A 144,179-nucleotide genomic window follows, 5' to 3' on the forward strand; every position below is an offset into this window, starting at 1 on the left:
AATTAGTTTATAAACTGTATAGTACATAGCTTATTTTTCAGTCATTAGTATTTGGTGAGTAAAAAAAATGTTCATCTGTTCTTTGAAAGTTTTTAGTTTGCTTACAACTAACATCAAGGATTATTAAAAACTGTGTTCATCTATCTGGAGGGAGAGAAACTCTGTAGGACAGTTATTAGGCATCCTTGAAAGGGGAACCTTTAGGACGCTGTAGGGCAAAATTTGTAACTCTTTTGTTTACCGTCTGATTTTATCCAGTTTTGGTGCACAAGACAAAGTGTTTTCACTCTTTCTTGAAAATATTTATCAAAAATATACCTCAAACAACAACTGAGAAAAGACTGATTTACTGAAAATGCCCTTGTGCCTACATTCATTCTTATATGGGACTACGTAAGGTTGTTTGGACACTTGGTGCCGAGAGAACAATGCTAATACTAATTTTCATCGTTAGCTTTCCTCTAAATAACTTATCCTTATTTCACAAAAAAAATAAAATTTGTAAGTTCCTGGAATATTGCAAAAAAATCTGCCCTTTTCTCCCACATAACTCCCAAAGTATTTGGAATATTTCCAAAAATTTCTTGGGGGAAATTAGAGAAATCATTATTCTACAATTTCTGTGAATATTATTCCATTTAATTAAGTAATAAAGGAAGAATTATGGACTTTAGGTGAATAAGTTACTTGCGAGATATCGGCCGGGAGCGCCAGCCGGCCCCCGTCTCAAAAAAAAAAAAAATCGCAAAAATCGCGTTTGGGTGTATTTCTTAGTAAACTGATGTTCTAGTGTAGTTATCCTCTTCAAAACACCGTTTTCTCTTACTCAGAGACCAAAGAATACGACATGGAGAGGAGTAGCTCAATAATATCGAAATATTCCCGATAATCTCTCGCCATATTATGGCCTATTTTATTCAGTCTAGAGTATATAACATGTTTGTATGTTATTTATAGTGTTTATTATATCATATTAGATCAATTCTGATAGACAAATAAGCCGTAGAGTTGATATATAAGCGTAATAATGAAGTGATTTCTCCTGGCACTCTGGAGCGGGAGCACTGCCGAGCGTTCCCATATGGTTCCTGGTTGTCTCTAAGTCTACGGATAAGCTCCACCTACTGTTTTATGATGCCAAATAGTCAGTTATTATATTAGAAAGAATAATGCAAGAAAAAGCGATAAAAAACAAGGAAAAAACTCCAAAAAATATACGGGCCGTGAGCAGACTCGCTACGAAACGTCGTAGAACATTCATTCTGGTACCATTGTGTTGCCAAAGAGTTAAGCTGTTTTTCGGTATATATAACTCAGTTTCCATAATTTTTCGATTTTTGGGCGCGCGCGCGCAGAAATTTGCCCTACAGCCCCCTTTAGGTGGGTACCTGAACTTTTTTTTTTCTAACTTTTCATTTTTATTTTGCTCATAATGCAAGGTCTCATCCATTAGGCTTAAAATGTAACATGCTGGTGTATAGTAACTATGGAAAATCTCTTATCACAATAATAATCAGTATTCTTCTAACAGTGATTGTCATTATTACATAGCAAGCCAAGTAAATTCCAAACAACTAGACTATTCTTTCTTTCAACGCACCGGCCATATCCCACCGAAGCAGGGTGGCCCGAAAAGAAAAACAAAAGTTTCTCTTTTTAACTTTAGTAATGCATACGAGAGAAGGGGTTAGTAGCCCCTTGCTCCCTCTAAGACTATCATTATTTAATTTCAGTGTTAGATCCCTGAGTAAATTCTTTGATAACACCATAGCATTATTTGACTTTTTACATACTAACATACCCCTCAAGGAAGGTTCCTTGATGTTGGTGAGGGGCTCTTGATTTAGGGAATTGGATCTGTGCTCCAGTTCCCCAAATTAAGCCTGAATGCCTTCCACATCCCCCCCAGGCGCTGTATAATCCTCCGGGTTTAGCGCTTCCCCCTTGATTATAATAATAATACATACTAACATAACTTTCATTGTTCCTATGGAAACCTGGCTTAAACACAACACAGTAGACATTTTGAATTTCCTTGTGTACATAGCTATTTATACCTGCAGGCCTGATCAAATGGGAGGAGGAACAACAATACTAAAATTCTAATGAACTGAGATGCATTAACTCAGTGTGTACCAGGATGAACATGGTGAATATATATTTGCTCACTTTACAATTAAAACCTTAAAGACCCCAATTACAGTTGAAATTATGTACAAGTTAACACACACTAATGTTGCTACCCTCAGTGATAGCCTTGAAAACCTAATAATTAACAAAAAATTAAACAAATATTATGTAATAATTGCTGGGGACTTCAACATGAACCTCATCCAGTGAAAGACCCACAAGTAGCTGATTTCCTTAACAATATCTACAGCTGTTTGATATTACCGTCTACAGTTACAACTATAAAATACAACTATAAAAAACATAAGAAAAAACACTTCAAAGTCGCTGTTTTAATCGAAAATTACGGTCTCGTTTTTTTTCTCTCATTATGCACTATGTGCTGCAGGATTTGTTTTATGTGGTGCACACATACCACATATATACATATATGTATTCCCTCATATCAAGGCCAAAATTTACCGCTCACAGCTTATCAGAATGAGCTTAGCTCATGACGTAGATCTACGGTTTGGATCCTCAACGTAAAGCCGTAGATCTACGGCACGGACCCTCAAGGGGTTAAACCTGAATACCTAATATCCCCCCCTCACAGGCATTGTATAATCCTACAGGTTTAGCGCTTCCTCCTTGATTCCCCTCAAGGAAGGTTCCTTGATGTTGGTGAGGGGCTCTTGATTTAGGGAATTGGATCTGTGCTCCAGTTCCCCGAATTAAGGGAGCATGTGGGCAATTTTCCGCGCGCGCTCAACCAAAAATCGAAAAATTATGGAAATTGCGTCTGTTCTCAACCCAAGTATTTTTTGGAATTTTTTCCTTGTTTTTTATTGCTTTTTCTTTGCATTATTCTTTCTAATATAATAATTGATTATTTGGCATCATATATATCAGAGTAGGTGGAGCTTATCAGTAGAGTGCCAGCCAATAGGGAGCCATCTGAGAACACTCGGCAGTACTCCCCCTCCAGATGGTGCCAGGTAAAATCACTTCATTATTACGTTTATATCAGCTTATATATCAACTATACGGCTTATTTATCTATCAGAATTGATCTAATATGATATAATAAACACTATAAATAACAAACAAACATGTTATATACTCTAGACTGAATAAAATAGGCCATAATATAGCGAGAGTCCACCAGCAATATTTCGATATAAATGAGTTACTCCTGGTCTCCTTGTTCTATTGTTTGGTATGTGAGTGATAGAAAACGGTGTTTTGAAGAGGATAACTGCACTAGAACATCAGTTTACTAAGAAATACACCAAAAAAAAACGCGATTTCCGCGCAAAAAAAATTTTTTTTGAGACGGTAGGCCTGCCGACGTTTTCTAGGCCTATATCTCGGAAGTAACTTTTTCACTTATTTCGCTAAAGTACACCATTATTAATGATTGTATTGAAATGATTTTCACTGACAATATAAAACAAAGTGTGTTTGAAAATCTGATGTTTCTTTTTTTGGAATATATCAAATATTTTTGATTTTGTGGGAGGTAAAAGGCAGATATTTTGGTGAATGCAAAAAAGTCTATCAAATGTATTTTTTTTTTCCATGATAATAAGATATATTAGATGAAACATGTGCATCCAAAATTAGTGTCAGATGTATTCTAACGGTTGGGATTGTCGGAAGTGCCACTCGAAGTGCCATTTTGTCATACTTTGCTGCCATATATGAAGTCACTGAAATATTTTTTTTCTCTGTTGTTTGTTGGCCAATCATACTGAAACTTTGTCACATTCTTCTACATATGAACCTCTAAATGTACACCAAAAATAAAAAAAATTGGTTGAAAAATAAGAGTTGGCCAAATTCAGGGACTCTATCCTTAAGCCTGAATGCCTTCCACATCCCCCCCCCCAGGCGCTGTATAATCCTCCGGGTTTAGCGCTTCCCCCTTGATTATAATAATAATCCTCCTCCTTGATTATAATAATGACAACAGGAGAATGCAACTCTTCTTCCTGTAATGTTTTCCACCCTGAAATGTGTCACTCTTCAATCCAGGAAAGACAATGCTACAACATATAATAATAATATCTTTATTTACTACATGTACAAGGTATACAGGCCTAGCTGACGTGAGTAAGAACATAAGAAAGGAGGAACACTGCAACAGACCTACTGGCCTATGCAAGGCCTAGTGAGGTCAGACACATCACTTAAGGGAGAAGCACAGCATCCAACTTAGTAGCACAAGCTAGTCAGGTCCAACTCACACCCACCCACACCCACTCATGTATTTATCCAACCTATTTTTAAACTTACACATCTTAGCTTGTATGACGGTACTTGGGAGTTTGTTCCACTCATCCACAACTCTATTACCAAACCACTGCTTTCTTAAATCCTTCCTGAACCTGAATTCTTCCTATGTTAGATATTTTTAGCACACTATTTACATCCCCTTTATTAATTCCTGTTTTCCATTTATATACCTCAATCATATCCCCCCTAATTGTACGCCTTTCTAGAAAGTGCAGATTCAGGGCCCTCAGTCTATCCTCATAGGGAAGATTTCTGATACATGGGATCAACTTTGTCATCCTCCTTTGTACGTTTTCCAGTGCATTTATATCCATTCTATAATACGGTGACCAAAACTGCGCAGCATAATCTAAATTACCTGGAGTTTACCTGGAGAGAGTTCCGGGGGTCAACGCCCCCGCGGCCCGGTCTGAGACCAGGCCTCCTGGTGGATCAGAGCCTGATCAACCAGGCTGTTGCTGCTGGCTGCACGCAAACCAACATACGAGCCACAGCCCGGCTGATCCGGAACTGACTTTAGGTGCTTGTCCAGTGCCAGCTTGAAGACTGCCAGGGGTCTGTTGGTAATCCCCCTTATGTGTGCTGGGGGGCAGTTGAACAGTCTCGGGCCCCTGACACTTATTGTATGGTCTCTTAACGTGCTAGTGACACCCCTGCTTTTCATTGGGGGGATGGTGCATCGTCTGCCAAGTCTTTTGCTTTCGTAGTGGGTGATTTTCGTGTGCAAGTTCGGTACTAGTCCCTCTAGGATTTTCCAGGTGTATATAATCATGTATCTCTCCCTCCTGCGTTCCAGGGAATACAGGTTTAGGAACCTCAAGCGCTCCCAATAATTGAGGTGTTTTATCTCCGTTATGCGCGCCGTGAAAGTTCTCTGTACATTTTCTAGGTCGGCAATTTCACCTGCCTTGAAAGGTGCTGTTAGTGTGCAGCAATATTCCAGCCTAGATAGAACAAGTGACCTGAAGAGTGTCATCATGGGCTTGGCCTCCCTAGTTTTGAAGGTTCTCATTATCCATCCTGTCATTTTTCTAGCAGATGCGATTGATACAATGTTATGGTCCTTGAAGGCGAGATCCTCCGACATGATCACTCCCAGGTCTTTGACGTTGGTGTTTCGCTCTATTTTGTGGCCAGAATTTGTTTTGTACTCTGATGAAGATTTAATTTCCTCATGTTTACCATATCTGAGTAATTGAAATTTCTCATCGTTGAACTTCATATTGTTTTCTGCAGCCCACTGAAAGATTTGGTTGATGTCTGCCTGGAGCTTTGCAGTGTCTGCAATGGAAGACACTGTCATGCAGATTCGGGTGTCATCTGCAAAGGAAGACACGGTGCTGTGGCTGACATCCTTGTCTATGTCGGATATAAGGATGAGGAACAAGATGGGAGCGAGTACTGTGCCTTGTGGAACAGAGCTTTTCACCGTAGCTGCCTCGGACTTTACTCTGTTGACGACTACTCTCTGTGTTCTGTTAGTGAGGAAATTATAGATCCATCGACCAACTTTTCCTGTTATTCCTTTAGCACGCATTTTGTGCGCTATTACGCCATGGTCACACTTGTCGAAGGCTTTTGCAAAGTCTGTATATATTACATCTGCATTCTTTTTGTCTTCTAGTGCATTTAGGACCTTGTCGTAGTGGTCCAATAGTCGAGACAGACAGGAGCGACCTGTTCTAAACCCATGTTGCCCTGGGTTGTGTAACTGATGGGTTTCTAGATGCGTGGTGATCTTGCTTCTTAGGACCCTTTCAAAGATTTTTATGATATGGGATGTTAGTGCTATTGGTCTGTAGTTCTTTGCTGTTGCTTTACTGCCCCCTTTGTGGAGTGGGGCTATGTCTGTTGTTTTTAGTAACTGTGGGACGACCCCCGTGTCCATGCTCCCTCTCCATAGGATGGAAAAGGCTCGTGATAGGGGCTTCTTGCAGTTCTTGATGAACACAGAGTTCCATGAGTCTGGCCCTGGGGCAGAGTGCATGGGCATGTCATTTATCGCCTGTTCGAAGTCATTTGGCGTCAGGATAACATCGGATAGGCTTGTGTTAATCAAATTTTGTGGCTCTCTCATAAAAAATTCATTTTGATCTTCGACTCTCAGTCTGGTTAGCGGCTTGCTAAAAACTGAGTCATATTGGGACTTGAGTAGCTCACTCATTTCCTTGTTGTCATCTGTGTAGGACCCATCTTGTTTAAGTAGGGGCCCAATACTGGACGTTGTTCTCGATTTTGATTTGGCATAGGAGAAGAAATACTTTGGGTTTCTTTCGATTTCATTTATGGCTTTTAGTTCTTCCCGCGATTCCTGACTCCTAAAGGATTCTTTTAGCTTAAGTTCGATGCTTGCTATTTCTCTGACCAGTGTCTCCCTACGCATTTCAGATATATTGACCTCTTTTAGCCGCTCTGTTATTCTTTTCCGTCGCCTGTAAAGGGAGCGCCTGTCTCTTTCTGTTTTACATCTACTCCTCCTTTTTCTTAGAGGAATAAGCCTTGTGCATACATCGAGTGCTACCGAGTTAATCTGTTCTAGGCATAAGTTGGGGTCTGTGTTGCTTAGTATATCTTCCCAGCTTATATCGGTTAGGACTTGGTTTACTTGGTCCCACTTTATGTTTTTGTTATTGAAGTTGAATTTGGTGAATGCTCCCTCGTGACTAATCTCATTATGTCGGTCTGGGGCTCCGCGCATACATGACTGAACCTCAATTATGTTGTGATCTGAGTATATTGTTTTTGATATGGTGATATTTCTTATCAGATCATCATTGTTAGTGAAGATGAGGTCTAGTGTATTCTCCAGTCTAGTAGGCTCTATTATTTGCTGGTTTAAATTGAATTTTGTGCAGAGATTTAAAAGCTCGCGTTGAGTGTGAGTTGAAGAACAACCTGAGGACTTCTATTATTTATACTTAAGAACATAAGAATGAAGGAACACTGCAGAAGGCATACTGGCCCATACAAGGCAGGTCCTTATGAAAACCACCCCTACCCAAAACTACCCAAGAGTTAACTCCCATACCCCCGACACCAGTCAAACCCAGCCCCTCCCACTCATGTATTTGTCCAATCTCCTTTTAAAGCTACCCAAGGTCCTAGCCTCGATCACCCTACTTGGAAGACCATTCTTCGAAAACCAGTACAGTGGACCCTCGACCAACGATGGCATCGTCTAATGTTAAATCCGACTAGCGATACATTTTAACGCAAAAATTTTGCCTCGACTAGCGCTAAAAAACTCGACCAACACGATTTGTTCCGTCTGAGACGTGTCCACTTGTGGCCAGTGTTTACAAGCCTCCAGCCACTGCAGTCCCATCCACACATACAATTGGAACATTTCATATTATCACAGCGTTTTTAGTGATTGCACCTACAAAATAAGTCACCATGGGCCCCAAGAAAGCTTCTAGTGCCAACCCTACAGCAAAAAGGGCGAGAATTAGTACTATGGATATGAAGAAAGAGATCATTGCTAAGTATGAAAGTGGAGTGTGTGTCTCCGAGCTGACCAGGTTGTATGCAAAACCCCAATCAACCATCGCTATTGTTGTGGCCAAGAAAACGGCAATCAAGGAAGCTGTTCTTGCCAAAGGTGCAACTATGTTTTCGAAACTGAGATCGCAAGTGATAGAAGATGTTGAGAGACTGTTATTGGTGTGGATAAACGAAAAACAGATAGCAGGAGATAGCATCTCTCAAGCGATCATATGGGAAAAGGCTAGGAAGTTGCATGAGGATTTAATTAAAAAAGTGCCTGCAACTAGTGGTGATGTGAGTGAATTTAAGGCCAGAAAAGGTTGGTTTGAGAGATTTAAAAATCGTAGTGGCATACATAGTGTGATAAGGCATGATGAGGCTGCCAGTTTGGACCAAAAAGCAGCTGAAAAATATGTGCAGGAATTCAAGGAGTACATAGACAGTGAAGAATTGAAACCTGAACAAGTGTTTAATTGTGACACTGACAAAATGTTGTGAAAAACTTTAGGAATGTCATAAAGGAACGGGAGGTACAAGCCTCTATGGACAGATATGTTGTGCGACAGAGGTCCAGTGACTCTCAAGCTGGTCCTAGTGGCATTAAAAGAAGAAGGGAAGTAACTCCAGAAAAGGACTTGACACCTCAAGTCCTAATGGAAGGGGATTCCCCTTCTAAACACTAACACCACCCACAGTCTCCCCTCCTCCCATCCCATCAATCATCACCAGATCTTCAATAAAGGTAAGTGTCATGTAATTGTACATGTCTTCTTCAGTTTGTGTGTATTAAAATTAATATTTCATGTGGTAAAAAAATTTTTTTTTTCAATACTTTTGGGTGTCTTGCACGGATTAATTTGATTTCCATTATTTCTTATGGGGAAAATTAACTTGACTAACGATAATTTCGATTAACGATGAGCTCTCAGGAACGGATTAATATCGTTGGTCGAGGGTCCACTGTACTTACCTACGTCCTTTCTAAATCTAAATTTATCCAACTTAAATCCATTATTTCTGGTTCTTTCCTGGTTCGACACCCTTAGTACTTTATTATTATCACCTTTGTTTATGCCCATCATCCACTTATACAACTTGATGATATCTTCCCTCATTCTACGTCTCTCCACAGAGTGTAGATTCAAGGCTCTAAGTCTATCTTCATACGGGAGATTCCTTATACAGTAAATCATTTTAGTCATTCTTCTTTGTATGTTCTCTAATGAGTCTATATCCATCCTGTAGTAAGGAGACCAAAACTGAGCAGCATAATCCAAATGAGGCCTCACTAGTGATGTATAGAGCTGTAAAATAACTTTTGGACTTCTGTTACTTATACTTCTTGAAATAAATCCCAGTAATCTGTTAGCCTTATTCCACACACTTAGGCACTGCTGTCTTGGCTTTAGATTTCTGCTTACCATGACTCCCAAGTCTTTTTCACATACTGTATGATCAAGCTCTACTTCACCTAGTTTATAACTTCAAGGGTTATTTTCATTACCAAGGACTAATACCTTACGTTTATCCACATTGAACTTCATCTGCCATTTTTCAGACCAAGAGTTTTATTTGTCTAAATCTTCCTGGAGTTCATTGCTATCCTCCTCGGAATGAATCATACGGCCTATTTTTGTATCATCAGCAAATTTGCTCATGTCACTTGTAATTCCTTCATCAAGGTCTCATTAATGTAAATTATGAACAAAAGAGAGCCTAAAACTGATCCTTGTGGAATGCCACTAGTAACTAATCTCTATTCAGATTTGACCCCATTAATGGTAACTCTCTGCTTTCTATTGGTAAGCCATGCCTCTATCCATGCTAGAACTTTTCCTCCTATACCATGAGCTGCCACCTTTCTTAAGAGTCTCTTGTGAGGTACTCTGTCAATGGCTTTACTGAAATCCAGATAAACAATATCATATTCTTTATTACTGTCTACTGCCTCAAATGTTTTATTGAAGAACGTCAGTAAATTTGTCAGGCAGGAATGACCTCTCGTGAACCCATGCTGAGATTCATTAATCAAATTATGCTCTTTAAGATGACTTCTAATAATATCAATGCTAACAATTTGCCTACTATAGACGTCAGGCTGATTGGATGGTAATTTGATGGAATGGACCTATCCCGATTTGAATATAGGAACTACATTAGCTATCTTCCACATCTCTGGCACAACACCAGTTAAGATAGACGCATTAAACACACTCATTAATGGCTGACTAAGTTCCACCTTGCATTCTTTAAGTACCCTGGAAAACAACTCATTGGGTCCCAGTGACTTATTTTGTTTCAATTTATCTATGTTTGATAACCATGTCCCTCGTGACAGTAATATTCGTTAATAACAAAAAAGGCACAATACCGTGACTGGAACAATACACAAATAACCCGCACATAAAAGAGAGAAGCTTACGACGACGTTTCGGTCTGGCTTGGACCATTTACAAAGTCACACTAACCAGATGAAGCAGGACAGCTATATATAGGCAGGAAGAGGTGGTGGTATTAGTAGTAGTACAAGAATGGTATATAATACCATATAATACCTTCTTCATTTATTTCACCACTTCCCCTTTCACGCACCTCTGTGTGCTTGCTCTCTCTCTGTGGGCACCTAGCTCTCTTGCAGTGCTCCCCTTCCTTTGTATTTGACTGGCTCGTCCTCCTTATTTCCCACTTCTGCCTCTACCGCTACTACTACCTCTTCTACTATTACTACTACTACTGATGAAATTAAGACCCATGTGCGGCGTCTGGGTGTCTTTGTTGTGGACGTTTTGCCATCCAGTGGCTGGCTGGATGGCGAAATGTCTACGATGGGGATGCCCGGGTGTTGCGCATGTGTCTTAATTTCATCTTGTCGGTATTATATACCATTCTTGTACTACTACTACTACTACTACTACCACCACCTCTTCCTGCCTATATATAGCCGTCCTGCTCCACTTCTGGTTAGTGTGACTTTGTAAATGGTCCAAGCCGGACCGAAACGTCGTCGCAAGCTTCTCTCTTTTATGTGCGGGTTATTTGTGTAATATTCGTTAATTTGAATTCTTCAGGAACTGAATAACTGTTAATTTCTGTATTCTCATTAACGTCTTCCTGAGTGAAGACTGACAAAAAAATAATCATTAAATAGAGAACACATTTCCAGTTCGTTATCCATCAGCTGTCCATTCCCATTTTTCAGAGGTCCTACTTTTCCCCTCACCTTTGTCCTGTACACTTGAAAGAATGCTTTTAGATTAGTCTTTGATTCATTAGCAGCTTTAATTTCACAGTCATGTTTAGCTTTTCTAATCCCCTTTTTTACTTCTCTTTTTAACTGAACATATTGGTCAATAAGGTTAATCTCTCCTCTTCTGATGTGCCTATAAATTCCCCTTATCTCTCCTAGTAAATGCTTTATCCTCCTGTTAACCCATTTGGGGTCGTTATTATTTGACCTAATATCTCTTCGGGGAATATATATGCTCTGAGCTCATCGTACATTATTAAGAAAAGATTTACAATACAGATCCCTTCGTAATCGTAAGTATGATCACCAGTAAAATTATTAGCTAGCTTACCCCAATCCAGATTAGACAGGTGTTCCCTAAGTCCATTATAATCGGCAGGACGAAAATCAGGGACTTTTACTGTATTATCATTATTCTCGTATTCCCAGTTAATGCTAAAAGTGATGGATTTGTGATCACTAGCGCCAAGCTCTTCAGCGATCTCCAGATTATTTACGAGTGTTTCCTTATTTGACAAGACTAGGTCAAGCAAATTATTACCTCTGGTAGGCTCTGTTACACACTGCTTCAGAAAACAGTCCTGAACTACTTTCATAAAGTCACTGGACTCCAGATTACTGGTCAAAGAAGTCCAGTCAATTTGACTAAAGTTAAAATCCTCTACTATCACTGTGTTATTATGTCTAGAAGCCCTAACAATTTCGTCCCAAAGAAGTCTCCCTCTATCAGGATTCAAGCCTGGAGGTCAGTATATTACACCTAGAATTAGTTTTTCTTGACCTACAAACTCTACCCAAACTGTTTCTGTTACTAACCCATCTACAGTGGACCCCCGACTTACGATGTCCTCAACCTACGCTAAAACCGACTTACGATGCTTGTCAGCCTAAAAATTTGACCCCGACATACGTTGAAAAACTCGACTTACATCATTCGTCCCGTACGCATCCACACGTGTGTCTGGCCTGAGTGCCTCAGCTGAGCTAGTGTGACATTGTTTACAAGCCGGGGCGTACAGTTGCACGCATACATTTGATAAATTTTGTATTATTGCATTGTTTTTAGTGCTTGTACCTGCTAAATAAGCCACCATGCGCCCAAAGAAAGCTTCTAGTGCCAACCCTATGGTAAAAAGGGTGAGAAATACTATCGAAATACTATCGTACCACGATCAGCTGCTGATGCTGTACCACGGTCAGCTGCTGCTGCACCATGGTCAGCTGCTGCTGCACCACAGTCAGCTGCTGCTGCACCATGGTCAGCTGCTGCTGCTGCACTACAGTCAGCTGCTGTTGCACCACGGTCAGCTGCTGCTGCACCACGGTCAGCTGCTGCTGTACCACGGTCAGCTGTACTACTCGAAGATGTGGAGACTGTTATTGGTGTGGCTTATCAAGAATACCGAGAAACAATTAACCCCAGAGGGTTAGCCACCCAGGATAACCCAAGAAAGTCAATGTGTCATCAAGGACTGTCTAACTTATTTCCACTGGGGTCCTTAATCTTGTCCCCCAGGATGCGACCCACACCAGTTGACTAACACCCAGATGAACAGGAAAAAATGCCTGGAACTAGTGCTCATATTGATGAATTTAAGGCCAGCAAAGACTGGTTTGAGAGATTTAAGAATCGTAGTGGCATACACAGTGTGACAAGGCCTGTTCTGGAAGAAAATGCTAAACAGGACCTACATTACTAAGGAGGAAAAGGCACTCCCAGGACAGTGTCTCATCAATCACCACTACATCTTCAATAAAGGTGTCATTTACTCTTCATTTTGTACACTAGTACATGCACGATATATATTGTGCATGTATCCTTCTTTTTGTGTGTAGGAAAATGTATATTTCATGTGGTAAAAAAAAAATTTCATACTTTTGGGTGTCTTGAACGGATTAATTTGATTTCCATTATTTCTTATGGGGAAAATTAATTCGACTTATGATAATTTCGTCTTACGATGTGCTCTCAGGAACGGATTAATATCGTAAGTCGGGGCATCCTTGATAGCTACAACAGGGCACACAGGCACAACACAAGGCATAAAACTCTCTTCGACATCCCTCGTGTCCGTCTCGCCCTATGAAAAAATGCATTACACATAAAGGGCCCTAAAATTGGGACTTCATTGCCTGAACCAAGAAAATGTCCCCCTGTCTGCTAATCAATTTAGAGCTATTAAAAATCACCAGGGTGCCTGTGAGAACAGGACTCTAGGTATCTTGTGTTATCTGTGTCAACAGTGATAGCCAGAGTGAGCATCTCACAAGTTCCCACAAGTAGTGTGGGTATAGTATGGAGGCATATTACTTTATGGAGAGTGGCAGAGTGGAGGCAATAGAGTGCAGTGTGCTGGTGGTGGAGCACAGTGTGGAAGTGTGGAGGGGAGTATGAAGATTTAGTGGAGTACAGTAAAGTGGAATATGATGTGGGGCTATAATACTGGAAGGCAGGGGAAGGAATAGAAGAGCAAATGTAAGGTGTTTTGTTAGATACAGTGAGAGGAAGGGAATGCAAGATGAAGGTAAGGGAATAGGAGGGAGGGGAAGGAGATGGAAGAGAGAAGTGACACTTCCAAGTATATACTTTACAATTTTACATTTTATTTAAAAAAGAATGAAAATGGGTACAGATTATTATGAATAAAATGCATGTGTGACAATTGGTTATCTTTACTGTGGAAATGTTTTGCCAACCAGTTGCTTTATCAATCCAATACAGATAAAAACAGTGGAAGATGTCTAGGAGTTTGATTTTGTCAGCTCCTCAGCCTAGAGATGATGTGTTCAGTACATCTGCCGTGATAAAATCCACCATTGTAACTTATACAAAACTAGGCACTGGTCCATTAACCCAATCAACAATTTGCTTGTCGTACCACAAGTAGGCTCCTCGGGGTTCCTTTATGTTAGGTGGCAGGAGGGCTAAATAAGCCACACACGCAGCACCTTCCTCAATAGTAAGAGGACCCTGTGGAAAATACAAAAGAAATTAACAAAAATTATAAAGAGATACACAAATAACCCACACATAAAAGAGAGAAGCTTACGACGACGTTTCGGTTCGACTTGGACCACTGACAAAGTCACACTATGGTCAATGGTCCAAGTCGGACCGAAACGTCATCGTAAGCTTCTCTCTTTTATGTGCGGGTTATTTGTGTATTGTTCCAGTCACGGTATTGTGCCTTTTTTTGTTATAAAGAGATACAGAAAAAAAATTCTTACAGTGCAAGCAATAAATCATAGTTGACTTCTCATATACACAGACAATGAATAAATAATCTTAATTTACTAATTTACATGTCACTTATCTCACATCTGCTGGTTAATCAGTTATCTTTGAATTGTACAAAAATAAATAAATAAATAAATAAATAAAAATATACAGTGGACCCCCGAGTTTCGTGATTAATCCGTTCCAGAGAGCCCGCCGAAGGTCGAAATTCACGAAACTCGAAACCATTTTCCCCATAAGAAATAATGGAAATAAAATTAATCTGTTCCAGACACCCAAAAATATTAAAATATTTTTTTTTCAAATTAAATAAAGATTTACATAATGAAAACAATCAGAATTCAAGTACATGCATTTAAAATAAATAATAATAACATTACACTTACCTTTACTGAAGACTTCTGCGTGGATGGAAGACGGGAGGAGGGGATAGGAGGAAGGTGTACACTATTTTTTGGAAGGAGAATCTCCTTCCATTAGGACTTCATACCTGAAGTCCTAATGGAAGGAGATTACTGGGGTTACTTCCCTTCTTCTTTTAATGCCACTGGGACCAGCTTGAGATTTACTGGACCCCTGTCGCACAAAATCTCTCTCCAGAGAGGTCTGTTTCTGGCGTTTCTTTAAGATTTCCCTGAAGTGGGACACAACACTGTCATTGTACATGTTGCCAATACGGCCTGCAATAGCTTTGTTAGGGTGAAGTTCATCCATAAATGTTGGAACTTCAGTCCACTTTGCACAAATGTCCTTAATCTTTGAAGAAGGCACCTTCCTCCATCTCTCTTCCTCCTCCTCTGCAGCAGTTTCCTGAGCTGTGATCTGTTGCTGTTGCAGATGAAGCTCTTGCAGCTCTTCGGTGGTTAGCTCTTCCCTGTGGTCCTCCACCAACTCTTCCACATCCTCACCACTCACCTCCAACACCAGGGACATCCCCAATGCCACAATAGTTTCCACAACTGGCATAGGTTCCTTAGGGTCAGCCACAAACCCTTCAAAATCCCTCTCTTGTACACAATCTGGCCACAAATTTCTCCAAGCAGAGTTCGAAGTCCTGGAAGTCACTCCCTCCCAAGACTTGCCTATAAGGTTTATGCAATGGAGGATATTAAAGTGATCTTTCCAGAACTCTCTTAGGGTCAATTCAGTGTCTGAGGTCACTTCAAAGCACTTCTGAAACACTGCTTTGGTGTAGAGTTTTTTGAAGTTTGAAATGACCTGCTGGTCCATGGGCTGGAGGAGTGGTATTAGGAGGCAAGAACTTCACCGTGATGAAACTAAACTCCTCCACTATTTGCTCTTCGAAGTCTGGAGGATGAGCAGGAGCACTGTTCATTACCAGGAGGCACTTAAGTGACAATTTATTTTCCAGAAGGTATTTCTTCACACTGGGGCCAAACACTTCATTAAACCAGTCTAGGAAAATTCCCCTTGTGACCCATACCTTACTGTTAGCCTTCCACATCACACACAAGTTACTCTTGGCGACACTGTATTTCTTGAACACTCTGAGATTTTCAGAGCGATACACCAGTAAAGGCTTCACTTTAAAATCCCCACTAGCATTACTACAAAACATGAGAGTAAGCCTGTCTTTCATAGGCCTGTGTCCTGGGAGTGCCGCTTCCTCCTGCGTGATGTAGGTCCTCTTTGGCATTTTCTTCCAGAAGAGGCCTGTTTTGTCACAAACACTTGCTGGGGTTTGAATTCTCCAGTGTCTACTCACTCCTTAAACTCCTGTACAAACTTCTCAGCTGCTTTTTTGTCAGAATTGGCAACCTCACCATGCCTTATCACACTGTGAATGCCACTATGCTTCTTAAATCTCTCAAACCAACCTTTGCTGGCCTTAAAATCACAAGCATCACCACATGTTGCAGGTATGTTCTTTACGAGATCGTCATGCAACTACCTTGCCTTTTCATATATTATCGACTGTGTAACACTATCTCCTGCTAACTGTTTTTCGGTAATCCACACCAACAATAACCTCTCCACTTCTTCGAGGATTTGTGATCTCCTTTTTGTCAGCATATCCACCCCTTTTGCAACAACAGCACACTTTATTTCCTTTCCTTTCGCCATGATCGAAGTGATGGTTGAATGGGGCTTGCCATACTTCCTGGCAAGCTCTAACACGCACTCCACTCTCATATTTTTCAATGGTTTCCTTCTTGAATTCGAACGTGTTCCTCACTTTCTTTACCAAAGGGCTTGCACTAGCTTTCCTTGGGCTCATGGTGACTTATTTAGCAGCTGTAATCACAAAAAACAATGGATTATTACGTATGAACCTGCGGGGTGATGGTCACGTGTTGGTATACAATGGCACACTGAGCGAGAATGGCATGGGAGACTGGCTTTGTGTGTGCAGTGACGGGCGGACGGGTGCCAGACGATCGCCGAAACTCGAGGCCCAATTTTTCCAAAAAAAAAAAAAAAAAAAAAAAAAAAAAAAAAAAAAAAACCCTCGCCGAAGGTCAATTTTCACGAAAGTTGAGGCTGCCGAAACTCGAGGGTCCACTGTATATATATATGTACAGTGGACCCCCGGTTAACGAACTTTTTTCATTCCAGTAGTATGTTCAGGTGCCAGTACTGACCGAATTTTTTCCCATAAGGAATATTGTGAAGTAGATTAGTCAATTTCAGACCCCCAAACATACACGTACAAACGCACTTACATAAATACACTTACATAATTGGCAGCATTTGGAGGTGATCGTTAAGTGGGGGTCCACTGTATATACATGTATATATGTATGTGTGTGTGTGTGTATATATATATATATATATATATATATATATATATATATATATATATATATATATATATATATATATATATATATATATATATATATATATATATATGTATATATATATATATATATATATATAATTAAACAAATTCAAAATGGGAATTGACACAGTTACTTTTTGCAGATGATACTGTGCTTATGGGAGATTCTAAAGAAAAATTGCAAAGGTTAGTGGATGAGTTTGGGAATGTGTGTAAAGGTAGAAAGTTGAAAGTGAACATAGAAAAGAGTAAGGTGATGAGGGTGTCAAATGATTTAGATAAAGAAAAATTGGATATCAAATTGGGGAGGAGGAGTATGGAAGAAGTGAATGTTTTCAGATACTTGGGAGTTGACGTGTCGGCGGATGGATTTATGAAGGATGAGGTTAATCATAGAATTGATGAGGGAAAAAAGGTGAGTGGTGCATTGAGGTATATGTGGAGTCAAAAAACGTTATCTATGGAGGCAAAGAAGGGAATGTATGAAAGTATAGTAGTACCAACACTCTTATATGGGTGTGAAGCTTGGGTGGTAAATGCAGCAGCGAGGAGACGGTTGGAGGCAGTGGAGATGTCCTGTTTAAGGGCAATGTGTGGTGTAAATATTATGCAGAAAATTCGGAGTGTGGAAATTAGGAAAAGGTGTGGAGTTAATAAAAGTATTAGTCAGAGGGCAGAAGAGGGGTTGTTGAGGTGGTTTGGTCATTTAGAGAGAATGGATCAAAGTAGAATGACATGGAAAGCATATAAATCTATAGGGGAAGGAAGGCGGGGTAGGGGTCGTCCTCAAAAGGGTTGGAGAGAGGGGGTAAAGGAGGTTTTGTGGGCAAGGGGCTTGGACATCCAGCAAGCATGCGTGAGCGTGTTAGATAGGAGTGAATGGAGACGAATGGTACTTGGGACCTGACGATCTGTTGGAGTGTGAGCAGGGTAATATTTAGTAGTAGGTTGGTAGACAGCAACCACCCAGGGAAGTACTACCGTCCTGCCAGATGACTGTGAAACAAAAACCTGTAACTGTTTTGCATGATGGTAGGATTGCTGGTTTTCTTTTTCTGTCTCATAAACACGCTAGATAACAGGGATATCTTGCTACTCCTACTTACACTTTGGTCACACTTCACAGACACGCACATGCATATATATATATACATACATCTAGGTTTTTCTCCTTATTCTAAATAGCTCTTGTTCTTTTTTATTTCTTCTATTGTCCATGGGGAAGTGGAAAAGAATCTTTCCTCCGTAAGCCATGCGTGTCGTATGAGGCGACTAAAATGCCGGGAGCAATGGGCTAGTAACCCCTTCTCCTGTATACATTTACTAAAAAAGAGAAGAAGAAAAACTTTATAAAACTGGGTTGTTTAAATGTGCGTGGATGTAGTGCGGATGACAAGAAACAGATGATTGCTGATGTTATGAATGAAAAGAAGTTGGATGTCCTGGCTCTAAGCGAAACAAAGCTGAAGGGGGTAGGAGAGTTTCAGTGGGGGGAAATAAATGGGATTAAATCTGGAGTATCTGAGAGAGTTAGAGCAAAGGAAGGGGTAGCAGTAATGTTAAATGATCAGTTATGGAAGGAGAAAAGAGAATATGAATGTGTAAATTCGAGAATTATGTGGATTAAAGTAAAGGTTGGATGCGAGAAGTGGGTCATAATAAGCGTGTATGCACCTGGAGAAGAGAGGAATGCAGAGGAGAGAGAGAGATTTTGGGAGATGTTAAGTGAATGTAAAGGAGCCTTTGAACCAAGTGAGAGAGTAATTGTGGTAGGGGACCTGAATGCTAAAGTAGGAGAAACTTTTAGAGAGGGTGTGGTAGGTAAGTTTGGGGTGCCAGGTGTAAATGATAATGGGAGCCCTTTGATTGAACTTTGTATAGAAAGGGGTTTAGTTATAGGTAATACATATTTTAAGAAAAAGAGGATAAATAAGTATACACGATATGATGTAGGGCGAAATGACAGTAGTTTGTTGGATTATGTATTAGTAGATAAAAGACTGTTGAGTAGACTTCAGGATGTACATGTTTATCGAGGGGCCACAGATATATCAGATCACTTTCTAGTTGTAGCTACACTGAGAGTAAAAGGTAGATGGGATACAAGGAGAATAGAAGCATCAGGGAAGAGAGAGGTGAAGGTTTATAAACTAAAAGAGGAGGCAGTTAGGGTAAGATATAAACAGCTATTGGAGGATAGATGGGCTAATGAGAGCATAGGCAATGGGGTCGAAGAGGAATGGGGTAGGTTTAAAAATGTAGTGTTAGAGTGTTCAGCAGAAGTTTGTGGTTACAGGAAAGTGGGTGCAGGAGGGAAGAGGAGCGATTGGTGGAATGATGATGTAAAGAGAGTAGTAAGGGAGAAAAAGTTAGCATATGAGAAGTTTTTACAAAGTAGAAGTGATGCAAGGAGGGAAGAGTATATGGAGAAAAAGAGAGAGGTTAAGAGAGTGGTGAAGCAATGTAAAAAGAGAGCAAATGAGATAGTGGGTGAGCTGTTATCAACAAATTTTGTTGAAAATAAGAAAAAGTTTTGGAGTGAGATTAACAAGTTAAGGAAGCCTAGAGAACAAATGGATTTGTCAGTTAAAAATAGGAGAGGAGAGTTATTAAATGGAGAGTTAGAGGTATTGGGAAGATGGAGGGAATATTTTGAGGAATTGTTAAATGTTGATGAAGATAGGGAAGCTGTGATTTCGTGTATAGGGCAAGGAGGAATAACATCTTGTAGGAGTGAGGAAGAGCCAGTTGTGAGTGTGGGGGAAGTTCGTGAGGCAGTAGGTAAAATGAAAGGGGGTAAGGCAGCCGGGATTGATGGGATAAAGATAGAAATGTTAAAAGCAGGTGGGGATATAGTTTTGGAGTGGTTGGTGCAATTATTTAATAAATGTATGGAAGAGGGTAAGGTACCTAGGGATTGGCAGAGAGCATGCATAGTTCCTTTGTATAAAGGCAAAGGGGATAAAAGAGAGTGCAAAAATTATAGGGGGATAAGTCTGTTGAGTGTACCTGGTAAAGTGTATGGTAGAGTTATAATTGAAAGAATTAAGAGTAAGACGGAGAATAGGATAGCAGATGAACAAGGAGGCTTTAGGAAAGGTAGGGGGTGTGTGGACCAGGTGTTTACAGTGAAACATATAAGTGAACAGTATTTAGATAAGGCTAAAGAGGTCTTTGTGGCATTTATGGATTTGGAAAAGGCGTATGACAGGGTGGATAGGGGGGCAATGTGGCAGATGTTGCAAGTGTATGGTGTAGGAGGTAGGTTACTGAAAGCAGTGAAGAGTTTTTACGAGGATAGTGAGGCTCAAGTTAGAGTATGTAGAAAAGAGGGAAATTTTTTCCCAGTAAAAGTAGGCCTTAGACAAGGATGTGTGATGTCACTGTGGTTGTTTAATATATTTATAGATGGGGTTGTAAGAGAAGTAAATGCGAGGGTCTTGGCAAGAGGCGTGGAGTTAAAAGATAAAGAATCACACACAGGGTGGGAGTTGTCACAGCTGCTCTTTGCTGATGACACTGTGCTCTTGGGAGATTCTGAAGAGAAGCTGCAGAGATTGGTGGATGAATTTGGTAGGGTGTGCAAAAGAAGAAAATTAAAGGTGAATACAGGAAAGAGTAAGGTTATGAGGATAACAAAAAGATTAGGTGATGAAAGATTGAATATCAGATTGGAGGGAGAGAGTATGGAGGAGGTGAACGTATTCAGATATTTGGGAGTGGACGTGTCAGCGGATGGGTCTATGAAAGATGAGGTGAATCATAGAATTGATGAGGGAAAAAGAGTGAGTGGTGCACTTAGGAGTCTGTGGAGACAGAGAACTTTGTCCTTGGAGGCAAAGAGGGGAATGTATGAGAGTATAGTTTTACCAACGCTCTTATATGGGTGTGAAGCATGGGTGATGAATGTTGCAGCGAGGAGAAGGCTGGAGGCAGTGGAGATGTCATGTCTGAGGGCAATGTGTGGTGTGAATATAATGCAGAGAATTCGTAGTTTGGAAGTTAGGAGGAGGTGCGGGATTACCAAAACTGTTGTCCAGAGGGCTGAGGAAGGGTTGTTGAGGTGGTTCGGACATGTAGAGAGAATGGAGCGAAACAGAATAACTTCAAGAGTGTATCAGTCTGTAGTGGAAGGAAGGCGGGGTAGGGGTCGGCCTAGGAAGGGTTGGAGGGAGGGGGTAAAGGAGGTTTTGTGTGCGAGGGGCTTGGACTTCCAGCAGGCATGCGTGAGCGTGTTTGATAGGAGTGAATGGAGACAAATGGTTTTTAATACTTGACGTGCTGTTGGAGTGTGAGCAAAGTAACATTTATGAAGGGATTCAGGGAAACCGGCAGGCCGGACTTGAGTCCTGGAGATGGGAAGTACAGTGCCTGCACTCTGAAGGAGGGGTGTTAATGTTGCAGTTTAAAAACTGTAGTGTAAAGCACCCTTCTGGCAAGACAGTGATGGAGTGAATGATGGTGAAAGTTTTTCTTTTTCGGGCCACCCTGCCTTGGTGGGAATCGGCCAGTGTGATAATAAAAAAAAAAAAAAAACATACTCAACCCCTGCCAATTTGGATTTAGGAAAAATAAAAGCACTAATGATGCAATCATAAAAATGCTAGATCTGCTTTACACAGCATTGGAAAATAAGGAATATCCACTAGGAATTTTTATTGACCTAAGAAAAGCTTTTGACACAGTAGACCACGACATCCTACACCACAAACTTGACCATTACGGTATAAGAGGCCATGCGCTTGCTTATTTCAAATCTTACCTTACTAATAGGTATCAGTATGTTACCATTAAAGACACAGCATCAACAACACGGCCACTTGATACTGGAGTTCCGCAGGGAAGTGTCCTTGGTCCCCTGCTCTTCCTCATATACAGTGGACCCCCGCATAGCGACTTTAATCCGTGCAAGAGGGCTCATTGTTATGCGAAATGATCGGTATGCGAATGAATTTTCCCCATAAGAAATAATAGAAATCAAATTAATCCGTGCAAGACACCCAAAAGTATGAAAAAAAAAAATTTTTACCACATGAAATGTTAATTTTAATACACACAAACTGAAAAAGGCATGCACAATTACATGACACTTACTTTTATTGAAGATCTGGTGATGATTGATGGAATGGGAGGAGGGGAGAGAGAGTGTTAGTGTTTAGAAGGGGAATCCCCTTCCATTAAGACTTGAGGTGTCGAGTCCTTTTCTGGAGTTACTTCCCTTCTTTTAATGCCACTAGGGCCAGCTTCAGAGTCACTGGACTTCTTTCGCACAACATATCTGTCCATAGTGGCCTGTACCTCTCGTTCCTTTATGACTTCCCTAAAGTGTTTCACAACATTGTCAGTGTACAGGTTGCCAACACGGCTTGCAATAGCTGTGTGAGGGTGATTTTCATCCATGAAGGTTTGCACTTCAAGCCACTTTGCACAGATTTCCTTAATCTTTGTAGTAGGCAATTTCTTCAATTTCTCTCTCCCCTCCTTCGAACCAGTTTCCTCAGGTCTGGCCTCTTGCTGTTGAAGTTGATCTATCAGCTCATCAGTGGTTAGTTCTTCATTGTCCTCCTCCACCAACTCTTCCACATCATCCCCACTAACCTCCAACCCCAAGGACTTTCCCAATGCCACAATGGATTCCTCAACTGGCATAATCCTCTCAGGGTTAGCCTCAAACCCTTCAAAATCCCTTTTGTCTACACATTCTGGCCACAGTTTCTTCCAAGCAGAGTTCAAGGTCTTCTTAGTCACTCCCTCCCAAGCCTTACCTATAAGGTTTACACAATTGAGGATATTAAAGTGCTCTCTCCAAAACTCTCTTAGAGTCAGTTGAGTTTCTGAGGTCACTACAAAGCACCTTTCAAACAGAGCTTTTGTGTACAGTTTTTTGAAGTTTGCAATAACCTGCTGGTCCATGGGCTGCAGGAGAGGAGTGGTATTAGGAGGCAAAAACTTCACCTTAATGAATTTCATGTCCCCATAAAGTCGCTCTGCCACGTCTGTAGGATGACCAGGGGCATTGTCTAACACCAGGAGGCACTTAAGTTCTAATTTCTTTTCAGTTAGGTAATCTTTCACATTGGGGCAAATGCATGGTGTAACCAGTCATAGAAAAAGTCCCTAGTGACCTATGCCTTACTGTTTGCCCTCCACAGCACACACAAATTCTCCTTGAGGACATTCTTTTGCCTGAACGGTCTGGGAGTTTCAGAGTGATACACTAATAAAGGCTTCACTTTGCAGTCACCAGTAGCATTGGAACACATCAACAAAGTAAGCCTGTTTTTCATAGGCTTATGTCCTGGGAGTGCCTTTTCCTCCTGAGTAATGTAGGTCCTGCTTGGCATTTTCTTCAAAAACAGGCCTGTTTCATCACAATTAAACACTTGTTCAGGTTTCAGTCCTTCACTGTCTATGTACTCCTTGAATTCCTGCACATATTTTTCAGCTGCTTTGTGGTCCGAACTGGCAGCCTCACCATGCCTTATCACACTATGTATGCCACTACGCTTCTTAAATCTCTCAAACCAACCTTTGCTGGCCTTAAATTCACTCACATCATCACTAGTTGCAGGCATTTTTTTTAATTAAATCCTCATGCAACTTCCTAGCCTTTTTGCTTATGATCGCTTGAGAGACGCTATCTCCTGCTAGCTGTTTTTCATTTATCCACACCAACAAGAGTCTCTCAACATCTTCCATCACTTGCGATCTCTGTTTCGAAAACACAGTTAAATCTTTGGCAAGAACAGCTTCCTTGATTGCCTTTCTGTGGCCCACAATAGTAGCGATGGTTGATTTGGGTTTCTTGTACAACCTGGCCAGGTCGGCGACACGCACTCCACTTTCATACTTATCAATGATCTCTTTCTTCATCTCTATAGTAATTCTCACCCTTATTGCTGTAGGGTTGGCACTAGAAGCTTTCTTGGGGCCCATGGTCACTTATTTTGCAGATAAAATCACCAAAAACACTGTAATAATACGAAATGTTCCGATTGTATGCTTGGATGTTACCGCCGAGGCTGGCTGGTAAACAATGCCACCGGCGGCACATGTGAGGCTGGCTAAGGGCGCACATTCGATGCATCTCGGACGAAGAGCGGTGAGCGGGTTTTTGAGCAGTATGCGAAGCAAAATTTTTGCGATAAAAGCGAGCGGTATGTGGATTGAACGTTATGTGATGCCGACGGTATGCGGGGGTCCACTGTACATCAATGATCTTCCAAACGTATCCCAACACCTGAAACCCATTCTCTTTGCTGACGACACGACTTATGTCATCTCTCACCCTAATCTTGCCACCCTCAACACCATTGTTAACGAGGAGCTGATGAAAATATCGACTTGGATGACAGCCAATAAACTTGCGCTTAACACTGACAAAACCTACTATATTATGTTTGGTAGCAGAGCAGGAGATGCACAAATTAACATTAAGATCGACAACACTCTAATTACCACACATAATGAGGGCAAATTCCTAGGCCTATACCTTGACAACAACCTGAATTTCAGCACCCATATCCAACACATAACCAAAAAAGTATCCAAAACAGTTGGGATCCTCTCCAAGATACGATACTACGTGCCGCAAAATGCCCTTCTCACACTATACCACTCACTTATTTATCCATACCTCACCTATGCTATTTGTGCTTGGGGATCAACTGCAGCAACACACCTACAGCCAATAATAACCCAACAAAAAGCTTCAGTAAGAATAATCACTAAATCCCATCCCTGGCAACACACCCCCCACTCTTCATAGATCTAAACTTACTCCCTGTTCAGTACATCCACACTTACTACTGTGCAATCTACATCTACAGGACCTTAAACTCCAGTATCAACCTTGACCTAAAATGCTTTCTTGATAGTTGTGACAGAACCCACAGGCATAACACCAGACACAAACATCTCTACGACATTCCCCATGTCCGACTAAACCTTTACAAAAATTCATTGTATGTCAAAGGCCCTAAAATCTGGAACACCCTACCTGAGAACTCTAGAACTGCAGACACATTCATCACCTTCAAAACTACCATTAGAAAACATCTTATCTCCCTGATAAACCCCATCAACTAACTACACGAATACCACCTGGTGGTTCACACTTACACTCACTCACCCATTTGACCATAAACAGAAATATTAATCTCAATCTTAAAATAATGAGTCCTATGATACTCCAATACTGAAACTATGTACTGTGCCAAAACAAAAGCATTCACATTGCTAAACTCACAAACTAGTATTTAGTCACTTAGCCATAATACCAACTTACCTCATAATTTGTAATATTTTAAAATAATGAATTAAACTAAGTCTGCCCGAAATGCCTAGCCATGCTAGGCGTTCTAGTGGTACACTCTGTAATCATTATTTAACTTTATTTATTTATTTATTTATTTATTTATAATTTGAGCACACATACAGAGGTACAAAAAAAATACAGATAAGAGCAGCATGCCAAAGCCACTTATACTATGCATAGCATTACGGGCTGGCTTAAAATTAACTTAAGATTAACTAAGCAATGATGAAATCAGTGAAAAACATTAATGTAAACAGATTACTATAAAGCACAAGTGAGTATTACAAAGACAGGTCATATGGTTGCATGCATTGCTGTAAATTCAGTAGAATGGAGTATTCTGTTAGGTAGTGTATTTAAAAAATAATAAAGTTAGATTGGGTTTTAGGTTTAACATTTATGTGATATAATTGTGAGAAACATTTAAGATATACAATTTATAAGGTTCAGTTATTCAGTATTTATTTGGTTTTGGGTGAGTAAGTGATCTTTGAGAAGAGACTTGAATTTATAAACAGGTAGTGTTTCTTTTATATTTACAGGTAATGAATTCCAGATTTTAGGGCCTTTTATGTGCATTGAGTTTTTGCATAGCGTGAGATGGACACGAGGAATATCAAAGAGTGATCTGTGCCTTGTGTTATGGTCATGTGTTCTGTTGAGGTTGGCAAGGAGATGTTTGAGGGGAGGGTTAATATCAGAGTTGAGTGTTCTATGTATGTAATAGGTGCAGTAATAAGTATGGATGTTTTGTATGGTGAGTAGGTTGAGTGTATTGAATATTGGTGGAGTGTGCTGCCTGTAGTGAGAATTTGTTATCATTCTAACTGCAGCCTTTTGTTGGGTAATTAGTGGTCTGAGATGGTTACTTGTTGTTGAGCCCCATGCACAAATTCCATAGGTGAGATAGGGGTAAATAAGAGAGTGATATAGGGCCAGGAGGGCTGACTGTGGAGCATAGTACCGTATCTTCGATAGTATGCCTACAGTCTTGGAAATTTTCTTAGAAATTTGTTGTATATGTGTATGAAATTTGAGTCTATTATCAAGGTGGATTCCTAAGAATTTTCCCTCTGTTAGCTTTGTGATAGGTGATCCGTTTATCATTATGTTAAGAGGGACATCTGTAGCTCTGTTACCAAACTGAATGAAGTAGGTTTTGTCAATGTTTAGTGTAAGTTTGTTAGTACTCATCCAGGTAGATATTTTCTGTAATTCGGTATTTACAGTATTGGCTAGCGTGACTGGGCTCGGGTGGGAGAAGACGTATGTTGTGTCATCAGCAAATAGTGTGGGTTTGAGTAATTGCGAAGCATTTGGTAGGTCATTTATGTATAGGAGAAAGAGAAGAGGGCCAAGGACACTTCCCTGTGGGACACCAACTGTAATTGGTTGTGCAGAAGAGTTTGCCCCATTTGCGTACACATATTGGCTTCTGTTGCTGAGGTATGACTTGAGGTAGTGCCCTCTTATACCATAGTGTGACAATTTTACGTGGAGCAAGTCATGGTCAACTGTATCAAAAGCTTTACGTAAGTCAATGAAGATCCCCAGTGGGACTTCTTTTTTCTCTATTGCAGTGTATATATGTTCTAGCATGTGTATAATAGCATCATTAGTATTTTTATTAGGCCTGAATCCAAATTGGCAGGGGTTGAGTATGTTTTGGGAGATAAGGTAGGAGTAGATTCGTTTATGAATTAATTTTTCTAAGATTTTTGAGAGAGGGTGTAAGTTGGATATTGGCCTATAGTTATTCAACTCTGTTTGGTCTCCTCCTTTGTGGATCGGGGTGACCCTTGCTATTTTGAGTACTGTAGGGAAGGTGGAGGATTCAATGGATTTGTTAAAGAGTGTTGCAATGATTGGTGATAGCACTTGTGACACTTTTTTGTATATAAAGGGTGGTAAGGTATTTAAATCTCCTGCCTTGTTTTTTAGTGCGTTGATAATAAGGGAGACTTTGTATGGGTTAGTCGGAGCTAGGAACAGTGTGTTCGGGTAGTTGCCGGTGAGGTAGTCATTTGGTGGGGTATCTGAGCTTGGGATTTTATTGGCAAGGTTTTGTCCTATAGTGGAGAAGAAATCATTGAGTCTGTTTGCTGTTTCTGTTGGTGGGAGTTGGGGTTCATCTGATTTTGCTAATTTTATTTCTCTATTTCGTGATATCTTTTTTGTTCCCAGAATTTCTGATAGGGTTTTCCAGGTCTTTTTTATATCACCTCGTAAGTTGGATAATCTGTTCTCATAATACAATTTTTTTGCCCTTCTTATCAGGCTGGTTAGGATTGACGAGTAACGTTTTGTTTGGTCTCTGGTTATGTGACCCATTCTGTACTGTTTTTCATATTGGTGTTTTGTATTTATGGATTTGAGAATGCTGGGTGTTAGCCAGGGACTGTTCAGTCTCTTAGCTGTCATCTGCTTAGTTTTTTTAGGGCAGTGCTTGTTATAGAGGTATTGGGTCTTTTTTAGAAAATTATTAATACATTCGTCAATATCTGTATTGATTTCTAGCTCAGTGTGCCAGTCAATGTTTGCTACTGCTGTTGTGAAGTTATTAATGGCTGCCTCATTGTGAAGTCTGAAGGTGACTTTAGTAGTGTCTTGGGGTAATTTACCAAGAGTTGTTATGAGGAAAGTAGGGTAGTGGTCTGTGGTATTATCTGTAATTATGCCTGATTTTAAAGGGGATATGGTGTTGGTCCAGATGTGGTCAAGCAGGGAAACACTAGTCTCTGTAACTCTTGTAGGTTTTGTTACTGTTGGTAGCAACATACAGTTACTCATTGTGTTTGTGAATTCAGTAACGTGTGGGTCCTGGTCTTGCAGGAGATTTATATTGAAGTCACCTGAGAGTAGTAAGTGATCTTTGTTCATGCGTGCATCAGTTATCATACTTCCTAGGTTTTGACTAAATTGACTAATGTTTGACTGTGGAACTCTGTAGATGTTTATCAATGTGAGAGGTTTTTGTAGGTATTTGGATTTGAATTTGGCTATTATATATTCCCCATGTTCATCTCTTGTGCAAGTATTAGTGATACATTCTAGTTGGTCTGAGTAGTATATGGCTGTGCCACCCCCTTGTTGGTCTGGCCTACAGTTGTGTATGGCTGTGTAACCAGGAATGGCATAGACATCTGTACTATCAGGCTTTAGCCAGGTTTCAGTTAGTGTAATGATGGATGGACATATTGGCATGTAAGGAATTTAGTAATGCTATGAGGTCATCGTAATGCTTGCTTAAAGATCTGATATTGTAGTTAAAGATAGTTATGTTGTTGTTGGCACTGAGAAGTGCCTTTGATTGTTCTGCAGTGTAGTAATTACAGTAACTGTTTGATTCATTTAAGTCATTAAATAAGAGGTTGGTATCAGGATCAATGCTTGTAATCATAAGATTTGTAGTGAATCTATAGTTAGAATTAAGTATAAAACAAAGTAAATAGTCTTAAGCTAAAAAATAGCACCTGAATTATTTAACAAATGTAAAATAATGAGCTAAGGTAGTTTTTTTTTTTTTAACCTAAAATAAAGGAGACAATATAAAAGGGACTAGTACAAATAAAGTGATGATCAAATAATGGAGCTTGGGAATATGATAGTAGGTAGTACTATAAAATAAATGAGCTTTGGAATATAATGGCAAAATTGTGAACTTGTTCTACTTTAGCACCTGAGAATAGCACCTTGATTATTTTAACAATTGTAAATGTATAAACTAGGGTAGTTATATAAAGCTAAAATAAAGGAGAAAATATATAAGGGACTAAAATTAAGTAATGGTAAACAAAGTTAAATGGACAGATGGTCACTATGAAATAATATTGGTTTAGGAGTAAGATCTGATTTGTAATATTAGATAAATTGAGCAGTTTATTGCACAATAAAAGTAAAAAAAATGAGGTAGTTGGTACTAGCTAGCAAAAGATAGTTTTGGTACTTGCAAAAAAGTAATTGGAATATACACTAATTGCATACACAATGAAAAGTGACTAAAAAACAAGTAGTGATAAACAAAATTAAATGGACAGGTAAGAAAAATGAATATTATTAATTTGGAGTAAGATTTGACTTGTAATTTAAAATTATGAGCAATTAATAGCAGTAAGAAAGAAGTATAGAGTATTGGAGGTAGTTGGCATTAGCTAGTGATGAAAAATAATAAAAATAATAATGTACAATATAATAGTAACGTACACTATATGCACCACACGTATATATGTATTAAGGGCACTTATCTAATCTGTTACAGAAATGTCAGCTTTTCTAAGGAAGGTAGAGAAATCATGTTCGTTTGAGATGGTATATTGTTGTCCTGTTGATGTTTTCCTTACTAGTATTTTCCCATCTCGCGTGAAACACTGATGTATTTTGTTTTCCTGTTTAAGTTTTCTCAGCCTGAACAGAAGGTTTTGACGTTTTTTTGTTAGACACTCATTTATGTACACTCCATTTTTCATTGTAATTGCTGATTTAATTAGGTCCTTTCTTTTATCGTATGAATGAAGTCTGATCATTATACTGTGTTTACTTCCTGGTTTTCCTAGCAAACGTGTTTCTTTGATTTCGTTGTTTTGCACGATGACTTGTACGTGGTTCTGTATTATCCTGACAGCAGTTTCTTTGCACTGTGCTTGTGTTATGTCACTAGGAATGTGTGGACTGTTTATTATAACTGCATCAGACAACTTATCTTGTTCAGTTTTGTCGTCTTGGAAATCAAGGTATTCATTTAGTCGAGTGTGCATGTTCTGATTCCAGTCCTTGATTGCTTCTTCAACCTTCATATTTATTGTTGTTATTTGCTCAGTGTGACTGGCTATAGCTGCTTTTAGAGTATTTTCTGTGTCAACACTTCCCGATGTAATCTTCTCTTCAAGGTTTTGGATCTTATTCTCGAGGTTGGTTATCTTGGAATCTCGTTGCTCGAGTGTTGCTTTGATATCTTTGATTTCATTTTCTAGAGCAACGATGTAGTCCTTGATATTGTCAGGAATAATCATACCTGAGTTATCATGGATGAATCCTTTGAAGGGAGTGGAGTTGGAGGGGGAGTCAGCCATGTTTGTTGTTGTTGTTGTTGTTCCCTGGGTGGCGGCGGTGAGGGGGGTTGATGATACACTGGCGTCCTGCTGGGTAGACAAGTTGAGTTCTAGGGTCCTTGCTGTTATTCTTTTATTACTGGTGTTGTTTCTTCTGCGATATCCTTTCATAGTATCACTGAAGTAGATACTGTGTAGCAATGGAGGAGAAGGCTTGTTTTCTCGGAGCTTGGGTTAAGTGGTTGTCTGGCAGCGGAGGCAGTGTTTGGGTTAGCAGGGCTGTCTTCCTTAGATCTTCTAATTTTGTCAAGATTTGGGTTACATTCTTAGTATTCTTGGGTCATGTTGTGGTCTACGTGGGTTCATGTAGTTGAACTTTCACTTAGGCCATCACAAGTTTTGATGGGCGATGTTTTTTTGAGAAAGAAGAGCTGGTAGGATACCGTTGCTGCCGCTGCCGCTACAAATGACAAACTACATGTAAACCACACAACAACCAAATTCTGTAAATTCAACATTGTAATCTTTATAGAGAATAAACTTTGAATTTGAATATATGACTCCTTTCTGGTAACGTTTTGAATTTTTAGATGTGCAGCCAGAGGAAAGGGGGCTACAAGGGCCATATCCCCCCAATTGACAGAAAAAAAATTAATAATAATTAAAAAATTAATAATAATTGATAATGAAAAATTTGTATTTGCATGATTACAGACAGTGATACATCCTCATTATGGCATCTCGTGAACGTGATGTTGGACATTCTTATGCGAGTGGGTCACAGAAAAGAAAGAAGAAAATTCAAGAAGAAGAACAGAAAAAGAAAGATGTAGGAAGCTGCAGAAAGATCACAGACATGCTCACGAAAACAGTTTCTGATGTTACCAGTACAGTTGAATCTGCAGATACGTCAGATCATACAGGAAGCCCTCCCTCCATTATTTCTCAGCCAGCATCTACTTCTTTTGTGTCTCCTCTCAATGTCTCAATGGACATTTCATCCACAGGATTTGTCTTAAAAGATCCTGCCTCATGGCCAAATGTAATCCCAGATTCTCTACATAATGCTTTCATTGCAGAAAACTTCAGTCAAACTCTGAACATTGACTTTAGGAAATCAGCAAGGATTTATGATGATGGAAGTCGTCGTTGTTTAAAGTCATCTATGTTTTATAGGAAGCTTGCAAATTCAGAAACTGTGAAAAGATCATGGATGGTATACTCTGAAACCTCAGGAAAAGTGTACTGTTCAGCATGCAAGCTATTTTCTACCAAAGAAAATACCTTCACACAGGGGTTCAATGACTGGAAAAATTCCAAGCGTTTTGAGGAACATGAAAACAGCACCACTCACAGGAGCTGCATTTTAGCCAGTGTATTTTGTGCACAGAAAAAGGGCTTATTGGATTCTCATTTGGAAAATCAAACTGAAAAAGAGCGCACTTATTGGAGAAAAGTTCTAGAAAGAGTTGTTGCTGTTGTAAAATTCTTAGCTCTAAGAGGACTTGCTTTCCGTGGAGAAAATGAGGTTTTTGGTTCGGAAAACAATGGCAATTTCCTAGGGATCATAGAACTGTTAGCACAATTCGATCCATTATTAGCAAATCATGTGTCACGCCTTGGGAATGCAGGAAGAGGCACTGTATCTTACATGTCATCTACTATATGCAATGAATTTATTGAACTGATGACTAAGAAGGTCCTCAATAACATCATAGCAGCTGTGAAAACTGCAAATACTTTGCAATAAGTGTAGATTCAACACCAGATATTTCACATACAGATCAATTGACATTCATTGTTTGCTTTGTCGACTCCAGTGGTAAGCCTGTAGAGTGCTTTATAAAATTCATTCCTCTTTCAGGCCATGATGGAGAAACTATGATGAATGTAGTACTGGATACTCTGCTTGAACATGATCTCTCTATTATGGATTGCCGTGGCCAGAGCTACGACAATGCAAGTAACATGTCAGGTAAATATAATGGATTGCAAGCCCGTATCAAGCAAATCAACCCACTTGCTGAATATGTGCCCTGCTCAGCACATTCTCTTAATCTTGTTGGGTCATGTGCTGCGGAGTGTCGTGTCGCTGCAGTTTCATTTTTTGGACTTTTACAAGCACTCTTTAATTTTTTCTCTGCTTCAATGCATCGGTGGAGTATACTCAAGTCAACCATTCATGGAGATGTCATCAAATCATTATCAACAACAAGGTGGTCAGCGCAGCATGATGCAACACATGCTTTGAAAGACAGCTTTGCTGAAATACGTTCTGCTTTGATCCAAATAGCAGAGGATGAAGACCAGACAGCAACTACAAGAAGCGAAGCAGCCAGCTTAGCATCAAAATTGGAAGATTTTGAATTGGCCTTACTCTGTGTGCTTTGGGACTGTATACTGGAACGGTTAAATGCCACGAACAAGACACTTCAGAAAATTGAAATTGAAATGGCTACTTGTGCTAACCTCTATGCAGGCTTAGTGGAATTTGTAAGCTCACTTCGCAATGATGAAGCTTTTGAAATGTTTGAAGAGAAAGCTAAACTGCTGGTGAAAGACTACAGTTACCGGGCTGATCATCAGTGGTCAAGGAAGAGGAAACGCAATTTTGAAGAGCCAGACAATGAAATTGTGTTGCTACCAAGGCAGAAAGGTAAGACAGCTACATACTTCGTCATTCTGGATTCACAGATTACAGAATTGGTGAAAAGAAAAGAAATCTACCAGAATCTCAATGACAAGTTTGGATTTCTGTTCAAAATTACTACTATGCCAGATGCAGAATTGAGAGAAGCTGCATTAAAGTTGCAACAACACCTTTCAGCAGATGTTCAGGACACATTTGTTGAAGAAACAGTTCATTTTTCTGGGTATATGAATCAGATTAAAGCTCCACCTGAAAAATGTGCGCCCTCAGCTGCTTTGAAACATTTAAGAGATGCAGGTATCTCAGAAACCTTCCCTAATGTTGACATAGTGTATCGCCTTTACCTAACACTTCCAGCTACTAACTGTGAAGGAGAACGTTCATTTTCTGTTTTGAAAAGAGTGAAAAACCAGCTCCGTTCAACAATGAGCCAAGACAAATTGTGTAACCTAGCCTTGTTGACCATTGAGTCTGATCTAACAAGAAATATTGATTTTCAGAATATAATTGATGATTTTGCCAATATGAAATCCAGAAAAAAGTTTATTTAAGAAGTGCCTGTGAATATAAACAATTCTTTACTTTCTTGAGTTTATATGATTTGATAGTCTTACGCATGATGCAATGATAACAATAATGGTCAGTGATTTATAAAGGGAATAATAGTGCTGTAGTGGTTATGCTGAATATAATAGGTACATGATGTCACTACAGGTCTCCCTCAACATTCGCGAGGGTTAGGGGATCAAGAGCTTCGCGAATGTTGAGAAACCGTGAATGTTTGGTGCCCCAATACAGTGGACCCCCGCATACCGTTGGCCTTACATAACGTTAAATCCGCATACCGCTACATTTTATCGCCAAGATTTTGCCTCGCATACCGCTAAAAAACCCACTCAATGCTGTTCGTCTGATACGCATCTATGTGCGGCCTGAGCCACGCTCACATGTTCCGCCGGTGGCATTGTTTACCAGCCAGCCTCCGCGGTAACATCCAAGCATACAATCGGAACATTTCGTATTATTACAGTGTTTTTGGTGATTTTATCTGCAAAATAAGTGACCATGGGCCCCAAGAAAGCTTCTAGTGCCAACCCTACAGCAATAAGGGTGAGAATTACTATAGAGATGAAGAAAAAGATCATTGATAAGTATGAAAGTGGAGTGCGTGTCTCCGAGCTGGCCAGGTTGTATAATAAACCCCAATCAACCATCGCTACTATTGGTGGTACAACTGCTGCTGCTGCTGTACCACTGTCAGCTGCTGCTGCTGCTGTAGTACCGTCTGCTGCTGCTGTAGCACCGTCAGCTGCTGCTGCTGCTGTACCACCGTCAGCTGCTGCTGCTGTAGTACCGTCTGCTGCTGCTGTAGCATCGTCTGCTGCTGCTGTAGCATCGTCTGCTGCTGCTGTAGCACTGTCAGCTGCTGCTGCTGTTGTACCACTGTCAGCTGCTGCTGCTGCTGCTGTAGTACCGTCTGCTGCTGCTGTAGCATCGTCTGCTGCTGCTGTAGCATCGTCTGCTGCTCCTGTAGCACTGTCAGCTGCTGCTGCTGCTGTAGCACTGTTGTTGGTGTGGCTTATTGAGAATACCAAGAAACAATTAACCCCAGAGGATTTGCCACCCAGGATAACCCAAAAAAGTCAGTGTCATCGAAGACTGTCTAACTTATTTCCATTGGGGTCCTTAATCTTGTCTCCCAGGATGCAACCCACACCAGTCGACTAACACCCAGGTGAACAGGGAAAAATGCCTGGAACTAGTGCTCATATTGGTGAATTTAAAGCCAGCAAAGGTTGGTTTGAGAGATTTAAGAATCGTAGTGGCATACACAGTGTGATAAGGCCTGTTCTGGAAGAAAATGCCAAACAGGACCTACAGTACTCAGGAGGAAAAGGCACTCCCAGGACACAGTGTCTCATCAGTCATTGCTGCATCTTCAATAAAGGTAAGTGTCATTTATTCTTCATTTAGTAGAGTAGTACATGCACAATATATATTGTGCATGTACTACTCTACTACTGTGCATGTATCCTTCTCTTTGTGTGTAGGAAAATGTATATTTCATGTGGTAAATTTTTTTTTTCATACTTTTGGGTGTCTTGCACGGATTAATTTGATTTCCATTATTTCTTGTGGGGAAAATTCATTCGCATAACGATAATTTCGCATAACAGTGAGCTCTCTTGCACGGATTAATATCGTTATGCAGGGGTCCACTGTATGTTGTAGGGAAATATATTACAATACTGCTTCCTTAACTTGTTGAACCATGAATAATCATAAAATACATGAAAATGTTGTAAATTGTACTAAATATATACATGTTATGCTTTAATAATGTATGTTATTTATAACATGTATGTTAATAACATGTATGTTATTAAATACCACAGACTCCACCACTGCGAGCCCCTACTACCCTCCCTCCGACCCCCGCAACTGGCAGCCAGCCCTCCCACCACTCAGTGTGGTGAGTGTTTTGTTTGTTCATTATTTGCTATTAAACTACAGAATAAATAATGTAAACCCATTCATGACTGCATATTGGAATGGCTATTAGGAAAGGTATTAGACAGTGACATCATGTGTTTACTCTTGAACACAGCAAAGAATCGAACATTTCTGCTATTGCTAATAATAACAATAGTAATAATAATAATAATAATAATAATAATAATAATAATAATAATAATAATAATAATAATAATAATAAATACGATATAATTGAAGAAGGAAATTGTACAAAAATACAAGGGAGTGGTTGGCACATCGTCAGTGTGACTTTGTTTATGCTGGAGTGAACATTAGTCTCCCTGCTCTTCAAAACATTTCACAATAATTCAGCGGTTGAGGCAGTGGTATTTAATAACATATATGTTATAAATAATAATAGTATATGTTATTATTAATAACATGTGTTATTATTAACATGTATGTATTTAATAACATATATGTTGTAAATAATAATAGTACATATTATTAATAGCATGTATTATTATTAACATGTATGCTATTAAATACCATTGCCTCAATCACTGCCTCTACCACTCCAGTCACACTCAATCTACAAGCACCAAACACAATGAATTATTGTGAAATGTTTGGAAGAGCAGGGAGACTAATGTTCACTCCAGCATAAACAAAGTCACACTGACGATGTGTCAACCACTCCCTCGTATTTTTGTACAATTTCCTTCTTCAATTATATCATATTTAACAGGCCTGTTTTGGAAGAAAATGCCAAGCAGGACCTACATTACTCAGGAGGAAAAGGCACTCCCAGGACATAAGCCTATGAAAGACAGGCTTACTTTGTTGATGTGTTCCAATGCTACTGGTGATTGCAAAGTGAAGCCTTTATTAGTGTATCACTCTGAAACTCCCAGACCGTTCAGGCAAAAGAATGTCCTCAAGGAGAATTTGTGTGTGCTGTGGAGGGCAAACAGTAAGGCATGGGTCACTAGGGACTTTTTCTATGACTGGTTACACCATGCATTTGCCCCCAATGTGAAAGATTACCTAACTGAAAAGAAATTAGACCTTAAGTGCCTCCTGGTGTTAGACAATGCCCCTGGTCATCCTACAGACGTGGCAGAGTGACTTTATGGGGACATGAGCTTCATTAAGGTGAAGTTTTTGCCTCCTAATACCACTCCTCTCCTGCAGCCCATGGACCAGCAGGTTATTGCAAACTTCAAAAAACTGTACACAAAAGCTCTGTTTGAAAGGTGCTTTGTAGTGACCTCAGAAACTCAATTGACTCTAAGAGAGTTTTGGAGAGAGCACTTTAATATCCTCAATTGTGTAAACCTTATAGGTAAGGCTTGGGAGGGAGTGACTAAGAGGACCTTGAACTCTGCTTGGAAGAAACTGTGGCCAGAATGTGTAGACCAAAGGGATTTTGAAGGGTTTCAGGCTAACCCTGAGAATCCTATGCCAGTTGAGGAATCCATTGTGGCATTGGGAAAGTCCTTGGGGTTGGAGGTTAGTGGGGATGATGTGGAAGAGTTGGTGGAGGAGGACAATGAAGAACTAACCACTGATGAGCTGCTAGATCAACCTCAACAGCAAGAGGCCAGACCTGAGGAAACTGGTTTGGAGGAGGGGAGAGAGAAATTGAAGAAGTTGCCTACTTCAAAGATTTAGGAAATGTGTGGAATGTGGCTTAAAGTGCAAACCTTTTTTGATGACAATCACCCTAACACAGCTATTGCAAGCCATGTTGGTGACTATTACACTGACGCTGTTGTGAAACACTTTAGGGAAGTCATAAAGGAACGAGAGGTACAGGCCACTATGGACAGATATGTTGTGCGACAGAAGTCCAGTGACTCTGAAGCTGGTCCTAGTGGCATTAAAAGAAGAAGGAAAGTAACCCCAGAAAAGGACTTGACACCTCAAGTCTTAATGGAAAGGGATTCCCCTTCTAAACACTAAGACTCTCTCCTCCTCCCATCCCATCAATCATCACCAGATCTTCAATAAAGGTAAGTGTCATGTAACTGTGCATGCCTTTTTCAGTTTGTGTGTATTAAAATTAATATTTCATGTGGTAAAATTTTTTTTTTTCATACTTTGGGGTGTCTTGCACGGATTAATTTGATTTCCATTATTTCTTACGAGGAAAATTCATTCCCATAACGATAATTTCGCATAACAATGAGCTCTCAGGAACGGATTAATATCGTTATGCAGGGGTCCACTGTATATACACAGGTCTCCCTCAACATTCGCGAGGGTTAGGGGATCAAGAGCCTCGCAAATGTTGAAAAACCGTGAATGTTTGGTGCCCCAATATATTGTAGGGAAATATAATACAATACTGCTTCCTTAACTTGTTAAACCATGAACAATCATAAAATACATGAAAACGTCGTAAATTGTACTAAATATATACATGTTATTAAATACCACAGACTCCACCACTGCCTCCTTCACTGCCTCCACCACTGCCTCCACCACTGCGAGTTCCTACTACCCTCCCTTTGACCCCCGCAACTGGCAGCCAGCCCTCCCACCACTCAGTGTGGTGAGTGTTTTGTTTGTTCATTATTTGCTATTAAACTACAGTATAAATAATGTAAACCCATTCATGACTGCATATTGGAATGGCTATTCGGAAAGGTATTAGACGGTGACATGTGTTTACTCTTGAACACAGCAAAGAATCGAACATTTCTGCTACTGCTAATAATAACAATAGTAATAATAATAATAATAATAATAAATATGATATAATTGAAGAAGGAAATTGTACAAAAATACGAGGGAGTGGTTGACACATTATCAGTGTAGCTTTGTTTATGCTGGAGTGAACATTAGTCTCCCTGCTCTTCCAAACATTTCACAATAATTCAGCGGTTGAGGGAGTGGTATTTAATAACATATACAGGTCTCCCTCAACATTCGCGAGGGTTAGGGGATCAAGAGCCTCGTGAATGTTGAAAAACCGTGAATGTTTGGTGCCCCAATATATTGTAGGGAAATATATTACAATACTGCTTCCTTAACTTGTTGAACCATGAATAATCATAAAATACATGAAAACGTCATAAATTGTACTAAATATATACATGTTATGCTTTAATAACGTATGTTATTTAATAACATGTATGTTATTAAATACCACAGACTCCACCACTGCGAGTCCCTACTACCCTCCCTCCGACCCCCGCAACTGGCAGCCAGCCCTCCCACCATTCAGTGTGGTGAGTGTTTTGTTTGTTCATTATTTGCTATTAAACTACAGAATAAATAATGTAAACCCATTCATGACTGCATATTGGAATGGCTATTAGGAAAGGTATTAGACAGTGACATCATGTGTTTACTCTTGAACACAGCAAAGAATCGAACATTTCTGCTATTGCTAATAATAACAACAGTAATAATAATAATAATAATAATAATAATAATAATAATAATAATAATAATAATAATAAATACGATATAATTGAAGAAGGAAATTGTACAAAAATACGAGGGAGTGGTTGACACATCGTCAGTGTGACTTTGTTTATGCTGGAGTGAACATTAGTCTCCCTGCTCTTCCAAACATTTCACAATAATTCAGCGGTTGAGGCAGTGGTATTTAATAACATATATGTTATAAATAATAAGAGTACATGTTATTATTAATAACAAGCATTATTATTAACATATATGTATTTAATAACATATATGTTATAAATAATAATAGTACATATTATTAATAACATGTATTATTATTAACATGTATGTTATTAAATACCATTGCCTCAATCACTGCCTCTACCACTCCAGTCACACTCAATCTACAAGCACCAAACACAATGAATTATTGTGAAATGTTTGGAAGAGCAGGGAGACTCATGTTCACTCCAGCATAAACAAAGTCACACTGACGATGTGTCAACCACTCCCTCGTATTTTTGTACAATTTCCTTCTTCAATTATATCATATTTATTATTATTATTATTATTATTACTATTGTTATTATTAGCTGTTTAGCAGAAATGTTTAATTCTTTGCAGTGTTCAAGAGTAAACACATGATGTCACCGTCTAATACCTGTCTGAATAGCCATTCCAATATGCAGTCATGAATGGGTTTACATTATTTATACTGTAGTTTAATAGCAAATAATGAACAAACAAAACACTCACCACACTCAGTGGTGGGAGGGCTGGCTGCCAGTTGCGGGGGTCGGAGGGAGGGTAGTAGGGACTCGCAGGTGGCGGGAAACTTAAATATGATTTGGCGGCTGGGAATTTGGTGGCAGGGAATTTGGCGGTTGGGAATTCGCGAATGTGTGAAGCCTGTGAAAGTTGAAAATGTGAATGTTGAGGGAGACCTGTATGTTATAAATAATAATAGTACATGTTACTATTAATAACATGTATTATTATTATTAACATGTATGTTATTAAATACCATTGCCCCAACCACTGCCTCAATTGCTGCCTCAACAGCTGCCTCAACCACTGCCTCAATTGCTGCCTCAATAGCTGCCTCAACCGCTGCCTCAACCGCTGCCTCAACCGCTGCCTCAACCGCTGCCTCAACCGCTGCCTCAACCGCTGCCTCAACCGCTGCCTCAACCGCTGCCTCAACTGCTGCCTCAATCACTGCCTCAACAGCTGCCTCAACAGCTGCCTCAACCACTGCCTCAACCACTGCCTCAATCGCTGCCTCAATTGCTGCCTCAACAGCTGCCTCAACCACTGCCTCAATTGCTGCCTCAATAGCTGCCTCAACCGCTGCCTCAACCGCTGCCTCAACCGCTGCCTCAACCGCTGCCTCAACCGCTGCCTCAACCGCTGCCTCAACCGCTGCCTCAACCGCTGCCTCAACCGCTGCCTCAACCGCTGCCTCAACCGCTGCCTCAACCGCTGCCTCAACTGCTGCCTCAACCGCTGCCTCAACCGCTGCCTCAACCGCTGCCTCAACAGCTGCCTCAACCACTGTCTCAATTGCTGCCTCAATCGCTGCCTCAACCACTGCCTCTACCACTCCAGTCACACCCAATCTACAAGCACCAAACACAACAAATTATTGTGAAATGTTTGGAAGAGCAGGGAGACTAATGCTCACTCCAGCATAAACAAAGCTACACTGACGATGTGTCAACCACTCCCTCGTATTTTTGCACAATTTCCTTATTCAATTATATCGTATTTATTATTTTTATTATTACTACTACTACTACTATTGTTATTATTAGCTGTAGCTGAAATGTTTGATTCTTTGCTGTGTTCAAGAGTAAACACATGATGTCACTGTCTAATACCTGTCCAAATAGCCATTCCAATATGCAGTCATGAATGGGTTTACATTATTTATACTGTAGTTTAATAGCAAATAATGAACAAACAAAACACTCACCACACTGAGTGGTGGGAGGGCTGGCTGCCAGTTGCGGGGGTCGGAGGGAGGGTAGTAGGGAATCGCAGGTGGCGGGAAACTTAAATATGATTTGGCAGCTGGGAATTTGGTGGCTGGGAATTTGGCGGTTGGGAATTCGCAAATGTGTGAAGCCCGTGAAAACTGAAAACGTGAATGTTGAGGGAGACCTGTATATTTGTTGTAATCACAAACTAGTGGTATTTAATCAATAACAACACTGCGACTAGCTGAGGGATCAAACGCGTGTTGCTTTAGCCCACCCCATGGTGAGCAAAAATTCCACGACGCTCTAACCCACTGGACCATACAATCCTACAAGAATCACGCACCCAGCAGAACTAGGTGCGCCACTCACTGTAAAACAAACTTTTACTTAAATTCAAAGCAATATTTACACCCTGTTTTTTTCAGTCACAAATTTTCTTCATATATTTACCTGTAACATTAAATTCCCCCTTGAGAACCCTTTTTTTTTGTGCCAAGAATTACTGACTTCAGTCATGCTATAGTGTGTACCAACTATACATAATCAAGGCTACATCCTATTTAAAGCTTCACACATTCTCCACTATTGACTTCATCTGTAACAGTAATGAAAAAATTGATGGAAAGAGAAAACTGATGGCCACTTAGAATTTGATAAAATAAAACTAACCTTGTGGGAAGACATGTCTGTATCTACATATCCAGGATGACAGTTGTTCACCACTATATCAGGACGAGAGTCAGCATCAAATGCTCGCTGCTGGACACGTGTGAGAGCAGACACTCCTACTTTGCTGACAACATAGCTGCCATTGGGCCATCCAGCTGCTTTCCAGCTTCCATCATTAGCTTTTCTGGGATGAAATATTTAGAAAACGAAATTACTATACGACACTCAAATCTATGGAACATCATAGATTACTTATTTTTGAGATAGTAATTATGCATTATACCTAATACAAATTAGTATATTTGCATAAATTTTGTTCTATAAATGATTTGAAGGTATTGCTGCCTGATGCACCCATCAGTTTATGAATAAATGATAAAATATGCAAAAGAGAGAACACTATATAGCACTGCATATTGTCCCTTAAATTTTTTTATCAATCTGCGAATCTGTCTGCTTATATAAATATACATACCTTATTAATTTATTTATTATTTATTATCACACTGGCCGATTCCTACCAAGGCAGGGTGGCCTGAAAAAGAAAAACTTTCACCATCATTCACTCCATCACTGTCTTGCCAGAAGGGTGCTTTACACTACAGTTTTTAAACTGCAACATTAACACCCCTCCTTCAGAGTGCAGGCACTGTACTTCCCATCTCCAGGACTCAAGTCTGGCCTGCCGGTTTCCCTGAACCCCTTCATAAATGTTACTTTGCTCACACTCCAACAGCACGTCAAGTATTAAAAACCATTTGTCTCCATTCACTCCTATCAAACACGCTCACGCATGCCTGCTGGAAGTCCAAGCCCCTCGCACACAAAACCTCCTTTACCCCCTCCCTCCAACCTTTCCTAGGCCGACCCCTACCCCGCCTTCCTTCCACTACAGATTGATACACTCTTGAAGTCATTCTGTTTCGCTCCATTCTCTCTACATGTCCGAACCACCTCAACAACCCTTCCTCAGCCCTCTGGACAACAGTTTTGGTAATCCTGCACCACCTCCTAATTTCCAAACTACGAATTCTCTGCATTATATTCACACCACACATTGCCCTCAGACATGACATCTCCACTGCCTCCAGCCTTCTCCTCGCTGCAACATTCATCACCCATGCTTCACACCCATATAAGAGTGTTGGTAAAACTATACTCTCATACATTCCCCTCTTTGCCTCCAAGGACAAAGTTCTTTGTCTCCACAGACTCCTAAGTGCACCACTCACCTTTTTCCCCTCATCAATTCTATGATTCACCTCATCTTTCATAGACCCATCCGCTGACACGTCCACTCCCAAATATCTGAATACATTCACCTCCTCCATACCCTCTCCCTCCAATCTGATATCCAATCTTTCATCACCTAATCTTTTTGTTATCCTCATAACCTTACTCTTTCCTATATTCACTTTTAATTTTCTTCTTTTGCATACCCTACCAAATTCATCCACCAATCTCTGCAACTTCTCTTCAGAATCTCCAAAGAGCACAGTGTCATCAGCAAAGAGCAACTGTGACAACTCCCACTTTATGTGTGTTTCTTTATCTTTTAACTCCACGCCTCTTGCCAAGACCCTCGCATTTACTTCTCTTACAACTCCATCTATAAATATATTAAACAACCACGGTGACATCACACATCCTTGTCTAAGGCCTACTTTTACTGGGAAATAATTTCCCTCTTTCCTACATACTCTAACTTGAGCCTCACTATCCTCTTAACCCTTTGAGGGTTTTCGTCATACTAGTACGTCTTACGCGTAGGGGTTTTTGACGTACTAGTACTCATAAATTCTAGCGACCTCAAATCTAGTGGGAGAAAGCTGGTAGGCCTTCATATGAAAGAATGGGTCTATGTGGTCAGTGTGCACAGTCTAAAAAAAATCCTGCAGCACACGGTGCATAATGAGAAAAAAACTTTTTCCATTTTTTTTTAATAAATCAGCGACTTTGCAGTGTATTTTCGTATAGTATTTATTGTTGTATTCTAGTTTTCTTGGTCTCATTTTATAGAATGGAAGACATATTACTGAAATTGAGATGATTTTGACTGGTTTTACAATGAAAGGTGCCTTGAAATTGAGCTCAAAGTAGCAGAAATGTTCGATTTTTACCAAACTTCAAAAGTAAACAAATCGTGCCAAGCGTGCAATACACGTCAACTGGTGAGTCTAATATTCTTTCACAAGTGCACCAATAATATTTATACCATTTTTTACACTAATGCAGTAGTCTGCATAACAGTAAATCTTATATTTTTTGTGAGAATAAAAATTCAAAGTGGAAAGCAAAAGAATATAAGAGGGGCCTTGAGACGTGACTAATGACTAGAGGAAATGTCATTTTAGTGCCAGGAATGTCTTTCTTGTTTATTCTGGACCCTATTTCGAAATTTTCATCTTTTGAAATTTGTGTGAAATTGGCAAAATTGCTAAATTCTGACCACTGTACTGGATAGTTGAATTTATAAATGGGTGGTTTCTTGCACCCATTCGATAGAAAAAATGGAGTTCTAGCGAAATATTTATGTTTTTTGTCGACTAGTACAGTGAAATTGGCCGAAAATGGGGCTCAAAGTGGGCAAAATCGCCGATCCGTAAACATCGCCGAGACCGCTAACTTTGCGAGAGCATAATTCCGTAAGTTTTCTATCAAAATTCAAACTTTTGGTGTCGTTATGATCGGGAAAAGATTCTCTATCTTTTCATAAGAGAAAATAATTTTTTTTTTTTTTAAATTTGGCCGACCCTGAGAACGAGTTTCGGAGAGGGCCTGTCGACCCTCAAAGGGTTAAAAACTCTTCACTGCTTTCAGTAACCTACCTCCTACATCATACACCTGCAACATCTGCCACATTGCCCCCCTATCCACCCTGTCATACGCCTTTTCCAAATCCATAAATGCCACAAAGACCTCTTTAGCCTTATCTAAATACTGTTCACTTATGTGTTTCACTGTAAACACCTGGTCCACACACCCCCTACCTTTCCTAAAGCCTCCTTGTTCATCTGCTATCCTATTCTCCGTCTTACTCTTAATTCTTTCAATAATAACTCTACCATACACTTTACCAGGTATACTCAGCAGACTTATCCCCCTATAATTTTTGCACTCTCTTTTGTCCCCTTTGCCTTTTTACAAAGGAACTATGCATGCTCTCTGCCAATCCCTAGGTACCTTACCCTCTTCCATACATTTATTAAAGAATTGCACCAACCACTCCAAAACTACATCCCCACCTGCTTTTAACATTTCTATCTTTATCCCATCAATCCCGGCTGCCTTACCCCCTTTCATTTTACCTACTGCCTCACGAACTTCCCCCACACTCACAACTGGCTCTTCCTCACTCCTACAAGATGTTATTCCTCCTTGCCCTATACACGAAATCACAGCTTCCCCATCTTCATCAACATTTAACAATTATTCAAAATATTCCCTCCATCTACCCAATACCTCTAACTCTCCATTTAATAACTCTCCTCTCCTATTTTTAACTGACAAATCCATTTGTTCTCTAGGCTTCCTTAACTTGTTAATCTCACTCCAAAACTCTTTCTTATTTTCAACAAAATTTGTTGATAACATCTCACCCACTCTCTCATTTGCTCTCTTTTTACATTGCTTCACCACTCTCTTAACCTCTCTCTTTTTCTCCATATACTCTTCCCTCCTTGCATCACTTCTACTTTGTAAAAACTTCTCATATGCTAACTTTTTCTCCCTTACTACTCTCTTTACATCATTCCACCAATCGCTCCTCTTCCCTCCCGCACCCACCTTCCTGTAACCACAAACTTCTGCTGAACACTCCAACACTACATTTTTAAACCTACCCCATACCTCTTCGACCCCATTGCCTATGCTCTCATTAGCCCATCTATCCTCCAATAGCTGTTTACATCTTACCCTAACCGCCTCCTCTTTCAGTTTATAAACCTTCACCTCTCTCTTCCCTGATACTTCTATTCTCCTTGTATCCCATCTACCTTTTACTCTCAGTGTAGCTACAACTAAAAAGTGATCTGATATATCTGTGACCCCTCTATAAACATGTACACCCTGAAGTCTACTCAACAGTCTTTTATATACCAATACATAATCCAACAAACTACTGTCATTTCGCCCTACATCATATCTTGTATACTTATTTATCCTCTTTTTCTTAAAATATGTATTACCTATAACTAAACCCCTTTCTATACAAAGTTCAATCAAAGGGCTCCCATTATCATTTACACCTGGCACCCCAAACTTACCTACCACTCCCTCTCTAAAAGTTTCTCCTACTTTAGCATTCAGGTCCCCTACCACAATTACTCTCACTTGGTTCAAAGGCTCCTATACATTCACTTAACATCTCCCAAAATCTCTCTCTCTCCTCTACATTCCTCTCTTCTTCAGGTGAATACGCGCTTATTATGACCCACTTTTCGCATCCAACCTTTACTTTAATCCACATAATTCTTGAATTTACACATTCATATTCTCTTTTCTCCTTCCATAACTGATCCTTCAACATTACTGGTACCCCTTCCTTTGCTCTAACTCTCTCAGATACTCTAGATTTAATCCCATTTATTTCCCCCCACCGAAACTCCCCTACCCCTTCAGCTTTGTTTTGCTTAGGGCCAGGACATCCAACTTCTTTTCATTCATAACATCAGCAATCATCTGTTTCTTGTCATCCGCACTACATCCACGCACATTCAAGCATCCCAGTTTTATAAAGTTTTTCTTCTTCTCTTTTTTAGTAAATGTCTACAGGAGAAGGAATTACTAGCCCATTGCTCCCGGCATTTTAGTCGCCTCATACGACACGCATGGCTTATGGAGGAAAGATTCTTTTCCACTTCCCCATGGACAATAGAAGAAATAAAGAAGAACACGAGCTATTTAGAAAAAGGAGAAAAACCTAGATGTATGTATATATATATATGCATGTGCATGTCTGTGAAGTGTGACCAAAGTGTAAGTAGGAGTAGCAAGATATCCCTGTTATCTAGCATGTTTATGAGACAGAAAAAGAAACCAGCAATCCTACCATCATGCAAAACAGTTACAGGTTTCTGTTTCACAGTCATCTGGCAGGACGGTAGTACTTCCCTGGGTGGTTGCTGTCTACCAACCTACTACCTAAACCTTATTCATATTACCCTAATTTACGTGGGAGTTTTTATTTTTTATGCAAATCAATTTTGCAGACTTAGAGCTGTTATCCTGCCTCAGGTCACTTAAAAGCTCAGCCTCATCCAAGGTACTACCACCCCCAGGATGCAACCCACAACAATTGACTAATATACTGCTAGGTGAACATGGACAGGTGAAAGAAAATATATCCAATGTTTTCACTAGCTACAGAACCTGTTTTTACATTAATGATATATGATACGTAAAACCTCAGATTTTGTCAATTTTGGGCAAAAAAAATGACCGGATAAATGGTCCAGTCATGAACTAAATAGATAGAAGTCCACAATTCCTCATTCTGTCTACCTGGAGTTTACCTGGAGAGAGTTCCGGGGGTCAACGCCCCCGCGGCCCGGTCTGTGACCAGGCCTCCTGGTGGATCAGAGCCTAATCAACCAGGCTGTTGCTGCTGGCTGCACGCAAACCAACGTACGAGCCACAGCCCGGCTGGTCAGGAACCGACTTTAGGTGCTTGTCCAGTGCCAGCTTGAAGACTGCCAGGGGCTGTTGGTAATCCCCCTTATGTATGCTGGGAGGCAGCTGAACAGGAATAGTGTCCGATTGTCTTCTGAAGTATCAGGCCAAGTCCACTAACTCTGACGTTTATCCCATCCAGGCTAAAGCAGCCATGTCCAGGATCAGTCTGTTCTTATTGTTCCCCAAGTCATAGGACACACATGACAATTTATTGTTTGTGCTGACTCAAGCATACACTTGTCATTCAGTCTAGTTTTCCCTGGGTTTACAGTATTCTGTGTGCCTTTATTAACATATAAAGGGCAACTAATACTGGCTTCTAAAGCAAGTGGTGGTGGCAAGAAGAAACTTGGTGTTCAAGAGAAACCTGAATTAATAAAGAAGGTTGAGTTTGGCTTCTTAGAGGCACCACTGGTTATGTGAAATTATGCTCTTCTTCAATTCAGAGAGGCTCGGGCACTGGAAGAGCTCACGACGGGCTGTTACATTAGAATAACTGTAACCTGGACAGAAAAGTGGAAAAGGCAGATATGACTTTGATAAGATTAACCTCATTTCTTTGCAACTGCAAATTAATTACACTGAATTTTTTGAATACATCTGTCAATTAAGTAATGTCATGCTTGATGTTTCTTAGTTCATCACATAGAATAAAATTGGAATCTTGGAAAAATTCAACAACTGTTTTAAAAAAGTGAATAGAAACATCTCAGTTTCCCTTTGACAGTCATCTAACTTCTGTGTGCAACAACAAACGATAAAAATCTTCATCACTCTCAGAGCAGAGCTGTCGACACAGTCGAGTACTGAGAGCATGTACCTTGATGTTGCTGCTGTGATAACACTGCTTAATGATTTGTGAAGTTGACCACTTAAGTTTTTTTTTGTAGCCAGATGTTACCTGTGGATTACACAGTGCACCGTAAACACACCATGGACAGCTTTTTTTTTTTTTTTCAAGAAACTGATGAAGCCAGAATGACAACCTGTCATCGATGGTGCCACATCTGTTGCACAAGCAAGAATGTTAGAAAAAATTCACAGCAACCAAAAATAATGACCTCCCTTTTTGTATCTGTTTCTAGTTGTCTTGCAAATAACAGCTCTTGAACCAAACTTTCATCTCTAATGAGTCTTAAATTTTGTTATACAGATTTTGTAAAACAAATGCTCCCTTTGTTCTGATGACACCCTGCCTCCCCCTTTTTCCTCAAAGCTCCCTTGGATCTTTCCACTGCCCCCAGGGGAGGGCAGTAATGCCCACTTTGGGAATCTCACTAGAACTACACATTACAATACCTGTATTTTTAGAGTCTGGTTGTCCTCTGCATCAACGGATCAAGTCTGATAGTTCAGAAAACAAGCAATCATGAAATATATAGTCATAGCCAGCCATACAGATCAAATAACATCCCTAAATACAAAGGTTGAAGATGCAGTGAAAGACTGGAAGATCAACATGGATACCCAATTGAATACACCTACCGTCCGACTTATGACCAAGCTTGGTTCCGACCAACCGGTCATAAGTCGAAATGGACGTAAGTCGAACCTTTGAAAATTGCCGACATATTGGGTAGGGCATAATGTCAAAACTTTCTTATATAAACTACCTACATAATACTGTAATGTAATGTACAATAATTATTTCATTCTTTTTACCATAATTTACTTCTATTGTTGCATTTTAATTATTTATGATATTGGCAGTTTGGAGGGATATGTTGTGTATCTTTATACGTATATGCTTCTAAACTGTTGTATTCTGAGCACCTCTGCAAAAACAGTGATAATGTGTGAGTGTGGTGAAAGTGTTGAATGATGATGAAAGTATTTTCTTTTTGGGGATTTTCTTTCTTTTTTGGGTCACCCTGCCTCGGTGGGAGACGGCCGACTTGTTGAAAAAAAAAAAAAATGTATTGTATATAATGTATACATGGTAATGATATGTATTGTAAATTTTACATCGCATACAGTATCATATGTTACTATTATCTTTATGTATTGTCGACACAGTGGAATGGGAGAATACCACTGGTAGTGTCATCCTGCCGGAATGTTGTATAACCTATACCCTTATTTATTTATTTATTTATTTATTTATTTATTTATTTATTTATTTACAATTTGAGCATACATACGAGGTGCAAAAAAATACAGATAAGAGCAGCATGCCAAAGCCACTTATACTATGCATAGCATTTCGGGCTGGCTTAAAATTAACTAAGCAATGATGAAATCAGTGATAATACATTATTGTAAACAGATAACTATAAAGCACAAATGAGTATTACAAAGACAGGTCATATGGTTGCTTGCATTGTTGTACATTCAGTCGTATGGAGTATTCTGTTAGGTAGTGTATTTAAAAAATAATAAAGTTAGATTGGGTTTTAGGTTTAACATTTATGTGATATAATTGTGAGAAACATTTAACCCTTTCAGGGTCCAAGGCCCAAATCTGGAGTCACGCACCAGTGTCCAAGAATTTTCAAAAAAAAAAATTTGTTATTTTTTCTTATGAAATCGTAGAGAATCTTTTTGTGAAGGTAATAAAACAAAAAGTACGAAATTTGGTGGAAAATTGACGAAATTATGCTCTCGCGAATTTTGATGTGTCAGCGATATTTACGAATCGGCGATTTTGCCGACTTTGACTCCCATTTTAGGCCAATTACATTATTCCAATCAACCAAATTCTTAGCTATTTCACTAGTATTACTTCTATTCTATCGATTGAGCACAAGAAATCGCCAAGTCAACTGTTTCAACTACAAAATAAAGTGATCGGAAATTGTTAATTTGGCCAATTTAACACAAAGTTCAAAATATTCCAATTTCAAAATAGGGTCCAGAATAAACAATGTAGGCATTCCTGGCACTAAACTAACATTTCCTCTGTTCATTAGTCGTGTTTTGAGGCTTTACAAATAAATTCCATTTTGATTTTTTATTCACATAATGAATTTTTATTCACACCAAAAAATAGAACATTTACTGCTATGCAATACTGTAATAATTGTATAAATATCATCACCATATTTGTGAATGTATATTAGACCCACCAGCTGACGTGTATTAGACGTGTGAGGTCGTTTGTTTACTCTTGAATATCGGCAAAAATTTAACATTTCCGCTACTTTGAGCTCAGTTTCAAGCCATTTCCAGTGCTAAAATCAATCAAAATCATCTCTATTTCTGTAATATGTCTTCCATTCTATCAAATGAGACCAAGAAATCGCAAATACAACTATAAAAAACATACGAAAAAACACTGCAAAGTTGCTGTTTTAATCAAAAAATCATGATTTCAGTTTTTTTCTCTCATTATACACAGTGTGCTGCAGGATCTGTTTTATGTGGTGCACACATACCACATAGATGTATTCTCTCATATATAGGCCCAAATGTACCACTCACAGTTTATCAGAGTGAGCTGAGCTCATGGCGTAGATCTACGGTTTGGACACTCACCATAAAGCCGTAGATCTACGGGACGGACCCTGAAAGGGTTAAGATATACAATTTATAAGGTTCAGTTATTCAGTATTTATTTGGTTTTGGGTGAGTAAGTGATCTTTGAGAAGAGACTTGAATTTATAAACAGGTAGTGTTTCTTTTATATTTACAGGTAATGAATTCCAGATTTTAGGGCCTTTTATGTGCATTGAGTTTTTGCATAGTGTGAGATGGACACGAGGAACATCAAAGAGTGATCTGTGCCTTGTGTTATGGTCATGTGTTCTGTTGAGGTTGGCAAGGAGATGTTTGAGGGGAGGGTTAATATCGGAGTTAAGTGTTCTATGTATGTAATAGGTGCAGTAATAAGTATGGATGTTTTGTATGGTGAGTAGTAAAGAGAAACAACCCTGGAACATGTGTAATACGTATCAGGTTGGCTGGCTGGGTGGCCGGGTCTGTGGTTGGCCGGGTGGGTGGCTGGCTGGCTGGATGGGTGGGTGGGTGGCTGGGTGGGTAGCTGGATGATGGGTGGATGGGTGGCTGGATGGGTGGGTAGTTGGCTGACTGGCTGACTGAATGTGGTTGTCTCTATATCTATCTATCTATATCTCTCTCTCTCTATATATCTCTCTCTCTCTATCTCTCTCTCTCTCTATATCTCTCTCTATCTCTATCTCTCTCTCTCTCTATATATATATATATATATCTCTCTCTCTATATATATATATATATCTCTCTCTCTCTATATATATATATATATATATATATATATATCTCTATATATCTCTCTCTATAACTCTCTATATCTCTCTCTCTATCTCTCTCTCTCTCTCTCTATATCTCTCTCTCTCTCTATATATATATCTCTCTCTCTATATATATCTCTCTCTCTCTCTCTATCTCTCTCTCTCTATATCTCTCTCTCTCTCTCTCTATATATCTCTCTCTATATATATATATATCTCTCTCTCTATATATATCTCTCTCTCTCTCTATATATCTCTCTCTCTCTCTCTATATATATATATATATATATCTCTCTATATATATATATATCTCAAAGGGGGACAGCAGAGGGCAGCAAGGGACTAGCTCCCTTAAGGTTTACTATACTAATAGCAGGAGTGTTAGAAATAAGATAGATGAGCTAAGATTAATTGCAAGTGCAGGAAACATAGATATTATTGCTATAACAGAGACCTGGCTCAATCTGAAAGATAGAGAGATGCCCTCTGAATGTCACATACAAGGCTATAAATTATTCCACACTGACAGGGTCAACAGGAAAGGTGGTGGAGTAGCGATGTATGTCAGAGACAATTTAAATTGTTGTGTTAGACAAGATATTAAATTAGAAGCGTCAGCCACTGAATCTGTTTGGTTACAGCTTCTCGAGGGCCGAGAAAAACTAATTTTGGGTGTGATTTACAGGGCCCCAAATCTTGATAGGGAGTGCAGTAAACTTCTATGGGACGAAATTCGTAAGGCATCTACACACGAAAATGTTGTGCTAATGGGAGATTTCAACTATAGACAGATTGACTGGAGCAATTTGACAGGAAATTTAGAGTCGGGTGACTTTCTTGATACGATCCAGGATTGTTTTTTAAAACAGTTTGTGACAGAGCCAACTAGGGGAAATAACCTCCTTGACTTGGTTCTTGCCAGTAGGGAAACACTAATTAATAATCTTGAGGTTAATGATGAGCTTGGGGAGAGTGATCACAAATCACTCAGTTTTAACATATCATGGAATTCCCCTAATAATGGCAATCAAGTCTCCGTCCCTGACTTTCGCTTGGCTGATTTCATAGGACTGAAAAATTACTTAGGTGGGCTGAACTGGAATGACCTGACTAAGGGTCAGGTAGGTGGTGATGGTTGCCGATATGATGCTTTCCAGGGCATAGTTCTAGCTGCTCAGTCAAATTATGTTCCAAATAGGGAAATCAGATCAAACAAAAATGATCCTAAATGGATGAACAATAGATTAAAATATCTGATTGGTCAAAAGAGAGGCATATATAGGCAAATCAAAAGAGGAGAGGGGCAATTAAGAAATCGATATATTCAGTTAAAGAGAGAAATAAAAAAGGGAATTAGAAAAGCAAAAAGAGATTATGAGGTTAAAGTTGCAAGAGAATCGAAGACTAACCCAAAAGGATTCTTTCAGGTATACAGAAGTAAGATCAGGGACAAGATAGGCCCACTCAAAAGTTCCTCGGGTCAGCTCACTGACAGTGATAAGGAAATGTGTAGAATTTTTAACACATACTTCCTCTCAGTTTTTACACAGGAGGATACCAGCGATATTCCAGTAATGATAAATTATGTAGAACAGGACGATAATAAACTGTGCACTATTAGGGTCACAAGTGACATGGTCCTTAGGCAAATAGATAAATTAAAACCTAACAAATCCTCAGGCCCTGATGAACTGTATGCAAGGGTTCTAAAGGAATGTAAAGAGGAGCTTAGCACACCTTTGGCTAATCTTTTCAACATATCACTACAAACTGGCATGGTGCCAGATAAGTGGAAAATGGCAAATGTGATACCTATTTTCAAAACAGGTGACAGGTCCTTAGCTTCGAACTATAGACCAATAAGCCTAACCTCCATAGTGGGAAAATTTATGGAATCAATAATTGCCGAGGCAGTTCGTAGCCACCTTGAAAAGCATAAATTAATCAACGAATCTCAGCATGGTTTTACAAAGGGGCGTTCCTGCCTTACGAATTTATTAACTTTTTTCACTAAGGTATTTGAGGAGGTAGATCATGGTAATGAATATGATATTGTGTATATGGACTTCAGTAAGGCTTTTGACAGGGTCCCACATCAGAGACTATTGAGGAAAATTAAAGCACATGGAATAGGAGGAGAAATTTTTTCCTGGATAGAGGCATGGTTGACAAATAGGCAGCAGAGAGTTTGCATAAATGGGGAGAAATCAGAGTGGGGAAGTGTCACGAGCGGTGTTCCACAGGGGTCAGTGTTGGGCCCCCTGCTGTTCACAATCTACATAAACGACATAGATGAGGGCATAAAGAGCGACATCGGCAAGTTTGCCGATGACACCAAAATAGGCCGTCGAATTCATTCTGACGAGGACATTCGAGCACTCCAGGAAGATTTGAATAGACTGATGCAGTGGTCGGAGAAGTGGCAGATGCAGTTTAATATAGACAAATGCAAAGTTCTAAATGTTGGACAGGACAATAACCATGCCACATATAAACTAAATAATGTAGATCTTAATATTACGGATTGCGAAAAAGATTTAGGAGTTCTGGTTAGCAGTAATCTGAAACCAAGACAACAGTGCATAAGTGTTCGCAATAAAGCTAATAGAATCCTTGGCTTCATATCAAGAAGCATAAATAATAGGAGTCCTCAGGTTGTTCTTCAACTCTATACATCCTTGGTTAGGCCTCATTTAGATTATGCTGCACAGTTTTGGTCACCGTATTACAGAATGGATATAAATTCTCTGGAAAATGTACAAAGGAGGATGACAAAGATGATCCCATGTATCAGAAACCTTCCCTATGAGGATAGACTAAGGGCCCTGAAACTGCACTCTCTAGAAAGACGTAGAATTAGGGGGGATATGATTGAGGTGTATAAGTGGAAGACAGGAATAAATAAAGGGGATGTAAATAGTGTGCTGAAAATATCTAGCCTAGACAGGACTCGCAGCAATGGTTTTAAGTTGGAAAAATTCAGATTCAGGAAGGATATAGGGAAGTACTGGTTTGGTAATAGAGTTGTGGATGAGTGGAACAAACTCCCAAGTACCGTTATAGAGGCCAGAACGTTGTGTAGCTTTAAAAATAGGTTGGATAAATACATGAGTAGATGTGGGTGGGTGTGAGTTAGACCTGATAGCTTGTGCTAACAGGTCGGTTGCCGTGTTCCTCCCTTAAGTCAATGTGACCTGACCTGTCTAGGTTGGGTGCATTGGCTTAAGCCGGTAGGAGACTTGGACCTGCCTCGCATGGGCCAGTAGGCCTTCTGCAGTGTTCCTTCGTTCTTATGTTCTTCTTATGTTCTTATCTCTCTCTCTCTCTCTCTCTCTCTCTCTCTCTATATATATATATATATATATATATAGATATATATATATATATATATATATATATATATACATATATATATATATATATTCTTCTTCTTCTTTCAACACACCAGCCGTATCCCACCGAGGTGGGGTGGCCCAAAAGGAAAAACAAAAGTTTCTCCTTTCATATTTAGTAATATATACAGGAGAAGGGGTTACTAGCCCCTTGCTCCTGGCATTTTAGTCGCCTCTTACAACACGCATAGCTTACGGAGGAAGAATTCTGTTCCACTTCCCCATGGAGATAAGAGGAAATAAACAAGAACAAGAGCTAGTAAGAAAATAGAAGAAAACCCAGAGGGGTGTGTATACATATGCTTGTACATGTATGTGTAGTGTGACCTAAGTGTAAGCAGCAGTAGCAAGACGTACCTGAAACCTTGCATGTTTATGAGACAGAAAAAACACCAGCAATCCTACCATCGTGTAAAACAATTACAGGCTTACGTTTTACACTCACTTGGCAGGACGGTAGTACCTCCCTGGGCGGTTGCTGTCTACCAACCTACTACCTATATATATATATATATATATATATATATATTTTTTTTTTTTTTTTTTTTCAACAAGTCGGCCATCTCCCACCAAGGCAGGGTGACCCAAAAAAGAAAGAAAATCCCCCCAAAAGAAATTTTCTTCTTCTTATTCTTTTTAGTAATGTTTACAGGAAAAGGGGTTACTAGCCTATTGTTCCCGGCATTTTAGTTGACTTTTACAACACACATGGCTAACGGAGGAAAGATTCTTATTCCACTTCCCCATGGATATAAAAGGAAAAGTAATAAGACCAAGAACTATTAAGATAAAATCAAAGAAAACTCAGATGAGTGTGTATAAATTAACGTGTACATGTATGTGTAGTGTGACCTAAGTGTAAGTAGAAGTAGCAAGACGTACCTGTAATCTTGCATATTTATGAGACAGACAAAAGACACCAGCAATCCTACCATCATGTAAAACAATTACAGGCTTTCGTTTTACACTCACTTGGCAGGACGGTAGTACCTCCCTGGGCGGTTGCTGTCTGCCAACCTACTACCTATATATATATACATATATATATAATATATATATATATATATATATATATATATATATATATATATATATATATATATATCTATATCTCTCTCTATATCTCTCTCTCTCTCTCTATATATATATATATATATATATATATATATATATATATCTATATTTCTCTCTCTATATCTCTCTCTCTATCTCTCTCTCTCTCTATATATATATATATATATATATATATCTCTATATCTCTATCTCTCTCTCTCTCTCACTGGTACACGTAAGTCATCACACATAGTATAAATTACCTAGGATAAATGACCAAAGCACCTCAACAACCCCTCTTCTGCCCTCTGACTAATGCTTTTATTAACTCCACACCTTCTCCTAATTTCCACACTCCGAATTTTCTGCATAATATTTACACCACACATTGCCCTTAGACAGGACATCTCCACTGCCTCCAACCGTCTCCTTGCTGCTGCATTTACCACCCAAGCTTCACATCCATATAAGAGTGTTGGTACTACTATACTTTCATACATTCCCTTCTTTGCCTCCATAGATAACGTTTTTTGACTCCACATATACCTCAACGCACCACTCACCTTTTTTCCCTCATCAATTCTATGATTAACCTCATCCTTCATAAATCCATCCGCCGACACGTCAACTCCCAAGTATCTGAAAACATTCACTTCTTCCATACTCCTCCTCCCCAGTTTGATATCCATTTTTTCTTTATCTAAATCATTTGATACCCTCATCACCTTACTCTTTTCTATGTTCACTTTCAACTTTCTACCTTTACACACATTCTCAAACTCATCCACTAACCTTTGCAATTTTTCTTTAGAATCTCCCATAAGCACAGTATCATCAGCAAAAAGTAACTGTGTCAATTCCCATTTTGAATTTGATTCCCCATAATTTAATCCCACCCCTCTCCCGAACACCCTAGCATTTACTTCCTTTACAACCCCATCTATAAATATATTAAACAACCATGGTGACATTACACATCCCTGTCTAAGACCTACTTTTACCGGGAAGTATTCTCCCTCTCTTCTACACACCCTAACCTGAGCCTCACTATCCTCATAAAAGCTCTTTACAGCATTTAGTAACTTACCACCTATTCCATAAACTTGCAACATCTGCCACATTGCTCCTCTATCCACTCTATCATATGCCTTTTCTAAATCCATAAATGCAATAAAAACTTCCCTACCTTTATCTAAATACTGTTCACATATATGCTTCAATGTAAACACTTGATCTACACATCCCCTACCCACTCTGAAGCCTCCTTGCTCATCCGCAATTCTACATTCTGTCTTACCTCTAATTCTTTCAATTATAACTCTACCGTATACTTTTCCTGGTATACTCAGTAAACTTATTCCTCTATAATTTTTACAATCTCTTTTGTCCCCTTTCCCTTTATATAAAGGGACTATACATGCTCTCTGCCAATCCCTAGGTACCTTCCCCTCTTTCATACATTTATTAAACAAAAGTACCAACCACTCCAACACTATATCCCCCCCTGCTTTTAACATTTCTGTCATGATCCCATCAGTTCCAGCTGCTTTACCCCCTTTCATTCTACGTAATGCCTCACGTACCTCCACCACACTTACATTCTGCTCTTCTTCACTCCTAAAAGATGGTATACCTCCCTGGCCAGTGCGTGAAATTACCGCCTCCCTTTCTTCCTCAACATTTAAAAGTTCCTCAAAATATTCTCGCCATCTACCTAATACCTCCCTCTCCCCATCTACTAACTCCCCTACTCTTATTAAAAAAACTAGTCATTCTTCTGACTACAGGCACTGATCCTGATGTAAACTTTTTCTTAAATGAAGTACACGAATCAAACAGCTGTAATTATTATACAACAGACCAAGCAAAGACATTACTCAGGGCAAACAATAACATAACTATCTTTAATTATAATGTCAGATCCATGAGCAAACACTGATGACCTCACAGCATCACTCAGTTCCTTTCATTCCAGTCTGTCAATCATCACACTCGCAGAAACCTGGCTAAAACCTAGTATTACAGATGTCTATACCGTTCCTGGTTACACAGCCATACACAGCTGTAGGACAGACCAGCTAGGGGGGTGGAACAGCCATTTTTTTTTTTTTCAACAAGTCGGGCGTTTCCCACCGAGGCAGGGTGACCCATGTACTACTCCAATAAACTTGAATGTACCTATAAATCTTGCACAAGGGATGAACATGGTGAATATATCACAGCTAAATTTAAATCAAAAGACCTGCAAAAACCCCTCATAGTTATAAACATCTACAGAGTACCACAGTCAAACATTTACCACTTTAGTGAAAAATTAGGAAACTTGATAGCTGATGCACATATGAACAAAGACCATCTGCTTCTAACAGGAGATTTCAACATAAATCTACTACATAAATAACATGCCCAAGCACTCTGCTCCAGGGCCAGACTCATGGAACTCCGTGTTCATCAAGAACTGCAAGAAGCCCCTATCACGAGCTTTTAACATCCTATGGAGAGTAACATGGACACGGGGGTCGTCCCACAGTTACTAAAAACAACAGACATAGCCCCACTCCACAAAGGGGGCAGTAAAGCAATAACAAAGAACTACAGACCGAAAGCACTAACATCCCATATTATAAAAATATTTGAAAGGGTCCTAAGAAGCAAGATTGCCACCCATCTAGATACCCATCAATTACACAACCCAGGGCAACATGGGTTTAGAGCAGGTCGCTCCTGTCTGTCTCAACTACTGGATCACTACGACAAAGTCCTAGATGCACTATAAGACAAAAAGAATGCAGATGTAATATATACAGACTTTGCAAAAGCCTTCGACAAGTGTGACCATGGCGTAATAGCGCACAAAATGCGTGCTAAAGGAATAACAGGAAAAGTTGGAAGAATGGATCTATAATTTCCTCACAAACAGAACACAAAGAGTAGTAGTCAACAGAGTAAAGTCTGAGATGGCTACGGTGAAAAGCTCTGTTCCACAAAGCACAGTACTCGCTCCCATCTTGTTTCTCATCCTCATATCTGACACAGACAAGGATGTCAGCCACAGAACAGTGTCTTCCTTTGCAGATGGCACCCAAATCTGCATGACAGTGTCTTCCATTGCAGACACTGCAAGGCTCCAGGTGGACATCAACCAAATCTTTCAGTGGGCTGCAGAAAACAATATGAAGTTCAACGATGAGAAATTTCAATTACGTACTCCGATATGGTAAACATGAGGAAATTAAATCTTCATCAGAGTACAAGACAAATTCCGGACACAAAATAGAGCGAAAAACCAACGTCAAAGACCTGCGAGTGATCATGTCGGAGGATCTCACCTTCAAGGACCATAACATTGTATCAATCGCATCTGCTAGAAAAATGACAGGATGGATAATGAGAACCTTCAAAACTAGGGATGCCAAGCCCATGATGACACTCTTCAGGTTGCTTGTTCTATCTAGGCTGGAATATTGCTGCACACTAACAGCACCTTTCAAGGCAGGTGAAATTGCTGACCTAGAAAATGTACAGAGAACCTTCACGGCGTGCATAACGGAGATAAAACACCTCAGTTACTGAGAGCGCTTGAAGTTCTTGAACCTGTACTCCCTGGAACGCAGGCAGGAGAGATACATGATTATATACACCTGGAAAATCCTAGAGGGACTAGTACCAAACTTGCACATGAAAATCACTCACAACGAAAGCAAAAGACTCGGCAGACAATGCAACATCCCCCAATGAAAAGCAGGGGTCACTAGCACGTTAAGAGACAATACAATAAGTGTCAGGGTCCCAAGACTGTTCAACTGCCTCCCAGCATACACAAGGGGGATTACCAATAGACCCCTGGCTGTCTTCCAGCAGGCACTGGACAAGCACCTGAAGTCGGTACCTGACCAGCTGGGCTGTGCCTCGTACATTGGATTGCATGCAACCAGCAGTAACAGCCTGGTTGATCAGGCTCTGATCCACCAGGAGGCCTGGTCACAGACCGGGCCGCAGGGGCGTTGACCCCCGGAACTCTCTCCAGGTAAATTCCAGGTAAACATAACCAAGACCCCCAAGTAACCGAATTCACAAACACCATAAGCAACTGCCTGTTGCTACCAACAATATCTAAACCTACAAGAATCTCTGAGACCAGTGTCTCCTTAATAGACCACATCTGGACTAACCCCATAACCCCTTTAAAATCAGGCATAATCACAGACAACACCAGAGACCACTACCCAACCTTTCTCATAACCAATCTAGGTAAATTGCCCCAAGGCATTACTAAAGTTACCTTCAGACTACATAACGAGACAGCTGTAAATAACTTTATAGCAGCTATGAATAACACTGACTGGCAAAATGAGCTGGAAACATATACAGACATGAATGAATGCATAAATAATTTTCTAAAACTAACCAGATCACAGGAAAACTAAACAGCTCACAGCAAAGAGACTAAATAGTCCCTGGCTAACACCCAGCAATCTTTAATCCATTAACACAAAGCACCAATATGAAAAACAGTACAGAATGGGCCAAATAACTAGTGACCAGTCAAAACACTACTCGTTAGCTCATACCAGCCTCATAAGAAGGTCTAAAAAAATTTTATTATGAAAACAGACTACAAACCATCAAAGGTGACATGAAAAAGACCTGGAAAACTCTATCTGAAATTCTTGGAACTAAATAGATATCCAAAAACAAAACAATCAAATAAACAAAAAAACAGATGAACCCCTACTCACACCAACAGAAACAGCAAACAGACTTAATGTTTTCTTCTCCACCATAGGAAAGAACCTAGCAAGCAAAATCCCAAACTCAAACACCTGTCCATCTGACTACCTCACAAGCATCTACCCGAACACACTATTCCTAGCTCCAACCAAGCCAACAGAAGTCTCACAACCAACACCCTTAAAAACAAGGCAGGAGATAATCAATTTTCCAACTTTTATGTATTGTCACCAATTATTGCAACACTCTTTAACAAATCCATTGAATCCTCCGCTTTCCCAACGATTCTCAAAATAGCAAGGGTCACTCTGATACACAAAGGAGGTGAACAAGCTGACTTGAATAACTATAGACCAATATCTAACTAACCACTCCTCTCTAAAATCTTTGAAAAATGATTTCATAAACGGATCTATTCCTACCTCGTCTCACATGAATGATGCTATCATACACATGCTAGAACTAATATATACCGCTCTCGAAAAGAAGGAAGTCCCGCTGGGAATTTTCATTGACTTACGTAAAGCTTTTGATACAGTCGACCATGAACTGCTGTACACTAAATTAACACACTATGGTATAAGAGGCCACTCCCTCAACTACCTAAAGTCATACCTTAGCAACAGAAGCCAATATGTGTACACAAATGATGCAAACTCTTCCACACAACCAATCACAGTCGGAGTCCCACAGGGAAACGTCCTTGGCCCACTCCTCTTTCTCATCTACATCAATGACCTACCGAATGTATCACAGCTTCTCAAACCCATATTATTTGCAGATGACACTACATACCTTGGCCCACTCCTCTTTCTCATCTACATCAATGACCTACCGAATGTATCACAGCTTCTCAAACCCATATTATTTGCAGATGACACTACATACGTCTTCTCTCACTCAGACCCAGTCATACTCGCCAACACAGTCAATGCAGAATTGCAGAAAATATATGCCTGGATGATGTCTAATAAACTAACACTGAATACTGACAAAACCTATTTCATTCAGTTTGGAAACAAAGCTGCAAATGTTCCAATTAACATAACGCTAAACCGATCACCCGTCACAAGACTCACAGAGGGAAAATTCCCAGGAATCCACCTTGACAGTCGCCTCAAGTTCCAGACACATATACAACAAATAACCAAGAAAATCTCTAAGACTGTAGGTATACTATCAAAGATACGGTACTATATTCCACAATCAGCCCTTCTTGCACTGTATCATTCACTCATCTACCCTTATCTCACATATGGAATTTGTGCATGGGGATTAACAATATTAAATCACCTAAGACTACTAATAACCCAGCAAAAGGCAGCATTCAGAATGGTAACAAATTCCCACTCCCGACAGCATACTCCACCAATATTCAAGTCTAAATCTGCTCACCTTAAAGAACATCCATACTTATTCATGTGCCTACTACATACATAGAACAATATAAGCAAACAAACCCTCCACTCAAACTTTTCTTAGCCAATCTAAACAAGACACACGACCATAACACAAGACAGATCTCTTTTTGATAAACCCCGTGTCCACATCACACTGTGTAAAAACTCTATGCACATAAAGGGCCCCAAAATTTGGAATTCATTACCAGAAAATACCAAAGTAACCCGGTCTGAAAATCAATTTAAGACTCTTCTCAAAAGCCACTTAATCACCCTAGACTAAATACACAATACTCATTATTTAACACTACCAATAAATCTACCAATTACCTAAATCTTAAAACTTCATAACTAGACAACCAAGCTCATATATTGACAAATTAGCACAAAGTAGTATAAATACCTACCAAAATCAGTATTGCCCTTCAAATTGTAGCAGTCTCATACTGTAAACTACTCCTGAATCATGTTTCATAAAAAAACATTTTTAATACATGAATATATCCTTTGGTTTGTATAAATTAGATTCACTTATTAAAAGAACTACTGTACAACTATGATAATTTCTTCAGTGATAAGTAGTCAGTAAGCCATTAATTAAGTCAGCCCATAATGCCAAGGCATAATAGAGGCTCTCGTTGCACTGTAACCCATCATTGTAAACATATTATCTCAATGTACTACTTGTGAAGAAATAAATGAATTTGAATTTGAATTTAAATTTCATAATTCGGGAGTTGCAGACAACTGGCATTATCATACACTCCTTTGCCCTGTTAGTCTGTTAAAATGAAGTTTTTTAACAGACTAATGTATAACCCAGGTGCTGCACATGCCATCTGCCGCTTCTCAAATAAATATGTATCTTTTAATAAGTTACGCCTTTGATTTTATGCATAAATGTTTTTTTTTTTAAACCAACTCAAAAGCCTTCTAACCCTCATACTTAAAACAAAAATCACATACACAAAGCTTTTCAATACTATAGTCTGTTCATGACATTTATTCTGCAAACAATCAGCCAAATTCTTACTTGACAAACTGGTTCATTAAATCACAGAGTTCTTCCTCTGTCAGTGAGGGGGATGAAAACTTCTGTCTAAGAGCTGATGCTGCAGGTTCATCTCCATTAATGTTCAAGAGATGACCAGCAGAGCTGGAGACTGTTGACACTCTTGCATGGGGTCGCAAGAGGGGAAAAAGTGAACGACACACTGCAAGAGTGCCGAAAAAGTTCACCCTTACTGTGTTCTCTGCTTGTTCTCCAAATGGTTCGGTTGCTGCTGTCTGTAGTAATATCAATAAACAAATATTATAGAAAAATTGAAATATACAACACACTCATTCATTAGTTCTTTAGGTTGGTGTTCTCTTATAATGACTAACTTTTCTCTAAGTACAGCAGCTAAAGCTTATTTTCATCAATTTTTGAAAGCTGCTCACAGGAGCTAGTTATTGTCACAACCTGAGCAAAATAGCAATCATATACAGCAATAATCTTTAATTCTACAAGTGCATGATATAACCAATACAGACTTAACTGACATCACTTGCATACTATAAAGAAAACCCCTGGTAATGTTGAGCATTTTGGTCAACTTGGGTTAATCTTGTCCACGAGGATGCAACCCACAACAGTTGGCTAACACTCAGGTACCTACTTAATATTAGGTGAACACAGGCAGGTGTAAGGAAACATGCTTAACGTTTTGTCGGTGCCGGGGATCGATCCCAGACCCTCAGTGTGAGAGCCAAGTAGATCTTGGCAAACTACAGTAGTTGACTCTTACGGTATTCTCAGCTTAGCTTCTGATATTTAGATAAATAATGGAAGTATTAAAACTGTAAATAAAATGTACGTAATTCACTTAAAGTAAATTAGGATAATTGTGTTAACAATCATGCATTCACAGAACATTTCATGACTTTCATTAAAAATAGTTCATATTTCAAGAGAATGTTCAAAACATACTTCCTAATAATATGAACTACTTTATGTTTGGCCAATAAGAAAATCCAATTTCTATGTACTGGTGAAACAAATGAATAAAATTTATTTCTATAAAGTGGAGTACAGTACTTTATAAAGGAGGCCCCTGCTTTAAGGTGCTTCGCTTTAAGTTATTATGGACATTTCAAATTACAACCAAAAATTCATTTATACGGCGCCACTGTCTATTTACATCCTCTGAGAACAACGTCTATTGATTATGCCTGGAAACTTATCAAAAATTCAAGTTATTGCGTATTTTATATATACTCTGACAACTGTACATATGTGTACCTGTACCTAAATAAACTTACACATCATCCTGGCAAGCAGGTACACATTAAAATCACTAAAAGTGTCTCGCAACATAATAGTGGTTCAGACATGTATGCGCAGGGCTCCAGCCCAACAAAATGTGATCAGTCATGAGGGAACCTTCACCAAATTCAACTTCAGTAACAAAAACATAAGGTGGGACCAAGTAAACCAGGTTCTAAATGATATAAACTGGGAAGACATCCTAAGCAACACCTATCCAAACCTATGTCTAGAAAAAATTAACACTGTGGCACTAGAGGAATGTTCAAGGCATATTCCTTTAGGGAAAGGGAAGAGAAGATGTAAACTAGAAAGAGAAAGGCACTCCCTATACAGGAGAAGGCGAAGAATAACAGAGCGGCTAAGAGGTCACTATATCTGTAATACGAAGGGAGGCACTGGTCAGAGAAATACCAATCAATCAAAGTTTATTCTCTATAAGGATTACAATGCTGGGTTTACAGATTTTGGTTATTGTGAGGTTTACTTGTAATAAAATACTAATTACAGAGGGGGCCACTAGAACACCTAGCATGGCTAGGCATTTCGAGCAAACTTAGATTAATTCTTAACAAACATCGAACTTAAGCTAAAGGAATCTTACAGGAGTGAAGAAACTCGGGAACAACTAAAAGCCATAAATGAATTTGAAAGAAGCCCAAAATATTTCTTATCTTATGCCAAATATAAGTCAAGAACAACATCCAGCATTGGACCCCTACTTAGACGAGATGGGTCCTACACAGACGACAGCAAGCGAATGAGTGAGCTACTCAGGTCCCAGTATGACTCAGTTTTTAGCGAGCCGCTAACCAGACTGAGAGTCGAAGACCTAAATAAATTTTTTATGAGCGAGATACAGCATTTGGTAAACTCAAACCTATCTGATATTATCCTGATGCCAAATGACTTCAAAAAGGCGATAAATAACATGCCCATGCACTCCGCCCCAGGTCCAAACTCATGGAACTCCGTGTTCATCAAGAACTGCAAGAAGCACCTTTTAACATCCTATGGAGAGGAAGCATGGATACAGCGGTCGTCCCACAGCTGCTAAAAACAAGACATAGCCCCACTCCACAAAGGGGCAGTAAAGCAATAGCAAAGAACTACAGACCATATCATAAAATTCTTTGAAAGGGTTCTAAGAAGCAAGATCACCACTCGTCTAGATACCCATCCGTTACACAACCCAGGGCAACATGGGTTCAGAGCATGTCGTTCCTGTCCGTCCCAACTACTGGACCACTATGACAAGGTCCTGGATGCACTAGAAGAAAAATGAAATGCAGATGTAGTATATTCAGACTTTGCAAAAACCTTTGACAAGGGTGACCATAGTGTAATAGATGGATCTATAATTTCCTAACACACAGAACACAAAGAGTAGTAGTAAACAGTAAAGTCTGAGACGGCTACGGTGAAAGCTCTATTCCACAAGGCACAGTACTCACTAAAATCCTGTTCCTCATCCTCATATCTGACACAGACCGAGCCGCAGGGGCGTTAACCCCCGGAACTCTCTACAGGTATACTCCGGGTATCTTCTCTTCCTCTTCCTTAAAGGAATATGCCTTGAGCATAACTCGAGTGCCACAAAGGTAATTTTTCTAGACACAGATTTGGGTCCATGTTGCTTAGGCTATCTTCCCAGTTTACATCATTTAGGGCCAAGTTTACATGGTCCCACCTTATGTTTTTGTTACTGAAGTTGAATTTGGTGAAGGCTCCCTCAAGACTGATCACATTTTGTTGGTTTGGGGCCCCGCACATACATGTCTGAACCACTATTATGTTGTGATCTGAGTATATTGTTTTTGATATGGCAATATTTCGTATCAGACCATTATTGTTAGTGAAGATGAGGTCCAGTGTATTCTACAATCTTGTTGGCTCTATTATTTGCTGGTTTAAGGTGAATCTGGTGCAGAGATTTAAAAGCTCGTGTGTGTGAGTTTTCATCTGAGCTGAATCGTCTTATCTCTGCTACATTATTTGCAACATTCCAAGATTTTAGATGAAATCCCCCAGGAGTAAGATGCTGGTAGCAGGAGTTAGATAGTTTAATATCTTTATTATGCACCCCATACCCATCCTGTGGGCGGTAGTCAAAAGATTACAGAGGTACATAATGGGTCCAGGGACTGGACCCCAAAGTTATGATAGCTGAACTAGTTACAAAGGTAATGAACTCCAGGTAGATCTGGTCACAATCATGGAAAGTTTCAAAGGTAATGAATCAGCCTCACTCCTATACATGGTTACAGTCATGAACAAATTACAAAGTAATGAGCCACTAGCCAGAGCTGGAAGATTTTCCAGACAGTGTTCAATTTTCAAAAGCTGTTCCTGGAATTGTTGGGAAGTTGCATCCGGAAGCTTGTATACAACCACAATGACCAGGTTTTGGTTCTCGATCTTTACTGCCAAAACTTCAGCTACATCATTTGAGGCATTTAGTAGTTCCGAGCATATCAGCGACTCTGATATACAGGCCAACCCTCCCTCCCTTTTGCTTGTTCACTCTGTCGCATCAGTATAGGTTATAACCCGGGATCCATATTTCTTTGTCGAGGTGATATCTACTTTTTAACATAGTTGAATTACTTAACTGTGATTAAATTGGGATTTTTTAAAAAGTTAACCATTCTTATCTTGTCTAGATATGAGTAGTTAATTTGTACTAGGATTAGTCTGCGAAATGACCTGGCATGATACCTGGAGTATACCTGGAGAAGGTTTCGAGGGTCAACGCCCCCGCGGCTCGGTCTAAAACCAGGCCTCGTGGTGGCTCAGGGTCAGATCAACCAGGCTGTTACTGCTGGCTACATGCAAACTGACGTACGAACCACAGACCGGCTGGTCAAATACTGACAGCCAGGAGTCTATTGGTAATCCCTCTTATGTATGCTGGGAGGCAGTTGAACAATCTTGGGCCCCGGACTCTCATAGTGTTGTCTCTCAGTATACTCGTGGTGCCTCTGCTTTTCATTGGGGGAATGTTGCATCTCCTGCCCAGTCTTTTGCTTTCATAGGGAGTGATTTTCGTGTGCAAGTTTAGTACTAACCCCTCTAGGATTTTCCAAGTGTATATTATCATGTAATTGTCTCGCCCGCGTTCCAGGGAATACAGATCAAGGGACTTCAACCGTTCCCAGTAATTTAGGTGTTTTATCATACTTATGTGTGCTGTGAAAGTTCTTTGTACATTCTCCAGGTCAGCAATTTCGCCTGCCTTGAAGGGGGCAGTTAGTGTACAGCAGTATTCTAGCCTTGAGATTAGATTTTGCCACCGAAGTGGCTAGTTTACTGTGCACCCCATATCCATCCTGTGGACGGTAGAGCAAGAGCATATGGATACACATAAGGCCTAGGAACTAGGCCCCAAAGGGTTAACAGGAATACATATGGATTTATATCTACATATCTATAGTTCACTTATCTGTTACAAGCAAATTTAGGAAATTTGCTTAGAATATCTGTTATCTTATTTTCATTAATAAGATATCTTGACATGTCACATAGGTTATTATACTGTCTGTCTCTGTATTCCTCAGTAAGTGGACAATTAAGCACATAGTGTTCAAGACAGTGACCATATGCCTGATCACATAATTTACATTTAGTTTGATCATCATCTGTGTGTCTCCCAAACTGCCAGAAGTACTTGTAACCAAGCCTAAGCCTGGCCACTACAACATCAGTCAGTCTGTTCACATTGCACGTTGCTCCATAAACATACTTTTCTACGTTCATGTTATCATAGTGGGTTATAGATCTACTCAGGCCTGCCTTGAGAGAACAAGTGATTTGAAGAGAATCCTCATGGGCTTGGCTTTCTTTGTACTTAACAAAAATAAAATTACAATTAAACACTGTAACCTTAGCAAAGAAATAAAATCTTTATTCTTGTATTCTTTATTCTTCTGTTTTTAATCTTCAATTTTATTGTAATTACTTTTCACATAGTTAAATTACTTACCTGTTTTAACTTTAAGGTTTAAACAACAATTATTACAAGGACCCCAGTGGAAATAAGTCACTTTGTCTGACTTTTTGAGTTATCTACACATATGATAGATGATCAGCCTGTAACTGATTTCATCAATAATATGAACAACACACTTCTCATACCAACAATAACTAAACCAAACAGGCTCACTGAAACAAGTGCAACTATAAAAGACCACATATGGACCAATATACTAGCCCCCCTTAAATCAGGGATAATCACAGATAGCACTACAGACCACTACCCTACCTTCCTCTTGACAAGCATTAGTAAACCACCACTTGAATACAACAAAGTCTCATTTAGACTCCACGATGAGGCCTCAATAAGGAAGTTCGCAGTTGACCTAGAGACTGTTGACTGGCCTACAGAATTCTCCAAGGCCAATGGTATTGACGACTGGACAGACATTTTTCTTAACAAACTACTTAGACTATACAACAAACATAGTCCTATAAAAACGAAGCAGATCACAAACAAACGGCTTGGTTGCCCATGGCTAACCAGCACGATTCTGAAATCCATTGATAAGAAACACCAATATGAAAAGCAATATAGACAGGGCTTAATACATAAAGATATTCTTAAACACTATTCATCAGTCCTCACCAAAGTAATAAAGAAAGCCAAACAACTATACTACTCCAGTAGATTCACTGACACAAGAGGAGATATAAAAAAGACCTGGAAAAAACACTCTCAGATTCTAGGGACCCACAAACTGAAAAAAAACAAGAATATTGTCCTAACGATGAGAAATTTCAATTACTCAGATATGGTAAACATGAGGAAATTAAATCTTCATCAGAGTACAAAACAAATTCTGGCCACAAAATAGAGCGAAACACCAACGTCAAAGACCTGGGAGTGATCATGTCGGAGGATCTCACCTTCAAGGACCATAACATTGTATCAATCGCATCTGCTAGAAAAATGACAGGATGGATAATGAGAACCTTCAAAACTAGGGAGGCCAAGCCCATGATGACACTCTTCAGGTCACTTGTTCTATCTAGGCTGGAATATTGCTGCACACTAACAGCACCTTTCAAGGCAGGTGAAATTGCTGACCTAGAAAATGTACAGAGAACTTTCACGGCGCGCATAACGGAGATAAAACACCTCAATTACTGGGAGCGCTTGAGGTTCCTAAACCTGTATTCCCTGGAACGCAGGAGGGAGAGATACATGATTATATACACCTGGAAAATCCTAGAGGGACTAGTACCGAACTTGCACATGAAAATCACTCACTACGAAAGCAAAAGACTTGGCAGACGATGCACCATCCCCCCAATGAAAAGCAGGGGTGTCACTAGCACGTTAAGAGACCATACAATAAGTGTCAGGGGCCCGAGACTGTTCAACTGCCTCCCAGCACACATAAGGGGGATTACCAACAGACCCCTGGCAGTCTTCAAGCTGGCACTGGACAAGCACCTAAAGTCAGTTCCTGATCAGCCGGGCTGTGGCTCGTACGTTGGTTTGCGTGCAGCCAGCAGCAACAGCCTGGTTGATCAGGCTCTGATCCACCAGGAGGCCTGGTCACAGACCGGGCCGCAGGGGCGTTGACCCCCGGAACTCTCTCCAGGTAACTAAACCTAATGAAACACCACTGCAACCCACCGACACAGCTAACAAGATAAACGACTTCTTCTCAACCATAGGTTCTAATCTCGCCAATAAAATCCCACGTACCAATGCCCATGCCGGGGACTACCTAGATGGGAATTTCCCAAATTCCTTCTATCTTGCTCCAACTGAGCCCACGGAAGTCACCGAGATTATAGTCACTTAAAAATAACTCAGGGAATCTGTCTCATGTCCCACCATTATTGTACAAGAGAGTGGCCCATGTCCTCTCGCATACTATCTCATTGCTTTTTAACAAGTCACTAGAAGCTAGAAGTCTTGAGTAGAAACTACTCAAGACGGCAAGGGTTACACCAATACATAAAGGTGGTGACCCTACAGATTTAAACAACTATAGACCAATATCAAACTTACCATTGCTATCCAAAATCTTTGAGAAACTCGTGCACAGGAGACTATATTCATTTATAACGTCACAAAACATACTCAACCCCTGCCAATTTGGATTCAGGAAAAATAAAAGCACTAATGATGCAATTATAAAAATGCTAGATCTGCTTTACACAGCATTGGAAAATAAGGAATATCCACTAGGAATTTTTATTGACCTAAGAAAAGCTTTTGACACAGTAGACCACGGCATCCTACTCCACAAACTTGACCATTATGGTATAAGAGGCCATGCGCTTGCATATTTCAAATCTTACCTTACTAATAGGTATCAGTATGTCACCATTAAAGACACAGCATCAACAACACAGCCACTTGATACTGGAGTTCCGCAGGGAAGTGTCCTTGGTCCCCTGCTCTTCCTCATATACATCAATGATCTTCCAAACGTATCTCGACACCTGAACCCCATTCTCTTTGCTGACGACACGACTTATGTCATCTCTCACCCTAATCTTGCAACCCTCAACACCATTGTTAATGAGGAGCTGATCAAAATATCGACTTGGATGACAGCCAATAAACTTACGCTTAACGTTGACAAAACCTACTACATTATGTTTGGATATAAATAACCATAATTTAAACCTAGAAGATGATTGATCACGTTGACCCTGATCTAAACCTCCATAATCTGACACCCAATCAAAACCTATTGGAAAGTAACTGCCTTTATTACACAGCATCACAAGCCAGCACTATCCTAAACAATGCTAAAAGCCTATCAGTACTTAACTACAACATCAGGTCCTTAAGCAAACACTATGATGACCTCCTGGCACTCCTTGAATCACTAAAGACACCCTTCTCCTGCATTATTCTTACTGAGACCTGGCTTAAGCAGGACACAATAGATATCTACCCTCTACCAGGATACACAGCAATTCACAACTGCAGACCAAACCAAGTTGGAGGTGGTATTGCAATTTATTACTCTAACCAATTATCTTGTATTAGCACCACTTGCTTTAGTGATGAATATGGGGAATACATTTTTGCTAATTTTACTGTAAAAAACCTTAAGACACCTATAACAATCGGTGCCATTTACCGGATACCTCACACAAACATCCCAAATTTCAGTGAGAAATTAAAGTCACTAATAACAAACAGACAAATGAATAAGCACCACCTTCTCTTAGCTGGAGACTTCAACATCAACCTTGGCTTACTAGATGATCAGCCTGTAACTGATTTCATCAACAATATGAACAACACACTTCTCATACCAACAATAACTAAACCAACCAGGCTCACTGAGACAAGTGCAACCATAATAGACCACATATGGACCAATATACTAGCCCCCCTTAAATCAGGGATAATCACAGATAGCACTACAGACCACTACCCTACCTTCCTCCTGACAAACATTAATAAACCACCACTTGAATACAACAAAGTCTCATTTAGACTCCATGATGAGGCCTCAATAAGGAAGTTCACAGCTGACCTAGAGATTGTTGACTGGCCTACAGAATTCTCCAAGGCCAATGGTATTGATGACTGGACAGACATTTTTCTTAACAAATTACTTAGACTATACAACAAACATTGTCCTATAAAAACGAAACAGATCACAAACAAACGGCCACTTGATACTGGAGTTCCGCAGGGAAGTGTCCTTGGTCCCCTGCTCTTCCTCATATACATCAATGATCTTCCAAACGTATCCCAACACCTGAAACCCATTCTCTTTGCTGACAACACGACTTATGTCATCTCTCACCCTAATCTTGCCACCCTCAACACCATTGTTAACGAGGAGCTGATCAAAATATCGACTTGGATGACAGCCAATAAACTTACGCTTAACACTGACAAAACCTACTATATTATGTTTGGTAGCAGAGCAGGAGATGCACAAATTAACATTAAGATCGACAACACTCTAATTACCACACATGAGGGCAAATTCCTAGGCCTATACCTTGACAACAACCTGAATTTCAGCACCCATATCCAACACATAACCAAAAAAGTATCCAAAACAGTTGGGATCCTCTCCAAGATACGATACTATGTGCCATAAAATGCCCTTCTCACACTATACCACTCACTTATTTATCCATACCTCACCTATGCTATTTGTGCTTGGGGATCAACTACAGCAACACATCTAACGCCAATAATAACCTAACAAAAAGCTGCAGTAAGAATAATCACTAAATCCCATCCCTGGCAACACACCCCCCCACTCTTCATAGATCTAAACTTACTCCCTGTTCAGTACATCCACACTTACTACTGTGCAATCTCCATCTACAGGACCTTAAACTCCAATATCAACCTTGACCTAAAATGCTTTCTTGATAGTTGTGACAGAACCCACAGGCATAACACCAGACACAAACATCTCTACGACATTCCCCATGTCCGACTAAACCTTTACAAAAATTCAATGTATGTCAAAGGCCCTAAAATCTGGAACACCCTACCTGAGAACTCTAGAACTGCATATACATTCATCACCTTCAAACTACCATTAGAAAACATCTTATCTCCCTGATAAACCCCATCAACTAACTACACGAATGCCACCTGGTGGTTCACACTTACACTCACTCACCCATTTGACCATAAACAGAAATATTAATCTCAATCTTAAAATAATGAATCCTATGATACTCCAATACTGAAACTATGTACTGTGCCAAAACAAAAGCATTCACATTGCAAAACTCACAAAGTAGTATTTAGTCACTTAGCCATAATACCAACTTACCTCATAATTTGTAATATTTTAAAATAAAGAATTAAACTAAGTCTGCCTGAAATGCCTAGCCATGCTAGGCATTCTAGTGGTACACTCTGTAATCATTATTTAACTATATGTAAACCACACAACAACCAAATTCTGTAAATTCAACATTGTAATCTTTATAGAGAATAAACTTTGAATTTGAATTTGGTAGCAGAGCAGGAGAGGCGCAAATTAACATTAAGATCGACAACACTCTAATTACCAGGCATAATGAGGGCAAATTCCTAGGCCTATACCTCGACAACAACCTGAACTTCAGCACCCATATCCAACACATAACCAAAAAAGTATCCAAAACGGCTGGGATCCTCTCCAAGATACGATACTACATGCCGCAAACTGCCCTTCTCACACTATACCATTCACTTATATATCCATACCTCACCTATGTTATCTGTGCTTGGGGTTCAACTGCAGCAACACACCTAAAGCCAATAATAACCCAACAAAAAGCCGCAGTAAGAATAATCACTAAATCCCATCCCCTGTTCAGTACATCCACACTTACTACTGTTCAATCTACATCTACAGGACCTTAAATTCCAATATTAACCTTGACCTAAAACGCTTTCTTGATAGTTGTGACAGAACCCACAGGCACAACACCAGACACAAACATCTCTATGACATTCCCTGTGTCCGACTAAACCTTTACAAAAATTCATCGTATGTTAAAGGCCCTAAAATCTGGAACACCCTACCTGAAAATTCCAAAACTACAGACACATTCATCACCTTCAAAACTACCATCAGAAAACATCTTATCTCCCTGATACACCCTGTCAACTAATAATACGAATACCACCTGGTGGTTCACACTTACACTCACTCACCCATTTGACCATAAACAGAAATATCAATCTCAATCTCAAAATAATGAATCTTAACTAGTCAAAAGTTGGCCTGTGATACTCCAATACTGAAACTATGTATAGTGCCAAAACAAAAGCATTCACATTGCTAAACTCACAACTAGTATTTAGTCACTTAGCCATAATACCAACTTATCTCATAATTCTGTAACATTTTAAACCTAAGATTTAATATAAGACTGCCCGAAATGCCTAGCCATGCTAGGCGTTCTAGTGGTACACTCTGTAATTATTATTTTACTACATGTAAACCACACAATAACCAAATTCTGTAAACTCAGCATTGTAATACTTATAGAGAATAAACTTTGAATTTGAATTTGAATGTATGATAATTTATGTAACTGTAGTTACATGTACCTGTACTTAACTTATTGTAAGTTGTTTGTACTGCGGGAAAAAAGCTTCACAAACACAATCATAATGTGAAATGAACGTGTATGAACTGCGTGCGTCTGACCATCCACCAGTCCCCGTGGCCTGGTGGCGAAAGCTCTAGAATCACACGGTGAGGGTCCGGTTCGATTCCCGGCAAGGGTTTCTTTATAGGTTGTTTATGTTCACCAGTCAGTAAAATGGGTACCTGGGTGCTAGTTGAATGGTGTGGGTTGCATCCTGGGACAAAACTGACCTAATTTGCCCAAAATGCTCAGCATAACAAGGGGCTTTCTATATAGTAGTATGTCACTGATGTCAGCTAGGACTGTACACCTTATACATGTACTTGTAGAAATAAAGATATTGTTATTTGTTTAGATTTTTAACACCGGAGGGTTAGCCACCCAGGATAGCCCAAGAAAGGCAGTGCGTCATCGAGGACTGTCCGTCTTATTTCCATTGTGGACTTCAGTCTTGTCCACCAGGGTGCAACCCACACCAGTCGACTAACACATGGGTACCTACTTGCTAGGTGAACAGGACAACAAGTGTAAGGAAACGCGTCGAATGTTTCCAACCCGCCGTGAATCGAACCCGGACCCTCACCGTGTGAAGGGAGAACTTTGCCAGCAAGGCCGTGGGGGGGGGGGGGGGTTGCCCGCAAGGGAGTCCGTTTACTCTCTATTTACATTCTGCATGACTCTCTTGTTCTCTTTAGTTGTGATAAAAAGAGTAATCATCAGCCTTTTATTTTAAATGCTAAGTTAGAAATTATTGAACTCAGTTAACAGGATTTGATGACGGCAAAAATAATAATAATAATAATAATAATTATAATAATCGCTCTGGGACCCTTGAAAAATTGTAAATTACGATATTATTGACATTTTTATTAATCCATCTTTAAACTCAGTGAACAAAGTATATTGATGGCAATAATAATAAGAAGAAGAATCGCTCTGGGGAGCTATAATTTTTTGTTTTCAAAATTATATAAGAAATAGTATATAATTTTGAGTGTCCGGGCTCGAGTCCCGGAAGGGTGAAAATATTGGACGCAATTCCTTACACTTGCTGTCCTGTTCACCAAGCAAATAGGTATTTGGGTGTTAGTCAACTGGCGTGGGTCGCATCCTGGGGGACAAGATTGAGGACCACAAAGGAAATAAGACAGTCAGTCCCTCGATGACGCACTGACTTTCTTGGGTTATCCTGGGTGACTAACCCTCCGGGTTAAAAATCCGAACAAAATCTTATTTTCCAGATATACCCATTCTTTATTTATTCAGACTTCTTACAATAAATATATTCATCACTCACTATAACGTAGGGTTAAAAATATTTAAGGTAAGTAACGTGTGTATTATATATACGTACATTTTATAGGCCTAGCTATATTGCTCACTTAATAAATGATAGTGTAAATATGTTATGAGGCTTTTATATGCATTTGAAAATGAAAAAGGCTGTTTTACTTTACAGTGACTTTCAGCGTACAGCAGCAGCCTGGAACCCAAACTGCTGTATACTGAAGATATTCAGTAATTCAGTAAAAAAATTTAATAAGCGATACATTAAGAATGAAGCTTAGGTACACTTGCTGCAGGAATGATGGAACAAGAACTGGAACAATACCTTGTATGCAATAGCTGCATTGTTGACAAGCACATCAAAACCACCATAAGTTTTCTTAATGTAATCAGCAAAAGTAGCAATACTCTCAGCGTTGTCAATATCAAGTTGATGAAAGCGAGCAGACGGTCCCAGCTGAAAAACGCATATTTAAAAATTGTAAATCTAGAGGGAGAGAGAGAGAGAGGTACCACCTCTAACTGGACTGGGGACCCTCATCCTCAGAGAAGACAATAAACGTACCTCAGGGAAAACTCAAGGTTCTCCCCGGAGCTGTTTGAATATTGTTTTCTCCTACCAACTCCTATATTCTGTATTTTGTGTAGACTTTATTTAAAGACAAAGTACATTGCTAAAAATACATTGGGAAGTAGAACAACATAGATAACAACTCAGAGCTACATCTTGAATACTTCATCCAGCTCCCAGGCAGTGGACCGCGTGCCCAGAATGCTGCAGGCATTTCCCCTCTGGATCGCAACACTGAGTCTCTGAAAGAGGAAGCTGGACGCCCTGTGATCCTTGGTTTCTATTCCCACTGAGCTGGGCAACGGGCTGTGGCGAGGCTTCTCTTTATGATGTCGCTGACCTCATGTCTGGCATACTTCCCATCTGATGTGTGACACACAAGACCATGAAGTCCGAATTGATCAGCCATCGCCCTGCCGCAAATACACCTATGTTCGGTGAGGATGGGGGCGGCTAGGCAAAGAGCAACACCAATCCGAATGGCCTGTGGGTCGAGTCGAGTGCCCAGGAAGGAATTGGGAACAGCTAAAAGGAAATCTGAGTGGTGCCTTCACCTCCAGGAGACGAGCTTTGTCCTTTCCAGAAGAGTTGGTGAGCATTGCATTGGCGATTTTTTCTATGATCGGTTTGTCCCAGTGGGACTGTTTGTGCTCTTTGGGAGGAGCTGGTCTACTGGAGGAGTCTGCAAGGGTGTCCCACCACATGGCTGCTTCAATGAACCTGGGGCCTTGAGTTCCTACCACGCCTCTCAAGCGTTCGGGGACAGTCTCCTTGACTAATCCACTGGAAGGCAAACATGAAGACAGAAATGCAGGTAAAGCTACCTGCATTGCTTTGCGCACCCCTGTGCCTCCCAGTCACACTGGGAATGTTGCCTGATCCCACAGCTGATCTTCCAGGGATAGATTCAGTGCCTTCTTAAAGACTGATCTCAGGAGTGAGTCATGTTCGCTAAGTGTTAGGTTGTCAAAAGAGGGTGCACACCTCAGGAAGTGAGTTTTGGCAGAGTAAGACACGTTGTGAGGAGATACAAGGCATCATGGAGATCAAGACTGCTTATTCTCTCCTCCATTCTCTTCAGGTCATTCTGTTTGTCCTTGAGGACCGTGTCGATGGCCTGATGACCCAGCAGTGCTCCCAAGAGAGTGCTCTTGGACGGAGTGGTAGTAGAGACTTCCAGGAGGATTGCTCGCACAGCTCTAATTATTTCCTGATTCGTTGTGATTTCACACTTGGAGGGATTGAGGATGAGTCCCAATGCTTCTCCCTGTGTCTTCACCAGTTGTAGGTCCTCTAGCAGGGACATTTCAGTACATGCCTACCAGAATGCCATTATATATATATATATATATATATATATATATATATATATATATATATATATATATATATATATATATATATATATATATATATATATATATATATATATATATATATATATATATATATATATATATATATATATATATATATATATATATATATATATATATATATATATATATATATATATATATATATATATATATATATATATATATGTATGTATGTCGTGCCGAATATGTAAAACTGGTCAATTAGCAAGAACTCATTTAAAATTAAGTCCTTTCTGAAATTTTCTTTTATATGTTTAAAGATATATTTTTTTCATTAATGTTAATGTAAAAATTTTTAATTTTGCACCAAAAGAATCTTAGAAAACTTACCTAACCTTGTTATAACAAGAACAATTTATTTTAGCCTAACCCAACTAAATATATTTTAGATTAGTTTACAATAATTTAATACAAAACAAACACAATTAAATATATTTTTTTCGTTAGGTTCAGAATGACTTTGGCGAAATTATTGCATACATAAATTTTCACTTGTCCTATATGGCAAGATGAGCGTTGCTATTTAAGCCAAGATCGCAAGTTCTGCCTATTCGGCACGACATATATATATTTATTATAGGTAGTAGGTTGGTAGACAGCAACCGCCCAGGGAGGTACTACCGTCCTGCCAAGTGAGTGTAAAACGAAAGCCTGTAATTGTTTTACATGATGGTAGGATTGCTGGTGTCCTTTTTTCTGTCTCATGAACATGCAAGATTTCAGGTACGTCTTGCTACTTCTACTTACACTTAGGTCACACTACACATACATCTACAAGCACATATATACACACCCCTCTGGGTTTTCTTCTATTTTCTTTCTAGTTCTTATTCTTGTTTATTTCCTCTTATCTCCATGGGGAAGTGGAACAGAATTCTTCCTCCGTAAGCCATGCGTGTTGTAAGAGGCGACTAAAATGCCAGGAGCAAGGGGCTAGTAACCTCTTCTCCTGTATATATTACTAAATGTAAAAGGAGAAACTTTCGTTTTCCCTTTTGGGCCACCCCGCCTCGGTGGGATACGGCCGGTGTGTTGAAAGAAAGAAAGATATATATATTTATATATAGGGATTGGCAGAGAGCATGCATAGTTCCTTTGTATAAAGGCAAAGGGGATAAAAGAGAGTGCAAAAATTATAGGGGGATAAGTCTGCTGAGTATACCTGGTAAAGTGTATGGTAGAGTTATTATTGAAAGAATTAAGAGTAAGACGGAGAATAGGATAGCAGATGAACAAGGAGGCTTTAGGAAAGGTAGGGGGTGTGTGGACCAGGTGTTTACAGTGAAACATATAAGTGAACAGTATTTAGATAAGGCTAAAGAGGTCTTTGTGGCATTTATGGATTTGGAAAAGGCGTATGACAGGGTGGATAGGGGGGCAATGTGGCAGATGTTGCAAGTGTATGGTGTAGGAGGTAGGTTACTGAAAGCAGTGAAGAGTTTTTACGAGGATAGTGAGGCTCAAGTTAGAGTATGTAGGAAAGAGGGAAATTTTTCCCAGTAAAAGTAGGCCTTAGACAAGGATGTGTGATGTCACCGTGGTTGTTTAATATATTTATAGATGGGGTTGTAAGAGAAGTAAATGCGAGGGTCTTGACAAGAGGCGTGGAGTTAAAAGATAAAGAATCACACATAAAGTGGGAGTTGTCACAGCTGCTCTTTGCTGATGACACTGTGCTCTTGGGAGATTCTGAAGAGAAGTTGCAGAGATTGGTGGATGAATTTGGTAGGGTGTGCAAAAGAAGAAAATTAAAGGTGAATACAGGATAGAGTAAGGTTATGAGGATAACAAAAAGATTAGGTGATGAAAGATTGAATATCAGATTGGAGGGAGAGAGTATGGAGGAGGTGAATGTATTCAGATATTTGGGAGTGGACGTGTCAGCGGATGGGTCTATGAAAGATGAGGTGAATCATAGAATTGATGAGGGAAAAAGAGTGAGTGGTGCACTTAGGAGTCTGTGGAGACAGAACTTTGTCCTTGGAGGCAAAGAGGGGAATGTATGAGAGTATAGTTTTACCAACGCTCTTATATGGGTGTGAAGCATGGGTGATGAATGTTGCAGCGAGGAGAAGGCTGGAGGCAGTGGAGATGTCATGTCTGAGGGCAATGTGTGGTGTGAATATAATGCAGAGAATTCGTAGTTTGGAAGTTAGGAGGAGGTGCGGGATTACCAAAACTGTTGTCCAGAGGGCTGAGGAAGGGTTGTTGAGGTGGTTCGGACATGTAGAGAGAATGGAGCGAAACAGAATGACTTCAAGAGTGTATCAGTCTGTAGTGGAAGGAAGGCGGGGTAGGGGTCGGCCTAGGAAAGGTTGGAGAGAGGGGGTAAAGGAGGTTTTGTGTGCGAGGGGCTTGGACTTCCAGCAGGTATGCATGAGCGTGTTTGAAAGGAGTGAATGGAGACAAATGGTTTTTAATACTTGACGTGCTGTTGGAATGTGAGCAAAGTAACATTTATGAAGGGGTTCAGGGAAACCGGCAGGCCGGACTTGAGTCCTGGAGATGGGAAGTACAGTGCCTGCACTCTGAAGGAGGGGTGTTAATGTTGCAGTTTAAAAACTGTAGTGTAAAACACCCTTCTGGCAAGACAGTGATGGAGTGAATGATGGTGAAAGTTTTTCTTTTTCGGACCACCCTGCCTTGGTGGGAATCGGCCATTGTGATAATAAAAAATAAAATATAATATATATATATATATATATATATATATATATATATATATATATATATATATATATATATATATATATATATATATATATATATATATATATATATACATATATATATATATATACATATATATATATATATATTTATATATATATATACATATATTATAGGTAGTAGGTTGGTAGACAGCAACCACCCAGGGAGGTACTACCGTCCTGCCAAGTGAGTGTAAAACGAAAGCCTGTAATTGTTTTACATGATGGTACGATTGCTGGTGTCTTTTGTCTGTCTCATAAATATGCAAGATTACAGGTACGTCTTGCTACTTCTACTTACACTTAGGTCACACTACACATACATGTACATGTTTATTTATACACACTCATCTGAGTTTTCTTTGATTTTATCTTAATAGTTCTTGGTCTTATTACTTTTCCAACCTTTATATTATCCCTTGTACCTGTGTACCTGTCTACCCTCTTACTATCATATTATAATCAAGACATTACCATTGTTATTTTTTTTACTATTATTCTTTTGGTACTTTAATTGTGAATTTTATTTTGTCAGTTTAAATCTAGGTATAATCTTGATCTTGTCAACAACCTATACCAGACTCTAGTGCAATTGCAAGTACCATTTCAAATTGTATTTTTATATTATAAGTTTATATTATAATTCCTACCATCTGTCCATTTAACTTTGCTTACCATTACTTAATTTTAGTCCCTTATATATTTTCTCCTTTATTTTAGCTTTATATAACTATCCTAGTTTATATATTCACAATTGTTAAAATAATCAAGGTGCTATTCTTAGGTGCTAAAGTACAATAAGTTCACAATTTTGCCATTATATTCCAAAGCTCTTTTTTTGATTACCACTTTATTGGTCACCACAACCTATATTAGTCCCTTTTATATTATAATTTTATACTATAATTCTAACTTTAAAAAAATTACCTTTATAGTACTACCTACTATCATATTCCCAAGCTCCACTATTTGATCATCACTTTATTTGTATTAGTCCCTTAGCTCATTATTTTACATTTGTTAAATAATCCAGGTGCTATTTTTTTAGCTTAAGACTATTTACTTTGTTTTATACTTAATTCAAACTATAGATTCACTACAAATCTTATGATTACAAGCATTGATCCTGATACCAACCTCTTATTTAATGACTTAAATGAATCAAACAGTAACTGTAATTACTACACTGCAGAACAATCAAAGGCACTTCTCAGTGCCAACAACAACATAACTATATTTAACTACAATATCAGATCTTTAAGCAAGCATTACGATGACCTCATAGCATTACTAAATTCCTTACATGCCAATATGTCCATCATTACACTAACTGAAACCTGGCTAAAGCCTGATAGTACAGATGTCTATGCCATTCCTGGTTACACAGCCATACACAACTGTAGGCCAGATCAACAAGGGGGTGGCACAGCCATATACTACTCAGACCAACTAGAATGTATCACTAATACTTGCACAAGGGATGAACATGGGGAATATATAATAGCTAAATTCAAATCAAAGTACCTACAAAAACCTCTCACATTGATAAACATCTACAGAGTTCCACAGTCAAACATTAGCCAATTTAGTCAAAATCTAGGAAGTATGATAACTGATGCACGCATGAACAAAGATCACTTACTACTCTCAGGTGACTTCAATATAAATCTCCTGCAAGACCAGGACCCACACGTTACTGAATTCACAAACACAATGAGTAACTGTATGTTACTACCAACAGTAACAAAACCTACAAGAGTTACAGAGACTAGTGTTTCCCTACTTGACCACATCTGGACCAACACCATATCCCCTTTAAAATCAGGCATAATTACAGATAATACCACAGACCACTACCCTACTTTCCTCATAACAACTCTTGGTAAACTACCCCAAGACACTACTAAAGTCACCTTCAGACTTCACAATGAGGCAGCCATTAATAACTTCACAACAGCAATAGCAAACATTGATTGGCACACTGAGCTAGAAACCTATACAGATATTGACGAATGTATTAATAATTTTCTAAAAAAAACCCAATACCTCTATAACAAGCACTGCCCTAAAAAAACTAAACAGATGACAGCAAAGAGACTGAACAGTCCCTGGCTAACACCCAGCATTCTCAAATCCATAAATACAAAACACCAATATGAAAAACAGTACAGAATGGGTCACATAACCAGAGACCAAACAAAACGTTACTCGTCAATCCTAACCAGCCTGATAAGAAGGGCAAAAAAATTGTATTATGAGAACAGATTATCCAACTTACGAGGTGATATAAAAAAGACCTGGAAAACCCTATCAGAAATTCTGGGAACAAAAAAGATATCACGAAATAGCGAAATAAAATTAGCAAAAACAGATGAACCCCAACTCCCACCAACAGAAACAGCAAACAGACTCAATGATTTCTTCTCCACTATAGGACAAAACCTTGCCAATAAAATCCCAAGCTCAGATACCCCACCAAATGACTACCTCACCGGCAACTACCCGAACACACTGTTCCTAGCTCCGACTAACCCATACGAAGTCTCCCTTATTATCAACGCACTAAAAAACAAGGCAGGAGATTTAAATACCTTACCACCCCTTATATACAAAAAAGTGTCACAAGTGCTATCACCAATCATTGCAACACTCTTTAACAAATCCATTGAATCCTCCACCTTCCCTACAGTACTCAAAATAGCAAGGGTCACCCCGATCCACAAAGGAGGAGACCAAACAGAGTTGAATAACTATAGGCCAATATCCAACTTACACCCTCTCTCAAAAATCTTCGAAAAATTAATTCATAAACGAATCTACTCCTACCTTATCTCCCAAAACATACTCAACCCCTGCCAATTTGGATTCAGGCCTAATAAAAATACTAATGATGCTATTATACACATGCTAGAACATATATACACTGCAATAGAGAAAAAAAGTCCCACTGGGGATCTTCATTGACTTACGTAAAGCTTTTGATACAGTTGACCATGACTTGCTCCACGTAAAATTGTCACACTATGGTATAAGAGGGCACTCCCTCAACTACCTCAAGTCTTACCTCAGCAACAGAAGCCAATATGTGTACGCAAATGGGGCAAACTCTTCTGCACAACCAATTACAGTTGGTGTCCCACAGGGAAGTGTCCTTGGCCCTCTTCTCTTTCTCCTATACATAAATGACCTTCCAAATGCTTCGCAATTACTCAAACCCACACTATTTGCAGATGACACTACATACGTCTTCTCTCACCCGAGCCCAGTCACGCTAGCCAATACTGTAAATACCGAATTACAGAAAATATCTACCTGGATGAGGACTAACAAACTTACACTAAACATTGACAAAACCTACTTCATTCAGTTTGGTAACAGAGCTACAGATGTCCCTCTTAACATAATGATAAATGGATCACCTATCACAAAACTAACAGAGGGAAAATTCTTAGGAATCCACCTTGATAATAGACTCAAATTTCATACACATATACATCAAATTTCTAAGAAAATTTCCAAGACTGTAGGCATACTATCGAAGATACGGTACTATGTTCCACAGTCAGCCCTCCTGGCCCTATATCACTCTCTTATTTACCCCTATCTCACCTATGGAATTTGTGCATGGGGCTCAACAACAATTAACCATCTCAGACCACTAATTACCCAACAAAAGGCTGCAGTTAGAATGATAACAAATTCTCACTACAGGCAGCACACTCCACCAATATTCAATACACTAAACCTACTCACCATACAAAACATCCATACTTATTACTGCACCTACTACATACATAGAACACTTAACTCTGATATTAACCCTCCCCTCAAACATCTTGCCAACCTCAACAGAACACATGACCATAACACAAGGCACAGATCACTCTTTGATGTTCCTCGTGTCCATCTCACGCTATGCAAAAACTCAATGCACATAAAAGGCCCTAAAATCTGGAATTCATTACCTGTAAATATAAAAGAAACACTACCTGTTTATAAATTCAAGTCTCTTCTCAAAGATTACTTACTCACCCAAAACCAAATAAATACTGAATAACTGAACCTTATAAATTGTATATCTTAAATGTTTCTCACAATTATATCACATAAATGTTAAACCTAAAACCCAATCTAACTTTATTATTTTTTAAATACACTACCTAACAGAATCACTACCTAACTGAATGCAACCATATGACCTGTCTTTGTAATACTCACTTGTGCTTTATAGTTATCTGTTTACATTAATGTTTTATCACTGATTTCATCATTGCTTAGTAGCAGCGCTGTATAGTCCTTGTGGCTTAGCGCTTCTTTTTGATTATAATAATAATAATAATCATTGCTTAGTTAATCTTAAGTTAATTTTAAGCCAGCCCGTAATGCTATGCATAGTATAAGTGGCTTTGGCATGCTGCTCTTATCTGTATTTTTTTTGTACCTCTGTATGTGTGCACAAATTGGAAATAAATAAATAAATAAAAAAAATAAATATCCATGGGGAAGTGGAATAAGAATCTTTCCTCCGTAAGCCATGCGTGTTGTAAAAGTCAACTAAAATGCCGGGAACAATGGGCTAGTAACCCCTTTTCCTGTAAAGATTACTAAAAAGAATAAGAAGAAAATTGTCAAAGTGGGAAGTCTGAATGTGCGTGGATGTTGTGCAAATGATAAGAAAGAGATGATTGTGGATGTTATGAATGAGAAGAAGCTGGATGTCCTGGTTTTAAGTGAAACAAAGCTGAAGGGGGTGGGAGAGTTTCAGTGGAGAGGAATAAATGGGATTAGGTCAGGGGTTTCAAATAGAGTTAGAGCTAAAGAAGGAGTAGCAATAATGTTGAAGGATAAGCTATGGCAGGAAAAGAGGGACTATAAATGTAAAAATTCAAGGATTATGTGGAGTAAAATAAAGATTGGATGTGAAAAGTGGGTTATAATAAGCGTGTATGCACCTGGAGAAGAGAGAAGTGTAGAGGAGAGAGAGAGATTTTGGGAAATGTTGAGTGAATGCATGGGGAGTTTTGAATCAAGTGTGAGAGTAATGGTGGTTGGGGATTTCAATGCTAAAGTGGGAAAAAATGTTATGGAGGGAGTAGTAGGTAAATTTGGGGTGCCAGGGGTAAATGTAAATGGGGAGCCTTTAATTGAGCTATGTGTAGAAAGAAATTTGGTAATAAGTAATACATATTTTATGAAAAAGAGGATAAATAAATATACAAGGTATGATGTAGCACGTAATGAAAGTAGTTTATTAGATTATGTATTGGTGGATAAAAGGTTGATGGGTAGGCTCCAGGATGTACATGTTTATAGAGGGGCAACTGATATATCGGATCATTATTTAGTTGTAGCTACAGTTAGAGTAAGAGGTACATGGGAAAAGAGGAAGGTGGCAACAACAAGTAAGAGGGAGGTGAAAGTGTATAAACTAAGGGAGGAGGAAGTTCGGGTGAGATATAAGCGACTATTGGCAGAAAGGTGGGCTAGTGCAAAGATGAGTAGTGGGGGGGTTGAAGAGGATTGGAATAGTTTTAAAAATGCAGTATTAGAATGTGGGGCAGAAGTTTGTGGTTATAGGAGGGTGGGGGCAGGAGGAAAGAGGAGTGATTGGTGGAATGATGAAGTAAAGGGTGTGATAAAAGAGAAAAAGGTAGCTTATGAGAGGTTTTTACAAAGCAGAAGTGTTATAAGAAGAGCAGAGTATATGGAGAGTAAAAGAAAGGTAAAGAGAGTGGTGAGAGAGTGCAAAAGGAGAGCAGATGATAGAGTGGGAGAGGCACTGTCAAGAAATTTTAATGAAAATAAGAAAAAATTTTGGAGTGAGTTAAACAAGTTAAGAAAGCCTAGGGAAAATATGGATTTGTCAGTTAAAAACAGAGTAGGGGAGTTAGTAGATGGGGAGATGGAGGTATTGGGTAGATGGCGAGAATATTTTGAGGAACTTTTAAATGTTAAGGAAGAAACAGAGGCAGTAATTTCATGCACTGGTCAGGGAGGTATACCATCTTTTAGGAGTGAAGAAGAGCAGAATGCAAGTGTGGGAGAGGTACGTGAGGCATTACGTAAAATGAAAGGGGGTAAAGCAGCTGGAACTGATGGGATCATGACAGAAATGTTAAAAGCAGGGGGAGATATAGTGTTGGAGTGGTTGGTACTTTTGTTTAATAAAAGTATGAAAGAGAGGAAGGTACCTAGGGATTGGCGGAGAGCATGTATAGTCCCTTTATATAAAGGGAAAGGGGACAAAAGAGAGTGTAAAAATTATAGAGGAATAAGCTTACTGAGTATACCAGGAAAAGTGTACGGTAGGGTTATAATTGAAAGAATTAGAGGTACGACAGAATGTAGGATTGCGGATGAGCAAGGAGGTTTCAGAGTGGGTAGGGGATGTGTAGATCAAGTGTTTACATTGAAGCATATATGTGAACAGTATTTAGATAAAGGTAGGGAAGTTTTTATTGCATTTATGGATTTAGAAAAGGCATATGATAGAGGAGTGGCAGATGTTGCAAGTATATGGAATAGGTGGTAAGTTATTAAATGCTGTAAAGAGTTTTTATGAGGATAGTGAGGCTCAGGTTAGGGTGTGTAGAAGAGAGGGAGACTACTTCCCGGTAAAAGTAGGTCTTAGACAGGGATGTGTAATGTCACCATGGTTGTTTAATATATTTATAGATGGGGTTGTAAAGGAAGTAAATGCTAGGGTGTTCGGGAGAGGGGTGGGATTAAATTTTGGGGAATCAAATTCAAAATGGGAATTGACACAGTTACTTTTTGCTGATGATACTGTGCTTATGGGAGATTCTAAAGAAAAATTGCAAAGGTTAGTGGATGAGTTTGGGAATGTGTGTAAAGGTAGAAAGTTGAAAGTGAACATAGAAAAGAGTAAGGTGATGAGGGTGTCAAATGATTTAGATAAAGAAAAATTGGATATCAAATTGGGGAGGAGGAGTATGGAAGAAGTGAATGTTTTCAGATACTTGGGAGTTGACGTGTCGGCGGATGGATTTATGAAGGATGAGGTTAATCATAGAATTGATGAGGGAAAAAAGGTGAGTGGTGCGTTGAGGTATATGTGGAGTCAAAAAACGTTATCTATGGAGGCAAAGAAGGGAATGTATGAAAGTATAGTAGTACCAACACTCTTATATGGGTGTGAAGCTTGGGTGGTAAATGCAGCAGCGAGGAGACGGTTGGAGGCAGTGGAGATGTCCTGTTTAAGGGCAATGTGTGGTGTAAATATTATGCAGAAAATTCGGAGTGTGGAAATTAGGAGAAGGTGTGGAGTTAATAAAAGTATTAGTCAGAGGGCAGAAGAGGGGTTGTTGAGGTGGTTTGGTCATTTAGAGAGAATGGATCAAAGTAGAATGACATGGAAAGCATATAAATCTATAGGGGAAGGAAGGCGGGGTAGGGGTCGTCCTCGAAAGGGTTGGAAAGAGGGGGTAAAGGAGGTTTTGTGGGCAAGGGGCTTGGACTTCCAGCAAGCGTGCGTGAGCGTGTTAGATAGGAGTGAATGGAGACGAATGGTACTTGGGACCTGACGATCTGTTGAAGTGTGAGCAGGGTAATATTTAGTGAAGGGATTCAGGGAAACCGGTTATTTTCATATAGTCGGACTTGAGTCCTGGAAATGGGAAGTACAATGCCTGCACTTTAAAGGAGGGGTTTGGGATATTGGCAGTTTGGAGGGATATGTTGTGTATCTTTATGTGTGTATGCTTCTAGACTGTTGTATTCTGAGCACCTCTGCAAAAACAGTGATAATGTGCGAGTGTGGTGAAAGTGTTGAATGATGATGAAAGTATTTTCTTTCTGGGGATTTTCTTTCTTTTTTTGGGTCACCCTGCCTCGGTGGGAGACGGCCGACCTGTTAGACACAAAAAAAAAAAAAAAAAAAAAAAAAAAAAAAAAAATCTATAGTTCACTTATCTGTTACAAGCAAATTTAGGAAATTTGCTTATTATATCTGGTATCTTATTTTCATTAATAAGATATCTTGACATGTCACATAGGTTATTATACTGTCTATCTCTGCATACCTCAATAAGTGGACAATTAAGCACAGTGTTCAAGACAGTGACCATATGCCTGACCACATAATTTGCATATTCAGCAAAGTGTACCCTTGCCAAACTGGCTCCGCCTCTTCACTGGTCGTCACTAGATCCACTCTTCCTGTTCCACGAGCTTTTTCATAACTTTTCTTAAACAAAGTGATTATGTATGAATGATGGTGAAAGTGCTGAATTATGAAAGTTTTTCCTTCTTATTTGGTCACTCTGCCTCGGTGGGAAACGGCCGACGTGTTAAAAAAAATGTTTTCTTCTATTTACAAATGGGTCCCGCTTTACAGCGCTTCGCTTTACAGTGTTTCACTAATGCAATAGTTATCAATTATACCCACTGTTCATTTATTCAGACTTCCTAATCAGTGCGAGCTAAGGACGAAAATAATATTTTAAGGCAAGTAATGTGTATACCGTATAGTCATAGTTTTAGGCCTAGCTTTATTGTTCACTTAATATATGATAATGTAAACATGTTATCAGGCTTTTATATGCATTTGAAAGTAAAATAAGGCTATGTTTCACTCTACAGTAATTTTTACTTTGCAGCTGAAGCCTGGAACCTAGCCTGCTGTATAAGCGAGGCCTTCCTGTATTTTTTAATTTGTGTACCTACATAAAAATAAGGCACAGTACCGATATTGTACTGTACTACTATATATATCTGTAGGCATCAGTGTAAGTGCAGTGCCAAGGTTTTTTCTTTAAACATAATTAATTACACTATTACTGTAAAAGTCTTGCCTTCTTGAGCTCCTCAATAGCAGCACGACCTCTTCCTTCGTCACGAGCTGTCAGATAAACTATGCCATCAAATTTGGCACAAAGTTCCTTCATTACACCAAACCCGATACCTTTGTTGCCTCCTGTCACCTGTTGGAAATATTAAATTATTTTAGGACACAATGTTCAATGTGAATTAAAATTTCCTTACAACATACAGAAAAGGCTTAATTCTCCCCAGAAACAGCAAAAAGATATACATCAACACGCTTATTAAGCTTATAAACAAATAAAAACAACTATACTGTGTCAACAGGTTCTAAGATATAAAGGTTGGTTCAAAAGACCTAGAAAACACTCTCAGATACTAGACTCATACAAAATAGCTAAATCTAAACAAATTGTACAGAACAGATTTAAAAACCCTCTATTTATATTGTTGATACCATAAATAAGCTTAATGGCATCTTCTCATCTATAAAGACTAATCTTGCCAGCAAAATCTCAGACTCCATTGCTCAGGTTAGTGATTATCTCAGTGGCAGTTCCAAAAACTCCCTCATCCTGTCCCTAGCCAGTTCTACAGTGGTAGCATCAATAATAGAAGCACTATAAAACAAAGATAATAAAAGCAAGTATGCCACCATTCATATACAAGAGAGCTCTTCTGATTAATAAATCTCTTGAAAACAAATGTAAACTTTGCCAGATGGACTATTGTCACACCTTGCTTCAATATGTACTCGAGTGCGATAAAATTAATGAATTCAGTGACAACTCACTCAGAAATGTTTAAGAAATGGCAAAGTATTTTATCCACAGTGGTATATTATAGACCTTTCTGGAAAAGTACCCAGACTGCTCAATGTAAATAAAGCATTACCACTTTGTGTGTGTGACCTAATTAATATTTGCATTAATAACTCATTACAATTATGACAAGATATAAACATGTAAATAGTTCATTACTTTTGTAGGTTGTTCAGCTGCCAAAATTTTGCAGCCCAGTCCCCGGGCCCATTATGTACCTGGAGTTTACCTGGAGAGAGTTCCGGGGGTCAACGCCCCCGCAGCCCGGTCTGTGACCAGGCCTCCTGGTGGATCAGAGCCTGATCAACCAGGCTGTTACTGCTGACTGCACGCAATCCAAAGTACAGTGGACCCCCGCATAACGATTACCTCCGAATGCGACCAATTATGTAAGTGTATTTAAGTAAGTGCGTTTGTACGTGTATGTTTTGGGGTCTGAAATGGACTAATCTACTTCACAATATTTCTTATGGGAACAAATTCGGTCAGTACTGGCACCTGAACATACTTCTGGAGTGAAAAAATATCGTTAACCGGGGGTCCACTGTATGAGCCACAGCCCGGCTGTGGTGCTTGTCCAGTGCCTGCTTGAAGACTGCCAGGGGTCTATTGGTAATCCCCCTTATGTATGCTGGGAGGCAGTTGAACAGTCTCCAGCCCCTGACACTTATTGTATTGTCTCTTAACGTGCTAGTGACACCCCTGCTTTTCATTGGGGGGATGTTGCATCATCTGCCAAGTCTTTTGCTTTCGTTTTGAGTGATTTTTCATGTGCAAGTTCGGTACTAGTCCCTCTAGGATTTTCCAGGTGTATATAATCATGTATCTCTCCTGCCTGCGTTCCAGGGAGTACAGGTTCAGGAACTTCAAGTGCTCCCAGTAAGTGAGGTGTTTTATCTCCATTATGCACGCCGTGAAGGTTCTCCGTACATTTTCTAGGTCAGCAATTTCACCTGCCTTGAAAGGTGCTGTTAGTGTGCAGCAATATTCCAGCCTAGATAGAACAACCCACAGGATGGGTATGGGGTGCATAATAAGGATATTAAACTAACGTCAACAGTCACCCATTTGATTCATCTTTTCACAACAGTGCCAACTTGTCTGGTTAAGAGGAGAGGCTGGCACTTTAGAGGTTTTAAAATTTTTCCAGTCATCTTATAAGATCACAATCGCACCTCAACATTCAACTTCTGTTTCAGTTACATGAAGCAGAAGCAACAATAAAATTCAAATTAAAAATATTGAAACTACTCACCACTGCGATCCTCTGAGCTGCCATCTTAACAGGAGGTTTCTTGAAAATCCTGAGAGAAAAAATAATGGTTTAATTTATTAAGGATCTGGAAATGTTATACAGGATTACATTGATTTATCATATAAGATTATTATAAAATCCTACATATATGTGGTACTAGCCAGTGTGGTAAAAACAATAGTGAACCTTCAAGCACTGTCTTGATTTCTCACATTACCAAGGAACTGTAAAAATAAAAGAACAACAGAAGGCATATGCCTTTTACCTGGAGAGAGTTTTGGTGGTCAACGCCCCCGCAGACCGGTACGAGACAAGGCCTCATGGTGGATCAGGGTCTGATCAACCATGAGGCCTGCTGGCCGCACGTAAACCCACGTATGAACCACAGCCCGGCTGATCAGATACTGACTTTAGGTGCCCGTTCAACGCCTTCTTGAAGACAGCCAGGGGTCTATTGGTAATCCCCCATATGTATGCTGAGAGGCAGTTGAACAGTCTCCGGCCCCTGATACTTATTGTGATGTCTCTTATTCAAATTCAAATTCAAAGTTTATTCTCTATAAGGATTACAATGCTGAGTTTACAGAATTTGGTTATTGTGTGGTTTACATGTAGTTAAATAATGATTACAGAGTGTACCACTAGAACACCTAGCATGGCTAGGCATTTCGGGCAGACTTAGTTTAATTCTTAATTTTAAAATATTACAAATTATGAGGTAAGTTGGTATTATGGCTAAGTGACTAAATACTAGTTTGTGAGTTTAGCAATGTGAATGCTTTTGTTTTGGCACAGTACATAGTTTCAGTATTGGAGTATCACAGGATTCATTATTTTAAGATTGAGGTTAATATTTCTGTTTATGGTCAAATGGGTGAGTGAGTGTAAGTGTGAACCACCAGGTGATATTCGTGTAGTTAGTTGATGGGGTGCATCAGGGAGATAAGATGTTTTCTAATGGTAGTTTTGAAGGTGATGAATGTGTCTGCAGTTCTAGAGTTCTCAGGTAGGGTGTTCCAGATTTTAGGGCCTTTGACATACATTGAATTTTTGTAAAGGTTTAGTCGGACACGGGAAATGTCGTAGAGATGTTTGTGTCTGGTGTTATGCCTGTGTGTTCTGTCACAACTGTCAAGAAAGCATTTTAGGTCAAGGTTGATATTGGAGTTTAAGGTCCTGTAGATGGAGATTGCACAGTAGTAAGTGTGGATGTACTGAACAGGGAGTAAGTTTAGATCTATGAAGAGTGGGGGGGTGTGTTGCCAGGGATGGGATTTAGTGATTATTCTTACTGCAGCTTTTTGTTGGGTTATTATTGGCTTTAGGTGTGTTGCTGCAGTTGATCCCCAAGCACAAATATCATAGGTGAGGTATGGATAAATAAGCGAGTGGTATAGTGTGAGAAGGGCATTTTGCGGCACGTAGTATCGTATCTTGGAGAGGATCCCAACCGTTTTGGATACTTTTTTGGTTATGTGTTGGATATGGGTGCTGAAATTCAGGTTGTTGTCAAGGTATAGGCCTAGGAATTTGCCCTCATTATGTCTGGTAATTAGAGTGTTGTCGATCTTAATGTTAATTTGTGCATCTCCTGCTCCGCTACCAAACATAATATGTAGTAGGTTTTGTCAGTGTTAAGCGTAAGTTTATTGGCTGTCATCAAAGTCGATATTTTGACCAGCTCCTCGTTAACAATGGTGTTGAGGGTGGCAAGATTAGGGTGAGAGATGACATAAGTCGTGTCGTCAGCAAAGAGAATGGGTTTCAGGTGTTGGGATACGTTTGGAAGATCAATGATGTATATGAGGAAGAGCAGGGGACCAAGGACACTGCTCTGGGAAACTCCAGTATCAAGTGGCCGTGTTGTTGATGCTGTGTCTTTAATGGTGACATACTGATACCTATTAGTAAGGTAAGATTTGAAATAAGCAAGCGCATGGCCTCTTATACCGTAATGGTCAAGTTTGTGGAGTAGGATGTCGTGGTCTACTGTGTCAAAAGCTTTTCTTAGGTCAAAAATTCCTAGTGGATATTCCTTATTTTCCAATGCTGTGTAAAGCAGATCTAGCAATTTTATGATTGCATCATTAGTGCTTTTATTTTTCCGGAATCCAAATTGGCAGGGGTTGAGTATGTTTTGTGCCGTTATAAATGAATATAGTCTCCTGTGCACGAGTTTCTCAAAGATTTTGGATAGCAATGGTAAGTTTGATATTCGCCTATAGTTGTTTAAGTCTGTAGGGTCACCACCTTTATGTATTGGTGTAACCCTTGCCATCTTGAGTAGTTTCGGGAAGGTGCTAGTTTCTAGTGACTTGTTAAAGAGTAATGAAATAGCATGCGAAAGGACATGGGCCGCTCGCTTGTACAGTAATGGTGGGACATGAGACAGATTCCCTGAGTTATTTTTAAGTGACTTTATAATCTCTGTGACTTCCGTGGGCTCAGTTGGTGCAAGATAGAAGGAATTTGGGAAATTCCCATCTAGGTAGTCCCCAGCATGGGCATTGGTATGTGGAATTTTATTGGCAAGATTAGATCCTATGGTTGAGAAGAAGTCGTTTATCTTGTTAGCTGTGTGAGTGGGATGTAGTGGTGTTTCATTAGGTTTAGTTAGGACAATATTCTTGTTTTTTTCAGTTTGTGGGTCCCTAGAATCTGAGAGAGTGTTTTCCAGGTCTTTTTTATATCTCCTCTAGTGTCTGTGAATCTACTGGAGTAGTATAGTTGTTTGGCTTTCTTTATCGTGCTAGTAGCAGCCCTGCTTTTCATTGGGGGGATGTATCGTCTGCCGAGTCTTTTGCTTTCATAAGAAGTGATTTTCGTGAGCAAGTTTGGTACTAGTCCCTCTAGGATTTTCCAAGTGTATATAATAATGTATCTCTCTCGCTTGTGTTCTAGAGAGTACAGTTTGAGGAACTTCAAGCGTGTTTTATGGTAGTATTGTGTGCTGGGAAGGTTCTTTGTACATTTTCTAGGTCAGCAATTTCACCTGCCTTGAAAGATGCTGTTAGTGTTCAGTAATATTCCAGCCTAGATAGAACAAGCAACCTGAAGAGTGTCATCATGAGCTTTGAAGGTTCTCATTATCCATCCAGTCATTTGTCTAGCAGATGCGATTGATACAATAATTATGGTCTTGGAAGGCGAGATCTTCTGACATGATCACTCCCAGGTCTTTTACATTAGTTTTTTGCTCAGTTGTGTGGTTGGAATTTGTTTTATACTCCGATGTAGTTTTAATTTCCTCATGTTTTCCATATCGGAGTAATTGAAATTTCTCGTCGTTGAACTTCATATTGTTTTCTGCGGCCCATTTAAAGATTTGGTTGATGTCCTCCTGGTGTCTTGTAGTGTCTTCAGTGATAAGATAACATTTCGTTCGGATTTTTAACCCCGGAGGGTTAGCCACCCAGGATAACCCAAGAAAGTCAGTGCGTCATCGAGGACTGTCTAACTTATTTCCATTGGGGTCCTTAATCTTGTCCCCCAGGATGCGACCCACACCAGTCGACTAACACCCAGGTACCTATTTGCTGCTAGGTGAACAGGACAACAGGTGTAAGGAAACGTGTCGAAATGTTTCCGAACCCGGGCCCTCCGTGTGTGAAGCGGGAGCTTCAGCCACCAGGCCACCAGTGGAGGACACTGTCATGCAAATTCTGGTGTCGTCTACAGAGGAAGACACAATGCTGTGGCTTATATCCTTGTCTGTGTCAGATATTTTATTTTATTTTACCTTTTTTAATATCTGTTTTTGCCAAATATTCCAATTTACAATTTATTAATAACCGTTGTTTACCATCTTATTATCACCACTAAAATCCATTTAGTCTTTAATTTAAAACTGTGCACATTTTATTCTATTTATTGGACACAAGTTATGTTAGTTTTAACTACTTAACCAACATACATTAGCTACACACTTGTCCAAACATCCTCTTATCACAGATATTATTACTGGAACTCGGTACAATATAAATAATACATGGGTCAATAATTACCATTTAACGTAAATGCTGAATGATCACGTAGACCCAGATATAAATCTATATAATCTAATGCCCAATCAAAATTTAATGGAAAGTAATTGTCTGTAATACAGAGCATCACAAGCCAGCACTGTCCTAAGTAATGTCAGAAATATTGCAGTTCTCAATTACAATATTAGGTTCTTAAGTAAACATTATGGTGACCTTGCACTCCTTGATTCCCTAAAAACAACCTTCTCTTGTATTATTCTCGCTGAAACTTGTCTTAAACAGGACACAATATATTTATTTTTTATTTATGTCTTAGCAAACAGTACATTGAGATTTTGTATTTACAATAGTGGGTTGCAATGCAGAGAGAGCCTCTATTATGCCTGGCTTCTTACCAGGGGCCAGGAGCTGAGTCTCGACCCCTGCAACCACAATTAAGTGAGTACAACAATCCACAACTGCAGACCAAGTTGGGGGAGGTACGGCCATCTATTATATTCTAATGAATTATCATGTTGTAACACCACTTGCTACAGTCATGAATATGGAGAACATATTTGTGCTAATTTTACTGTAAAAAAAAAAACTTAGGATTCCTATGACCATCGGTGTCATTTACCAGATACTTCACACAAATATCCAAAATTTCAGCGATATATTAGACACTAATCACAAATAACCAAATGAATAACCTTCACCTAGCCGGTGACTTCAACATTAACCTTGATCAAACACATGACCAGACTGTAACTGACATCATCAACAACACTTCTCATACCAATTATAACTAAATCAACCAGGATAACTGACACAAGTTAGGTAAAGGACCCCAATGGAAATAAGTCACTGTGTCTGACTCTTTTGGGTTATCCTAGGTTCTCTACACATATGCTGCTATGTATGATAATTCTATGTAACTGTATTTGTGTATACCTGAATAAACTTACTTACTTAGTCAGGAAACAGCACAAGTGTTCCCTGCCGCTGCTCTTGGACAACTGAGACAATGTAACCATAATTAACCATATATGGACCAATATACTAGTCCCTCCCTCCTTAAGGGGAGGCAATATGTACTGCCCTCGAGCGAAAACAAATCGAAAAATTATGGAAATTGAGTTATTCGCATAGAAAACTGGCTAAACTCTTTGGCTGGACAACGGTGCAAGAATTAATGTCCTACAACGTTTCTACAAGGAATTACAGTCATTTATATCAGGTATGGTGACATCGGCGCTGCCATCATGACTGCTCACATCCCGTAAATTTTGGGGGGATTTTTTCCGTTTTTTTTTTTTTTGTGTGTGTGTTATTTCTTGTATTATTCTTGCTAATATAATAATTGACTATTTGGTATCATATAAGAATGGGCGGAGTTTATACGAGTGTCAACCAATCAGGAACCAGCTTGCAACATCCGGGGACTCGGGAGGCTGTAGGAGTCCGGAGAAAATTCATCATTATTGAACTAATATCAACTCTACGGCTTATTTATCTATCAGAATTGATCTAATATGACATAATAAACCCTATAAATGACATATAAACATTATATATACACTAGAATTAATAAAATAGGCCATAATATGGCCAGTGTCTATCAGGGATATTAGGAATAAATCATTTCCCTTCCTTCCTAACGTCTTCTATGGCGTTTAAGTAAGAGAAAACGGTATTTTGGAGAGGATAACTACACTAGATCAAACCATACCATACCATACTAGCTCACAAGTAAACCCTGAAACAAACTCAATTTTCTCGAAAAAAAAAAAATTGTTTTTTCACGAGTCGGGAGGCCGGCCGGCGTTCCAGGCGATTATCTCGGAAATAAGTTATTAACTTATTTCATCAAGATTAGCCTTTATTATTGATTTAAATGAAATACTTTACTAAAAACAATCGTAAATCAATGATTATTCTCCTGTCTGGCAATGGGAGAATAATATTTTTCCAAATATTTTGGGAGTTATATGCGAGTTAAGGGCCAGGTATTGTGCAACATGTAAAAAAACTTATAAACTTTATTTTTTACAGAATAAAGATAAGATATTAACAGTGACTGCAGTTTGTCAGAATATTGTATTATGATTGTTTTATGAGTACCAAGTCCCAAAACCACTTTTCCTAGTGCCATTAACTTACACCTTCCTGACAAATGCAGTTTTCAGTGTATATATTTTTTCTCAGCTGTTTTTTGGCTATGTTATTGAAACTTACAGATAATATGTTTCATAAACACATCTTATGTACACCAAAAAATGAAAGATATCGGACGAAAAAAAAAATGGTAACATCTTGACTCCCTTAACCATTCTCATTACTAAATTTTCCATTTGTAATATTATGTTTTGTACTACCTCACTAAGGAAATAAGTCACTGTGTCTGACTTTTTTGGGTTATCCTAGGTTCTCTACACATATGCTGCTATGTATGATAATTCTATGTAACTGTATTTGTGTATACCTGAATAAACTTACTTACTTACTATTATAAATCTAATTAATCACTTCAGTTACCTAACTTTTGTATCAGTATGCAGTAATTAATCAATCAATTAATCAATCAAGTTTATTCTCTATAAGGATGTATGTTAAAATGTACTGATCCATAACCTGTCAATATACCTGGAGTTTAACTGGAGAGAGTTCCGGGGGTCAACGCCCCCCGCGGCCTCGTCTGTGACCAGGCCTCATGGTGGGTCAGGGCCTGATCAACCAGGCTGTTACTGCTGGCCGCACGCAATCCAACGTACGAGCCACAGCCCGGCTGGTTAGGTACCGACTTTAGGTGCTTGTCCAGTGCCTGTTTGAAGACAACCAGGGGTCTGTCTATGGTATTAATTAGTATTAGTCTGCCCAAAATGCCTAGGCATGCTAGTGGCCTTCTTTGTAATTAATATTTTATAACGTGGAAGTTTGAAATGCTCTCACAGGCATGAAGAACACTCTATGAAGGGTTTATAATGACAGAGAAGCAATACAATGAAGACACGAGAGTCCAACACTCACCTGTTACTCCACCCTGACTGGTAACTGAACATAAAGACAAGAGAGTACAACACTCACCTGTTACTCCACCCTGACTGGTAACTGAACATAAAGAAGACAAGAGAGTACAACACTCACCTGTTACTCCACCCTGACTGGTAACTGAACATAAAGAAGACAAGAGAGTACAACACTCACCTGTTACTCCACCCTGACTGGTAACTGAACATAAAGAAGACAAGAGAGTACAACACTCACCTGTTACTCCACCCTGACTGGTAACTGAACATAAAGAAGACAAGAGAGTACAACACTCACCTGTTACTCCACCCTGACTGGTAACTGAACATAAAGAAGACAAGAGAGTACAACACTCACCTGTTACTCCACCCTGACTGGTAACTGAACATAAAGAAGACAAGAGAGTACAACACTCACCTGTTACTCCACCCTGACTGGTAACTGAACATAAAGAAGACAAGAGAGTACAACACTCACCTGCCGCTCCACTCTGACTGGTAACTGAACACAATGAGTATTCTGTCTTTCTCTCATCTTGTGCTTCATCATGGTGATGTTGATACTCTGCTGCTGCTGCTGCTGTTGTTGCTGTTGTTGATGTTGTTGCTGTTGCTGCTGCTGCTGCTGCTGCTAGCTTCTGCTGCTGCTGTTGTTGTTAACTGCTTCTTTTGCTACTGCTGTTGCTGGCTGCTACTGTTGTTGCTAGCTGCTTCTGTTGCCACTGTTGTTGTTAGATGCTTCTGTTGTTGCTAGCTGCTGCTGCTGCTGCTTCTGCGATTGTTAGCTACTGTTGTTGTTGGTAGTTCCTGTTATTGGTGCTAGCTGCTGCTGCGGTTGTTAGCTGCTTCTGCTACTGCTGTTGCTAGCTGTTGTTATTATTGTAGCTGCTGTTAGCTTCTCCTGCTACTGTTGTTGGTGTTGCTAGCTCCTGCTGCTACTGTTGCTAGCTGTTATTGTTGTTGCTAGCTGCTATTGTTGGTGCTAGCTGCTGCTGGGGTTTCTAGCTGCTGTTGCTGCTGCAGTTGCTAGCCGCTGTTGGTGCTGTTGTTGTTAACTGCTGCTGCTGCTGCTGCTGTGCTTGTTGCTGTTACTGTTGTGTTGCTGCTGCTGTGCTTGTTGTTGCTGTTACTGTTGTGTTGCCTAAACCACAAGGGCTATACAGCGCTGTATATACACTTGGAAAAACTCTAGAGGATTAGTACCAAACTTGCACACGAAAATCACTCCCTACGAAAGCAAAAGACTTGGCAGGAGATGTAACATTCCCCCAATGAAAAACAGGGGTGCCACGAGTAAGCTAAGGGACAACACAATAAGTGTCATGGTCCCAACTCAGGTACGATTATTCCTGACAATATCAAGGACTACATCGTTGCTCTAGAAAATGAAATCAAAGATATCAAAGCAGCACTCGAGCGACGAGATTCCAAGATAACCAACCTCGAGAATAAGATCCAAAACCTTGAAGAGAAGATTACATCGGGAAGTGTTGATACAGAAAATACTCTAAAAGCAGCTATAGCCAGTCACACTGAACAAATAACAACAATAAATATGAAGGTTGAAGAAGCAATCAAGGACTGGAATCTGAACATGCACACTCGACTAAATGAATACCTTGATTTCCAAGACGACAAAACTGAACAAGATAAGTTGTCTGATGCAGTTATAATAAACAGTCCACACATTCCTAGTGACATAACACAAGCACAGTGCAAAGAAACTGCTATCAGGATAATACAGAACCACGTACAAGTCATCGTGCAAAACAATGAAATCAAAGAAACACGTTTGTTAGGAAAACCAGGAAGTAAACACAGTATAATGATCCGACTTCATTCATACGATAAAAGAAAGGACCTAATTAAATCAGCAATTACAATGAAAAATGGAGTGTACATAAATGAGTGTCTAACAAAAAAACGTCAAAACCTTCTGTTCAGGCTGAGAAAACTTAAACAGGAAAACAAAATACATCAGTGTTTCACGCGAGATGGGAAAATACTAGTAAGGAAAACATCAACAGGACAACAATATACCATCTCAAACGAACATGATTTCTCTACCTTCCTTAGAAAAGCTGACATTTCTGTAACAGATTAAATAAGTGCCCTTAATACATATATACGTGTGGTGCATATAGTGTACGTTACTATCATATTGTACATTATTATTTTTATTATTTTTCATCACTAGCTAATGCCAACTACCTCCAATACTCTATAACTTTCTTACTGCTATTAATTGCTCATAATTTTAAATTAAAAGTCAAATCTTACTCCAAATTAATAATATTCATTTTTTCTTACCTGTCCATTTAATTTTGTTTATCACTACTTGTTTTTTTAGTCACTTTACATTGTATATTCAATTAGTGTATATTCCAATTACTTTTTTGCAAGTACCAAAACTATCTTTTGCTAGCTAGTACCAACTACCTCATTTTTTTTACTTTTATTGTGCAATAAACTGCTCAATTTATCTAATATTACAAATCAGATCTTACTCCTAAACCAATATTATTTCATAGTGACCATCTGTCCATTTAACTTTGTTTACCATTACTTAATTTTAGTCCCTTATATATTTTCTCCTTTATTTTAGCTTTATATAACTACCCTAGCTTATACATTCACAATTGTTAAAATAATCAAGGTGCTATTCTCAGGTGCTAAAGTAGAACAAGTTCACAATTTTGCATTATATTCCAAAGCTCATTTATTTTATAGTACTACCTACTATCATATTCCCAAGCTCCATTATTTGATCATCACTTTATTTGTACTAGTCCCTTTTATATTGTCTCCTTTATTTTAGCTTAAAAAAAAAAAAAAAAAAAAAAAAAAAACTACCTTAGCTCATTATTTTACATTTGTTAAATAATTCAGGTGCTATTTTTTAGCTTAAGACTATTTACTTTGTTTTATACTTAATTCTAACTATAGATTCACTACAAATCTTATGATTACAAGCATTGATCCAGATACCAACCTCTTATTTAATGACTTAAATGAATCAAACAGTTACTGTAATTACTACACTGCAGAACAATCAAAGGCACTTCTCAGTGCCAACAACAACATAACTATCTTTAACTACAATATCAGATCTTTAAGCAAGCATTACGATGACCTCATAGCATTACTAAATTCCTTACATGCCAATATGTCCATCATTACACTAACTGAAACCTGGCTAAAGCCTGATACTACAGATGTCTATACCATTCCTGGTTACACAGCCATACACAACTGTAGGCCAGACCAACAAGGGGGTGGCACAGCCATATACTACTCAGACCAACTAGAATGTATCACTAATACTTGCACAAGAGATGAACATGGGGAATATATAATAGCCAAATTCAAATCCAAATACCTACAAAAACCTCTCACATTGATAAACATCTACAGAGTTCCACAGTCAAACATTAGCCAATTTAGTCAAAACCTAGGAAGTATGATAACTGATGCACGCATGAACAAAGATCACTTACTACTCTCAGGTGACTTCAATATAAATCTCCTGCAAGACCAGGACCCACACGTTACTGAATTCACAAACACAATGAGTAACTGTATGTTGCTACCAACAGTAACAAAACCTACAAGAGTTACAGAGACTAGTGTTTCCCTACTTGACCACATCTGGACCAACACCATATCCCCTTTAAAATCAGGCATAATTACAGATAATACCACAGACCACTACCCTACTTTCCTCATAACAACTCTTGGTAAATTACCCCAAGACACTACTAAAGTCACCTTCAGACTTCACAATGAGGCAGCCATTAATAACTTCACAACAGCATTAGCAAACATTGATTGGCACACTGAGCTAGAAATCAATACAGATATTGACGAATGTATTAATAATTTTCTAAAAAAGACTCAATACCTCTATAACAAGCACTGCCCTAAAAAAACTAAGCAGATGACAGCTAAGAGACTGAACAGTCCCTGGCTAACACCCAGCATTCTCAAATCCATAAATACAAAACACCAATATGAAAAACAGTACAGAATGGGTCACATAACCAGAGACCAAACAAAACGTTACTCGTCAATCCTAACCAGCCTGATAAGAAGGGCAAAAAAATTGTATTATGAGAACAGATTATCCAACTTACGAGGTGATATAAAAAAGACCTGGAAAACCCTATCAGAAATTCTGGGAACAAAAAAGATATCACGAAATAGCGAAATAAAATTAGCAAAATCAGATGAACCCCAACTCCCACCAACAGAAACAGCAAACAGACTCAATGATTTCTTCTCCACTATAGGACAAAACCTTGCCAATAAAATCCCAAGCTCAGATACCCCACCAAATGACTACCTCACCGGCAACTACCCGAACACACTGTTCCTAGCTCCGACTAACCCATACGAAGTCTCCCTTATTATCAACGCACTAAAAAACAAGGCAGGAGATTTAAATACCTTACCACCCTTTATATACAAAAAAGTGTCACAAGTGCTATCACCAATCATTGCAACACTCTTTAACAAATCCATTGAATCCTCCACCTTCCCTACAGTACTCAAAATAGCAAGGGTCACCCCGATCCACAAAGGAGGAGACCAAACAGAGTTGAATAACTATAGGCCAATATCCAACTTACACCCTCTCTCAAAAATCTTCGAAAAATTAATTCATAAACGAATCTACTCCTACCTTATCTCCCAAAACATACTCAACCCCTGCCAATTTGGATTCAGGCCTAATAAAAATACTAATGATGCTATTATACACATGCTAGAACATATATACACTGCAATAGAGAAAAAAGAAGTCCCACTGGGGATCTTCATTGACTTACGTAAAGCTTTTGATACAGTTGACCATGACTTGCTCCACGTAAAATTATCACACTATGGTATAAGAGGGCACTCCCTCAACTACCTCAAGTCATACCTCAGCAACAGAAGCCAATATGTGTACGCAAATGGGGCAAACTCTTCTGCACAACCAATTACAGTTGGTGTCCCACAGGGAAGTGTCCTTGGCCCTCTTCTCTTTCTCCTATACATAAATGACCTACCAAATGCTTCTCAATTACTCAAACCCACACTATTTGCTGATGACACAACATACGTCTTCTCCCACCCGAGCCCAGTCACGCTAGCCAATACTGTAAATACCGAATTACAGAAAATATCTACCTGGATGAGTACTAACAAACTTACACTAAACATTGACAAAACCTACTTCATTCAGTTTGGTAACAGAGCTACAGATGTCCCTCTTAACATAATGATAAACGGATCACCTATCACAAAGCTAACAGAGGGAAAATTCTTAGGAATCCACCTTGATAATAGACTCAAATTTCATACACATATACAACAAATTTCTAAGAAAATTTCCAAGACTGTAGGCATACTATCGAAGATACGGTACTATGCTCCACAGTCAGCCCTCCTGGCCCTATATCACTCTCTTATTTACCCCTATCTCACCTATGGAATTTGTGCATGGGGCTCAACAACAAGTAACCATCTCAGACCACTAATTACCCAACAAAAGGCTGCAGTTAGAATGATAACAAATTCTCACTACAGGCAGCACACTCCACCAATATTCAATACACTCAACCTACTCACCATACAAAACATCCATACTTATTACTGCACCTATTACATACATAGAACACTCAACTCTGATATTAACCCTCCCCTCAAACATCTCCTTGCCAACCTCAACAGAACACATGACCATAACACAAGGCACAGATCACTCTTTGATATTCCTCGTGTCCATCTCACGCTATGCAAAAACTCAATGCACATAAAAGGCCCTAAAATCTGGAATTCATTACCTGTAAATATAAAAGAAACACTACCTGTTTATAAATTCAAGTCTCTTCTCAAAGATCACTTACTCACCCAAAACCAAATAAATACTGAATAACTGAACCTTATAAATTGTATATCTTAAATGTTTCTCACAATTATATCACATAAATGTTAAACCTAAAACCCAATCTAACTTTATTATTTTTAAATTCACTACCTAACAGAATACTCCATTCTACTGAATTTACAACAATGCATGCAACCATATGACCTGTCTTTGTAATACTCACTTGTGCTTTATAGTAATCAGTTTACATTAATGTTTTTCACTGATTTCATCATTGCTTAGTTAATCTTAAGTTAATTTTAAGCCAGCCCGTAATGCTATGCATAGTATAAGTGGCTTTGGCATGCTGCTCTTATCTGTATTTTTTTTTTGTACCTCTGTAAGTGTGCTCAAATTATAAATAAATAAATAAATAAATAAATAAATAAATAAATAAAAGACTGTTCAACTGCCTCCCAGCATACATAAGAGGGATTACCAATAGACTCCTGGCTGTCTTCATCACGATGCTGGACAGGTACCTCAAGTCGGTACCTGATCAGCCAGGCTGTGGTTCGTATATTGGTTTACGTGTGGCCAGTAGTAACATTATTATTATAATAAAAAAGAAGCGCTGAACCACAAGGGCTAAACAGCGCTGCAGTCAGCAGTAACAGCCTGGTTGATCAGACCCTGATTCACCACGAGCCCTGGTCTTAGACTGAGCAACGGGGGCGTTGACCCCCAAAACCCTCTCCAGGTATACTCCAGGTATGGAGCTGTACCAGCGCACAGGATGTACTACAGTACACAACTAACACCATACATAGTCCACATGGCTATGAAAATCAGGACAAGAAATGTCAGTAGTTTTATTATTATAATGAAAAGAAGCGCTAAACCTAGAAGGGTCATACAGCGTCAGCAGTTTTCCATAGTCTCAATTCTACTTCTGGCTGCTGCCGCTGTGCACCTTTAATAAGCACCTGAATGTTGACCACCTGTTATGTGTCACATTTTATAAGCATGGGAGAGAGTATATGGCAGCATGACTTAAATAAATGAATTGAACTGAGGTTGGGAAAAGCTCAGCCTATCAATTAAATGTTGAGGAAAATATCAAGTGTTATCCGCTGTGTATAGACCATTATGTTTCTTATTTCCACACACCTTGAAGCTACTTGATCTCTGCAGACTGCAGTCGTCAGTCTGTGACTCGCATAAACTGTAATAACACGATACAAACAAATCACGGAAAGATTATTATAATAAAAAAGAAGCGCTAAACCACAAGGGCTATACAGCGCTGCAGGGCAGGAAGCGAGGGTATCAGGTGGAAAAAGGGAGATGGATAAGTAGTAGGTTACGGAGAACAGCTTGGCAGTGGATGGTGAAAGGGTAGAGAGAAGCAAGAGATTGAGGTAGAAAGGGCTGAGGGGAGTGCAAAAGGTAGTATCATCAGAGTTTGTGGAGTAAATCAGTTGTTGTCAAGAACTCAATGAGAGAGTCAGGATTAAAGGAGGGTCCATCAGCAAGAAGGGAAGGTAGAGAGAGTAGTAGAGCGGAGACGACATTGGAGGTAAATTCTGCGTGCTTCTTGATAGAGAGGGCAGTCTAACAGAATGTGGCTAATTGATACTGGAACTTGACACTTCTCACTGAGAGGAACAGGGTGCCTCTCCATGAGATACCCATGAGTAAGACGAGTGTGGCCAATGCAAAGGTGGGAGAGAGTAGTCTCCCAACCTCGGCACTGATGACAAGATGGCCAGTAGCCTATGCTCGGTTTAATAGAATGAAGTTTGTTACCGAGTAAAGTTGACCAACGTTGTTGTCAACGGGTGTGAAGGTGGGTAGCTATTACAGAAAAATAGTCCGGAAATGAAACACCTCTATATGAAATTGGTAGGTCATGTACTGCTGACCGTGCAGCAGTGTCTGCCTGTTCATTGCCCTGTACATCAACATGACCAGGAACCCAACAAAAAAACTTCTTTATGCTTGATAGAGATACGGCATAGCCAAAGTTGGATATGGAGAACTAGGGAGTGAGGTGTATCAAATTTCCGTATAGCCTGTAGAGCACTAAGGGAGTTTGAGACAACCACAAATGATGACACAGGCATAGATGTGATACGAATAAGAGCTGCAAGAATGGCATACAATTCAGCAGTAAAATGCTAGCTGAAGATAGTAAATGCCCTCGCATGACGTTGTCCGGAAACACTGCTGCGAATCCGACGCAGTCAGAAGACTTAGAGCCATCTGTGTACACAGCGATGGCATGAGAATGAGAGTGGAAGTGGTCAAGAAAAAGAGAGTGGGAAGCCACAGTAGGCAGTTGGGCTTCCGAGCAAGGGAGTGAGAAAGAACAGACCCGAACAGCTGGAACTTCCCAGGGGGGTAGGGAAAAGTGAGATGCTACATGAACATATAAAGGTGGTAACTGAAGGGAAGACAAGAACGAATGTAGGCAAAGAGAGAAGGGACGGAGCAAACGGGCGGCGAAATAAAGAATATCGGTGACCATTCTATAAATGGAAGGATTGCGGAGATCGTGAAAGCGCACATAGTAGCGAAGGCAATGGGCATCACAGTGATCAGACAAGGATGGAACATTCGCTTCTGCATAGAGGCTTTCAACAGGGGAAGAGAGAAAAGCACCAAGGCATAAACATAATCCTTGGTGATGGATGGGGTTAAGGCTAGAGTAGCAGGAGAGGCTGCTGAATAGATCTGGTCACCATAATCGAGTTTTGATAAAATGAGGGCTGAATGTAGGCGCAGGAGAGTTCGACGATCAGCGCCCCATGAGAGATGAGCAAGGGTTTTAAGAAGGTTCAGCTGGCTGTGACAAGTTGCCTTCAGAGAGGTAATGTGAGGTTTCCAGGATAACCTACGGTCAAAGAGAAGGCCTAGGAACCTGACTGTATCACGTTCAGGGATACGGGAACCATAGAGGTACAAAGGATGATCGGAGATGACAGAGCGTCTAGTGAAAGTAATTTGGTGAGCTTTGGTACTGGAAAATTTAAACCCATGCGTGGTGGCCCAATTGGAAACACGGTCAACCGCATGCTGGAGAGAAAATGTAGTGAGGCGACAGTCAGCGCCTGCACAAGCAACAGCGAAGTCATCTACATAGAGTGATGACCAAATATTGGATGGAAGAACAGAGGCCAAATCATTTATAGCAAGGAGAAAAAGTGTTGTGCTCAGAACACATCCCTGAGGGACACCTTCAGCTTGGACAAAGTCCGGGGAGAGCACATTATTAACTCGAACACGGAAATGTCTGTTAGTTAAAAAGTTCTTAAGTTGTGTCATATGCCTTCTCAAGGTCAAAAAATATGGCAATAACTGAGTGGTTATTCGCAAGGACATTACGAACAGACGGATTATTATTATAATCAAAAAGAAGCGCTAAGCCACAAGGGCTATACAGTGCCGCACGAACATACGGAACATATGTATTCAAGCGTAGTAAGGGGTCTATGGTAGATCGGCCCTTACGAAAGCCATATTGACTAGTGGAGAGGCTGTTGTGTGTCTCTAATTACCACATTAAACGTCGATTTACCAGACATTCCATCACTTTGCAAACTGCACTAGTAAGAGCAATGGGACGATAGTGGGAGGCATCATGTCCCGTAGTACCCGGCTTGCGGAAAGGGAGAACAATGGCAGATTTCCACAGCTGGGGAAGAACTCCTTGTGACCAAATAAGATTGAAGAGGTGGGAGAAGACTGTAAGGGCTGATGGATGTAAATGTTGTAACATCCAAATATGAATGTCGTCAGGCCCAGCTGCCAATGATCGGCAAGCTAAGAGTGTTGCCTCCAGTTCCCGAAGTGTAAAAGGCACATTATACTGTTCTTCTCTGAGAGAAGAAAAGTCCAAGGGTACTAACTCTCTGGCAGACTTTGAGGAAAGAAATGAGGGGCATAGATGGAGCCCCCGGGAAATACAGACCAGATGAGTGCCAATTTCAAGGGCAACATCAAGAGGGTTTGCTATATCAACACCTGTGACCCGCAGAACAGGAGCCGGGTCAGGAGAGTATTTACCACTCAATTTCCTCACTTTTTTCCAGACTGCACTCATAGAGGAAACAGAGGTGATGGTGGAAACATAATCTCACCAGCAAGTGCGTATAGCATCACCGATGACACGGCGAGCGACCACACGCTTCTGCTTAAAGTCAAGAAGTCTCTCATCGGTTCTATTGTACTGGTACCTGCCCCATGCAGCGCATTTCAAATGTACTGCACAAGCACAAGCAGGAGACCACCAAGGCATGCACTTCTGAGAGTGCCTGCCTGAGGTTTGGGGTATAGAATGAGAAGCTGCGGTATAAACTGATGTCGAGAAGAAGTGTAGGAGCTCATCAATGGAGGATGAAGAAGAAACCTTACTAAATGCAGTGAGTTGCGAGTAAAGGTCCCAATTTGCTGGATCAAATTGCCAGCGAGGGCTACGGAAAGGTGGTGAATATGAAGGAGAAGTAAGAATGATTGGAAAATGATTGCTGTCATGTAAGTCCGGTAGAACAGACCAGGCGAAGTCTAGTGCAGTGGAGGAAGAGCAGACAGATAGATTGATGCAAGAGAGAGTATGAGTATGAGGATCAAAATGGGTCGGAGTACCCGTATTTAAAACATGGAGAGGGTGAGAGGCGAGAAAAGCCTCCAACTGAATACCACATGAGTCACATTGAGACCCCCCCCAGAGGAAATGGTGGGCATTAAAATCGCCAAGTAACAGAAGTGGTGGTGGTAAGGATGAAACAAGAAAGGCAAAATCTGGGATAGAAAATGCCCGAGAAGGAGATATAAAGAACATATTGTAAACCACTTATTCAAGTGGATATGGCCTGCAGTGTAATGCAGTGAGGTATGGACAAATAGTTGACAGTACGGAATATCATTACGTAGAAGAAGGGCACTTTCATTAAAGGTCCCATCTGAGAAAGGATCTCAAGAATACAATAAATTATAGCCTGAGATAGGTTGGAAAACAGCCGAGTGTAATTTTGGTTCTTGTAAGCAAACATCAACAGGGGAAAACCTGGAAAGCAACATCTGAAGCTCACCCCGATTACCCCTGAGGCCGCGGATATTCCACTGTAAATAGTCCATGACTGGCAATGAGGAAAATTCCAGGTATCCATAGGGAAGGGCACCTATGGACTAGAGGGGTTAGAAAAGTCTACATGCGGTGGCATCGGAAGACATTCAAGCAGTGAAGGAATGGAGCGTTGCGAAGAATAGAGTTGTGGAGGAGGAGGAGAGGCGAGAGAGGGAACGGGAGGTGGATCAGTGTTCATTGAAGGTTTAGTCTCTGCAATATATTCTGAAATAGCGTCAAGTGTTTCTGAATTCAAAGACGTACGGGAGACAATATTGGAGATAGAAGGAGGAGGGTGAGTAAAGATTGGGACAGTAATGGACTGTACTAAAGTAGGGGGGGGACGAAAGCATGTTGGGAACTGGAGAAGAAGTGTGGGAGGGGACAGAAGAGGCAAAACCCTGGGAGGCAGCAGAAGAGGGAGAGACTTGGAAGGGGACAGGGAAGGGAGGCACAGAACGAGGAGGGGGGTGAACCTCCACACTTGTAATAGAGCCAGTGAGAGGGGAAGAACCAGGTACAGAGACTGGAAAGGTAAAATGTGGGGGCAGAAGAAGGAAAGGAGGGGGCAAGGAAGATTTGAACAAAGGGGATTTTTTGGACTTCTGAGAAGTAGAAAGGCAATTAGTAGGTGTCGTACGAGATCTTGTCGATACCAGGGCTTGTGAGCGAGAACCCGAAGTTGTCAGAACAGACCGAGGTGTTGAAGTAGGGACATCTGAGCCCAGGACAGCAAAAGGATTAGATACAGGAGTGACTATGGGAGGGGTAACAATAGAGGAGGCTGCAGAAGATGGTACCCCAGAAGTGGGGGTACATTTTGAAACACGAGAATAAGAAACACGAGGTAGTGTCTCTTGGAGGCAGAGATGAGAAACTGCCAAGGATTTCACCCTCATTTAAGTAGACCTGGCAACGGCGAGAGTACGAAGGGTGAGCCTCATGACAATTAAGGCAAGAGGGAGGTCGACTGCAAGACGTATTAGAATGGTCATCGGCACCACAGACTGGGCATTCGGCTATAGATCTGCAATATTTCGCTGGGTGACCAAAACGCCAGCAATTTCTACTGTTGCGGTGTAGGGATCACCTTCCGAACTTGTAAGCGATGTCCTGCGACATAAACAGAGGACGGGAGTTCACGGCTGTCGATAGTTAATCGAGCCACATTGCAAGGGTATCATCTCTGCCCGCAGGCAGGAAGGACATAAGTGTCTACTTTGAGGATTGGGAGATCCTGGAGTTCCAGCTGTTCGAGAATGTCATTGCTGTTGGAATGTCATGCTGTTGGACTATGGTATGGGGCAGAATGACAGTACCACTACAAGAATTGAGGGAATGATGTTTTTCGATAGTGACAGAAATAGTATCCATATGCGAAAGAAGAGAAAGATCATGAGCTTGGGTAGCATTCTGGACAGTGATGATGCGCATACCACTATTAAGAGCATAAAAGGAAATATCTCTACCAACATGTCGTAGGAGTGCCTTGCCAATACTATGGTCGGAAAGATTGGCACTAGAGGAAGTCGGTCGTAAAGTAAAGAATTTAGTCCATTGTGCATTCCGAAACTGAGCATGGAAAGGGAGTGCGTGACGGGTTGATCTTTTCTGAGAAGAATGAGAAGGTGGTGAAGTATCAACATCAGGAAATTGTCGTTGGGGTTTAGGAGTGGGACCGGAGTTGGTCCGACGTGAAACGGGCTGGCGATTCGAAAATTGCTGCATTGCCGCATCGTAGAGGGAGAGGTCGGAAGCATAGTTGAAAGAGAGCAGAGGTCAGGCAAATCAAAGGAGTCAGTCAAAGCCCCGGTACCTGAAGCGGGTGAGGAAACAGCACCAGAAAGAGGTACAGGGGCATCAGGGGTGTCCGAAGAGTGGTCAAAAAACGAGGCAGGGTCAGAATGGAGTGCCGTATCAAGAAGGGGGCCCGGGGGTAGGAGGTTCATGGATTGGGATCTCCATGGTTAGGTTACTTCTTGTCTTTTTGTTTAAAAAAAAAAAGGGGGGGGGGAGAGTGAAGGAGGAATGAAAGGGCTGGAAATCTCCCTCCGTGCCCAAGAGGACCTCAGAATCACAAGTAGCGCAGATGCAGCATGGAACCCGTGCCATACCCTACCCTTCATGCCAGTAAACCAGCAATCCGTTATAGCAACCTCACATCTGCCAAGCTACCTCGGTGGACAAAAGAGAGGGCGGCCGGATATCCGCCACAAAGCATACCTTCTTTGGCCACCACCTCCGGAATCCGAAAGGCGGCTTCCAGAGATATACCCGTTGCCCAAAAGACACCCAAAGCCACCCCCGGGATACCGGAGAGGGATTGGGACATCTCCAGGCAATCCAGATTCCACGGCAAACTACGCCACCTCCAAGAACCTCAACGGAATGGGATGGACCCCAGTACCCTTCCCCCTACCTAGGAACCAGCATGCCTGTGGGAAAAATCCTACAGGCCAAAAAGAGGAAGGGAATAAGGGAGGGACAGGAAGGAGGAGGAGGAAAGGGAAAAGGGAGGATGGGACAGGGAAGGGGGATTGGGGGGTAATTAGGTTCAGTCTGAGGAAGGAGACCGACAGGTCTAATTCCTCAGACCAAGAGCCTCTTCACCACGACAAGGAGCCCCCCTTGAAGAGGAATCACGTTAAGAGTGAGGCTTGAACCCTTGACAAGCAAGCCCTAAAACTCACAGGCCAGTGCGTTAACCACTGGGCCAGCTGGCTCAAATAAGATTCATCCAACTAGGCATTTCTATGCACCACAGAGAAGCTAACATGGGCCCCACTGTGACCACAAATGCCAGTTTTTACAGAAAAATACCACACCAGCATGACTGGTATGGTATTTATCTGATCCACTGCCATTATAAAAAATGAAGTGCTAAACCTACAAGGGTCACACAACACAGCAGGGCTGGGAAGAATACAAGGGTATTGGGTAGAAAGAGGGAAATTATTAGTAGGGTTATGCAGTGCAGTGGGGCAGGGGAAAGTGCATGGGTATAGGGCAGCAAGAGGGAGGTAAAAAGGGCTGAGGAGTGCTGCAGGTAGCATCATCAAAGTTTGTACAGTAAATCAGTTGCTGTCAAAAAGTCAACAAGAGAGTCTGAGTTAAAGAAGGGTCCATGAGCAAAGAGGGAAGATAAAGTAAGGGCATTAGAGCAACGTCGGAGGTAAATTACGCATGCTTGTTGATAGAGTGGACAGTCCAACAGAATATGGCTAACAAACTGGAACCTGAAAATTCTCACAGTGGAACAGGGAGCCTCTCCACGAGATATCCGTCAGTAAGATGAATGTGTCTGATGTGAAGATGGGAGAGTGAAGTCTCCCAACTACGGCACTGATGAGAAGAAGACGGCCAGAAGCCTATACTTGGTTTAATAGAATGTAATTTATGTAGCAGATTATTATCATGGGGGAGCGCTAAACCTGTAGGATTATACAGCACATGTGGGTGGAGGACAGAATGGAATGCATTCAGACTCAATTCAGAGAACCGGAGCACAGATCCAATTCCCTAGATCGAGAGCCCCTCACCAGCGTCAAGGAACCTCCCTTGAGGGGTATGTAGCAGATAAAACCAACATTGTTGCCAACAGTTGGGATGGTGGGAAGAAATTGCAGCAAAATAGTCCATGAAGGGAACACCTTTATAAGAAACTGGGAGGTCATATACTGCTCATCGCACAGCAATGTCTGACCCAACCAAAAAAAAAAAATCTTTATGCTTGTTAGAGATACAGCATAACCAAAGCTGGATACAAAGAACCAGAGGATGAGGTGAATCAAATTTTTGTATAGCCTGCACAGCACTAACGGAGTCTGAAACTATTATAAATGGCGACACAGGTGTAGATGCAATACTGGTAGTGATTAAGAAAGAAAACGAGAAGAAACTGTAGGTAATTGGACTTTCGCGCATTGCAGTGGGGAAGAATAGACATGAACCATCAAAACTACCCAAAGGGAAGGGAAAAGTTAGATGCTACATGAACATAGAAAGGTGGCAACTGAAGAGAAGACGAGTGAATGTAGACGAAGAGAAAGGGAATGAGTAAACGGGTGACGAACAAATAAGGATCTACTAACATCTGTTACTATCCTATACATGGAAGGATTGCAGGGGTGGTGGGGGGGTGGGTGTTCATGAGATCGAACAAAATAGCAGAGGCAATGAGCATCATGATCAGTCAAGGATGGAATATTCACATCTGCAGAGACTCTCAACAGGTGAAGTGCGAAAAGCAGAGAGGCATAAACATACTCCCTAGTGATGGATGGGATCAAGGCTAGAGAGTTGCAGGAGAGGCCACTGAATATATCTGGTTGCCATAATCTAGTTTCCATAAAATTAGGGCAGAATGAGGTCGGAGCTCTATGATCAGCCTCCCATGAAAGATGAGAGGGGGTTTTAAGGAGGTTCAGCCGGCTATGACAAGTTGCCTTCAAGGTGGCATTCAGGAATACACGAGCCATGCAGGTACAATGAATTAACAGGGACGGTAGAACTTTCTTTAAATAATTTGGTGTGTTTTATTACTAGAAAATTTAAACCCATGAGCAGTGGCCCAATTGGAACACGGTTGATCGCATGCTGGGGAGAGACTGCAACAGTCAGCATCTGCATAAGCTATAGCAAATTATTATAATCAAGGGAGTGCACTAAACCCGGAGGATTATGCAGCGCATGGAGGGGGAATGTGGAAAGTATTCAGACTTTAATTCAGGGAACTGGAGCACAGATCCAATTCCCCCAGATCAAGAGCCTCCACCAACAAGGAACAAACCTTCCTTGAGGGGAAGCTATAGCATAGTCTTCAACAGTAATGGGCAAATATTAGATGGAAGAATAGATGCCATATCATTTATAGCGAGGAGGAAAAGTGTGGTGCTCAGGACATCCCTGGGGAACACCTTCAGGGAAATCACATTATTAACCAAACACAGAAATCTCTCTCTGATAAGCTCTTAAGGAAAAATGGAAGATTACCTTGAAGGCCTAAGCAGTGAGATTGGGCCCAAGATGCTACATTTCCAAGAACAAAGTAATAGGTAGCTATGGACTAGAAGGGTTAGAAAAGTTCACGTGTAAAGGCAGCAAAAAAGAAATAAGCAGCAAAGGGTTGGAATGCTGTAAAGAAAGGAATTGTGAAAATGGAGAAGAGTGAAGAGCAGCAACAGGAGGGGGATCAGTGTCCATCAATGGTTTAGTCCCCTCAATATATTCGGAGATAGCTTCAAGTGTTTCAGAGGACAAGGATGTCAGATGTGGGATGATACTGGAGATAGAAAAGATCAGGGTATCAATGAAAGTTACCAAAGTAGGGGGGAAGCAAAAGTCAAGGGTAAACCTGGGAAGAAGCTTGGGAGGGGACAGGAAAGGAAGCAACCTGGGAGGGGACATTAGAAGAAACTTGGGAGGGGACAGGAGAGGAAGGTACTGTACGAGGGGGAGGATGAACCTCCACATTCGTAACCGAGTTTGTAAGAGGTAAAGAACCAGGTACAGAGACTCGAAAGGAAAGATATCTGAATAGGATAAGTGAAGGGGTTGATAGGGATTTATAGAATGGGGATTTTTTTGGAATTCATGGAAGTAGAGGGGCAAAGGGGAGGAGTGGTTGTGCGAGATCTAGTAGATAAAGAAACTTGAGAGCGAAAAGTCAAGAACATTATGAGGTGATGAGGTAGGGACCTCGGAGACCAGGACTGCAAAAGAATTAGATACAGAGATGACTGTGGAAGGTGTGACTGCAGGGAAGACCGTGAGAATTGGGACCCCAGAGGCCAGGGGCCTCTTAATTACTCGAGAATAAGAAATACATGTACTGGGATGTCTCCCCTAGATTATTATTATTATTATAATAAAAAAGAAGCGCTAAGCCACAAGGGCTATACAGCGCTGCAGGGTAGGGAAGGAAGCGAGGGTATTGGATGGCAGAAGGGAGGGGGGATGATCAGCAGGTTACAGAAAACAGCAGGGCAGGGGATAGTACAGGGGTAGAGGGTAGCAAGAGATTGAAGTAGAAAGGGCTGAAGGTATCAGAATTTGTGAAGTAAGTAAGTTGTTGTCAAAAAGTCAACGAGAGAGTCCGGATGAAAGGTGGGTCCATCAGCGAGAAGGGAAGGTAAAGAGAGAGCAGCGGAGCGAAGACGACGACAGAGGTAAATTCTGCGTGCTCGTTGATAAAGTGGGCAATCAACAGAATGTGGCTGACTGATAATGGAGCTTGGCAATTCTCACAGAGAGGAGCAAGACGCCTCTCCATGAGATATCCATGAATAAGACGAGTATGGCCAATGCGAAGACAGGAGAGAGTAGTCTCCCAACCTCGACACTGGTGATAAGAAGACGGCCAGTAACTATACTCTGTTTAATAGATTGAAGTTTGTTGCCGAGCATAGTAGACCAACGTTGTTGCCAACGGGTGTGAAGGTGGGAAGATATTGCAGCAAAATAGTATGTAAATGGAATACCTCTAAGAAACTGGTAGGTCATGTACTGCTGACCACGCAGCAGTGTCTGCCTGTTCATTGCCCTGTACGTCAACATGACCAGGGACCCAACAAAAAACATCTTTATGCTTGGTAAAGATGCGGTGTAGCCAAAGTTGGATATGGAGGACTAAGGGGTGAGGTGTATCAAATTTTTGTATAGCCTGTAAAGCACTAAGGGAGTCCGAGAACCACAAATGATGACACAGGCATAGATGCAATACGGATAAGTGCTGTAAGGATGGCATATAATTCAGCAGTAAAAATACTAGCCGAAGATAGTAAATGCCCTTGTACGACGCTGTCCGGAAACACTGCTGCGAATCCTACGCCGTCAGAAGACTTAGAGCCATCTGTGTACACAGCAATGGCATGAGAATGAGAGTGAAAGTGATCAAGAAAAAGAGAGCGGGAAGCGACCGTAGACAGTTGGGCTTTCGAGCAAGGGAGGGAGAAAGAACAGACTCGAACAGCCGGAACTTTCCAGGGGGGTAGGGAAAAGTGAGATGCTACATGTACATAGAAAGGTGGTAGTTGAAGAGAAGACAAGAGCGAATGAAGGCGAAGAGAGAAGGGACGGAGTAAACAGGGGCGGCGAACAAATAAAGAATGTCTACTAATATCAGCGATCATTCTATAAATGGAAGGATTGCGGAGATCATGAGAGCGTACATAGTAGCGCAGGCAATGGGCATCACGGCGATCGGATAAGGATGGAACGTTCGCTTCTGCATAGAGGCTCTCGACAGGGGAAGAGCGAAAAGCACCAAGACAAACGTAATCCTTGGTGATGAATGGGGTTAAGGCTAGAGAGAGTAGCAGGAGATGCCGCTGAATAGATCTGGTCACCATAATCAAGTTTCGATAAAATAAGGGTGGAATGTAGGCGAAGGAGGGTTCGACGATCAGCTCCCCATGAAAGATGAGCAAGGCTTTTAAGAAGGTTCAGCCGGCTGTGACAAGTTGCCTTCAGAGAGGTAATGTGAGGTTTCCAGGATAACGTACGATCAAAGAGGAGGCCCAGAAACTTGACTGTATCACGTTCAGGGATACGGGAGCCATAGAGGTACAAAGGATGATCGGAGATGACAGAGCGTCTTAGTGAAAGTAATTTGGTGGGTTTTAGTGCTGGAAAATTTAAACCCACGTGTGGTGGCCCAATTGGAAACACGGTCGACTGCATGTTGGAGAGAAACTGTAATGAGGTGACAGTCAGCGCCTGCACAGGCAATAGCGAAGTCATCAACATAGAGTGATGACCAAATATTTGATGGAAGACTAGAGGCCAAATCATTAATAGCAAGGAGAAAAAGTGTTGTGCTCAGAACACATCCCTGGGGGACACCTTCAGCTTGGATAAAGTCCGGGGAGAGCACATCATTAACCCGAACACGGAAATGCCTGTCAGTTAAAAAGTTCTTAAGGAAGGATGGTAGATTGCCTCAAAGGCCTAAGGAGTGGGCTTGGGCTAAAATATTATACCTCCAAGTTGTGTCATATGCCTTCTCAAGGTCAAAAAATATGGCAATAACTGAGTGGTTATTCGCAAAGGCATTACGAACATACGTATCCAAGCGTAGTAAGGGGTCTATGGTAGAACGTCCCTTACGAAAGCCATATTGACGAGTGGAGAGACTGTTGTGTGTCTCTAAATACCACACTAAACGTCTATTTACTAGGCGTTCCATTACTTTGCAAACTGCACTCGTAAGAGCAATGGGACGATAGTGGGAGGTTTCATGTCCCGTAGTGCCTGGTTTGCGGAAAGGGAGAACAATGGCGGATTTCCACAGCTGTGGAAGAACTCCTTGTGACCAAATAAGATTGTAAAGGCGTAATAGGACTGCAAGGGCTGACTGATGTAAATGTTGTAGCATACGAATATGAATGTCGTCGGGCCCAGCTGCCGATGATCGACAAGCTGAGAGTGTTGCCTCCAGTTCTTGAAGTGTAAAAGGCACATTATACTGTTCTTCTCTGAGAGAAGAAAAGTCCAAGGGTGCTAACTCTCTGGCAGACTTTGAGGAAAGAAATGAGGGGCATAGATGGAGTCCCTGAGAAATACGGACCAGATGATTGCCAATTTCATTGGCAACATCTAGTGGGTTTGCTACGTCAACACCGGCAACCCGCAGAACAGGAGCCGGGTCAGGAGAATATTTACCACTCAGTTTTCGTACTTTTTTCCAGACTGTACTCATAGAGGAAGCAGAGGTGATGGTGGAGACAATCTCGCCAGCAAGTGCGTTTAGCATCACGGATGACACGGCGAGTGATCGCACGCTTCTGTTTAAAATCAAGGAGTCTCTCTGTGGTTCTATTGTACCGGTACCTGCCCCATGCAGCGCGTTTCAAACGTACTGCACGAGCACAAGCAGGAGACCACCAAGGCACGCATTTCTGAGAATGCCTGCCCGAAGTTTGGGGTATAGAATGAGAAGCTGCGGTGAAAACGGAGGACGAGAAGAGGTGTAAAAGCTCATCGATGGAGGACGAAGAAGGAACCTCTTTAAAAACAGTTAGGTGTGAGTAAAGGTTCCAATTTGCCCGATTAAATTGCCAGCGTGGGGTGCGAAGAGGTGGTGAATATGAAGGGGAAGTAAGAATGATTGGGAAATGATCACTGTCATGTAAGTCCGGGAGAACAGACCAAGTGAAGTCTAATGCGGCGGAGGAAGAGCAGACTGAGAGATCGATGCAAGAGAGAGTATGAGTCCGAGGATCAAAATGGGTGTGAGTACCTGTATTTAAAACATGGAGGGGGTGGGTGGCAAGAAAAGCCTCTAACTGAATTCCACGGGAATCACAGTGAGACCCCCCCCCCCAGAGGAAATGGTGGGCATTAAAATCACCAAGTAACAGAATCGGTGGCGGTAATGACGAAACAAGGAAGGCAATATCCGGAATAGATAATGCCCGAGAAGGAGAGAGATATAAAGAACAGAGCGTATACCACCTATGTAAGTGGATACGGGCTGCTGTGTAATGCAGCGAAGTATGAACAAATAGCTGATGGTACGGAATATCAGTGCGTAGAAGAAGGGCACTTTCATTAAAGGTCCCATCAGGAAAAGGATCTGAAGAATACAATAAATTATAGCCTGAGATGTGAGAAATAACAGCAGTGTAATTCTGGTTCCTGTAAGCAAACACCAACAGGGGCAAACTGGGAGAGTAACATCTGAAGCTCACCCCGATTACCCGAGGCCGCGTATATTCCACTGTAAATAGGCCATGATTGGCAATGATAAAGATACTTGAAATCCGCAGGTAAGGGTTCCTACGGACTAGAGGGGTTAGAAAAGTCCACATGCGGAGGCAGTGGAAAACGTTCAAGCAGCGAAGGAACGGTGCGCTGTGAAGAAAGGAGTTGCGCAGATGGAGCAGAGGAGAGAGAAAGAGCGGAAGGTGGATCAGTGTCCATTGATGGTTTGGTCTCTGCAATATATTCAGAGATTGCTTCAAGTGTTTCGGAATTCAGAGACGTCGTATGGGAGACAATATTGGAAATGGTAGGGGGAGGATGAGTAAAGATTGGAACTGTATTGGACTGTACCAAGGTAGGGGGGGCGAAAGGGTGGAGGGAACTGGAGAAGCGTGGCAGGGGACAGAAGAGGCAGGAACCTGGGAGGTGGCAGATGAGGAAGAAACTTGGGAGGGAACAGGGGAGGAAGGTACAGTACGAGGAGGAGGGTGAACCTCTACACTTGTAACTGAGCCAGTGAGAGGGTAAGAACCAGGGACAGAGACAGGGAGGGTAAAATGAGGAGGTGGAAGATGGGTAGGAGGTGTTAACAGACCTTTTTTTGACTTTTGAGAAGTAGAGGGACGATTGGGAGGAGGTGTCGTACGATTTCTCGTCGATACTGAGGCTTGCGAGAGAGAACTCGAAGAAGCGAGATTAGACTGAGGCATTGAAGTAGGGACGTCTGAGCCGAGGACAGCAAAAGGATTAGATACAGGAGTGACTATGGGAGAGGTAACCACAGAGGTGGGTGTAGAAGATGGGATACCAGAAGTGGGGGGACGTTTTGAAACACGGGAATAAGAAACACATGGGAGTCTCCCTTGGAGGCGGAGATGAGAAACTGCCATGGCATAAGGGAGACCTTCTGTCTCTTTGAGGTAACGGATTTCCCGCTTGTTTAAATAGACTTGACAACGGCGAGAGTACGAAGGGTGAGCCTCATGACAGTTAAGGCAAGAGGGAGATCGATTGCAAGACGTATTAGAATGGTCATCGGCACCACAGACTGGGCATTCGGAGATAGATCTGCAATATTTCGCTGGATGGCCAAATCGCCAGCAATTTCTACACTGTTGTGGTGTAGGGATCACCTTTTGAACTTGTAACCGATGTCCTGCTATATAAACTGAGGATGGGAGTTCTCGGCTGTCAAAAGTTAAACGAGCCACATTGCTAGGGTATCGTCTCCGCCCGCGGGCAGGAAGAACGTAAGTGTCTACCTTGAGGATTGGGAGATCTTGGAGTTCCAGCTGTTCAAGAATGTCAGTGCCACACGTCTGGAAATTTTGTTGAACTATGGTATGGGGCAGAATGACGGTACCACTACAAGAATTGAGGGAATGATGTTTTTCAAGAGTGACAGGAACAGTATCAATATGGGAAAGACGAGAGAGCTCATGAGCCTGGGTAGCATTCTGTACGGTAATGATGCGTGTACCGCTCTTAAGAGCATGAAAAGAAATATCTTTACCAACATGGCGTAGGAGTGCCTTGCCAATACTATGGTCAGAAAGATAGGCAGTAGAGGAAGTCGGTCGTAAAGTGAAGAACTTGGTCCATTGTTCAGTCTGAAACTGAGTGTGGAAAGGTAGTGAAGGACGTGTCAATCGTTTCTGAGAAGAACGAGAAGGTGGAGAAGTATCATCAGCAGGTAATTGTCGTTGGCGTTTAGGCGTGGGACCAGAGTTGGTCCGACGTGGAACGGGTCGGCGATTTGAAAATTGCCGCACCATAGAGGGAGAGGCCGGAAACATAGTCAGAGGAGAGCGAAGGTCCGATAAATCGAAGGAGTCAGTCGAGGCCTCAGTACCTGAAGCGGGTGAGGAAACAGCACCGGCAATAGGTACAGAGGCATGAGGAGTGTCTGAAGAGTGGTCCAAAGACGAAGCGGGGTCAGAACGGGGTGCGGTATCAAGAAGGGGCCCAGGGGTAGTAGGTTCATGGACTAGGGCTGCCATGGTTAGGTTACTTCTTTCTTTTTTGTTTTTAAGAAAAAAAAAAGAAAGAAGAAAAGAAAATAAAAATAAAAAAAAAGAATAAAAAAAAGGGGGGACCGGGGAGGGATAGTTCCTAGGAGGAATGAAAGGGCCAGAAATCTCCCTCCGCGCCCAAGAGGACCTCAGCACCGCAAGTAGCGCAGATGCAGCATGGAACCCGTGCCATACCCTACCCATCATGCTAGTAAACTAACAATCCAGGATAGCAACCTCACATCTGCCGAGCTACCTCGGTGGACAAAAGAGAGGGCGGCCGGATATCCGCCACAAAGCATACCTCCTTTGGCCACCACCCCCGGAATCCAAAAGGTGGCTTCCAGAGATACACCCGTCGCCCGAAAGACACCCAAAGCTACTCCGGGATACCGGAGAGGGATCGGGACATCCCCAGGCGATCCAGATTCCACGGCAAACTACGCCACCGCCAAGAACCTCAACGGAATGGGATAGACCCCGGTATCCTTTCCCCTACCTAGGAACTAGCGCGCCTGTGGGAGAAATCCCAAAGGCCAAAAAGAGGAAGGGCAAAAGGGAGGGGTGGGGAGGAGGAGGAGGAAAGGAAAAAGGGGAGGATGGGATAGGGGAGGGGAGATTGGGGGGTAATTAGGTTCGGTCTGAGGAAGAAGACCAACAGGTCTAATTCCTCAGACCAAGAGCCTCTTCACCACGCCAAGGAGGCCCCCTTGAAGAGGTGTCTCCCCTAGAGGCGTAGACGAGAGACAGGCATGGCGTAAGGAAAGCCTTCTGTCTGAGACAATGGATTCCACATTCAAGTAAACTTGGCAATGATGAGAATAAGATGGATGAGCCTCATAACAAGGCAGGAGGAGGGAGATCACAAGATGTATTGGTATAGTTGTCGGCACCAGAGACTGGGCATTCAGCCATCGGCCTGCAATATTTCGCAAGATGGCCAAAACGCCAGCAATTTCTACAGATATGGTGTAGGGATCACCTGTTGGACTTGTAAATGGTGTCCTGCAATATACACTGATGACAAAAGCTCATAGCAGTCGAAAGTTAAAAGTGTTACATTGCAGGGGTAGCATCTTCACTCATTGGCAGGCAGTACATACACGTCTACTTTAACGACTGGAAACTCAAGCTGTTCCAGAATGTCATCGCCACGTCTGGAAATTACAATGGACAATGGTATGAGGTAGAATGACAGTGCCACTACACGTATTGAGGGAATGATGTTTTTAAATTGTTACATGAACAGCATCTATGGTTTTAAGGAGAAAGATCGTAAGCTTGGCTAGCATTTTATACCGTGACAATGTGTGCACTGCTCTTTAGAGCATGAAATGAAATAGTGTATCGACCAACATGACATAGGAGTGCCTTGCTGTTACTATGATCTGAAAGATCATAGTTTTTTTTTTTTTTTTTTTTTTTTTTAAAAAGTCGGCCGTCTCCCACCGAGGCAGGGTGACCCAAAAAGAAAGAAAATTCCCCAAAAGAAAATACTTTCATCATTCAACACTTTCACCTCACACATAATCACTGTTTTTGCAGAGGTGCTCAGAACATAACAGTTCAGAAGCATATACGTATAAAGATACAAAACATATCCCTCCAAACTGCTAATATCCCGAACCCCTCCTTTAGAGTGCAGGCATTGTACTTCCCATTTCCAGGACTAAAGTCCGGCTATATAAAAATAACCGGTTTCCCTGAATCCCTTCACTAAATATTACCCTGCTCACACTCCAACAGATTGTCAGGTCCCAAATACCATTCGTCTTCATTCACTCCTATCAAACACGCTCACACATAACTGCTGGATGTCCAAGCCCCTCGCCCACAAAACCTCCCTTACCCCTTCCTTCCAACCTTTTCGAGGACGACCCCTACCCCGCCTTCCTTCCCCTACAGATTTATACGCTCTCCATGTCATTCTACTTTGATCCATTCTCTCTAAATGACCAAACCACCTCAACAACCCCTCTTCAGCCCTCTGACTAATACTTTTATTAACTCCACACCTTCTCCTAATTTCCACACTCCGAATTTTCTGCATAATATTTACACCACACATTGCCCTTAGACAGGACATCTCCACTGCCTCCAACCACCTCCTCGCTGCTGCATTCACAACCCAAACTTCACACCCATATAAGAGTGTTGGTACTACTATACTTTCATACATTCCCTTCTTTGCCTCCATAGATAAAGTTTTTTGTCTACATATACCTCAATGCACCACTCACCTTTTTTCCCTCATCAATTCTATGATTAACCTCATCCTTCATAAATCCATCCATCCATAGTAACAGAAAAAAATTAATCCACTGTGTATTTTGAAACATATTAAGGGGAGCGAGTGTCATGCCAGTCATCTCTGGGCAGAGTGAAAAGTGAAGTAGTATCATCAGTTAATGGTCTTGGTAGTTTAGGTGTGGGACCAGAGATGGTCCGATGTGTGATGGGAGGGCAATCCAAAAATCGTTGCACCATGGAGGGAGAAGCTAAAAGTATGGTCAAAGAAGTGCAGAGGTTGGATGTATCAAAGGAGTCAGGCAGAACCTCGGTACCTGGAGCAGAAGGTACAGGGGCATTAGAAAGGTCCAAAGAATGGTCAAATAACGAGGTCAGGGTCGGAATAGGGTGCAGCAGCAGAAAGGGGCCCAGGAGGAGGAACTTCATGGATTTGGGACTCCATGGTTATGTCACTTCTTTGTGTGTTTTTTTTTTTTTAGAGAAAGAAAAAAAAAAGGGGTCGGGGGAACATGGAGGAATAGCTCCTAGGAGGAATGAAAGAGCCGTAAATTGACTTGTGTGCCCAAGAGGACCTCAGCACCACAGGTAGTGCAGATGTGACATGAAACCTGTGCCATACCCTACCCTTCATGCCAGTAAACCAGCAATCTGGGATAGCAACCTCACATCTACCGAGCCACCTCGGTAGACAAAAGAGGGTGGTCGGATACCCACCATAAAGCATACCTCCTTCAGCCACCACATCCCAGAATCTGACAGGCAGTCTCCAGAGATACATCTGTCACCTGAAAGACACCCAAAGCCACCCTCCGGGAGACTGGAGAGGGATCGGGACATCCCCAGGTGATCCAGATTCCATGGCAAACTACACCACCACCAAGGGCCTCAATGGAATGGGATGGACCACAGTACCCTTCCCCCTACCTAGGAACCAGAGTGCCTGTGGGGAGAATCTCAAAGGCTGAAAACAGGAAGGGGATAGGGGAGGGATGGGGAGAGGAGGAAAGGGAAAGGGTGATAGGGAGGATGGGATAGGGAAGTTGGAACTGGGGGGTAATTAGGTTCAGTCTGAGGAAGAAGACCAAGAGATCCAATTCCTCAGACCAATAGCCTCTTTACCACAACAAGGAACCCCCCTAAAAGAGGACAGAAATTGCAAGGGGGAAAAGGTGAGTGATGCATTGAGGCATCTGTGTTCATGGAAGCAAAATGAGGAAATATATCAGAATAGTGTGGTACCAACACTCTTATATGGGTGTCAAGCACAGGTTTTAAAACTATGCAGCAATGAGGAGGATGGAAGCAGTGCAGATGTGTATGAGGGCAATGTGTGGTATGAATATCATGAAGAGAATTCATAGTTTAAAGATGAGGTGCGGGGTTACTTAATGTATCCTGAGAACTGGGAGGGGAGGGGGGTTATTTGAGGTGGTTTGGACATTTAGAGAGGATGGAGATAAATAGGATTGACTGGGAGGGTTGAAATCTGTAGTGGAGGGAAGACAGGGTAGGGGTCATGCTAGGATAGGTTGCAGGAAATGTTAAAGGTTTTGTAGTGAGGGTCTTGGACATCCAATAGGCATGTTAGACAAGAGTGGAGGCAAGTGGTTATGTGTAAGGTTAACATTTATGAAGAGATTCAAGAAAACCTGGTAATTAGTTGCAAGTCCTGGAAGAGGCAAGTACAGTGCCTACATTATGAAGGATGGGTGGGAATACTGCAGTCTGAAATAGCATCTGAACTGTAATGTTGGCACTGGATTTAGAGTGATGGTTAAAGTCTTTCTTCTTGTTTGACTCGCCTCACCTAAACCTGGAATGGTCAATACCATTAATAATAAAAAAAAAAAATAAACTAGAAACTTCCTAAGGGGGTGGATAAAAAAAAAAAAAAGGTACATAAATGATATATCATTAGGTAACCCTGCACAAGGCTGAAAAGCCTAAGTAATAACAGTAGTTCAACACAATATTTATTTTTTCCTTTTATTAAACCAAATATTGGTACAATATACAAAATATGTATAATGCTGTCCAAAGGAAAATATGCTGATGAAATTTCCCATTTTTCTTATCAGAAATACGAGCCTGTTAAAATATGGACTTCATTACCTCTGCACGATGCATACATTAAAGTTGCCCAGTAGGTGCCAGGTTCCAGTAACACTAATTACTTGATAATTCCATTAAGTGGTTAATCATGTTATAAGCTAATGAGAATTACTGATTTAATGGAAGAAAAAATATTGCAAGGACAAATAAAAACAAGCAGTACATTAAGGTGTGACATATTTATCATGACACGCTGCACACTCTACACTTGGGTACAAAACACCCACGACTTACCACACCAGTGTTACAAACAAGTGTCAAAAATACACTGGCTATATTTCATTACACTGTCCAAAGTTAGTTGCAGGCATGCAGCAGTTAACATTGTAACACAATAGTGCCACCAATCAAAGCATCGAGTTTGTCAGACCTCCATCCCTGGTGGCTTCAGTCTGTCTCGTGCAAAATGAAGTGTACAAGGAAACATTCACATGTTTAAGAAACTTATCTGTAATATACAGTTTGATAGTCAACATCTATCAAATGCTAACAGAAATACAGGTGTAGGTTTAGCAACACATGTTTACAGTCCACTAGTAATGTTTACAGTCCACTAGTAATGACAATGAATGAAGAGATTAAATGTACATAAACTATTTGTGAGTTGCAAAAGAAAAATAGAATAAAAAATACAAATGTGATAGAAGACAAGAACATACCACACCAACTTATATACATGGGATTTGTATTTTGTACAAACAGCTCTTGCATACTATAGTAATGTACAAAAAAAGGATTGACTAAATCAAACACAGATGATTTTCACAAGGTAGCTATTGTAAGCTGGAATAAACTAACATGAATCAGACCTGACCAGTGCAAATTAGTCGTGCTCTAGGATTTTCCACGCATTTCTAATTTTCTATAACCCACAGGAGAATTTTAACTTTGCAAAACCTAAACAGACTGAAATGCACTAATGAGGTCAAGTTCCAGTGTAAGACCATGCCACGTCACACCTTATGATGGGCTGCGTGTTTTTAGAGTATGTATATTAACTACATCTTATAATGTCAAGTTGCCCTGGAGACAAGTTCCACAAGTCCTTGCTCTTAGGCTAGTATGCACATGAGTCCCACATCCTAGTGTCTTTGGAGACTATGCTTCAATCTCTGCTACTACCTACACTGGAGTGACACCTACGCTGCCCTCTACTGTCAACCTGGTAGAAACTTGCACCAAACAAGGTTTCCACCATGACTCCTCAGCAGCAATCTCAATTAATTCAGTACAAAGATATTTTTTGCTCATTTCAATTGCAGTCCCAACTTCCATTTATCCTGAACTTGAGAACAGGAAGTGAAGATTCAAACTTCATCAGGATTAAGTAGTTTAACTGAACAATTGATAATTAGCAATAACCAGATCAGGGTATACAGCAAGTAATTAAACTTAACTATAACGTCCATTAAGGTACAAAAATTAATATCTATGAAATCCTCATGACATTTTTCCTGAAACAATTCTACAAGAAGAGTGAACAAAAATTACAATTTTGTTTATAAATAAAATAAGAGAACCTGAAAAAGCTGTATTAACACCCAAGTCTTTCACAACTTCTGGTCTGGAATTGTTGCCTTGGGGTGTGGCGGCATAACATATTGTCAAAAATCTTTTTTTATTTTTTTCCTGTAAACATGAAACAGTGCCTGGGCCAAGTAAATTTTTTCCCAAGCAAATTGAAGACATTAATGCTTTACCTATTGCTAAATGATATATATTAAAAGAGCACATGAAAGATTTCAAAACGTGAGTTGTAACTAATCACAGGCAAATGTGATGCATCATGAAATGCATTGATTTCTGGGAAAAAAGTTTTATAATTTGCATATTTATATATAAAATTATTAGTATGATCCTTTAAAATGAAATGCATGATTTTTAATCCATCTTAATTTTATTATCACTATTTAATATATAAAATAAATTAATTAAAGCAAGCTAAATGATTTGCTTCAAAATTACAAGATAATATTTGTTACACTTGTCTTTTTTTGTATACTGTATATATATATATTTATATATATTTATATAGCTTGCAAGAAGCTCTTAAAACCTGGGTTAAGTGAAGGCAGCATATTTTTGACTGGTTTATCTTGTAGCTTATTTAAAGCAAATTTTTATATAAAGTAATTAGAAATTAACAATGGCCAAATACAATCTTATTTAGGAGTAAAGGCAGATGGCTGTAGAAGATAGCTAATAATATTTCCAACTAGCAAATGAAGTCCACTAGACAATGGATATGCCCCCCAAAAGTTTGACAAGTTTGAGTTGTGGTAGAAAATGGCCGATTGCTACCTAGTGATCTTGGGCGATGGCAGTTGAAATTCTTCAAAGGATGAATTTACCAAGAATAAAGCCAATGATAGCAATAACGAGAGCTGCAACGAAGTGCATCATAGGATTTGCTTGCTGAGTCTCATGCTGTGGGATGATGCTAGACACCACTGCTTGTTTCTTCTCTCCTGTGCTTGCATGTGAGCGCTGCCTCAGTGAATCCTCCTGTAAGAAAAAACAAAAAACAAAAACAAGGTATTAAAGTTATCAGTTAATTCTTATGTGTGATGGGGTGTTGGAATATTATCTGCAAGATTATGTCATACTTGCTGGAACCACAAGCAGGGATGTATTAAACCTCTTACAGTGAGTGAAGGAACATTAATATGTATTAAACCCAACACCATTCTCTCTTCCTCTTCACCAACCCAACATGAAACTGATTTATAAACAAATCTAAACATTTGACAAATGCAGAAGGCTAATTAACATTTAAAAATGTTTATTGCAGTGTTCAGCGAAGTAAACACTGAATTTTGTCAGAACACTCACCTTGGTGCAGAGGAGTACACTGCCACCTAACTGACTAATCTTCTACCTAACACATTGATATTCTTGGATGTCATTACCAATACCTTCCTTTTTTGTACAGTCACTGTTAAAGTGATGGATTCCTAGCTATTTGATACAATTTGTTCAAGAACTGAAGGTTTTTAGTTGTGTTTCAATATGGTAAAAAGCGCTTAAATGTTAATTTCACATTTTAACGAGGTTTAATAAAAAAAACCTTGGATTTTACCTATTATTGGTGGAGGTGTGGTGGCAGTGAGCTCTGCTGTACCAAGTGGTCTAACAATCAGGCTAGTAATGGCAAATCAATTGATCAAGTTGCTAGTAATGGCAAATCAATTGATCAGCACACAGAGAGATAGTAGAGGGCAACGAGTGACTAGCTCCCTTAAGGTTTACTATACAAATAGTAGAAGTCTAAGAAATAAGATAGATGAGCTAAGATTACTTGCAAGTGTAGGTAATATAGATATTATTGGTATAACAGAGACCTGGTTCAACCTGAAAGATAGAGAAATGCCTTCTGAATGCAACATACAGGGTTATAAACTATTCCACACTGATAGGGTCAACAGGAAGGGTGGTGGAGTGGCAATGTATGTCAAAGAAAATTTAAATTGTTGTTTTAGACATAAAATTAGAAACATTGAACACAGAATCTGTTTGGCTACAGTTTCTCGAGGGACGTGACAAATAAATTTTGGGTGTGATTTATAGACCCCCAAACCTTGATGGGGAGTGCAATAAGATGTTATGGGACGAAATTCATAAGGCATCTAGATATGAAAATGTTGTGATAATGGGAGATTTTAACTTTAGACAAATGGATTGGAACAATATGACAGGAAATCTTGAGTCTATTTTCTTGATACGGTTCAGGATTGCTTTTTAGAACAGGTTGTGACAGAACCAACTAGAGGAAACAATCTGCTTGACTTGGCTCTTGCCAACAAAGATTCACTAATTAATAATCTTGAGGTTAATGATGAGCTTGGGGAAAGTGATCACAAATCACTTAGTTTCAATATATCATGGAATTACCCAGATAACTGCAATCAAATTTCTGTCCCAGATTTTCGCTTGGCCGACTTCATGGGACTGAAAAATTACCTGGGTGGCTAAATTGGAATGTCCTGACTATGGGTCAGGTAGGTGATCTTGGTTGCCAATATGACATTTTTCAGAGCATAGTTCTAGCTGCCCAGACAACTTCTGTTCCGAGTAGGGAAATTAGATCCAACAAAAATGATCCCAATTGGATGAATAGATTAAAACATCTCACTGGTCAAAAGAAGAGGCATATATAGGCGAATCAAAAGAGGGGATGGGCAGTTAAGAAATCAATATATTCAATTAGAGAGAAATAAAGAAAGGAATAAGAAAAGCAAAAAGGGATTACGAGGCTAAGGTCGCAAGGGATTCAAAGACTAACCCAACAGGGTTCTTTCAGGTATACAGAAGTAAGATTAGCGACAAGACTGGCTCACTTAAAAGTAACTCTGGTCAGATCACTGACAGTGATAGGGATGCATGTGAAATTCTCAATACCTACTTCCTCTCAGTTTTCACCCAGGAAAATACTAGCGATATTCCTGAAATAATAGATTATGTAGAACAGGGCGATAATAAACTATGCACAATTGAGGTAACTAGTGACAGTCCTCAGACAAATAGAGGAACTAAAACCTAACAAATCCCCATGTCCTAATGAACTGTTTGCAAGGATGTTAAAGGAATGTAAAGAGGAACTTAGCATACCTTTGGCTAATCTTTTTAACATATCACTACAAACTGGCATAGTGCCTGATAAGTGGAAAATGGTAAATGTAATACCTACTTACAAGGCAGGTGACAGGTCCTTGGCTTCGAACTATAGACCAATAAGCCTTACCACCATAGTGGGAAAATTTATGGAATCAATAATTGCTGAAGCAATTCATAGCCATCTTCATAGGCACAGATTGATTAATGAATCTCAACACGGTTTTAAATAGGGGCGTTCCTGTCTTACGAATTTACTAACTTTTTTCACTAAGGTGTTTGAGGAGGTAGATCATGGTAATGAATACGATATTGTGTATATGGACTTCAGTAAGGCTTTCGACAGAGTTCCACATCAGAGGCTTTTGAGGAAACTTAAGGCACACAGAATGGGAGGAGAAATTATTTCCTGGGTAGAGGCATGGCTGACAAATAGGCAGCAGGGAGTTTGCATAAATGGGGAGAAATCAGAATGGGGGCATGTCACAAGCGGTGTTCCTCAGGGGACAGTGTTGGGCCCGTTGTTGTTCACAATTTACATAAACGACATAGATGAGGGAATAAATAGCAACATAAGCAAATTTGCTGATGACACCAAAATAGGCCATCCAATTCATTCTAACGAGGACACTACAGCACTCCAGGATGATTTGAATAGATTGATGCAATGGTCAGAGAAGTGGTAGATGCAATTTAACCCGTAAATGGTCCAAACGTATATGTTCACTACCCCCAGTGCCCCGAATATTTTGAAAATTTAAAAAATCTTTTTATTTATTGAAAAAAAAAAGCACATTTTTCTAAGTGTTATAGGATAAAACAAATTTTTTTTAGAGTCAGCACTTACAGAGATATGAGGTCGCAAAGTTAGCACTTGGAGATCACCTGATGGCAACATAGAGCGCTGCCACTTGCAAAAGTGTTGCCGATACCTTTTTTTCTATTTTTCATATTATTTTATATAATTTTTATATTCTGATAATTACAACTTATAGAAGTTCTTGTCATTTCATAACCAATCTTCGTTCTGACACTAGTATTAGGTACTGAAATTGTACTCACATTGTCACAAACACACTGACAGGTGGACATTTACACCTGCCTTGGCCATTTATTGTCTTGGAATATATACAAAGTATTTTTATGTCCCAGGAATGTTTTGGATATGTGGAAGTATATAATAATGATGAGGATGAGGAGGAGGAGGAGGAGGAGAAAAATACCTAATAATAATAAAATAATAAGTTCCCTTGAAGCATGAAAAACAAAGTCCACCTCTGATAGTGACATGATAAGATGAGATAACATCTGATAAGAGATGACGTTTGATGAGCATACACAAGGGTGGGGGAGGGTGCAGCTGATAAGGAAAGATTAGAGGTGACATTGGATGAGCATTGCCCTCCTTTGTTTTTGCTGGTACACAAAAAAGACTTTGTCTGTCTGTCAAGCTCCCTGTCTATCTGTCTATCCGTCTAGCTCTGTCTCAGAGAGAGCCACAAGACTGCATCATGTTACTCGCATCTTCAAGCAGAGTACAGTGGACCCCCGCATACCGTTGGCATCACATAACGTTAAATCCGCATACCGCTACATTTTATCGCCAAGATTTTGCCTCGCATACCGCTAAAAAACCCGCTCAACGCTGTTCGTCTGAGATGCGTCTAATGTGCGCCCTTAGCCAGCCTCACATGTTCCGCCGGTGGCATTGTTTACCAGCCAGCCTCCGCGGTAACATCCAAGCATACAATCAGAACATTTCGTATTATTACAGTGTTTCTGGTGATTTTATCTGCAAAATAAGTGACCATGGGCCCCAAGAAAGCTTCTAGTGCCAACCCTACAGCAATAAGGGTGAGAATTACTATAGAGATGAAGAAAGAGATCATTGATAAGTATGAAAGTGGAGTGCGTGTCTCCGAGCTGGCCAGGTTGTATAGTAAACCCCAATCAACCATCGCTACTATTGTGGGCAACAAAAAGGCAATCAAGGAAGCTGTTCTTGCCAAAGGTTTAACTGTGTTTTCGAAACAGAGATCGCAAGTGATGGAAGATGTTGAGAGACTCTTATTGGTGTGGATAAATGAGAAACAGATAGCAGGAGATAGCATCTCTCAAGTGATCATAAGTGAAAAGGCTAGGAAGTTGCATCAGGATTTAATTAAAAAAATGCCTGCAACTAGTGATGATGCGAGTGAATTTAAGGCCAGCAAAGGTTGGTTTGAGAGATTTAAGAGGCGTAGTGGCATACATAGTGTGATAAGGCATGGTGAGGCTGCCAGTTCAGACCACAAAGCAGCTGAAAAATATGTGCAGGAATTCAAGGAGTACATAGAAACTGAAGGACTGAAACCTGAACAAGTGTTTAATTGTGATGAAACAGGCCTGTTTTGGAAGAAAATGCCAAGCAGGACCTACATTACTCAGGAGGAAAAGGCACTTCCAGGACATAAGCCTATGAAAGACAGGCTTACTCTGTTGATGTGTTCCAATGCTACTGGTGATTACAAAGTGAAGCCTTTATTAGTGTATCACTCTGAAACTCCCAGACCGTTCAGGCAAAAGAATGTCCTCAAGGAGAATTTGTGTGTGCTGTGGAGGGCAAACAGTAAGGCATGGGTCACTAGGGACTTTTTCTATGACTGGTTACACCATGCATTTGCCCCCAATGTGAAAGATTACCTAACTGAAAAGAAATTAGAACTTAAGTGCCTCCTGGTGTTAGACAATGCCCCTGGTCATCCTACAGACGTGGCAGAGCGACTTTATGGGGACATGAAATTCATTAAGGTGAAGTTTTTGCCTCCTAATACCACTCCTCTCCTGCAGCCCATGGACCAGCAGGTTATTGCAAACTTCAAAAAACTGTACACAAAAGCTCTGTTTGAAAGGTGCTTTGTAGTGACCTCAGAAACTCAACTGACTAAGAGACTTTTGGAGAGATCACTTTAATATCCTCAATTGTGCAAACCTTATAGGTAAGGCTTGGGAGGGAGTGACTAAGAGGACCTTGAACTCTGCTTGGAAGAAACTGTGGCCAGAATGTGTAGACCAAAGGGATTTTGAAGGGTTTCAGGCTAACCCTGAGAATCCTATGCCAGTTGAGGAATCCATTGTGGCATTGGGAAAGTCCTTGGGGTTGGAGGTTAGTGGGGATGATGTGGAAGAGTTGGTGGAGGAGGACAATGAAGAACTAACAACTGATGAGCTGATAGATCAACTTCAACAGCAAGAGGCCAGACCTGAGGAAACTGGTTCGAAGGAGGGGAGAGAGAAATTGAAGAAATTGCCTACTACAAAGATTAAGGAAATCTGTGCAAAGTGGCTTGAAGTGCAAACCTTCATGGATGAAAATCACCCTCACACAGCTATTGCAAGCCATGCTGGTGACTATTACACTGACAATGTTGTGAAACACTTTAGGGAAGTCATAAAGGAACGAGAGGTACAGGCCACTATGGACAGATATGTTGTGCGACAGAACTCCAGTGACTCTGAAGCTGGTCCTAGTGGCATTAAAAGAAGAAGGGAAGAAACCCCAGAAAAGGACTTGACACCTCAAGTCTTAATGGAAGGGGATTCCCCTTCTAAACACTAACACTCTCTCCTCCTCCCATCCCATCAATCATCACCAGATCTTCAATAAAAGTAAGTGTCATGTAATTGTGCATGCCTTTTTCAGTTTGTGTGTATTAAAATTAATATTTCATGTGGTAAAATTTTTTTTTTTCATACTTTGGGGTGTCTTGCACGGATTAATTTGATTTCCATTATTTCTTATGGGGAAAATTCATTCGCATAACGATAATTTCGCATAACAATGAGCTCTCTTGCACGGATTAATATCGCTATGCGGGGGTCCACTGTATAGCACTGTCTGCATTTTTTGGGTTATCCTAGGTAATTTACACTATGTATACATGTATTTGTGTGTACCTGTGAGACAGACACACAGACATATAGAAAGATAGACAGAGACAGATAGACAGGGAAAGACAGACACAGATAGACAGAGACAGATAGACATACAGACAGAGATAGAGCCAGGCCGCCAGCAGCCGGCCAGCCAGCTAGCCATCCAATCAGTCAGTCAGTCAGTCATCCAGCCAGGCAGGCAGCCAGCCTGCCAGCCAGAATTGTTTCTCTTTACTTAGGGCATAGGTTATAAGACATTCTGAAAGGGTGTTGCATAAATATTGCACATGGGTTATTATCGAGGTTTTTTGACATTTCCTCGACCACTTGTTGCCACATCCACCTCAAAACCACTAAACTCAGGGTCAAAATCACTTTCCTCTTAAAATGGGAGTGTTAATACTACATGACATCAGTGAATCCCAAGTGTTTGCTCTAGCAGACATTCATTTGAACTGGTGCTCCCACAAGGTACTAATTGGTCCCAGATTTTTTTAATACTGCACACACTGAGTGTTAGGACCCATTCTATGCTGACAAGGCATCTCAAGCCAATCATGCCAAATTTGAAGGCAGGAAAAATAAAACGTATATATACGTTTGGACCGTTTACGGGTTAATATAGACAAATGCAAAGTTCTAAATGTTGGACAGGAAAATAACCATGCAACATATAAACTAAATAATGTAGAACTTAATACTACTGATTGCGAAAAGGATTTAGGAGTTCTGGTTAGCAGTAATCTAAAACCAAGACAACAGTGCATTAGTGTTCGCAATAAAGCTAACAGAATTCTTGGCTTCATATCTAGAAGTATAAATAATAGTAGTCCTCAGGTTGTTCTTCAACTCTATATGTATATCCTTTCTATACGTATATACTTCCTTTCAGTTTTTACGCAGAAAGATACTAGCAAAATTCCAGAAAAAAATAAATTATGTAGAATAGGACAATTATAAACTATGCACGACTGGGGTAACTAGTGACATGGTTCTCAGACAAATAGAGAAATTAAAACCTAACAAATCCCCAGGCCCTGATAAATTGTTTGCAAGGGTTTTAAAGGAATGTAAAGAGGAACTTAGCAAACCTTCAGGTAATATTTTAAATATATCACTACAAACTGGCATAGTGCCAGACAAGTGGAAAACAGCAAATGTAATACCTATTTACAAGACAGGCAACAGGTCCTTAGCTTGAACTATAGACCAACAAGCCTTACCTCCATAGTGGGAAAATTTATGGAATCAGTAATTGCCAAGGCAATTCGTAGCCATCTCGAAAAGCACAAATTGATTAATGAATCTCAACACAGGTTTACAAAGAGGCGTTCCTGTCTTACGAATTTACTAACTTTTTTCAATAATGTAGTTGAGGAGGTAGATCATGGTATTGAATATGATATTGTGTATATGGACTTCAGTAAGGCTTTCGACAGAGTTCCACATCAGAGGCTTTTGAGGAAACTTAAGGACAGATTGAAGGCCCTGAATCTGCAAGGCATAGAATTAGGGAGGTGAAAATGTATAAACTAAGGGAGGAGGAAGTTCGGGTGAGATATAAGCAACTATTGGCAGAAAAGTGGGCTGGTGCAAGTATGAGTAGTGGGGGGGTGTTGAAGAGGGTTGGAATAGTTTTAAAAATGCATTATTAGAATGTGGGGCAGAAGTTTGTGGTTATAGGAGGGTGGGGGCAGGAGGAAAGAGGAGTGATTGGTGGATTGATAAAGTAAAGGGTGTGATAAAAGAAAAAAAAGTTAGCTTATGAGAGGTTTTTACAAAGCAGAAGTGTTATAAGAAGAGTAGAGTATATGGAGAGTAAAAGAAAGGGAAAGAGTGGTGAGAGAGTGCAAAAGGAGAGCAGATGATAGAGTGGGAGAGGCACTGTCAAGAAATTTTAATGAAAATAAGAAATTTTGGAGTGAGTTAACCCTTTGACTGTCGCGTCCGTATATATACGTTTTACGAGGTGCCGTGTTTGACGTATATATACTCATAAATTCTAGTGGCTTCAAATCAAGCAGGAGAAAGCTGGTAGGCCCACATGTGAGAGAATGGGTCTGTGTGGTCAGTGTGCACCATATAAAAAAAAATCCTGGAGCACGCAGTGCATAATGAGAAAAAAAAACTCGACCGTTTTTTTTAATTAAAATGCCGACTTTGTGGTCTATTTTCGTATAGTATTTATGGTTGTATTCTCGTTTCCTTGGTCTCATTTGATAGAATGGAAAACATATTACAGAAATAGAGGTGATTTTGATTGATTTTACTATAAAAAGAACCTAGAAATGGAGCTCAAAGTAGGGGAAATGTTTGATTTTTGCCAATGTTCAAAAGTAAACAAATGATGCCATTGTCCAATAAATGTCCAACTAGCCATTCTAATATGCAGTCATGAATGGGTTGATGTTATTTATACAGTTATTACAGCATTGCAGTAGTCTGCATAATAGTAAGTCTAATATTTTTTGTTTGAATAAAAATTCAAAATAGAAAGCAAGAGTAATATCAGAAGGGCCTGGAGACGTGACTGATGAACAAAGAAAATGTTATTTTAGAGCCAGGAATGTCTGCATTGTTCATTCTGGACCTTATTTTGAAATTGTCATATTTTTTAGTTTTCGTGAAATTGGCCAAATTGCAAATTTATGACCACATTATTAGGTAGTTGAAATCAGTAAATGGGCAGTTTCTTGTATTCAATCGATAGAAAACATGAAGTTCTAAAGAAATAGCTATGAGTTTGGGTGACTGGAACGATGGAATTAGCCGAAAATAGGGCTCAAAGTGGGCGAAATCGCCGATTTGTAAACAGCGCCGAGGTCGCTAACTTCGCGAGAGCATAATTCCGTCAGTTTTCCATCAAATTTCGTTTTTTTGGTGTCATTACAATCGGGAAAAGATTCTCTATCATTTCATAAGAAAAATATTTTTTTTTTTTTAAATTTTGCGACACCAGGAGACACCTCAGGATTGGGGGTTGCGACAGTCAAAGGGTTAAACAAGTTAAGAAAGCCTAGAGAACGAATGGATTTGTCAGTTAAAAACAGAGTAGGGGAGTTAGTAGATGGGGAGATGGAGGTTTTGGGTAGATGGCGAGAATATTTTGAGGAACTTTTAAATGTCGACGAAGAAAGGGAAGCGGTAATTTCATGCACTGGCCAGGGAGATGTACCATCTTTTAGGAGTGAAGAAGAACAGGATGCGAGTGTGGGGGAGGTGTGCGAGGCATTACGTAGAATGAAAGGGGCCAAAGCAGCTGGAACTGACAGGATCATGACAGAAATGTTAAAAAAAGCAGGGGGGGATACAGTGTTGGAGTGGTTGGTATTTCTGTTTAACCCTTTCAGGGTTGGTGCCGTACTAGTACGGCTTGCATGCCTGGGTTGGTGCCATACTAGTACGCATAAATTCTAGCACCTTCAAATCTAGCGAGAGAAAGCTGGTAGGCCTACATATGAAAGAATGGGTCTATGTGGTCAGTGTGTACAGTATAAAAAAAAAATCCTGCAGCACACAGTGCATAATGAGAAAAAAAACTCCAAGTTTTTGGTTTAAAACAGCGACTTTGCAGTGTATTTTAGTATGCTATTTATGGTTGTATTCTAGTTTTCCTGGTTTCATTTTATAGAATGGAACACATATTATAGAAATAGAGATGATCTTGATTGGTTTCACAATGAAAAGTACCTTGAAAATGAGCTCAAAGTAGCAGAAATGTTCGATTTTGGCCAAAGTTCAAAGGTAAATAAATCATGCCACGCGTCCAATACACGCCAACTGGCGAGTGTAATATTCCTTCACAAGTGCCCTGATACTATTTATGCCATTTCTACGCCATTTCTACACAAATGCAGTAGTTTGCATAACAGTAAATCTTCTATTTTTTGTGAGAATAAAAATTCAAAGTGGAAAGCAAAAGAAATGTAACAGAGGCCTGGGGACATGAATAATGAACAGAGGAAATATTATTTTAATGCCAGAAATATCTGTCTTGTTTATTCTGGACCCTATTTGGAAACTGGCATCTTTTGAAATTTGTGTGAAATTAGAAAAATTGCCAATTTCTGACCACGTTATTGGATAGTGGAAATCGGTAAATGGGTGGTTCCTTGTACTCATTCGATAGAAAAAATGGAGTTCTAGTGAAATAGGTATGATTTCTGTCTACTGGTACATTGGAATTGGCTGAAAATAGGGCTCAAATTGGACGAAATCGCCAATGCGTAAACATTGTCGAGACCGTTAACTTCGCGAAGCATAACACCGTAAGTTTTCTATCAAATTTCATACTTTTGGTGTCATTGTGATCGGGAAAAGAATATCTATCACTTCATAAGATTTTTTTTTTTTTTAAATTTCCAACCCAGAGAACAAGTTTAGAAGAGGCCATGCCAGCCCTGAAAGGGTTAATAAATGTATGAAAGAGAGGAAGGTACCTAGGGATTCGTGGAGAGCATGTATGGTCCCTTTATATAAAGGGAAAGGGGACAAAAGAGATTGTAAAAATTATAGAGGAATAAGTTTACTGAGTATACCAGGAAAAGTGTACGGTAGGGTTATAACTGAAAGAATTAGAGGTAAGATAGAATGTAGGATTGTGGATGAGCAAGGAGGTTGCAGAGTGGGTAGGGGATGTGAAGATCAAGTGTTTACATTGAAGAATATATGTGAACAGTATTTAGATAAAGGTAGGGAAGTTCTTACTGCATTTATGGATTTAGAAAAGGCATATGATGAAGTGGATAGGGGAGCAATGTGGCAGATGTTGGATGTATATGGAATAGGTGGTAAGTTACTAAATGCTGTAAAGAGTTTTTATGAGGATAGTGAGGCTCAGGTTAGGGTGTGTAGAAGAGAGGGAGACTACTTCCCGGTAAAATTAGGTCTTAGACAGGGATGTGTAATGTCACCATGGTTGTTTAATATATTTATAGATGGGGGTTGTAAAAAGTAAATGCTAGGGTGTTTGGGAGAGGGTTGGGATTAAATTATGGGGAATCAAATACAAAATGGGAACTGACACAGTTACTTTTTGCTGATGATACTGTGCTTATGGGAGACTCTAAAGAAAAATTGCAAAGGTTAGTGGATGAGTTTGGGAGTGTGTGTAAAGGTAGAAATTTGAAAGTGAACATAGAAAAGAGTAAGGTGATGAGGGTATCAAATGATTTAGAAAAAGAAAAATTGGATATCAAATTGGGGAGGAGTAGTATGGAAGAAGTGAATATTTTTAGATACTTGAGAGTTGACGTGTCGGCGGATGGATTTATGAAGGATGAGGTTAATCATTGAATTGATGAGGCCAAAAAGGTGAGTGGTGCGTTGAGGTATATGTGGAGACAAAAAAACGTTATCTATGGAGGCAAAGAAGGGAATGTATGAAAGTATAGTGGTACCAACACTCTTATATGGGTGTGAAGCTTGGATTGTGAATGCTGCAGCGAGGAGGCGGTTGGAAGCAATGGAGATGTCCTGTCTAAGGGCAATGTGTGGTGTAAATATTATGCAGAAAATTCGGAGTGTGGAAATTAGGAGAAGGTGTGGAGTTAATAAAAGTATTAGTCAGAGGGCTGAAGAGGGGTTGTTGAGGTGGTTTGGTCATTTAGAGAGAATGGATCAAAGTAGAATGACATGGAGAGCATTTAAATCTGTAGGGGAAGGAAAGCAGGGAAGGGGTCGTCCTCAATAAAAATGGAAGGGGTAAGGGAGGTTTTGTGGGCGAGGGGCTTTGGCTTCCAGCAATGTGTGAGCGTGTTTGATAGGAGTGAATAGAGACGAATGGTATTTGGGACCTGACTATCTGTTGGAGTGTGAGCAGGGTAATATTTAGTGAAGGGATTCAGGGAAACCAGTTATTTTTATACAGCTGGACTCGAATCCTGGAAATGGGAAGTACAGTGCCTGCACTCTAAAGGAGGGGTTCAGGATATTAGCAGTTTGGAGGGATATGTTGTGTATCTTCATATGTATATACTTCTAAACTGTTGTATTCTTGGCAACTCTGCAAAAACAGTGATTATGTGTGAGTGAGGTAAAAGTGTTGAATGATGATGAAAGTATTTTCTTTTTGGGGATTTTTTCTTTATTTTTGGGTCACCCTGCCTCTGTGGGAGACGGCTGAGTTGTTTATAAAAAAAAAAAAAAAAAAAAAAAAAGAAGACTGAGGTGTATAAATGGAAAACAGGAATAAAGGGGATGTAAATAGCGTGCTAAAAATATCTAGCCTAGACACAATTCACAGCAATGGCTTTAAATTAGAAAAATTCAGATTCAAGAAGGACAGAGGAAAGCACTGGTTTGTCATGTGGGGGGTGTTCGTATGCTGGAATTGGGTAAAAATCACACACTTTGGATGGGTGGTAACTTATTACTATGGGCACTAAGGAAGGAACAGCAAAGCCCAACCACTGGCAGTTTGGAGTTGTATGTTATATATCTTTATACATGCATCTTAACTGTTGTATCTGGGCACCTCTGCAAAGACAGTAATTATGTGTGAGTGGGGTGAAAGTGCTGAATGATGATGAAAGTATTCTCTTTTTTGGGATTTTCTTTTTGGGTCACCCTGCATCGATGGGAGACGGCCGACTTGTTATAAAAAAAGAAATAGTAATAAAGATTTTTATTCCAGTTGTAAATCAACAATATACCATACAAACAGTAAAGAAAAAGATAATTTTTATTTTGAAAAATAGTTGAAAACAGTTTGCACAGTTTTTCTTCTTTTTATCAGCATTCAGTGGACCCCCGGTATTCGATGGCATTGGTATTCGATAAATCCGGTATTCGATACATTACATCGCTAAAAATTTTCCTCGGTATTCGATACGATTCGTACGAGACGTGTCCACGTGTGGCCTGAACTGCCCCTTGTGTGCCAGTGTTTACAAGCCAGCCAGTGCGCGCGCATCTAAGGATACATTCGGTACATTCCATATTATCCATATTATCACTGTGTTTGGTGCTTGCTTCTGCAAAATAAGTTACCATGGGCCCCAAGAAAGCTTCTAGTGCCAACCCTTCAAGAAAAAAGTCGCTAATGACTTATGAAATGAAGAAAGAGATAATTGCAAAGTACGAAAGTGGAGTGCGTGTGTCGGAGCTGGTTAGGTTGTATAATAAACCCCAATCAACCATCTCTACTATAGTGACCAGGAAAACGGCAATCAACAAAGCTGTTCTTGCAAAAGGTGCAACTGTGATTACGAAACAGCGACCGCAAGTGTTAGAAAATGCCGAGAGATTGTTATTGGTGTGGATAAATGAAAAACAGATAGCAGGAGAAAGCATCTCTCAAGCGATCATTTGTGAAAAGGCTAGGAAGTTGCATGACGATTTGGTAAAGAAATTGCCTGCAAATAGTGGTGATATGAGTGAATTTAAGGCCAGCAAAGGTTGGTTTGAAAGATTTAAGAATCGTAGTGGCATACATAGTGTGATTAGGCATGGTGAGGCTGCCAGTTCGGACCAAAAAGCAGCTGAAAAATATGTGAAGGAATTCAAGGATTACATAGACAGTGAAGGACTGAAACCTGAACAAGTGTTTAATTGCGACGAAACAGGCCTGTTTTGGAAGAAAATGCCAAGCAGGACCTACATTACTCAGGAGGAAAAGGCACTCCCAGGACATAAGCCTATGAAAGACAGGCTTACTCTGTTGATGTGTGCCAATGCTAGTGGTGATTGCAAAGTGAAGCCTTTATTGGTGTATCACTCTGAAACTCCCAGAGTGTTCAGGAAAAACAATGTCCTCAAGGCTAATTTGTGTGTGCTGTGGAGGGCAAACAGTAAGGCATGGGTCACTAGGGACTTTTTCTATGACTGGTTACACCATGCATTTGCTCCCACTGTGAAAAATTACCTAACTGAAAAGAAATTAGACCTTAAGTGTCTCCTGGTATTAGACAATGCCCCTGGTCATCCTACAGACTTGTCAGAGCAACTTTCTGGGGACATGAGCTTCATTAAGGTCAAGTTTTTGCCTCCTAATACCACTCCTCTCCTGCAGCCCATTGACCAGCAGGTCATTTCCAACTTCAAGAAACTGTACACAAAAGCTAAGTTTCAAAAGTGCTTTATAGTGACCACAGAAACTCAACCGACTCTAAAGGAGTTTTGGAAGGATCACTTTAATATCCTCAATTGTATAAACCTGATAGGTACGGCTTGGGAGGGAGTGACTAAGAGGACCTTGAACTCTGCTTGGAAAAAACTGTGGCCAGAATATGCAGACAAAAGGGATTTTGAAGGATTTGAGGCTAACCCTGAGAATCCTATGCCAGTTGAGGAATCCAATGTGGCATTGGGGAAGTCCTTGGGGTTGGAGGTTAGTGGGGAGGATGTGGAAGAGTTGGTGGAGGAGGACAGTGAAGAACTAACCACTGATGAGCTGATAGATCATCTTGAACAGCAAGAGGCCAGACCTGAGAAAACTGCTTCGGAGGAGGGGATAGAGAAATTGAAGAAGTTGCCTACTTCAAAGATTAAGGAAATGTGTGCAATGTGGCCTAAAGTGCAAATCTTTTTTGATGACAATCACCCTAACACAGCTATTGCAAGCCGTGCTGGTGACTATTACACTAACAATGTTGTGAAACACTTTAGCGATGTCATAAAGGAACGGGAGGTACAGGCCACTATGGACAGATATGTTGTGCGACAGAAATCCAGTGACTTTGAAGCTGGTCCTAGTGGCATTAAAAGAAGAAGGGAAGTAACCCCAGAAAAGGACTTGCTACCTCAAGTCCTAATGGCAGGGGATTCCCCTTCTAAACACTAACACCTCTCCCCTCCTCCCATCCCATCAATCATCACCAGATCTTCATTAAAGGTAAGTGTCAATTATTTTATTGTTATTATTCTATTGCATTAAACATAATATTCCACGTAGTAAAAATTTTTTTTTTTTCATACTTTTGGGTGTCTTGCACGGATTAATTTTATTTCCATTATTTCTTATGAGGAAAATGGATTCGGTTTTCGATATTATCGGTATTCGATGAGCTCTCAGGAACGGATTAATATCAAATACCGGGGGGTCCACTGTACATATCTTTATGTATGCCTGCCTAATGCCTCGTTCAGTGTTCAAATCCACATTCGTTATAAAGTCACAAGCATCTTCTACATTCACAATTAACGTTAATAGTCCATCCAATGTGAATTCCTTCATAGGCAGTACAAATGTACTCTTATTAAATTTCAAAATCAATACACTTAAAAACAAAATATTTTTAAAATGCATACCTTTGATATACCTCAGAGGAGTTTCAAGAGTTTCTCTACTCTCTGAGCCCGGCCATGGACCAGGCATGGAAAAAGCCATCACAAATCAACATGCAGTCATAGCTGTAGCCACATCCACTTGCATGCGTCAAAACAGAGAGTAGAAAGAGAACACTGCCAGTCAGGTCCACTTTAAGTATTGTACGTCACTCGTATAAGTGAAAGTGTTCTTCAAGTGTTCAACTGCAACTAAACTGAGTAACATTCAAAGACAAAAATACTGCCAAGCACAAGAAAACCGAAAAACCAACGGAAATCAAGGACCAAATAGAAATAAGTCACTTTGTCTGACTTTTCTGGGTTAACCTAGGTAATTTACACCCATCTTACTATGTATGATAACTTGTGTGACTATTTATGTGTACCTGTACCTAAATAAACTTGCTAATTTGAAACTAAGAAGAACAAAGGGAAGTAGTCTCGTTCACCATAAAATGCGGTATATAAAATTTACATTATTAACCCTCTGACTGTTTTGTTCGTATATATATGTCTTACGAGGTACCGTGTTTGACGTATATATACTCATAAATTCAAGCGGCTTCAAATCAAGCAGGAGAAAGTTGGTAGGCCCATATATGAAAGAATGGGTCTGTGTGGTCAGTGTGCACCATATAAAAAAATCCTGGAGTACGCAGTGCATAATGAGAAAAAAAAACGATTTTTTTTTTTTAAATTAAAATGCCGACTTTGTGGTCTATTTTCGTATAGTATTTATGGTTGTATTCTTGTTTTCTTGGTCTCACGTGATAGAATAAAAAACATATTATAGAAATAGAGGTGATTTTGATTGGTTTTACTACAAAAAGAACCTGGAAATGGAGCTCAAAGTAGGGGAAATGTTTTGATTTTTGCCAATGTTCAAATGTAAACAAATGATGTCCTTGTCCAATGTATGTCCAACTAGCCATTCTAATATGG

The 144,179-nt window shown here is 40.2% G+C and overlaps 2 protein-coding genes across 11 annotated transcripts in view; both read right to left on the bottom strand.

The window, feature by feature from the left end:
- Window positions 1–13,797: 13,797 nt before the first annotated feature.
- On the bottom strand, window positions 13,798–98,965 carry LOC128700402 (carbonyl reductase [NADPH] 1-like). 10 transcript variants are annotated; one of them, XM_070099998.1, is made up of 7 exons: window positions 98,871–98,965; window positions 91,402–91,450; window positions 89,358–89,486; window positions 76,209–76,340; window positions 63,230–63,483; window positions 41,740–41,923; window positions 13,798–14,111 (listed from the first exon to the last, which is right to left on the bottom strand). In XM_070099998.1, exons 2-7 carry the CDS (start codon window positions 91,423–91,425, stop codon window positions 13,965–13,967), a joined length of 870 nt encoding a protein of 289 aa, XP_069956099.1. In that variant the 5' UTR covers window positions 91,426–91,450; window positions 98,871–98,965; the 3' UTR covers window positions 13,798–13,964. The 10 variants fall into 10 exon arrangements, with proteins under 10 accessions (XP_069956099.1, XP_069956097.1, XP_069956096.1 ...); XM_070099996.1 differs by having other exon boundaries at window positions 98,811–98,876; XM_070099995.1 differs by lacking the exon at window positions 98,871–98,965 and adding an exon at window positions 98,451–98,497.
- Window positions 98,966–125,304: 26,339 nt separating this feature from the next.
- LOC128700401 (vesicle-associated membrane protein-associated protein B/C) overlaps window positions 125,305–144,179 on the bottom strand; it is a 132,118-nt gene continuing 113,243 nt past the window's right edge. The window contains exon 6 of the mRNA XM_053793607.2: window positions 125,305–127,949. Within this exon, the coding sequence (XP_053649582.1) occupies window positions 127,779–127,949 (171 nt within the window). The 3' untranslated portion in view covers window positions 125,305–127,778. The remainder of the gene's footprint in view (window positions 127,950–144,179) is intronic.

This window comes from Cherax quadricarinatus, chromosome 71 (genome assembly GCF_038502225.1).
Source record: "Cherax quadricarinatus isolate ZL_2023a chromosome 71, ASM3850222v1, whole genome shotgun sequence".
Taxonomy (NCBI): Eukaryota; Metazoa; Arthropoda; class Malacostraca; order Decapoda; family Parastacidae; genus Cherax; species Cherax quadricarinatus.

Excerpts from the sequence above, each read along its gene's own strand:
- LOC128700402 (XM_053793608.2), bottom strand. The coding sequence starts at position 96,400 with ATGGTTACATTGTCTCAGTTGTCCAAGAGCAGCGGCAGGGAACACTTG. Across the intron at positions 41,924-63,229 it reads TTAATGAACCAGTTTGTCAA|AAAAGCTAATGATGGAAGCT; the intron begins GTAAGAATTTGG and ends ATTTCATCCCAG. Across the intron at positions 14,112-41,739 it reads CAGACATGTCTTCCCACAAG|GGTCCTCTTACTATTGAGGA; the intron begins GTTAGTTTTATT and ends TATTTTCCACAG.